At 36.2% G+C, this 117,620-nt stretch overlaps 1 protein-coding gene and 1 pseudogene across 6 annotated transcripts; both read left to right on the forward strand.

Annotated features, from left to right (window-relative positions):
* Positions 1–2,339: 2,339 nt before the first annotated feature.
* On the forward strand, positions 2,340–113,750 carry PALS2 (protein associated with LIN7 2, MAGUK p55 family member). 6 transcript variants are annotated; one of them, XM_047849705.1, is made up of 13 exons: positions 23,532–23,604; positions 27,129–27,242; positions 49,053–49,171; positions 68,551–68,703; positions 72,552–72,704; positions 73,474–73,701; positions 85,955–86,086; positions 88,156–88,255; positions 88,578–88,646; positions 90,403–90,564; positions 101,781–101,983; positions 103,206–103,334; positions 109,543–113,750. In XM_047849705.1, the coding sequence occupies exons 2-13, from the start codon at positions 27,221–27,223 to the stop codon at positions 109,717–109,719; spliced, it is 1,647 nt and encodes a 548-aa protein (XP_047705661.1). In that variant the 5' UTR covers positions 23,532–23,604; positions 27,129–27,220; the 3' UTR covers positions 109,720–113,750. The 6 variants fall into 6 exon arrangements, with proteins under 6 accessions (XP_047705663.1, XP_047705662.1, XP_047705664.1 ...); XM_047849707.1 differs by lacking the exons at positions 23,532–23,604; positions 27,129–27,242 and adding an exon at positions 2,340–2,493; XM_047849706.1 differs by lacking the exons at positions 23,532–23,604; positions 27,129–27,242 and adding an exon at positions 3,070–3,192.
* Positions 108,767–109,517, forward strand: LOC125160603 (40S ribosomal protein S15a-like; annotated as a pseudogene).
* Positions 113,751–117,620: the final 3,870 nt, after the last annotated feature.

The following is a 117,620-nucleotide window of genomic DNA, read 5'->3' on the forward strand; positions in this document are numbered from 1 at the left end:
GTCATTATTTAGAGAAGAAACTTGGAGTTGTAAGTGAAATGTAATTGTTCCTTGATTCCTGCTCCCAAATGCTGGGTCCCTGGTATGTGCAGAACTAAGGGGGCTGGCCAGGGCTGTTCCTAGCTGCAAGTCAGGGGAGTCTACATGTGATTTGAGAGGCAGGGCCTCCCCTGTTTCTCCCTTCCTAAAACTTCCTCATATTTGCAGGGAATGGAGGTAGAGTACGAAATTAGGACACTTTTTCCAGAAGACCCTTGAGGAAATAAATTGCACTATAGGGATCAAAAACACACCACGAAATAACATTCACCCCCTTTCCCTCAGAGGAGTCCAGGGCACTGGCTGGGCAGGAGGGGATGTGGTGAAGTTGGGGATCAGAAGGGAGAAGAGGATAAAAGTTCAGAGGCCTGGGGGGGGGGGTGCAGCAGGAATGAGCCATTAGGTATCCTGTGGGAAGCAAGTGAGGGGGAAAAGGAAGACTTGAAAGTTATGCTGAGTCTCTGAGAAGAGAAACCTGATTCTTCCATTCCGCCTCCACCTTGCCTCACTCTTGGGCACACCAGCCACTCTACTTAATTTCATATAGCTGGCCTGATTACAGGGAGGGGAACACAACATGTGTCCAAAGCCACTCTGTACCCTTTAGTACATTCAGGTCTCCTTAAATGCTTCCAGTTTCCCTTCCTCGGATTTGCTGTTCCAGGAAAGAAGGCTCTCAATTAATACTGGACAAACTCCCCTTGCATGTTGGTTTGTAAAATTAATGATCCTACTGGAAAACTAAATTAATCTTTGAGTGCTTGGTTGAGGCTAAGGAGAAAAACCACTGTGTAGGGAACTAGGCCTTCTTAATACACCTCACCCATAGTATTCTCTCCCTCTCTTTCATAATAACCACACTCACGGTGGGGGGAGGGGGGGACCTATATAGTTTGAAACTCCATCTCTGAGTCCAAAGGACCATGATGCATTTACTCAGTCTGCAAACATTTGTTATATATTATCCTGCTTTGTGCAGGACTGTGCAATGAGCCCAAGAGAAGCCAAGAAAGGCTGCATTGAGGAGGGCTCCTGATGTGATAGTCCTCACATGTCAAGTTTTACTTGCACTTTCTACATTCACGGTTTGAAAGGACTGCGGTAAATATGTTGTAAAAAAAAATTTTTTTTTTTAGGAAAAACGCTAACAGCTTTTCAAAAGCCCCCATCACAGGTCTGACGGTTCACAGAGATCTTTTGGGATGAGCTAGATGTTAAAGGAATCAGAAGTTCTCTGATTGCCTTGCTGTGTTTTTCTAGCCAGAGCCTCTGCTGCACTGCATTGCTCAGTTCCTTTCAACTGAAAAATTCAATCTGCGCTCCTGTCAAAATGTGTCATCTCACCCCCGGACACTCATCTCAGTTCACCATCCTCCATGCAGAGTCAAAGTTGAGGTGGCAAGGATGGCGTAGCTGCCCCTTCCAAGGTCTGGAGAAGCCAGATGTTTGGGAGGAGCTGAACAACTGGTGAACTGGGAATGTCCAGCAAAGCCAGCTCTGGGAGTTATCACGGGATACCAGACCCTCGGTTCTATGAAAAGGGCTCGTGCCAGTCCATTTCCTCGGGTGTGAATCACTCTCCCCGGCTGGGCCTTCGGGAGAAAAATTCACGAAGGACACCATCAGCGTTGTAGACCCTGCTAAATACGCATCGGAACCATGGGTGTGTGTGTGTGAAGGGGAAGGGAGGAGATTCTCCAGAGGCTTTCCTTCGGGAGTCTGTTTATCCTTTGTGCCTCAAGACTGGGTTCTTTTCATGTAAACTCTTGGAAAGGACAGGGAGGAGCCTCTTGTACGTCCCACGAAGTACCTTGCCTGTTAGTAAATGCTGAATGACAGCGGCGATTTCGGCCCGGAAGAACAGCGCCGATTGGATGTGACCGACCCTCTTGCGGGCGCGGTTCCGCCAGGAGACCCGGGAGAGGAGGCCGGGCGCAGGCGGCGCCGTCAGGCCCCGACGCCGCGGGCGCTGTCTGCCGGCGCTCGGAGGGGGGCTCCACCTGGCCGCCGCGCCGCGGCCGGAGGGGCGGAGCCCGGCTTCCCGGAGGCGGCGACGCCTCCTCGCGCCCGAGCGCGCGCTCCCCGGCGTCCGGCGCACGCGCGAGGCCGAGGAGGAGCGCGCCCCGGCGGCGGCGGCGGCGGCGGCGGCGGCGGCAACGGCGGCGCGAGGAGCAGGGGGAGGAGGGCGGCTGAGGGGAGGTTGGCCGAGCGCGCGGTGGTGGCGGTGGCGGCGCCGGCGCCGGCGACCGTAGCCGGGGCGGAGTGGGGAGCGAGGGAGGGGGCGGAGGGAGGGGAGGCGGAGAGGAGTGAGAGCCGCATTTCCAATTCCCAACTACGAGCCCCGAGTTTGTAGATGGGGCTGCTCGGCGGCGCCTGCGGCTGAGGGAGAGCAGCGGCGGCGGCGGCGGGCGCAGGGGAACGGCGGCGTCGCGGAGGCGGCCGAGGTGCGAGCCGGTGAGTTGCCGGGGCCCCCATGCCTCTGGGGTAACGGTCTCGCCGCGCGCCGCGGCCGGCCGGGGGGCGCCCTGTTGCTCGTCGCCGTGCGCCACGCGGGGACCCTGGCCCGCCCCGCCCCCTCAGCACCTGGGCTCGGCGCGCCGGGGGCCCGGGCGGCGGAGGCGGCGCGGGCGGGGAGGGCTGCTCGCGCGCCCGGCCCGGCCCGGCCGGCGCAGAAGGGGCGCGATTTGCCGGGCCCCTGGCTCCCGGGCTGCGGGCGGGCGGGCCGGAGCGCGGCAACGTGTCTGGCCCATGCTGCCTGCCGGCGCGCGGCGCCCAGCTCTCTCCACGCGCTCCCCGCGCGGCCCCGGCTGGGGCAAGGCTGGGGCTGGGGGCGCGCAGGGCCCCCTCCGGGCTCTGGAAGCGGTGCGCGGGCGCCGACACCCTCTGCGGCGGGAGTGGCGTTTAAGGCATGAATGGAGAGCCGCGCCGGGGGCGGTAGTTGCTGTGACTGACACCTTCGGGGTCAGTGCCGAGAGGGGGCGATTCCGCCGGCTTCTGGCGTGCTCCCGAGCCCCAAGTTCTTGCGGGAGGAGGCTTTCTGCAACTACTGCTGCTACTTCCGAGGCACGAGACTCCTTTGGTCAAAGTGGTTGTGGGCCGTGCACACGCTGCTCCGGAGGCGTTCGTTGCTGAGGCAGTGTTTTTCGATCCTCGGTACGTTAATATGGAACCAGAAAGGTGCTGGTGTCTTTTGTTTTTTGGGTTTTGGTTTTTTTGTTTTTTTTTTTTTGGCGGGGTGAAGGGCCCCTAGGGAGTCGATTGAGGGCTCAAACAGGCCAGTATGATGGCAGGATGTGGATTGGTTGGTGAATTCCCTCCCCCCCCACCCTCCAGAAGGACTTTTTTAACACTTTATTGGGAGTTTAGTCTCCATCTCACCAGCTCCTGAGATTACAGTTGGAGATTATAGCCGTTAAACTGCCATCACTTGGGGCATGCATTTCTGTAAGGGGGCTGGGGGCAGGCGAGGAAGGGAATTGAAGGCTGATGGGGAAGCTCAGAAAATTCTCCGCATTACTTGTAAACAGCTTGTTAAGGTCAAGAAGCTAGCCACGTTTTACTCTTTCCTACGCCTTGGGGGATTGTTGGAATTTTACTTTATGCTTCCTGAATTAGCCTTCTTGTAATCTGGCTCACAACATTCGAGGTGTGTAAAAATGCTCTTCAGTTGGAGTATGGTTTAGCAGCCATTTCTATCCTTGGCATCTTTGAAATGGTCGTTTGGAAACTTATGTATGTCGAATATATTAGGCAAGGTAACTATCAATGCAGAGATAGTTGCGGTACATACGTATAACAACGGACGTCAGGTAATAAATGCTTATTTTAGGTATCTACTGTGGAGTTGTGGTAAGGTATGAGGCCTGATTGTAGTCATATCTTCTGAGGCCTTTTTACAGTAAACAAAGAACTTTTGTGGGTTGTGTCATTTTGAGGTCATTTGTATCGGAAATCTATCATATATTTAAATACCTGTTTAAATATATGTTTGCACTACATGTTACTTTTTAAGGTCCATGTTTCTTTTATTTTAGACTAGGGTTACATAATATTCAAATGGTAACACTTTTAATTGCTCTATTTTGTCCTTTGGGGTTACACAGTAAATATCTTTATGAAAAAAACACCACGGGTGTGTGCGTGTGTCCATCCGTCCATCCGTGTGTCCTCATTGATGCTACTCAATTCCTTTTTCACCTGGAATTTTTTTTAATGAATTATTTTACATTCTAGATTAAATAAAATTAAGGTGCTTAAGCAAGTCTGGTAACACTATATAAGACAGACTCCTTTTTTGTTCTCAGAGCCAACTGTTGGATTTTTTAGAAATGAATCATATTTTTCTTAAACATTTGAGGGAGCAGTTTGCTTTTTTCCTGAGTCTCATTTCAGGCTGAAATTGTTCCAGAAGACTACACCGCCTGCTTCTCTCCCTCCTTCCCCACTCCCCTTCTTTTTAGCTTGGGATAACCAAGACAACCATAATTGTGTTACCTTTTAAAAAGGCTCCTTTTAAATTGAAGTTGAGTATTTACTATATTTTTAAGATATATTTTACCATTTTAATAATTGATGGTTAGAAGACAGCAGATGCTTTAATTAAATACCTTTGACATTTTTGACGTTGAAGCTTTGTTAAAAGGGAGTAACAGCAAATTATTACTGAGAGTTGCAAATAATACAGGGTAAGTGCTAGTCAAAGGCTATCTGATTGTAAAAACACCAAGGAAATAAATATTCAAAGAAACAAGAGGACCCATTTGTATGTTTTACATCACTTTATATAAATTATAGTAGTTCTGAGTGGTTTTTGAAAGAGTGTTTTGCAGAGTAGACATTAGGTATATAACACTGATAATTTTCTTTTCCAAGGTAATTTATTTGGTAAGTGACTAAATTATATCAGAACTCTACTTCGGGTAAATGTGGTTGACTTACAAGGGATATGCTGTTTATTTCAGGAAGAATGAACACCTGCCTGTTTTTAAATAACACAAATATTGGGTTGTCTGAAGATTCTGTTTATTCCTTAAAAAATTATACTGAGAAAAACTATGCTAGTTTTATTTTACCTGTCAGTTCTTTACTTCCAAAACTAGGCTTCACATTTATGAATATCATAAGAACATATAAACATAAAATATCTCTTTACTGATAGGTTGCTAGTTTTGAATTAAAGATTTTCTTTCATTTTTGTAGCAACCAGTTTCTGCATAGTGAATCTTGTGGTCATTCTCACAGAAGCTGCAATGATTTCTCCACTCTTCTTATTTGTCTATGACCACTGGGGGGAGACTATACACTTTAGGTTGACCATATCACTCCCTTACGTACACTGGCTGCTAATCATCTCCGGCACTTTGCCAAACTGCTGGCAACGTGTTGAGGAGGATGCGCTTAGAATCAAGTCTTGATCAAGGTGTCTAATGACTTTTTTTTTTTTTTTTTTCTTAACTCACACCACACTCACAAAGTACCTCTCTTTATAGATTGTGTTATTAACAGTCTACTTTTTGGTCTGTTGTTAAGTGGGCTAACTAACATAATGAAAGATGAGATTCATGAGTACATTAGAGCTTTCAAAGCCTGACTTAACTGACGTTAATCTTAGTAGCCATGTAGGCTTGATTACTTGCCTAGTGTACACAGAAGTTGTCTGGAAGGATCTGGAGAAAACTCTTTTCTGTGAGGTGATCCATATCTGAACCTCTTCAAACAGGTTGGTCTTCTATTTTAAAAAGCTTTCAGAGGAAGAGATATTAAGGTACCCCTTGTACCCAATTTCACCACAAAGGGAGAAGTTCTTCCTTTTTTTGTAGTAGTAAAGATAAGATTAAAATTCACAACTTTGTTGACTTTGTTAAATTATGCTGTGGCTGTTCTTAGAAGCCTGGTGTCCACTTTTTCTCCTCTGATAGTATTTAACCTAGGCAATGTCCAATTTAGTAATAGTGAAGGATGTTATGTTTATTGTAGCTTAGAAAGAACTTAAATTTTTATGTTCTTCCTTAACTAAGACCTTTGTACATCCTTGATCATAGTAAATAGGATAGAATGTGGAGTAGTCTTTATAATTTTATCATCCTAGATTCTTCTTTTTAAATGGCTTTGCTTTTGTCCTAAATTAAAAAAAAAAATGTTCAACAGGATATTTTCTGCTTAGGAAGTGTTCATTCCTAGCTAACTTCAAGATTGTGTCGAGTACTTGGGGATGGTGATACTTGGGGTTTCTAAAGGCCTGTTTTGTTAAAGTTATCAATGATTCAAGACAATAGGAGAAATACAGTGTGTTTTTCATAAAGCTTGTTATTTTCTAATCCTTTCCTGCCTACTAGTTCCTATACATGAACTCATCCCTATGTACTTCACCATCTCATATCTCTTCTTCTTAGATTACTCCTTTACCACTTCTTTAACATCCTCCTTATTCACTATATTCTATCTACATAGCCCTACTTTTTGTCCCAGAAATGTAATGGTTTGTTCCTAACTTAGGACTTTGCACTCAGCCTGGAATTCTCTTCCTAAAACATTACATGACTGGCTCCTTTTCATCATTTCAAGTTTCAGTTCAAATATTATCTTCTCAGATAAGCAGTATTATCTAACCACCCCGTAGAATAACACTATCCTTATTTCTTTCTATCTCATTACCTTTAAATTTTTTTTCCTGCCAGCTGCTTATCACTATCTGACATTGTATTTTTATATCATCTGTCTACTCTCACTAGACTGTAAGCCCCATGGAAACAGTAATTGTATCTCTTTTGTTTAACTATATTTCAAGGACTTAAACCTGTTCCTGGCACACAGCTGCTATTAAATAAATATTCCCTCTTTAAGAATCTGAGGTTCTCTCCTTACTCAGCTTTTGGTGTTAAAATGTCCCTTTATGGAATGATTTGAGTAGATGGTAGGCTACTTTTGGCTGTAAGTAATAGAAATTCATCTAACTGGTATAAACAAGAGGTAAGATTTATTATAAAAATGCAGGGAGTATCTGATGAAATCCAAAGGTTGAGACAAAGAACTCCATCTGGTGCCAGAATGATACACTTCATCTCTTTATTCCTCATGCACATTTGCTTCATTTCTTCTCTTGCTGTGGAGGATCACTTTTTCATCCTCTTAATGGACTACGTGGCTGGCAGCATCTCCTGAGTTTTCTCAGTACCATCCCGGATGACAGGAAAGAGATTCATCTAGTACCCATTTCTCCCCAGTTCCATGACTTATGTCATACTATTAGAACTTGGTGGCATTTGCTGTAACCATGTGAAAAGGGATTGGAGAGACAGCCCAAGTAGATGCCACAAGGATAATTAATGTTCACCCTTTACTACCCCTAGAAGTTTGGTTTCCCTTCTTTTAAATTTTGCTGGTATATAAAGTTAGAAGATCTGAAAAGCACTGTTGTGGGGATATTCAAAAGAAATGTCCTTTCTTTCATGATAGGAATTTATAGTTTGGTTGAGGACAATATATATATGTGAAGGAAAGAAGTGATCAAACACAGCATGATGGTAATATAGGAGCTGCGGAAGATATTTGCAACTTGTATTGCAGACAAAAGGCAAACTTCCTTAATATATAATGAATATCTGCAAATTGATAAGAAAAAGAACAACCATAAAGTTAGGCAAAGATTATAGACAGATAATTCACAGAAGAGGAAATCTGAATGATTCCTAAGCACAGACAGTAAAACCTTGGGTTGCAAGTAACTTGTTCTGCCAGTATCCCACAGACAGCAAACATTTCTAATAAATTTTAACTTGATAAACTAGTGGTGTCTTGCATTACAAGTAGTACGTGACACCGAATGTCACACGATCACAACTGAGCCAATCGTTCTTCTCTCGCTCGCTTTGGGATTATGAGTGATCGTCTCCCATGCTCAGATACTTGGTCTCAGGCTGCGGTGTTTGGCAGAAATCATTGATTTTTCAGAACATTGGAAGGTGCCCTCAACTGGCAGTAGTGTATTTTTTGTCACTTCAAAGAACCTATGGACAGTCATTTGCTTTTCCATACAAGAGTAAGCTTAGGAATGAAGCTTTCCTTCATTCTAGGTCAGGCTGCCTGCAGGTATAGACCCTTTGCTACCTTATTGCCAGTTTCATTAAATAGAGTAAATGACAAGAGTTTATTAGTACTTTACTGTAGTCAACATCCGTGCAAGTCTATAAAATGGCCCCCATGCAGAAAAAGGTTGATAAGAAAGGCTACCGGTGAGAAGAAGCAGATGACTACGATGGAAGTTAAGACGGAAATCATCAAGAAGTACGCACGAGGTATGCAAGTGGCTGAAGTTGTAAGATTTTATAAGAAGATTTTCTATGTCTGCATCTCATCTGTAGAGGAAAAGAAGGTGGTGGAATCCCTCACTTCAAATGAGGTTAGGGAGATGTGTAAAATGTGGGAAACAGTGCAAAATTTTGTAGAAAAGCATCACTCGAATAAGGCTGTAGCAGCACAAGGGATGAATCTGTTTAACGACGACACAATGTCTCGTTTCTGCGAAATCTTCAAAAGGAGACAAAAAGCAAGTGTCATGGGATAGGTTCCTTGTTAAAGCTGCATGAAAAGAAAAAGATTCCATTGAGCTAATAGATATCAGTGATTCCATACGTAATAATGAAAGTCATCCTGCATGACTCCCTCACACTAGCCACAAAGGTTGTCAAAGGTAAGTGAAGTGCATTTTATTTTTCTTTATATTTTGTATTTTCTTTATTATTTTGTATTATAGTATTGTAATCGTTTTTATATGAATATTTTTGGGTTGTGGAACAAATTATGTGAGTTTCCATTATTTCTTATGGGGAAATTTGCTTTGATATACAAGTGCTTTGGATTACAAGCATGTTTCCAGAACGAATTATGCTCACAAACCAAGGTTTTACTGTATATTCAAACTCATACATAATATAAATTAAATTAAAACTATGAGATACAATTTTCAGAAATTAGACCAAAAGAATTTGATAATACTTTTGAGGAGGATAGACACTAAAAGGTGCTCTCTTTTGTTGCTGGTGGAAATATAAATGAATAGAATTTGATGTGATTGAACTTTCTGAAGAGTACTGAGGTAAATAGAAATACCTGGAAATATGCATGAATTAATGTAGGTATTTATGGGAGAGGAAAGAATGCACAACTTAATTATCTGCACTCTAACTTGTATTGTTTTATATTTAGCTTTAGTCATGAAACAAGCCCAGGCTAGGGTAAAGCCAACAAGACCACTACCCTTCTCCCCGCCACCAACAAAGGAGATTCCTTTTAGGATCATATTCAGTTTCTATTCCCAGATCACCCCTATCTTTTACTCTAGTGCTCAAGTTTGTTTCCAAATCACTGAGATTTTCATATACTTTGTATCTTTCGGAGCCTAGCACTTTGTTAACTACTTAGTAAACACTTAAGTAGATTCAAGTGAACTGTGGCTCTTCATAGACTCCCTTCATAATTTTATGCTTTTGGAAATCTTTTGTAAAAAGTGATTTAGAATTTCACTTGATAAATGTACTTAAGGTTTTATTATAATAAATGGTCAATAGGACAGTTTCATAAATTGTTTCTAATACATTAGTGGAACTTTACTTTTACATGGTTCTTTTGTTCTATAAAATATTGTCAGATCTTAGTTGGATTAGATATTAAAAGTGGGTAGGGCAGCTTAAGATGCATGGAATTTTTCTAGAAAAATTTGTGAGAAAATAGGGAAATGACTGAGCAGATCAAGGGCATATGCTTAGGAAAGGAAAAGTGTTGAGGGATTAGTTTAGAGAAAGTATGTGGTAGAACCCAGAGGGGCTACATCTTAGGAAGAATTTTCACCTAGGAAAATGCTAAGCTAGTTTAGCTGAGTACATACTTCAAGGATATGATATATACTTTATAATATTTTTATTCTGTAGGTCATTTATCATGATTTGACTTTGGTACAGAGGTTCTCCACCTTAGCAAGCGTCAAATCGTTTAGAGTTATTCTACACCAAAGGATTCTAATTTAGTAGGTCTGGTGTAGGGCCAGATTATGTTTATATTTTTAAAGTCACTGAAAGCCAATATTTGTAAAATAATACATTCTGTAAAATATTCTCTTTAATAACCAAATCAGCATAGCTTTTAGGGTCCTATACCATTTACATAACGCTAACCCTAGAATTTGGTCTCTTACCGTGATGTCTACTTTAGTCAGATTGATAACTCTACAAGCATCAAATTGATTTCCATTGCTTTGCTCACTTTCATACTCTTCCCTTTGTAACCTTGTTTGTTCTTTACTAATAAATGTTCAAGCTTGCCTCTCCCAAGAAGCTATCATTGGCTGTCCTCATGCACAACTTATCTTTACAGTACAGGACAGATTGTAGCACAACACTTACATAACTGTCAAGAACACATCATATGAGTGGCTGATTTATGTGCTTTCGCTCACATGAGCCTTGTGCATATGTATGCCCAGTTTTACTGTTTGAACATCCTTAATTTTTCTTCTTAGTACCAAGAGCTTGGAGCTTAGTCATAGTGTCAGTGGCATGAACAATCTTATTGAATGCTTATTATATTTTAAGACTATGCTAAATGCTGTCCACACATTTCATCTGCTCATCAGAAACAGATTTTTAAAACCAAAATAAAACTCTTATATATGATTGTGTCAGTTTTCTGTGTCTGCTATAAGAAATTGCCATAAACTTAATAAGTTTAAAACAAAAGAAATGTATTCTCTCACACTTCTGGAGGCCAGAGGTCTGAAATCAGTATCCTTGGGCCAAAATCAGTGTGTCAGCAGGGTTGTGCTCCCTCAGAGGCTCAGGAGGAGAATCTGTCCTTTGCCTCTGTCATGTTTCTGATGGCTACCAGCATTCCTTAGCTTGTGGTTGCATTGTTCTAGTCTTCAAGGGCAGTATTTCAAGTCTCTTATCTCTGTTCTTACCACCTTCTGTGTGCATGAGAGAAGGAAACCTCTCCCTTTGCCTTTCTTTCATAAAGACCCATATAATGGCATTTAGGGCCCACATAATGATCCTTAATAATCTCCATGTCACAGGATTTCCAATCACATATGCAGACTCTCCAAATACGGTAACGTTTCACAGGTTCCAGGGACCAAGACCTGAGTATCTTTGGGGGACCATTATTCAGCCTGCTATAGTAATAATTTAAGTAGTCCAGAAAAGTAGTAAGTAAAAGTCTTTATGCCCCATTCCATCCCTCTCTTTATAAGTCATCCCTATTTCTTAGGGATAGATTTTGCTGCCTTCTCACTCCCCCAGGGACGTTTGGCTGTTATAACTGGGAGGCCGCTTATCAGACGCCAGGGATGGGCCTGGCCCATCAGTGTATGGGACAGACTGCCATGGCAAAGAATTATCCAACCCTACATGTCATAGTGCTGAGATTGAGAAACACTATTTTAAAGTTAACTATTGCCAGGATTTTCTTGTGTATCTATCATTCTTGAAAAAAGCTGTATACTTGTATCAGCACATGTTATGAGTAAAACCCCCTAATCTGAGTTGATTATGACTAGTGGTGGTTGTGGTTGATTGAAAGTTGACTTAAGTGAGGGGTCATTAAAAAATGATTCACATGTAGTTTAATGTATTTTTACTTAAAAATATAAATATACATTCATGTGCCAATCTTCTTTGAGTATGTATCTTTTGCCTGGAGCCCTGGGTCATCATTCTTCTCTAGATTAGTGCATTATCACCAATTCCTAGCTTTGGAACAAGAACTTAAAAGTTTATGAAAGAATCTGAGTGTAGGATCCTTGTATGTTTTATTACTCCTCAGTTGTTGATAGTTGTTTTATGTTTAATTATACAGATCACTCTTGGTTTTCTTGTTGTTGTTTGGTCATTTGCTTTCTTCGGGTCTCTCCAAAGCATTCAACTTGATTTTCATATGAAGAACAATATAACTCCATAGTCTTGTATTAAATACAGTTGTGTGTGTGCATGTATTTTACACACACACACACACATATATATATGTAAAAGAAGTAATACGTATGTGTAATATGTTATATATAAAGAAATTCTGTTTGGTCTAAGTAACAGCTCCCCAAGATACTGGGAATACTAGTCTCCATTGCAGCTAATTTGCATAGCTTCTAATCTGGCAGTATGATGAGAACTCATATCCTAGTTGCTTCCAAATTTTTGGAAGTTGTAGAAAATTCTGTTTTAATACTGTAATTACAGTTTATAAATTATAGGATGTTACTATAAATACTTTATTGTTATTACCAACCTAATGCTTGGGTTACTTTTTTACTAAAGGAAACTTTGGCTTTTCATTATTATTTGGAGTTTTGCTTATTAGCGAAATATTTTCACTGCTTATATAGTTTATTATTAGCGTGGCAAAAGAGCTTGAGACATGGGTTGTAATCCCAGTTTTTCTAACTTCCAGCTCTTTTACTTTGTTCAGGACACAGAGCTTTACCTGGTACCAAACAGTAAGCTTGCTGGCAGACATGTCTCGTGTTACCACTGAACTCAGTATACCTCGTCTCTAAAACAGGGGTTAGAATATCTATAGTGTTACTATAAGATTTTAATTACATAATATAAGTGTCCAGCACAGAGCCTGGTACATTTTAAGTGTTCAGTAAATGTCAGTATCCTTTCCATCACCTACCATTAGTTTCAGTGTTATATGTACACTGAAAAATATTTGTTGAATAATGTTTTCAGTTGCCTTTGCCTGATTCATAACTTTGTTTTTTTTTTTCACTCTGCTATGAGCTATGTCTCATTCAGTAAATATTTTTTTAAAAGAGCTTTGCTTTTAAAGTAGTCCAATGAATTATGTGCTGTTAACTAAAGTTAATAAGTCTTATTTTTACATGACATTTAAGTGTGTTTACAAGATGAAGATATGAACTCAAAGATCCTTCCAACATAATCTGAAGAGTTTATAAAACTCACATAGCCCTTATTTTTTCCTCCTGCTTTCCCTCTAAAAGTCTACAGAAGTAAATAGTGTTTGGTAATGTAGCCTTTTTTTTTTTTGAATGAAGAGAATGACCGTGCTTGTAATATGTTCCTAATTGTTCATTATCACATAATAGGAATTTTTTAGTATCTTGTGTGAATGTGGCTGTCTTCAGGTGGATTTGTCTTTTTGTATTACCTAGAATATATATGTACATGTACATATAAAATGTTTTATGGCAAATTTAGCTTTACATAAAATTATACACCTTTTTATTCATCTGGTAAATGCCCTTCTATTTGGGACTTTGATGTAAGAAATGTAGGTAACTGAGTTAAAGAAATTTAATTCATTCAAGTTCCTTATTTCAGAAATTAAACAATGGTCATGCATATTTGTATGTAACTTGATTCAGAGGTTTTTCATTTTCTTTCTCAAACGGGTAATCTTTTGGAATGGGGGATAAGTGAAAAAAACTTTAAACAATGTGTTAAGTTTGGAACACCTATTAAGGCAAAAGTAGGCAAAGTCATCCCTGGATGCCCTCATCATTCTTAGCATTAGGTTCTTGAAAATCCAAAGGTAGACAGATACTCCCTGAAGGAATTTAAGATGTTATGGGGGAAATAAGGTTAAGGAGTTTGTGATTGTGAACGAACCCTTTAAAAATCTTTATAGACTTCTAATGTTCATCCAATTAAAACCTTAAATAAAATATATCAAACAGATTATCAACATTTTATGCAATTAAATTTGGAAATACCACGTACTATATAGTTATTTTCCATTTACTCCTACTTTCTTGAAAGAAACTTTTCAGATTTCCAATCTAGGGGGAATGGGCTGGGCAGTTCTTAAAATTTTTAAGCATTTTTTAGGGTGTCTTATAAAAAAGTGTCTTTCTTATTTTCACTTAAAAGTTACTCCAACTTGTAGTTCCAACTGTTTGCTCTAGAGATAGCGTAACTTGGATATTTAAATTAAAAAAATAAGCTTTTAGTAACCTTTATTTAACTCAGCTTGCTAGAGCTGAGTGGGTATTTATAGTTCTACCCATGATAATTTCATGCTAGCACTCATCAGAACATAACATAATGTAACACTGACTTGGCTTGTCCTTCTCATTCTCATATCCTTTCTCTCCTTCCCCAAAGACTTTTCAGATTGAAGGCTGGAAATTTGTTTTGCTCCTTCTTCTGTCTCTTCTAAGAGCACACTGAAAATACCTTCTCTTACTCTGTCGTCTCTTTATTTCCCTTCTCTTTTATCTTCCATACCTGCAGTTCCCCCTTTTCCCAAAATACCTCCAAAAAGAGCACCTTAGAACTCATTACAGTCAAGTAGAAATTTTCACTGAAAGTAAATGTGTGTATATATGTATATACTGGAATTTTACACAATAAAAAGGTTACTGTATGTGGTTTATGTGAAGAAAGAAACTGTCTTTGCATCCGCTCAGCCAAACATTGTCCCATGCTCATAGGCTGTGTTTAATATTTATTACTGAAATTAGGAAGCACAAATTACCATATAAATAGCATTTTATCATGTGCAGCTAAGTTCTGAAAGAGTTTGAAGCTTAGGAAAAGAAATTCTCATCTGTAGGGAGGGACTTTGCTACTCACTTGATTGAATTAATTTTGAGATGAGTCCTTTCAGCTCTAAACCTTTGATTCTAAAAGAGCAAGAAGTGTGTTATAAATTGATTAGCTATTGAATAGCTAAGAAAAAAAGAACACTGTTGGGTGGGGTAACATCAGTGAAGGCATTTAAGTAGGAAGAGATGTGTTTGTGCATATACAAAGTAAAAAAGAACAATGGTTAGAATAGTTTATATTAGAGAATAGAGGAATTAGGCTGAATAGATAAAAAGCTAGATTTTTAAAAGAAAAATTTAAACATTCCCAGATAATAAAAAAATTTTCTAATCTAGTATTGTTAAAATGACATTTTTACATGATCTGTGTGATAGTTTTGTGCTGGGTGAGTTACAGTGAAGAAGAGAATAGTGGAAAGAGACTTGCAGTTATAATTAAAAAAAAAAACTTTTTTTTTAATGTTTATTCATTTTTGAGAGAGAGAGCGAGCAAGTGGGGAAGGAGCAGAGAGAGAGGGAAACACAGAATCTGAAGCAGACTCCAGGCTCTGAGCTGTCAGCACAGAGCCTGACCAGGAGCTCAAACCCACGAACCGAACCGTGAGATCATGACCTGAGTGGAGGTCGGACACTTAACCGACTGAGCCACTGAGGCACCCCTCTTGGACTGATAATTTAAAGGAAATAAGAGCTTGAAAGTGGTGGCAGAAGGAATGAGGAATGAGAGTTGGATACAGGGAAATTATGAGTTCCCTGTGTCCAAATGACATAAAGGGGTGTCTTGAAGTTTGCAAGGAATTCCTAGGCAAAGGACAGTCCCTGGATCTTCAGGGTTTGGGGATCTTTTCCCAAGGTAAGCCCTGATCTTGTTTAAAGGTTCATTTAGGTTCTTATTTTTTAAATAACTTTTTGTACTCCTTAGATTTAAGCAATTTATTCTTAACTATATTTGACCGCTTTATTATTATTAAAGGATGGATGGAGATGTCTTTTGCAATCACTTACCTGGGTATTAGTCACATTTCATTTATCCCTGCATAAAATACTGTTAAGTTCAAAGGAAAGATATTTACAGTAAGGATGATGGGTGAGCTATGTGGTTGTCATGGAAGGGAGGGGCAAAGGAACTGTAAATATTAGGGAAAAGGGAAACTTAGAAAATCAAGATGCTTAGGGGTGCCTGGGTGGCTAAGTTGGTTAAGCGGCCGACTCGTGATTTCAGCTCAGGTCATGATCTCGCGGTTCATGGGTTCGAGTCCTGTGTCAGGCTCAGTGCTGACAGCTCAAAGCCTGGAGCCTGCTTCAGATTCTGTGTCTGCCTCTCTCTCTGCTCTTCCCTTGCTCACATTTCTGTCTCTGTCTCTCAATAATAAATAGGCTTTAAAAGTTAAAAAGGAAATCAAGATACTGATAGGAAAATTATAAGAATATTAAAGAATTTTAAAACATTTTAAAAGTATTCAAATGCTTGAAAGATGCATTTAACAATGTTAACATTAAAACAATGTTAGAAGTTGTGGGCAAATGAGAGAAGTATGTGACTTGATATTTACTATTAGATAACACATGTAGAGTATGGTCACGGGCTTTCCTCTCTGACATTTTTTTTTTTATTTCACTAAACACTGTATACCAAGTACTTATTTTCTGTATAGAGCTAAATTATTATGAGACATTTACTAGGTGAGCAAGAAAATTGGATGATTTTGATGTTAGAAATATCAAACTGTATTAGCTTTGTGCATCTATTTGCATTATTTAAAATATATAACTGATTCTGGGGCAATTTTGCCTCCCACAGGACATTTGGTAATATCTGAAAACAGTTTTAATTGTCACATTTGGGGTGGAGGTGGGAGTGGGGATGCTTGTTAGTGTCTAGTGGGTAGAGGCCAGGGATGCTGCTAAATAATTTATAGGACAACCCCACATAACAAGGAAATATCAGAATGTCAGTAGTGTCGGGTATAGCTCAGTGGTAGAGCATTTGACTGCAAAATGTCAGTAGTGACAAGATTGAGAAATCCTGGAATACAGAGTAGGCAAATTCTCCTGTGGGCAATTTTAGAAACCTATCAATTTCTTTTTTTTTTTCTAGGATTGACCAGATACTGTCTTGCTGTTAACAAACTTTTTTTCAACTGCTTATAGTACAGTTGTCACTATTTTCCTTATTATGTTCTTATCCTAAGGGTATATCTTAAGCACTTTAATTAGACAAATATTTCCAGTAGTTCTACCCCTCTTAGGGTAGTTTTTTTCTACTAACCTTGTGTATCTTTTGTTTCCTCTCATTAATTTAATTCTTGAGGGATCACTGTTCCCAAATTGTGAGAGCCTCTTGATGTGATTTCCTAAGTACTTTCTTTTAACAGGGATTTTTATGTGCTTTAAGGTGCTTTATGTCCTAGGTTTGGGCATAACCTAGGACAAGAATTTGAGCTAGTTCTTGAGTCTAGGTTTTTTCTGATAGTGTTTGCATCTGTTCTAACTTTTTTATGCAGGATTTTTTTTTTTCTGGCAGCATTTGAGCCTTTTCTAATTTTTCTATATACAAGAAGTTTGTTTAAATAAAATTCTTAGCTGCAAAGAAAAAATCACTTAGGAGTTATTTCTTTTAGAATAATTTTATCCTTGCTTAGAGGTAAAGATTGCCCTACATACAAACAGCTATATATGAAAAGGTTTTAGAATAGTTTTATAATGATAAGTGGAAGACATTGAAATTCTAGAGTGAAGGTATGCAAAGTTTTTTATTTGGTATTATTGTTAAACAGTGCAAAATAATTCATTGGAATATAAAGATAAAAGTTGAATGAACATATCACTGATGGAGAAAGATACTTTGAAAGAACCTTAACCCATCTTAGTTTGGTGTTGATCTAAACATATTGGTCTTTTAGTAAAATATAAGTGAAGTATACTTTGTATACAAGCTACTCTATGTAAAATAAAGAAATTGAGAGGAAAAGCAAAAGTATAAAGAAAACTATTCTGTAGTGGTCAGGGTGTGGTGATAAAAAGGGAGAAAGAGAGAAGAGTGAGCGAGAGAACATTGCCCCTCAAAGATGACAAATTCTCAAAGTTGTGGAGTACGTGCAGGTTTTCTTTTTAGTAGACAACTTTTTGTCTGCTTCTAGTACATATAAATTATATTTTCATCTTCCATTTTCATCTGTGCGAGTGTTTCCTTAATTGGCCTTTATAACATCTAAAACTGATCTTCCTGTTCATAGATCAGTTATTAATAATCGGCTTTCATTAGTTTACTAACTGATCCATTCATGAACTGCACCACAGAACCGTCCTGCCTTACCACTTCAAATATATACGGTTATGTGTCTTAGTCTTGACTCCTTCCTTGGGCTTCTTGTCAACTGTTGGAGCTGCTGTCTCACAGAACAGGCATCATGTCCTCACTGCATGAGCACACAACCCTCATCAGTAAGCTTATTTTAATTGTGGAGATGTGTTAGCTAAGAAACATTTAAGTATTTAAAGAGATTTCCCTTCTGAGTCTAGGAATTCTAGGGTAGTCGAGTACACAGTGTTCATGTTCTGATCAATCCAGTTTATATGGAGGGAGGGATTTTATGTTGGCCAATGAACAGGACAGCTTTTCCTTCCTAGTAATTTATGATAAACTTGTTTTAATTAACTTTTGAAAAATACTGTTACATGGTAAAGAGTTAAAATAATACAGAAAAATGAATGTGTAGTGAAAGCTAAAAATTTCTGTTCCCGGTCTTACTTCATAGAGTTAATCATTGATAACAGTTTTAGATTTAGTTAGTAAAGTGTTTCTCAACAATTCATAATTGGCATTTTGGCAGTACTGTTTTGTATGGTGTTGTCCTGAACACATCTTAATGCTTAGTGCCCCTGTTTCTCTGCCACAGCCATTGGTGCATCAAAAATGCCCTCACGTATTTCCAAATGCTCCTTGGAAAGGGGGTGGAACTTACCCTGGATGAGAGTATTGTCATTATTAAAATTATTCCACGTGTCTTAGAAAACATGTCTTTTTTTCCATTTTACACAGTAATTGACTCCAGTATAAAAGAAGAATATTTGAGCACACATGTACTTCTCAAGGGAGGCTTTTTCTTGGGAAGAACTGAATGTCTTAGATTACAATGTTTATTCAATCTTATCTGCTTTCCTTTATGACAGTGTTACTGTCTTGTGTTTTCAATTACCTTTTTTTTTTTTTTTTTTTTACTTGAGTGTTCTGTGGTTTTTGAGTTGTGAGCTCATGCTTGGCTGGGTTTTATTGAAAGGTTTCTGTACAGCCTGATTAAAGAGCACATTCCTCCAAGGAAGATTTGCTAAGGCTTTTCTTTGGCATCTTTGTAAATTCTCTGCTCATGGTTTTCTGAACTTGGTAGGTGTATTGGAACCCTGAATCCTTGAGAGTAGGCTGTGGTTACAAATTCTCAGGCAATATTTTCCCCTAATATGGAATCCAAGCTAAGACAAGCTAATGCCCTCATTGTCTTTCGTGACCAGCAGGCACATCTTTGCTAGGCCACTCTTTTACAAGGTGGGGGTTAACCCTGTAAGGTCCCAGCCTTATATGGAGGGTCTCATATGCAATTCTCCATTTTGAGCAAACTAAGGCCTAAGCTGCTGCCTCTGAAGTTCTAGGTACTAACATCTGCAAACCCTAGAGGAGCCAACCGGTCTTTTATCCTCTTCATGTGGGCTCATGGAGATTTTCTTGGGGATTTGTTTTGTATCCGAGAGGATGTTTTTGGTATTTAGCATTTCTAGCTGTTTTGTAAATGAAGGAATTATTTTCAGATTATCAAGCCTAATTTTTTGCTGGACCTCCAGGCCTCATTTATCTGTTTTCTAACTTCCGGGAATTTCCTAAAATTTCTGGTTTGGCTAATCTCTTTGATTTCTTTCCCACCTCACCTCCAGTATTCTTGGCATTTTATTCTTTTTTTTTTTTTTCTTTAATGTCCATTTTTGAGAGAGAGAGGGAGGGAGGGGCAGAGAGAGAGGGAGACACACCGTCTGTCAGCACAGAGCTCGATGCAGGGCTTGAACCCAAGAATTGTGAGATCATGACCTGAGCTGAAGTGGGATGCTTAACCAACTGAGCCACCCAGAAGCTCTTCTTGGCATTTTATTCTTTTTAAAAAGTGTTTTTCCTGTCATTTCACTGTGACCTCAGGAGGAGAAAATGTGGGCATGTGTGCTCAGTCTTCCATTTTGGCTGGCAGCTTCTCTGTTTTTAGATCTAAGCTCATTAGGGCTAACTGATGAAAAGTAAATCTCTATAAATGCCTTTTCATTTAACTTTGATTTTTTAAGTTTGAACTTGAAGAGCATGATCTTTGGTTATAAAAGAGGTGAAGGGGCAGGGATGGAAGATAAAGTTCAGACCATTCACTGTCCAAGTTGAGCAAGGTCTTCCTGGGCTGGGGAACAGTTGAGGATCCTACCATAATGTCTAAACGTACACGGCATATCCACATTACAAAAATGAGAAACCATAGTTGTAAAATTATGTGCAATAAATGGTAACTTCAGTATGTATGTCTGGCATAATACTAAGAATTAGAGTTCAAAGATAAGTAAGATGCATTTCTGCCCTCAGCCCACTAATTTTGTGGTGGAGACACGTAAATGAAAATACAGTCAATTTTCATTATTCATGGTAGTTATGTTTTAGAAATTCTTTGTGAACACTGAATTAGAAAATAGTCATTGCTTTTAGGGGAAAATTCAGGGTTAGATTCTTATGAGCCTCTGATCACATTTTTATTAACTAGTCAGTGCATAACCGTGTTATTTGTGTTTTTTTGTTTAAAGACACCTTAACATGGGTTGTTGATTCATTAACATTGAATGGTCAACAGCAATAACTCATGCTTAAAGGAAGCTCATTGAACACATGTATTTTCTGTGCAAGGCACATCATCAGGCTTCTTGTCCTTAGGAACACTAAACAGCACTTAAGCATTATGCTTGGGGGACATTTTAGACAGCAGAATCACCACAAAAAAAAAAAAAAAGCACAAAAATGTGAAAAACATGGCACTAAATAAACTGTGAAAAGGATCCTTGTTTTTAGTGTGAGAGCTGAAACAAAAGGGCAGAGTGTTGCCTTGTTGGACCTATGCTGGGGATGCATACACTGGACACATTTTTTGCCTCTGTGCCTGTCTGCAGGTAACCACAAAAGCACTCCAAGTATTGATTTTAGGGTTAAAAATAAATTTCAGCAAATAGGCAAATTCATAAATACAGAATTCATGAATAATGAGGATTGACTATACTTATACAGTAAGTGTTGTAATTCTAAATCTGCTAGGATGGGTCAGAAAAGGCTCCATTTGAGACAATTAAGATGAAGTTACAGCAAAATGAAGCAGTGGATTTAGGGACTAGCAAATGGCCTAGCGTGGCCAGAATTAAAAGGGCCCCTCCAAGGGGGAGCAGGAGAGCATGTTTGAACAGTTACAGGGGAAAATGTGAGGGCTTTGTGCCATGTTAAGGAATTTGTATTTTATAGATGATAGGGAAGCAGTGAGTGATATTAACCTGGGGATAAACGTGGTCATATTTGTATTTTTTAAAATTTATTTATTTTCGGGGGGGGGGGGGAACGTGAATGGGGGAGGAGCAGAGGGAGGGAGATAGAGAATCCCAAGCAGGCCCCAAAGAGGGGCTTGAACCCACAAACCGTGAGATCATGACCTGAGCTGAAACCAAGAGTTGAACACTCGCCCAGCTGAGTCACCCAGGTGCCCCATATATTTATATTTTTGGAAAGCTCACTCTAATGGTGATATGGGGGATAGATGAAGGAAAATAAATAGAATGTTGTGGAAGTTAAGGTGAGAGATGAGAGAATGAACTAAGGCAGTGACTGTGGAGATAAAGGGATATATATGAAAGATACTACACTGAAAGGTCTTGGCAGCAGGTTAGCTAGAGACAATAAAGGAGATTGACAAGGTGTACCTGGGTGCCATTACCTGAGATAGGAAATATAGGAAGCAAACCAGATTTAGGAAGTAATGCAATACATGGGTACATTGAGTTTATAGTACTCATAGAACATCTTTACAGAGAGGTAGGCAAGGAGATAGGAGTCTGAAACTCAAGAAATAGAACTTTGAACGGCATTAGCACATATTTCTGAATTGGTTGATAAATATCTGAGTGCCTACTGTGTGTCAAGTTATTGCCCTAGCGCCAGAGGAGATAAAATGACTGAATTTTTAGTGAAGGGAGACAGACAATAAGCAAAGGTACTTCAGATAAGCACTCTGATGGATACAAACCTAGTAGGAGGGAGAGTGCCTAAGTGTATATGTGTGTGTGTGTGTGTGTGTGTGTGTGTGTGTGTGTGTGTGTGTGTGGAAAAGGCTAGTTAGGATTGAGTGTTTAGGTTGTTTCTGGGGAGGTAACATACTGAGACAAATGAGAGAGGAAGGATATATGTGTGGCTATCTGGGAATCATTTCAAGCAGAGAGAACAGAAAATGGTAAAGATGAGAAATGGGAAATTAACTAGGCCTGTTTGAAGTACAGAAAGCAGGCCAGTCCGACTGAGGATAAGCAGATTGGGGAGAGATTGTCAGGGTGAACTCAGCGGGGCACACAGAGTGCCAACTCATGAAGGCTGGTGTAGGCCATGGTCAGGATTTAGAGCATTTTATAAGTGCAGTGAGAAACCATTGGACAGTTTTGGCAGAACAATAACAAAATCTTTTTTATGTTTTAAAATAATGTTTCTAGCCCCTCTGGAAAATACTGTTGAGAACTAGAGTGAAAGTAAGTGACCAGTTGAGTGGCTGCTGAAGTAAATAAGCAAGAGGTGATGGTGGTTAGAGTAGTGATGGCAGTGGAGCTGTGAGAAGGTCAGGTTTTAAGTCCATTACTTAAGATTACTTTTCTTCAATCACCTCCGTCATGGCTGAATTTAAAAACCATTTTATTACTGGTTCTGTTATGAATTCTAGGTATTTTTGTAAGTGTATTATCTTGAAAAAAAACTCGATGAAATTTATTACCATAAAATAACCTAGTTTTCAGATACTAAAAAATATTCAAATTTGCATATTTAATAAGATCGAGCAGTGATCCTATAGTCAGTCATATTTCAGGTTTATTAGTGCTTATTGTATAAAAACATTTTCAGATAGTTCCACTAGTTTAGTTATAACAACTACATATTTTTTTACAATAAGTAATGAAACTTTGACCTGCTTTGTTAATTAGTGGTGAGGTCAGTAAAAATATTCAAAACAGGACTACTACACTGTGAGAGTAAATTAGGGACAGCGCTATTTACTTGAGCTGTTTAAAAAATAAATCTCTGGGGGCGCCTGGGTGGCGCAGTCGGTTAAGCGTCCGACTTCAGCCAGGTCACGATCTCGTGGTCCGGGAGTTCGAGCCCCGCGTCAGGCTCTGGGCTGATGGCTCAGAGCCTGGAGCCTGTTTCTGATTCTGTCTCCCTCTCTCTCTGCCCCTCCCCCGTTCATGCTCTGTCTCTCTCTGTCCCAAAAATAAATAAACGTTGAAAAAAAAATAAATCTCTGTAGATCTAGCTTTTCTCTGGATGAGCTCTGCACTTTAACCAGATACTTCTAGACATAGTCTGGAGCAGGGGCCAGGGTGGGGAAAGATTGGGGGTTGGTAGACTAGTTAAGAGAATTTTAAAATAGTCTGTGCAAAAGAAGATAAAAACTTTAAACCAAAGGTCTGAGAGTGGAAAATTTGAAGATGATGAATTTGAGACTTTGATGAAGCAGAATAAAAATATTTGAAAGAGAATCAGATATTTAGAAGTTAGGGAGAAGAAAGAAAATCCAATGGCTTTGAGATTTTAAGCTTTGGAGAATGGGTGGATGGTGATGTCATAATAGATAGAATATATAGTAGGAAGAGTAGGCTCAGTTAGGTGAGTGAGTAGTTTTGAAAATGGTAAATTGAAAGCACCATCTTTGGGATGCCCAAAGAAAGTATGTTAAGGCAGTCAGAGAAAGGTGAGTGCTGTCACTAAGATTTGAAAATCATGTTCATATAGAAACTAGTTACAGTTCTGGAAGTGAATGAGATCACTCAAGAAAAGAATGAAAACCCGAAGGACGTTAAAAGCAGTGATGGTTGTCCTCAAACAGGATGAGGACAGATTATGTAACTGATTTATCAGTCAAGTCATTCCTAAATTTATTTACAAAGTTTGGAGAGAATAGTGGCTGGGGAAGCCAGAAAGCATTGGCTGAGATGGGAAGGGTAGAGAACTGAACTACTCTTTAGAGGAGCTTGGTGGGGTAGGAAAAGGACAGAGAGAGGGTATGATTTAGGGAAGAGGGAAGTGGGGTTCCAAATAGTTATTTAAAAGAATTATTACTGAAGGATGAGGTAGATGTTAGCACATTTACAACATGTTTAAGTGTAAAGTGAGGAAAAAATAGTGACAGTGTAGGAGAGAAATGACCTTTGTTTCATGGTCCCACAGTGGGCGAGAAGGATTTGATTCATTGCAGCCTTGTAGGAGAGGAGGGGCATATTTTCTTCTGACCTTGGAGAAAAGGAAGGAAAGAATGGTGCTGACATATCTGATTCTAGAAGTGGAGGGAAATTTCAATAAATCATAAATGATACCATTTTTTTTTCCTTTTGTCTTCTAAAAAAATCATCTGTTGGCAATTTAGTGTAGTGAATGTTTGAAATGGGAGTATGGGAGAACCCAAGAAGGGGCAAAATAATGGAATTGTGCAGGAGTATTTGGGAACTTGCTGATTTTTGGAGAAGCAGGGAAGTTTGAAAACCTGGGGAGAAGAATACATAAGAGGACACTAAAATGGGGGAAAGAGCTGTGGACATCAGAAGTGAAGAGAGAGGAAGAGAAATTTGATACCCTGATGATTTTGTCTAGGGCTACCTATTTTGAAATGAATGACGGCAAGCTTGCCAGAACACTGGGTGACTCTTTTCACTAAGTCTAAATGTAAACTACATCATTAAGAGCATTTTATCAAATCAGAGCATATGAGGGAAGTTTTGTTAAAGCAGAAAACTATCATTACAGAAAAGGACTTGTAAAGCATCCTGCAATATTTGAAACTATTATGTAACCTTTAAAAAAAATTATGAAAGACTAAATTACCATATTTTTAGTTCATTTTGTTACCAGTATTCTCAAAACATGGTATGTAGCTCAATCCTTAGCTGCTAAGAAATGAAGTCTGGTAAGGATATCCAGTTGTGTCCAGTGTTTATGCTTGCCATAGGGAAATACACAATAAGATTTAAATAGTAACAGTGTTCAATTGTTATTTCATCTGTTTGTAGTACTCTTTCACCACTTTGAATATATTGCATGTTCTTTAAGTTTCTTATAACCAGAAAGTCTTCCAGATAATAAATGTGAGGTAACAACCTAAAATATTTTCATTTTGGATGGGATATAATTTGCTCCTCTTACCAAGGTAGGACCTCTTTGGACTTTGTAAATTTCTAAAATTTTGTTAAATAGTAAAGCTAAGGCTACGCAAGGTTTTCTTCTGGACCTGTAAAATAAAAATCTTCTAATATTTGAACTATGTTTTGACATTCCTGTTGCTAGGACTCCCCATGTGGGGAGCTGGTGTCCCTCTGTCTTTTCACATGAGCATTCCTGCCCAGAGGACATGACTGAGTGACATTATATCTGAGAATATTTCCCACTTTTTTTTCCACCATCAAAAATAAAGTTTTGTGCTTTAATGCAGTGCCTTGTAATGTTTTGCTCAGTGCTTTAAAGGCTGGTGTAAGTACAAATGGACACAACCTGAGAGTGCTAAGACACAAAAATACTCCAAATTGATGGCTAATTCTAGTAGCTTGTAAAATATCTTTGCATAGAGAGATCTGTGTCATTTTATTATAATATTATAATCTGAATTGTATTTGAGTACAGGTCAATGATTTTTAAGTCCCAGTTTTTTGTTAGAGTGGAATTGGTAGATACAAGTTAAAGAAAATGATTTGAGGGGCACCTGGGTGGCTCAGTCAGTTAAGCGCTCGATTTTGGCTCAGGTCATGATCTTGCATTTGGTTCGTTTGAGCCCTGCGTCAGGCTCTGTGCTGACAGCTCAGAGCCTGGAGCCTGCTTCGGATTCTGTGTCTCCCTCTTTCTGCCCCTCCCCTGCTCCCTCTCGCTCGCTCGCTCTCTCTCAAAAATAAACATTAAAAAAAAATTTTTTTAAATGATTTAGGTTGACATTAGATACACATGGCAGTAAGTAGAAGCAGTTTTATGATGAGTCAAATAAGATTGACTAAAAAATTCCCTTTTATTTAGGTTAAATCTTTATACTTACAGATGTAAAGAATATTCATACCTTTTGAAAATTGAAAATATTCTTTGTAGGCTTTTAAATGTTGGTTTTATTTTATTATGTTGAGTGGAATATTTTACTAAAATATATTTAAATATGTTAAATATATTTAATGAAGCTTATTTTCCAAGGACAACTTGGTCATCCTCGCCTTCAAAGAAAAAGTCCTATTTGTTTTTAACTCTGAAAGAATGGTTATAATTCTCTGATTTTTCTGGACTCAAACTGGCATTACGACTTATACATGAGAGTTGTATTTTTTTGTACTTTTTAAAAATTAAAATTTTTAGTGTACATATAGATGAAAGACTGACAGTACTTCTCAATTTTATCTCTATTTCTTGCTCCCCAGAGGCTACTACTTGAATTTTTTAAGATGTCATGCTTATGCTGCTGCTTCTTGATTTGTTGATTTTAACCATTATTGAAGATGAGGATTTAGCTCTTTCCCACTCTCCTCCTACTCTCTCTGTCTATACACACTTTTGATTCCTCAATTCTCCCAGTGTAATTATATTAGTAATTTTTATTAGATCAGGATTTATTAACTGATCCATTAGTAAACTATAGTTACCTTTCTCCATTCTTATATTTTTATTCAAGTTATTATTTGCTTAGTTCTGTATATATACTACTTATCAATAATCCAATCCCCAAATCTCTGCTAGTTTTCTAAATCACCTTTCAGTATGTTCATTCAAATTTATCAATTTTATTTTCTTGAAGATGTCACTCCTGGAGGCTTCTGACCTGTTGAATATGGACTCATTACTCTCTATACTTGATACACACTTGTCATCTTCTCCTGAGAATTACTTTTGCCTTTCTCCTAGTTTGCGTCTTCTAGTATCTCCTGGTATCTAATGTCTTTCCTTTTCTATGTTGATCCTTTGTTTCATGCTTACAGAGCAGCACACCTTTGTTTGTTTGTTTTTAAATCGTAGAAAAAGTGTTGTGGCAGATTAATTTTGTGAAACCGTATAAGCAAGTCTGAAAATAATTTTTAACTATCCCCACACTTGATTGATAGTTTGTCAAGGTAAAGAATTTTAGGATGGAAATGTTTTTAAATGCATCACTTAATTATCTTCTATCTTTAGATGTCATTATTGAAAAGTTTAAAAGCACTTTGATTCTTGATTCTTGACATGTCAGTGTGGTTTTTGTTTTTCCTTTGTCCCTAGTGTTGTGAAATCTCACAGTGATGTCTCGTGCTATAAGTCTATTTTCATCTGTTTCACTGGGAGCTATATGCCCCATTTAGTCTAGCAACATAATGTTTTCCAGAACCAGAAGCAGTAAGTATTTCAATAACATTTTCCTCCCCTCCAGGAGGAAAATTTATTCTTCTTTATGTAACTCCTCTTAGATGCCCTCTATCAGGTCGTGTAATTCTCTTCTATTTTTCCTGCCTCTGTGCTTTTCTACTTCTTTGGTTTTTCCCTGAATTTATCTTCCATGATTTCTACTGAATTTTTTATTTCTACTTTTGCATTTTTGTTGTCTAAGAGTTCTTTTGTTTCCTCTGGATGTTCCTCTCCTAGAGCAATCTTATTCTGATCTCATGAATGCAATATTCTCTTCTTTCTCTGAAAATGTTAATGATGTTTATTTTCTTTGCCCTGAATAGTTTCATTATTCCAAGTCAACTTTACCTGTTTGATTGTTTATTCTGGTCTGTATCTTTCATGTTATAGGCTTTTCTCAGCATCTAATATCCCAAGGTTATTGGTTCATTGTTAAGAGTGGAAAACTAAAAACATAAAGCACATTTTGCATTTTGAGCTTCTCTGTAGACATTGTATGACTTGATTGGGGGTTTAATACGTGAGCTTGATGTCTATGTCTTTCCTGTTAGGTTGGTCATATCTTGAGAGAAAACTCTTCACATCTGCCTAGAAGGTCAAGTATAGGCTAAAATAAAGTCTTCTGATAGTCAAAAGGGAGAAGCAGATGGAGGGGTTGTTTCATTATTCAGTAATTCCGTTTTCGATATGATTTCAATCCCCTTTGTCCAGAGACAGTTCTTACCCTAGCGTCTCTAGAAAATAAACCTCTAGTTTTTGGTCCTCCATGGTGGAGGGTAAGGGGCAAACACCCTGCAAGGAGGGTGAAGTTGAATTATTGATAAGTAGTGTATGAAAATAAATATAACTCTAAGAAAACAAAATTCAGGAATGGAGAAAGGCAGCTACAGTTTATTAATGAATCATCTAACAAATCCTGAACGAATATTATCTAAGTCTCCTTATTATAGCCCCCCTCACCTCAGGTACCTTGTTCTGCTAATCCCTGGGCCTTTGGAAAATTGAGATGATTTTTTTTTTTTTTGCTTTACCCATAGTTTGTTTAAACTTTAGCCTCTTTGGAATTGCTCAGTCCATTCACTCCTTTGCTCACAGGTTTTATAGCTTCCAAAATCAACTTTTCTCTCATTCTTTCCATTTTTGTAAACTTAAGCTGTTAAAAGTAAAATAAAATTATAGATACACATTTATTACATTTTAGAGGGGAGAGAACAAAATTAGATATGTTCAATTTACCTTTCCCTGAAAATATTGATATTTGTCCTCTTGAATAAAAAAAATTTTTTTTTATTTACTTGTGTATTTCTGTTTACTTTTCTTTCAAGCTTGACTCTTGATTTTGTCAAATCCAAGCACACCGAAAGTTTGGAGCCTGTCAAACGGAAGAGCTGCTAAAAAGCCATTCGTTATTTTATTTTATTTTATTTTATTTTATTTTATTTTATTTTATTTCATTTCATTTCATTTCATTTCATTTCATTTATTTTGAGAGAAGAGAGAGCATGAGAGCGTGAGCAAGGGAGGGGCAGAGAGAGAGAGAGGAAAGAGAGAGAATCCCAAACAGACTCCATGCTGTCAGCACAGAGCCCAAAGTGGGGCTCAAACTCATGAACCATGAGATCATGACCTGAGCGGAGATTAAGAGTTGGACACTTAACTGACTGAGCCACCAGGTACCCCTTAATTTAATTTAACTTAATTTAATTTAATTTTCATTTTTTATTTTTTTTAATGTTTATTTTTGAGAGAGAGAGAGAGACAGAGTATGAGCAGGGGAGGGGCAGAGAGAGAGGGAGACCCAGAATTCGAAGCAGGCTCCAGGCTCTAAGCTGTCAGCATAGAGCCTGACACAGGGCTTGAACTCATGAACTGGTAGATCATGACCTGAATGGAAGTCGGCTGCTTAACTGACTCAGCCACCCAGGAGCCCTTTAATTTTGTTTTTTTAATTATGCTTTAGGTACGAAGATCTTTGATAAAGAGCACCCTTCAGCTTTCTCTCCCAAAATATTTTTTTTCTCTAAGAGTCACTGCAGTCATCTACACTTTGCTTCAATTTGAACTTTTATTTAGATTTCTTGAGTGTTAATATGACCTATGAATTGGCTCCTTTGACATGCTGGTATTATTACAAACTCAAGGTAATTCCAAAATAACTTCATATTTTACTTCGGCATGTATCAGTTGATTGTACAAAATTTTATCTCCAATTTGGGCTGAAAGCTGGGTAATGGAAGGAAAAATAATTCAGAGCATTAGTTGAGCATTTTTTGAGTACCTATTGTACACAAGGTAATATACTGGGCTATGTAGAAGAGAATGCTCTTGTTCTTTGAGAGGTTATAAGAGAATAGGGAGCACACAGGAAACACCTAGTGAATGCTGAAAAACCATTATTTCCTCTCATTTTACCAGATATTTTAAAGCATTTGGGGAGGGGCGCCTTGGTGACTTAATGGTTTAAGTGTCCCACTCTTCATCTAAGCTCAGTCATCTCACGGTTTGGGAGTTCGAGCCCCGTGTGGGGCTGCGTGCTGACAGTGCCGAGGCTGCTTGGGATTCTCTCTCTCTTTCTCTCTCTCTCTCTCTCTCTCTCTCTCTCTCTCTCTCTCTCTCTCTCAAAATACATAAACATTTAAAAAATAAAAAAAAATCTGGGGAAATAAATTATGAATGTGGGGCGCCTGGATGGCTCAGTCGGTTAAGCAACTGACTTCAGCCCAGGTCATGATCTTGTGGTTTGTGAGTTTGAGCCCTGCACCAGGCTCTGTGCTGACAGCTCTGAGACTGGAGCCTGCTTCAGATTCTGTGTCTCCTCCTCTCTCTGCCCCTCCCATGCTCATTCTCTGTCTCTCTCCATCTCTTAATAATAAATAAATGTTTAAAAAAATTAAAAAAAAAGAAATTATGTATGTATGTTTTCCCTTTGGATCTTAGCTTAGCTTCAATTATTAATTATTATAATAGTCCTTTTTGGAATTATGTCATGTACAGTGACATAATTTGAATCTTTAACCATTATCACTCTTCCTTCAGTATTTCTTGCACTTGATAATTTCCTTTAATCCTAGGAAATTACTGCAAGTGAAGAATATGAGAGAAGAAAGAGGCATTTTTTTTTTAAAAAGCAGACGTGGGGCGCCTGGGTGGCGCAGTGGGTTAAGCGTCCGACTTCAGCCAGGTCACGATCTCGCGGTCCGTGAGTTCGAGCCCCACGTCGGGCTCTGGGCTGATGGCTCAGAGCCTGGAGCCTGTTTCCGATTCTGTGTCTCCCTCTCTCTCTGCCCCTCCCCCATTCATGCTCTGTCCCTCTCTGTCCCAAAAATAAATAAACGTTGAAAAAAAAATTAAATAAATTAAAAAAGCAGACGTTTTATATTTAATCCTTTTCTTTCAGTAAATACATTTGATTCAGTGGCTATTTATCTATTACAATCCAGGGAGACAGATAATAGAATGGTGATAAGTGTCTTAACTCAATGTTAATTGTAGCATCCAGAATCTCTGGATCCTTTTGACTGCAAATAGTTTTTAATGGCCATTTCTGACCATTAACCTTTATTTCAGTCATCTACTGTTCTTGCAAGCATTTGTTTCCGTCACCTGCTGCTTCTGAGCACATTATTACTGGCAACTCATTTTCTTCCATCTTACTAAACTTTGTAACTGCCTCCAAGTTTTTGCAGGTTATTTCTAATTCCATTAACATGTCCAAACACTTGGCATGGCAGTAGGAATGTTGAGAGATGTTGACCTGTGGAAATTTGTGTGTCTACTCTTTCAGGGCTAAAATCCTAATAAAGTCATATTGCACAATGGCAAGACTAGAACTAGAAACTGCCATTTTGTCATACCCAGTGCCCTCTCCACTACCCAAACTAGATTGTTGCATGATTTTTCTTCATACCTGCCACTTGTTAAAATGCAGACCCTCAGTGATAGAAATGAGCTTATCATATCCTTATGCTTATGGTCAGTTCTTTGCAAGGAAGGTTGCTTATAATCTATGATTACAGCTGCAAAAGTTAAGCATGGTTTGAGACCAGTCAGTTGAACTGAACTCTCAATTTTTTTTCTCCTGTTGATCTGTTTCTGGCATGTCACTTAGTTTTGGGGCTTATATTTTTCATTTATAAAGTGGAGATAATACCTAACCCATCCAGCTTACAGCATTTATTTAAATATTTTATTTACTTTTTATTTATTTTAGAGAGATGATGCACGTGAGTGGGGGAGAGGGGCAGAGGGAGAGAGAGAGAAAATTTACATGGGACTCAATCCCACAACCCTGGAATTAGGACCTGACCCAAAATCAAGAGTCTAACACTCAACCAACTGAACCACCCAAGCCCCCCACAGCATTTTTAAAAGACTAAAATGGGTTAGAAAATGTAGGAAGGGATAATAATCTACACATAAGGTGGTTAGGGATTCACCAACTTAGGGAAAATGCAAAGATATTTATTGAATTGACTAATGTGGTTGGGAGGCAATGGACAACTGACCTAGAAATGAAATGGAAATAAGATAGTCTCTGTATCTATAGTGTTATTTAGGCAAGATTCAAAGGTGGTGGAGTTGTCAAGAATACACATTGTTAAGACTTCTGCCACCAATACCACTTGATGACTTTTGGTTGGTGCATGTTTATATTAGAAAAGCCTAAAAGAGCTCTTATAAGAGGACTGTTTAAAGCAACAATAGTAAGAAATTCTTCCCAAGTCACTTAGTATAAATACAAAAGATTTTTTTATCATTTTATAATTGTGAGAGAGTAATATAATATTATAGGAGAGTAAGTTCTATGGCCTGATAAATCAAGAATCAATATCAAGATATCTTGATAAATCAATATTTATCAAGAATCAATATAGAACTTAATTTTTAGCAGTCTCAAATACCCTTAGAGCTACATGTGGGAACTACAGTGTGTGTGAGTAAAAGTGAAAGATAAGTTTTTTTCATCTATACCCACAGTGTCTTGAAGCCTCCGTTTTCTTTTTGAAATCTGTAAAGGCTTTGATTAGGGCAAAAATGGGAAAAATATCTGATTTGTAGGATTTGTTAATGAGTTTCATTTACTCTAATTGTTTACTATAGGCCTTAAAGAAATCTTTTAATTTAAAGCCAACCTGCTAAAGTTTTTAAAAGGTATTATTTAGTGTGACATAGCCGGAAGTGGCTTACTCAGAAAGAAATCCATGATAAAAAGTACAAACTAATACATAAGGAACAGGATATTTAAGGGATGCAGTATTCTCTATAAGGAGATTATCTTTGGCAAATTCATGACCTGAGGAATGAGGCTAAGCATTTTTCCCTAATAAAATCTTGTAGATGGTAATACTTAATTTTATTAGGTGAAGTGATTTTCTTTAATCCTTATGGGTCTGTACGGAAATCTCTAGGAATCCTCTTGATAATGATTTACCAAATATACAATTCATAGCTAGAGCAACCTATTAAGTTATTGTTTTTTTAAACATGTATATGTAAATATGTTAATTTTGTAACAATTTTAATTATTACCAGATAGAGCCGAGAGCCTTTTAACCAACCCTTCTTTCAATCTTTCTGCTCTTTCCTAAGGGGTAACACCTGTTACACTTTGTTTTATATCTTTTCAGACTTATTCCTATAAACATATTTGTACCTATGGAAAATACACAGTTTTGTGTACTTCATTTCTATAAATACCACACTTGTTTTTTTCCCACAGAAAAATGTGTTTTGGAGAGCATTTTCATGTTAGTACGTGAAAAACCATGTTCTTTTAAATGTTTGCACATTATTCATATAGGATGGATATTTACCCATTCTCTTCTGAAGTAACATTAAAGGTTGTTTCTGTTTTCTTCCTATGTTTTTGAATAATATCACCATGTGCATCCTAAAAAATTGCCTCATTAGAAGCAGCATTACCAATTATGATTATCTTTTTCACTTGTGACAGTGAAGGTTTAAACTTTGAAAGTCTTTATTAAAAACATTACTTGAATTCTAATAATAATGGCATGAAGAGGCTGGCAGTTCCCCTGTGCAAAAAGTAAATACAAAACTGGACAAAATCATCAAAAACAGCCATTTAGGAGTACTGGAAATTGACCAAAGGCAGTTAAAAAATTGATCTTGCACAACTGTTAGGGCTTGGGGTGAGAATAGTGTGAGTCTATGGCCTTCATGCCTGATATCTTCCCAGATAGATACCTTCCCAGCACCCCTCTGTCCCTTCATTTGGTGAGAACTGAAGCTTTACCAGATTGGGTCTGACAGAAAACTAGCAGCTTTGCTTCCAGAACTGGGGGTGATGTGACTTAGGGAATGGGGGACTAAGAGGGAATACAGAAACCTGCGGCTTTGCTGGTAAAAAGTGGTAGCTTTGGTTAGAAACAAACAAAACCTGCTGCCTTGCTGACAATGGTTTGGAGTGAGCAGTGGACCAATAGAAATTTCCCAGAGAAATCCTAGAAATGAGAGAGCCACAAAAGGGCTGAGATAAGCTCTCCATATAGCTCTGGTTGCCTGGGAAACTACATATGTGGAGGGGAGACCGAGGGAGTCTGGCAAAAAGTTCAAAGCAAGGGAGACTAGAGTCTAGGTTTGAATCCATTCCCCACTCTATATACAATCAAATGGCAGATGGTGGAAATCGTACAGGCTTGAGATGTTAAAAAAGACTCGACGACTCTGAAAAATAAAATGAATGCCCAGTTACTGTAATATATTAAAGATACAGTTTTCAAGCAGAAACTTCTGGACATGGAAAAATAAAGGCAAGAAAGAAAAGCCAGGAAAATATGACCCATAATCAGGAAAAATAGTCAATGGAAAACGCACTCTGAGCTTGATGTTGGATTTAACAAAGACTTCAAATCGGCTATTTTAAACAGGTTCAGAGAATTATAGGACAGTTTGTTAATTTTCAATAATCTCAATAGAGAATTTAGAAAATAAGAATCAAATAGGAATTTAGATTTGAAAAGTACAGTAATTAAAAAATTAATTAGATGGGCTCAACAGCAGATTTGAGGTAGCAGAAAAAACATGAAGATAAGTAAAAGGTATTCAACCCAAAGGAGAAAGAGAAAAAGATGTTAAGAAAAGTAAACAGAGCTTCAGAGACCTTTGGGACAATGTCAAGCATTTCAACATGCATGTAATGTGATTTCCAGACAGGAAGAGGAGAAAGGGACAGGAAAAATATTTGGGGGTGCTTGGGTGGCTCTGTCAGTTAAGCGTCTGACTCTTGGTTTTGGCTCAGGTCATGATCTCATGGTTCATGAGTTTGAGCCCCACATCAGGTTCTGCACGGGCAGTGTGGAGCTTGCTTGGGATTCTGTCTTTCTCCTTCTCTCTCTCTGCCCCTCCCACATTCTCTATCTCTCCCTCAAAATAAATAAACTTTAAAAGAAAGAAAAAGAGGCACCAGGGTGGGTCAGTTGGTTGAGTGTATGACTTTGGCTCAGGTCATAATCTCATTGTCAGTGAGTTCAAGCCCCTCGTCAGTCTCTGTGCTGACAGCTCAGAGCCTGGAGCCTGCTTCAGATTCTGTGTCTCCCTCTCTCTCTGCCCCTCCCCCCAGATTCTCCCAGAAATAAACATTAAAAAAACTTTTTGAAGAAATAAAGGCACCAAACCACCCCAAATTAGGTGGAAAATATAACTCACAAAGGGTTCCAGTATGGTAGAATAAACATGCTGTATCCTGTCTCTCCCAGTGAATGCATCTATAAAAACAGAACTGAATATAGGAGTATCTATTTATAGATTAAAGGGCGATAGTACCAGGCAGGTTGAGAAGACAACCAGGTATTTAAATACCACTGAATTTATGTTGAGTTTACTTTTGGTATCTCCTGAACTAGCCCCAAACCCAAAAGTTGGCATCAGAATGAACAGTGAGAACTTCCAAAACCTTCTAGTTCTGGCTTAAAGAACAAGATACTCAGAGTGCAGAAATCTCTTTTTTCTTATTCTGAGTTCTCTTGCCCCCCAGTCCCCAGGAAATCCTTTGGTAGCACTGTTGAAGCAGCTGCAACAGCCAAGAAGACAGTAACTCCAAGGAAGGAAACCTTCCTCTTCTACTGAAGGAGTTGTGATTTTAGTAAGTACATGGCAGAGTAGGTTAAACAGAGCCCCTGATTTTTGGCTGGAGCATTGGTAAAGAGCATCCCAGAGAACTAGAAGTACCAGGCATATTTATGGAGAGGAAGTAGCCTAGAAAGGGACCCCTTAAAGTTGTTTATGCACTCCTGGACTCGCCCTTGAACTGTGCATGGGTCAATCCGACCCTAAAGAGCATACATAGATGTTGAGTACTGAAACGCTGATAGACTACCACCTAAGTCCCATGATGCATATGTGGGACAGATCCAGATAACATTGTGGAAGTTTTGAACAGTTTCGTAGTTTCTGATGATGTTAAAAATATACTGATCATGTGACCCAGCAATCTCCTAGATATTTACTGGGGAGAAATGAAAACTTAAATTCATAAACAAGCATGGAAGACTAAACTAAAATGGCCATAGTACCTCAAAAGGTCAGAATCTGAGGCCTGCCCTCAACTGACTAAATTGCTTGCTAAAACAAAAATATCAACACTCTCCGTAAGTTTTCAGCAAGATTCAGTCTCATGTTAAAATATACAGCATACATTCCAAAATTACTTGGCACGTTGACAACCAGGAAAATGTTCAACTCACATGTGCAAAGATAACAGACACAACACTGAGATGACACAGATGTGGGAATCATTTGAGAAAGATTTAAAGCAGTTATTATAAATATGCTATGACAACGGTGAGCTCTCTTGAAGCGAATGGAAATATAGAATGTCTCAGTAAAGAAATAGAAAACAATGGAAAATTTGAACTGAAAAACAATAACAACTCATTGGACAAGTACAATAGCAAAATGGAAATGACAAAGAATCCGTAAACTTAGAGATCAATAGAAATCTATCCAACCTCTGAACAAGAGAGAAAAAAGTTTGAAAAAAATAATGAGCAGAGCTTCAGGGATCTGTAGGGTAATACCAGAAAATCTAACATTTTGTTTCATCAGACACCCAGAAGAAAAGAAGAAAGAATATGGTGCAGAAAAAACTATTTGAATGGTTGGTGAAAACTCCCCAAATTTGGTGAAAGGCATAAACCTATAGACTCAAGAGGTTCAACAAACCTCAGTTATCGATAAGTTCTATGAAATACATGCCCAGTCACATCATCAAACTGCTGGAAACAAGACAAAAAAAAAAAAAATACTGAAAGCAAAAACCACTAATAGATGAATGATTAAATTAATGGGAATTTCTCATCAGAGATTATAAAGACCAGAAGGAAGTAAAACAGTTTTAAGCATGGTGGTAGGGAGGGGATATATCAGTCCAGAATTCCTTATTTAGTGAAAATATCTAGATGCTGCCTGTTTCTTATCTTTTTTGTTTTTGAAGAGGACTTTTTTCTTAAAGCATTGCCCATAATAGGAAATTGTTTCTAGCAAGAGTGTTGGTGGAGCTAGAGAGTGTTATGCTAAGTGAAATAAGTCAATCAGAGAAAGACAAATACCATATGATTTCACTCATGTGCAATTTAAGAAACCAGTGACCATGGTGGTGGTGGGGGGTGGGGTGGGTAGGGAATAGAGAGGCAAACCAAGAAACAGACTCTTAACTATAGAGAACAAACTGCTGGTCACTGGAGGGGGGATGGGCTGGAGGATGGGTTAAATAGGTGATGGAAATCAAGGAGGGCACTTGTGATGAGCACTGGGTGTTGTATGGAAGTGATGAATCACTAAATTCTACACCTGAAACTAATATTACACTGCATGTTAACTAACTGGAATTTAAATAAAAATTTGGAGGAAAAAAGTCTTTTCTAACTAAGAATGCCAGAAAGTTACACTAGCCGCTTTTATAAGACACTTGATTTATAATAGGAATATTGATAAGTTCTTTACAAATGGTAGTTCACTTTCATTTCTGAATTAAATTTATCAGATGATGACAAGGTGCAAAGTGGTCAGTTAAGATAATGCAATTAGGGGAACCCTCAACTATTTTTTTAAACCATGTTTTCAAGGTAGGAAAAAATATATTTAAATTGCTGTTACTGGGAATTGCTTTTCATTGATACTTTGAATAATTAGCAATAGTCACAATGAGAGATGAAGAGACTGAGTTACAGAATATTAGCCTGAGCAGAATATTTAGCGTTTACATGTTTTTAGTAGGTGAGTCATTTAATTTTGTTGAATAACCATATGAGCTGGATCGTTGTCATTTATTTTTTACAGATAAGGAAATAAAGGTGCTGTTAGGTTTATTTTGATGCCACGTTGGAGGAAAAATGAGATTAGAATTCAGAATTTGGTTCTCTCTAAAACCACTTCTTTTGCTGCACAAGTTCTATGCATTTGTATTGATATGTCTTTATGAAGCAATTCATTATTATTGTAAAGATAATGAAATGAGGATCTCCTGATGGAAATGTAACTGATAGACCCTGTTTAAAAAACAGTTTCACAATATCTGACAATTGAAAAATCACATATCTTCTGAACTAGCAATTCTACTCTTAGTATTTACTCACTTATGGTACATACATTTATGTATAGACGTATATGTGTATGGATATAGATCTGTAGATGCTGATTATAAATGATAACTGCAGAAAGTGGAAGCAACCTGTATATCTTTCAGTAGAGGACAGTCTAAATAGATGTTGATGCATCTATATAGTGAAGTACTAGATATATTGGAAAGGGTGAGCTCCAATATGGAAAGATCACAAAGATATTAATAAAACAGTCACATTTGTATCAATAAAGGATATATTTAAATACAGGCATAAATTTTGTCTAGAAGGCTAGAAAGCTCTTTGGAAGAGATTATTGTGTTAAATATTTCAACATAACTAAACTTTTACCACATACGTATGTACACATACATGAACGTATTTTATGTATATATGTGTGTGAATGTATGTAATGTTTCTTTAAACTTATTTTGCATCAAAACTTTGACATTCTTACTCTGTTATCTTTTGGCATTCAATATTACCAGTAATAAATGGCATGGAAGTCTGATTATTGTTCCTTTTATACAACTCTTCTTTTGAGAAATACCCACTTACCCCCCATTTTTAATCCTCGGCATTGTGAGATGTCACTTAGATGTGGCCAGATCTGGATCTTTTTCATACAATCTGCTCTGTTCTTGGAAAGCCTTTCATTCTGAAGGTTTGCATGTCATTTAAACTCAGGGACGTTTTTTCCTATTGTTTGACAGCTATTTCCTCTTCCTTGTCTTTGATCTTGTCTTATGAAACTCCTGATAGGTACTATTGGACTTGCTTATGTGTTTTTTCTCATGTTTTCATCTTCTGCATTTAGGACTTTATCTTCACTTAATTTTCCAGATTAGCACTTTTGACCTTAACAGTCTTATCATTTAGTCTACTGTTTGAGTTTTCTAAATTTGACAATATTTTTAATTGCCGGGAACTTTTTCTTATTCTCTAGATGCCCCATTTTCTCCTTCTTAGTTGCCTGTTCCTTTATGAATGCAGTAGTCTCTCATGTATCTCTGAGAATGCTAATAAAAATTAAAATTTTAAATTGTATTCGCAGCACCATCTGTTTCTCCTTAGTTGAGTTTGTTCAGCTTTGTCCACTGTCACTGATGTTTTCTTTAGATGTCTGGTGATCTTAGCAGTTGGTTTATATTGATAAATGAAGGACTAGGTTGATTAATCCAGAATATGTATCTACTGAGGATAACCTCTATAGTGTACAGGCTGTCCCCTGAACCTGCCCTGCTCTCTCTGGAATGAGAGGGCTTGAGCAGGGGCTGAGTGACAAGCCTCAGGCAGGCTTCTTCTTGAGATTTGAAGGCAAAGAGCAGGTGAGCAAGCTAGGAACCCTCGGATAGCTAAATTGAGAGGGAAGAATTTACACTGGAGATAAAACATATTAGTGCAAGCCTTTCTGTTGGAAGAACAGAAGGGGAGAAGATGGTACCACCTATAGATGTGTTAGAAAATGCAGTAAGGGGAACTTTCAGTTGTCATAACTGTAGAACACTATAGGCATTTGGCAGAGAACAATTCTGTGCCAAAAGTATTTTTTGTTCCTGAAATGCTAATAGTTTCCTGTTTCCTGAAACACTGTGTATTTGTGTATTCCCTCCTGTATCGTAGCCTTGCCTCCACCCCTTCTTCTTTAGTGTCCATTATGAAGAACCAGATTTACCTTGGCCTCTGTGCTTCTTTGTTCAGGTCCCAAGATTTGTGTTAGGAACCCTTCCCATGCAGAACACCTACCCACTGTCTCTGTGAAGGAATGTGTGGGTACTTAGGTTAAAATGTATGCTCTTGTGTATGGGATTCCTTATTTACCCTGTATGGTTGCCCCTCCACTGTGCCTGTGCTTTTGTTGACTTCAAGCTTAGAGTTTCTCTAGGAATACTTTAGGAAATACAGCTTCATATAGATAAATAGATAGGTAGATAATAGATTTTAAAAAATTAATGTTTGTTTTTGAGAGAGAGAAAGAGAGTGAGCATGAGTGGGGGAGGGCAGAGAGAGAGAGGGAGACAGAATCAGAAGCAGGCTCGAGGCTCTGAGCTATCTGCATAGAGCCCGATGTGGGTCTTGAACTCATGAACTGTGAGATCGTGACCTGAGCCGAAGTCAGATGCTTAACTGACTGAGCCACCCAGTCACCCCATTTTTTGTTTGTTTGTTTGTTTGTTTGTTTGTTTAAAGAGAGAGCACAAGTTGGGGAGAGGGGCAGGGGAAGGGAGAGAGAGAAAATCTTAAGCAGGCTCCATGCTCAGCATGGAACCTAATGTGGGGCTTGATCCCATGACCCTGGGATCATGACCTGAGCCAAAATCAAGAGTCGGAACTGTGATTCCTTCAGAGTGTTCTTATCACTATTGTGCTTTGTACACATGTTTACACATTTTGGTCTACTAGTTTTCAGTTTTTGGAGCAAAAATAGTATGTTTGTAGTCACTTCAACATATAACATCATACCTAGCCTATAAGCCTTTAGCTAATTTTGATTAAATTAGCTGAGCACGTTCAAAGTTTTTTTCTTTGATTTGGTATAACTGTAACTAAATTAGAATTTCAAGATATTAGTTTGAGAGCTAAAATATTGACAGCATATTATCATTTTATGGAAAACAATTGTTACTGACTTAACATTAATGATTTGCATGAACTCTGCTGTGATGGTTAAATTAGTTGTGTGGAAATACTGTGTCACAATTTAGTTGTAAAGAAACCTGACTTGGTCCAAACCTCAGTAGAAATTTGTCTTAGAAATATATTTTTAGAAAGAATTTTGATGCTCTGTTGCAACTACATGAGAAGTAGTCCAAATGACTTTTTAGATACCTCCTTTAAAATTTTGATTAAACCTTTCCAAAAGCACATAGGAGGAGATTCTGTTTTTCATTTCAGGAATTCTATAAATTATCCAGGGTGGTTCTGCTGAAATAATTGTTGTTTTATCTATAAAATATAACAACAGAAACAAATTTTAACATGTTATGAAAACTTACGTGTCATATTTTTTTAACTTTTATTTATTTTGAGAGAGAGAGAGAGTGCGCACAAGTGTGAGTGGGGGAGGGCCAGAGAGAGGAGAGAGAGAGAGAGAGAGAGAGAGAGAGAGAGAGAGAGAATCCCAAGCAGGCCCCACACTGTCAGTACAGAGTCTGATGTGGAGCTCAAACTCATGACCCATAAGATCATGATCTGAACCAAAGTTGGATGCTTAGCCGACTGAGCCACCCAAACACCCCTTACCTGTCAATTTTTCAATGGGAAATCTAGTTTGTTGAGTTGAATGGGAGTGAATATACCACCAAGTGTGGTTACAAAAGGATTTTTTATCTTAAGACTCTAATCCTAATTTATTAAGGATAGCTCATTTAATTATAGTTCTAAAACTAGTTAGAAATGCTTACATAAAACAATTCTAAAGAGTTTTTGAAACAGAATATAGGTGGGTAAATTTATTTTTTATATTTACCTTACATACTGAATTATATTCTAGGAAGTTAGAAATATAGAGAAGGATTACTGAAAAAGCCATTTTAAGTAGACTAAGCTTTGAAAGATACCATTTCTATCTTTATGGTTTATTATACAATTTGTGGAAAGTTAGTAGTTTTAAGGTTACTGCTTTGTAAACGACACCACATTTTGCCAATTTCAAGGAGGCAGATTTTTTGTTTATAAATAACAACACATAATTTAAAACTATTCTTGATTTTTTTTTCTTTTGGTGTTTATTTTGAGAGTGAGAGAGAGCATGAGCTGGGGAGGGGCAGAGAGAGAGAGAGGGAGAGAATCCCAAGCAGGCTCTGTGCTGTCAGTGGTGAGCCCAATGCGGTCCTGATTCCACAACCCCGGGATCATGGCCTGAGCTGAAATCAAGAGTCAAATGCTTAACCAACTGAACCATACAGGCACCCCCTATTCTTGATTTTAGTAGGAGAAAAATGGTACATTTTTGTGACTGAAACTGTATTATGAAGAACGTAGGATGTACCAGACTGTGGGCTGGGAATATGGGTTTGAACAAAACAGATACAATTTCTATGCTAAATTAGAGTTTAGAAAAGAAATTGTACATTAAACAAATATCAAAGTACTTAATTATAGGTTTATCAGAGTTATAATGTATAGAATACTGTGAAAATATATGTTAGGAGAATTTATCCTAATTGGGGCAGCCAGGGACATAGAAATCCTGCTCCTAAAGGGTGAGTATGAATTAAGTACACAAAAGTGGTTGTGAATATGGGGTGGCAAGTGGAAGGAGGACTTTGCATCAGGACAGGGATAGGATTGATATAACTAAAGCTATAAAGGATGGTGCAGATTGAATCTAGCAATGTATTACAGGCCATAAAATCTAGGTTTCAGTTAATTACACACAAACACACACATATACACAAGAGAGGCTCTTGTAGTCTGGATAAGAAATGATGATGGCTAGAACTCATGAGGGGGTGATGGAAAGAAGTTGTTATATTCCACAAGTATTTAGGAGGTAGAGTCTACCTTTGCTCTAAGTTAGTTTCTTTTTGTATTATTCCAATATTTTTTTTGCTATTTTTTGTCCTTTTTTTCTCTTTATTTTTGTAGGGCTTTACCTTTATTAATACTTTGCTACTATTTTAATAGAAGTTCTGAAGGGAAAGAATATAAACTCAAGTAGTTATTCTACCATATTTAACTGAACCCTACCCACACTGATTTGAAATGTCACCTTTAGCATATTAAATCCTGGTTAGCTCATCTCTTTCCTTTTTTTTTCTTTTCTTTCCTTTTTAATTTTTTAAAAGATTTTATTTCCTTCTTTTTACTTTATTTTTTAAAATTTAATTTTTTTAAAATTTACATCCAGGTTAATTACCATATAGTGCAACAGTGATTTCAGGAGTAGATTCCTTAATGCCCCTTACCCATTTAGCCCATCCTCCCTCCCACAACCCCTCCAGTAACCCTCTGTTCTCCATATTTAAGAGTCTTTTATGTTTTTATATTATTTTATAATGTTTTTATATTATTTTTGCTTCCCTTCCCTTATGTTCATCTGTTTTGTATCTTAAAGTCCTCGTATGAGTGAAGTCGTATGATACCTGTCTTTCTCTAATTTCGCTTAGCATAATACCCTCTAGTTCCATCCACGTAGTTGCAAATGGCAAGATTTCATTCTTTTTGATTGCTGAGTCATACTCTGTTGTACACACACACACACACACCACCTCTTCTTTATCTGTTCATCCATCAATGGACATTTGGGCTCTTTCCATCCTTTGGCTATTGTTGATAATGCTGCTATAAACATTGGGGTACATGTGTCCCTTCAGAACAGCACACCTGTATCCCTTGGATAAATACCTAGTAGTGCAATTGCTGGGTCGTAGGGTAATTCAATTTTTAATTTTATGAGGAACCTCCATACTGTTTTCCAGAGTGGCTGCAACCAGTTTACATTCCCAAGCTCATTTCTTTCAAGATTTGTCTGTTGCCATTGCTGTGTCAATACTGCACTATTTTAATTTATACTGTTTTTATACTTGATAATGCAGGTTACTCCTTTATATTTATGCTTTTATTTTCTAAAATTATTGGCTACTTTTACCCATTTTCTCTTTCAAATAAATTTTGGAATAATTTTATTAAAAAAATCCTGTTGGGATTTCTATTAGGATTTATTGATTTTTTTTAAAGAAAAATTTGGAGAGAATTGACAATTTTTATAGTACTAAATCTTCCTATCCCAGGATATGGTCTCTTCATTTATTTATTTTAAACATTCTTCATTGTATTTTATAGTTTTTCTCATACCTATATGGATGAAAATTTTTATTTTAGCATTTTTTACTATTTTTGCAAAATAGATTTTGTTGCTATTGTGAATGGGATCTCTTTTTTCCCTGCAATGATGTTTTCTAGTTGGTTATTACTATTAGGAAAGGTTTTTTTTTGTTTTTTTGTTTTTTTGTTTTTTTTTATTGCTCTTATGTCTAGTCACTTAGCAAAACTCCTTTAACTTAAAACTCCTGACTTAAATAATGTTTTAGCTGGTTCCTTGAGACTTTTCCAAGTAGATAGTTAACATCTGTAGTTTTTTAAAATGTAATGTCTTAATACCTTGGTTAAAACTTATAATATAGCTTTGAAAAGTACTGGCCTGAGTGGGCATTCTGGTCTTATCTTTGACTTTAATGGTAAAGCCTTTGCCATTTCTCCATTAAGTATGATAGTTCATATAGATTCTGGTATAAAATGACTTTCTTCTATTCTTATTATGGTAGCAGTTTTCCATCAGGATTAGGTTTTTAATTTTATTTGATGTGCTGTATTCAAAACATTGAGATGATAGGGTTTTCTTATACTGTGACAAATTACATCATATTTTTCTTAATGTTAAGTCATCTTTATATTACTAGGATAAAGTCTACTTGGCTATTGTTACTTTTCAAGACCTCGTTAGATTAAATTTGCTAGTACGTTGTTTAAGGTATTTGCATATATGCTCGTTAGTTTAATATATTTTTTTTTTTTGAGTTTTGAAATCTGCATTGAAGTTGGAATGCTTTCAGTCCTTTCTATACTTTCTTTTAAAAATGTGAAGTAGCTCTTTCTTGAAGGTTTGATAGAATTTATTCTTATATCTCTCCTGGCTGTGTCTTTTTAAGAAGGTAGATCTTTGAAAACCTTTTCAGTTTCTTCTATTATAATCTATTTCTATTTTTATCTTTTTCTCCTACACTTCTGTCGTTGACATTTTCCAGGAAAAACCTCTACTTGACTAGATTTTAAAATAAAGTTGTTTATTACATTCTCTTTTTAATCTTCTTTTTGCCTGCAGTTACTTTCTCATTGCATCCCTAGTGTTACTTATGTCTTTTCTTAATCAGACTAGCCAAACACTTATCTATTTTTATAGGTCTTTTGAAAGAGCCAGCTTATTGATCAAATTATGTTTTGTTTTTTATCGATTGCTGCTTTCCCTTTTATTAATTCCTTCTGTCTATTAATGAATTTCCCATCATCTTGTAAATTTTGGTCTTTGTGATCCACAGCAGTTTTTTTTTATGTTTTTCTTCTCATAAAGAAAATTTTTAGTGGGAGAATTTTTCAGTTTGATCTTCCTACACATTATAATTTCATCTTTTTTTCTTTCTTTTACTCTTTCTCCTCCCCACTTCCCACCCCAGTAATTCTGTTTCTTTGGCAGTTAATGTTTCTGTTTGTTGAATTCGGTGAGTCATATTCATGCTGCTAGCTTTCGTAAGTGTTTGATGATTCTTGATTTGTTCATTTTTGTAATGGGATGATCTGGATTAAATATACTTTTAAATAAGAATTCCATTTATATGTGTCATTGAATATATATGTCATATATGTCATAAATAAGAATTCCATTTATATATGTCATTGAATATATATATTCACATATATTTATATGTGAATATATATATTCAATATATTTTTCTCTTAAATAAGAATTCCATTTATATTTTTCATTGAATGTAGCTTCTGAATAAAGGGTCCATCCTATAGTGATTATGGAGGAGGAGTGGAACTTGTAGGAAACTTTTGAGTTTTGGGGTTTTCTTTTATCCCTGGAATCTCTGAGTAAAGGAGGACACTTTACTTCCCTGGCTCCCACTCAACTTTGCTAGGTCCCCACTATAGAGAGCTTCCTCTTTTATGTGTTAAGGTTTTACATACATTAGATTTGATAGGTTTAATTTATGTTTTAATATTTTATAGGGTTAATTTTCATTACTTTTTGTTACAATTTTCTCACAGTTCCTCATTTTTTTCATATGCTCTGAGGATAATTTTGTTAAAAAGAACAATGGCATTTTTTGAATAGGTCATGTTATTAGATAACTAATTTATAAAGTCAGACCAACAAATTGATTTAGAGGAAACCATTCCGTCACACCATCCCATAGCATCCCAATACATGAGGGAGAAAGGGATTATGCCAGGTCAGAACATTATTCATTTTATTCATGATAGTATGAAATGAAAGTGTCAGAGCAAATTCTTGCATGTCAGGGAAGTTGTGTTAACTGGAACACCAGGGTAGGTTGTTCCATATACACCTACTGCCTCACCAGTTTCTTCACCAGTTTCTGTCTGCCTACCCTACTAATCTACTCCAAGATGCCCAAAACCCAGATGGTTCTCATTCAGTCACGTAAAAAGGGGAATCCATGGAAGAGACCAAGTCCCTTCATCTCAACTCTCACCTTTGGGATTAGATAGCCTGGAACAAGGCAGACAAACTATGATCAAAACCAAGAAGGGGGCGGGGGGGGAAAGGAACAAGAAAAAAAGTGAGGACTTTTAAGGAAGCCTTGACAGGAATGTTAAAAATAACATCTGAATTCAACTCCAGAGAAAAGTGTTACCAAGGGAAAACAAAGTGTTAGTGGATGTTCTGAAACTGCCTATAAGAAAGGGTTGGGGAATGATCTCTAGGAGCTTGGGACTCAGTGAGGCTTTGGCTTCCAGTCTGAACCTGCCCGGCAAGCACACTGCAGTCTGTTTGGCTCAGTCTTCAATGAGAGTCCTTCAGCTCTATCAGAGTACTCCCCAGTGTGTTACATTGTCCTCAAAGTTCTGTAATTCAAGGAAGTGCTTGGCATGTTGACTCTTCTAACTGGAGAGGAGGTTTTTTACATGGTGGCTGTTGGGGAGACTTTAGTTAGGTCTCTAGCTGCTGACTGTTGGTGTTGCAGACAGCTCCCAATTTGTGCCTTGACTATGGTGGCCAGCTTGGTCAGGGTCTCCTGTTAGACCAAGTACTCTCTCAGTACTTGCTACAGACCCATATCCCATAGTGGGCCATCTAGCCATCCAGCAGGAACAGGGTACCAGTGAGGGCTTCAAGTACTCCATGAAAGGAGTACTACTGATTCAAAGTTCTAGCAGGTAGTGGGGGGAAGTTCTCACCCATAATGGAAGGGGGATACCAGCCTCAGCTTGAAACGGGATCTCATAGGCATGGATGGCATCCAGAGCTTTCATCCTGGTTAGATAGTTGTAACAATTCTGATTTCCTTGGGTTTCCATTGTACCAGCCTTGCATCATCATTCCCAAGGAGCTAGGGTTCATACTGCATATCATGAAGCCTGAATAGTGGAATATCGGGTAGGAGCATGGGTCCCAAAGGGACTTGAGGTCCTTTTCAAGATTTCCTTGTAAAGCACATGATTTGCTTTTTGCTAAAACTAACAATGTATACCTGGTTCCTGTAGACATTCACTAGCACAACATTGCCCCAGGACAACCAGTTACTGCCAAACACTGTGCCCTTCCCAACCTGTGGAGAACTGCATTGGTTTTTCCCACTTCCCTGCCTCATCAGCCCAGGTTTCCTGGAACTCCCTGGCCATTTCCTTATGGGGGGGGGGGGGGGGGGGAGGTGGGAAACAAGCCAGACCTGGCCTGAAAACATGTGGGAGGGTCTGTTGCATTTTGATTAGAACTCCATTAAATGTACAAATTAGTTTGGGAATGTTTGACAACTTTATAACATTCAGCTTATCAGTTTCTGCAATAAAAGGGAAGGGGGCAGCAGAGATTTTGACATGGATTGCATTAAGTCTGTAGATCAGTTTGCCAATTTAGCAACATTAAGACTTCCAATCCATGGAAATAAGGTATCTTTCTATTTATTTTAGTCTTCTTTAATTCTTTCAATGATGTTTTCTAGTTACAGTGTATAAATCTTGCATTTCCTTTGTTGCGTTTATTTGTAATTATTGTTTTAGTGCTCTTGTAAAAAGAATGTTTTCATAATGTCATTTTCAGATTATTCATTGTTAATATTTAGAAATACAATTGATTTTTGTATTTTTGGGTTGTATCCTGCAACCTTGCTGAACTCAATAATTTTTTGTGTGTATAGTTTAGGATTTTCTGTATACTAGGTATTATCATCTGCAACAATAGATAGTTTTACTTATTTCTTTCCAGTGTGGATGCCTTTTATTTCTCGCCTAAGTGCCCTGGCTGGAATCTCCACTATAATGTTGAATAGAAGTGGCAAGAGTAGACACACTTGCCTTGTTCCTGATCTTATGGGAAGGCATCCAGTCTTTCACCATTAAGTATCATGTTAGTTATAGATTCTTCATAGACACCTTTCATGAAGTTTGGAAATTTCCCTTCTGTTCCTGGTTTGTTGAATATTTTTATCATGAAAAGGGTTTGGATTTTGTCAAATGCTTTTTCTGTGCCTCTTGAGATACCATGTTTTTTTGTTTTTTGTTTTTTGTTTTTTTTTTGTTCTGTTAATACAGTGTATTACACTGATTGACTTTTATTTGTTGTTGAACCACTCTTGTATTCCTGGGATAAGTTGTACTTGGTCATGGTGTACAGTCCTTTTCATATGTGGCTAGATTTAGTTTGCCAGTATTATATGAAAGATTTGTGCATCTATATTTATAAAGGATATTGACTGTAATTTTCTTGTGATACTTTTTTGTGGATTTAGTATCAAGATCTTATAGAATAATTGGGAAGTATTCCCTCTTTTTTTTTTTTGAAGAGTTTGTGAAGTATTGTTTTAAATTCCTCTTTTTTTTTTTTTTTAATTTTTTTTTTCAACGTTTATTTATTTTTGGAACAGAGAGAGACAGAGCATGAACGGGGGAGGGGCAGAGAGAGAGGGAGACACAGGATCGGAAACAGGCTCCAGGCTCCGAGCCATCAGCCCAGAGCCTGATGCGGGGCTCGAACTCACGGACCGCGAGATCGTGACCTGGTTGAAGTCGGACGCTTAACCGACTGCGCCACCCAGGCGCCCTAAATTCCTCTTTAAAGTCTGATAGAATTTACCAGTGAAACCATCTAATTCTGGGCTTATGGAAAGTTTGTATTAGTAATTCCATCTCTTTACTTTTTTATAGATCTATTAAAATTTTGTATTTCTTCTTGAGTAAGTTTTAAATTAAAAAAATATATAAAGCAACTGCAAAGTGGTAAGTATGTATAAGGTAGTCTGATAAAGCCCAAATGGCATACAAAAAACTGTCCTCATGGGAATTCAACTTGAAACTTACAGCATTTAACAACTCATTTTATTAAAACATAACTTTTCAAAAGAGTCTTAATTGTTAATGTCTTTTTATTTAAATTGCGTATATAAAATATATCTTATTTTATAATTATATTTCATAATGGCTTGTAATTTAAGTTTTTTTGGTTTTGTTTTGTTTTTTGCTTTTATCTTAGCAGCAATGCAGCAAGTGTTGGATAACCTTACAGAGCTGCCCTCATCTACAGGAGCAGAAGAAATAGACCTTATTTTCCTCAAGGGGATTATGGAGAATCCTATTGTAAAATCACTTGCTAAGGTATAGTGGTTTATTCATAAGATTACTCAATTAGTTTTAAAATTGTCTTTTCAGAAGTCTTTTTAGATATTACTAATTTAGGACTTGGTTGATATACCTTTTGCTTGGCAAATAGTAACACTTATCACATAATGAAATCATGCACACAAAAATTAGACCACTTTTGCCTCGCCTGTGCAGACTTTTAATACAAGATAAAATGACTCTTAGTTTTAACCTAACACATTTAAAGTTTTAGGGAAATGGTAACAGAACCTGTGAAAAAGATCCTGGTACTATCTCCATTTCAACAATAGCAAGATACTGATTTTCTTCTTTTACATTAGAACATGTACCTGTTTTTCATTCTGGTTCTTGACTTCCTATATCTAGTACTTTTTGGAATCTTGTCTTTTCATGGGTAACCCTGATATTCTGAGTATTTTTTGTAATGAACTCTGTAGTTATGTCCTTCACTCATCCATAAATACACTTTTACAAGTATTTTTCGTCCAGTTTTATTTCATTTATACTATTTCCTGTATTAATTTTTATAAATATCACTAAAGCGTGGTGTATTAACTACTTCACAACCCAGCTCTCCCATTCTTTAGCATTCCCTCAAATGATTCTTGCTCTTGGGAACTCTGTGCCACATGTGCTGTCTGACCTGTCCTCCATGTAGTCATCTTGTCTCTCCCTTTGCCTCTTGCACTCCTACCTAGTATGTTGATTTCACCCCCTCCCATAATCATTTTTTAACCACAGTCTCTTTTATTCTTTTTTTTTTTTTATAATTTTTTGTTTAATGTTTGTTTTATCTTTGAGAGAGAGAGCACAAACAGGGGAGGGGCGGAGAGAGAGAAGGGTACAGAGAATTCAAAACAAGCTCCATGCTGACAGCAGAGGAGCCCCAGTGTGAGGCTCAAACTCTCACACCGTGAGATCATGACCTGAGCCGAAGTCGGATGCCTAAACGACTGAGCCACCCAGGTGCCATCTTTTTTTCTTCTAACTTGTATAAAATGATACTTTTACAAAATTTTCCATTTGTAAAAGTGAATTAATGATGCAGATCCTCATTGTATTCAGAACCTTACCCATTCTAAGATCCCATGATAGAAAGGCTTTGGCTTCTCAGTACAAACTAATCCATGTGTATATTACCCAACTGGAATTTAAATTTAGTAATTTTTTTTATAGTATACCAATCCCAACCTTTTATTCTAACGAAATAAGAGTTAATGAGTTATGGCTTCTCCAACTCTATAATGTTTACAAAGCAAAATTTCTAAATAGGAAAAGAATTTGTAAAGTTCGTACCTGGAATTAACTTAAAGGAAAATAAAAACTTTATCACATTGAGCTGTCTTTCAATAAATACAAATTAAGAGTGTATTTAACAACTTGGGAAGATATAACAGGACTTCAGAGGAAATCAAACATTGGTTTCTTATAATTACACAACGAGAGATAGATTCAGAAATGATCATTTCCGTTAGTATTTCAAACTTGCTTTTACAACTTTATGGATATTATTTAAAATTTAAAAAATACTTTCATAAACATTAATGCCTATAATATAAAATTGGTAGCAGTTAATAGCGTCTTCCTTAGTCTGTCTATATAAATTATTGATGAACCAATTAATTTATCCCTATTCTGTAAAACTAAATGGTCAATGCATTTGATTTCAGATTTAGCATTTTTGAAAAAAAATGACTCAAACATCTAAATACTTATTTTAATACTTTGGAGAATTATAGGAATATGAAAGAAAAATTTTATTTCTTGTATTTTTTATTACTAGAGAGTTCTAAAACATTAAAAAGTATTTTTCTTTTTAACTCATTTAAGACTATTAATATGTAGAAAAAGATGAGAGATTTTTGTTATGCAAGCAAATAGTTGTGCTTCAGACTGGAATTGCTTTTGAATTCATGTTATTTTCCCCTCTAAAGAGAAACCAGGAAAAAGAGAATCCTGTAAAACTAATAAACCATCACAAGTGCTTTCAAATTATTCCTTTTCATACAGGAACTTCTAAGCAGTCACACTATGGTGAATATCTTTCCTTCACTCCTCTTCTGGCAGACCAGGTGAGGTTACCTAGAGAAGATCTCTGGGGGAAGGGCACCTGTGAATGGAGAGGCTTATATCTGCTTTGATTTTCTTCTCATTGCCAAATTAGCTGGTCTCTGTCTGTTGATAAGACGACTTATCACAAAAATAAAAAATACAAAAAATAATTGTTGTAACCTCATTTTTCTGCTACATGGAAGCAGAGTAATAGCTCTCAGTGTAAATGAAATAATCTTTGAATAGTCTGTGCAATATCTGTGTGGCTTTCCTTATATTCTAATGAGGAACCTCAGAGAACTGCCAGCTGCATTTACCAGAAAGGTTAATGATCACATCACACAAGGTTACTGATGCTGTGGTCTAGCCTCCCTCTTTCTCAAGTCCCTCCCCCTCCCCCATCACTCCCTTTTATTTCCATAAGCAAATATTGTTGAAATAAACCATTCAAATGTGCTGTAACTTAGTGGAAGTCTACTAGTAGTGGAAGTTCCTAGGAGAGACTCTAGTAATTTTTGATTGCAATCTTTCTAAAGTTTATTAGATAATACTTTAATAGTAATAATAAAGGATATGATTACATACTTTTTTTTTTTTAAGTTTATTTATTTTGAGAGAGAGAAAGTGCAAGTGGGGAAGGGACAGAGAGAAGGAAAGACGGAATCCCAAGCAGACTCCAGGCTGTCAGCATAGAGCCTGATGCAGGGCTTAAACTCATGAACCATGAGATCAGGACCTCAGCCAAGATCAAGAGTTGGACACTTAACCGACTGAGCCATCCAGGTGCCCAGGATATGATTTACTTTAGAATTCAAGCTTCTTCTTATAAATACCAATTACCGTACCAGGTCAAGATAGACTAATAGCTTCAGGGTACATTGAAATATGTAGGGGCTACTTAGGCTATATTGACTAACTCACCCTTAGTTCTAATTGGTACTTTTAAAATAGTTTTTGACTCTTCCTTTGGTGTTAGTTGTCAGTTTTTATTACCAACATATCTATTATACCTGTGTCTCTGTTTAATTTATAGCTTTTGATCTGTAGATTTCGAAACTAGATAATAATATTATGTAAGACATCTTAAAATGTGTTTATAATTTACAGAGGTCTTTAAAATATATTGTTTTGAGGTCACCTGGGTGGCTCAGTTAAGCGTCTGACTTTGGCTCAGGTCATGATCTCACAGTTTGTGGGTTCGAGCCCCATGTTAGGCTCTATGTTGATAGCTCAGAGCCTGGAGCCTGATTTGGATTCTGTGTCTCCTTCTTTCTCTGCTCTTCCCCCATTTATGCTCTCGCTCACTGTCTCTCTCTCTCTCTGTCTCAAAAATAAACATTAAAAGAACAAAATACATTGTTTTGTCTTCACAGCAACTTAATGAATTGAAAATCATGATTCAAAGTACAAAAATTATTTGTCTAAGGTCACTGTCCTAGTAAGTGACAGAGATGAGGTGTAGACCAGGTTTTCTTTCTTTAAATTCTGTGCTCTTTCTACTACAGCATAGGTTTTTGTGTGCATGTGTATTCTTAAGAATTTCTGGTAAAAAAATATTTTTAATGTGGCTTTGGTGCCATTGATACTGGCCTTATGGAGGATCATCTTGATCACTATTTTCGATAAAGGAAATGGCTGGATGGCTTTGGAGCAGCTCAGGTACTAGTGTAATCTTATGATAAAAATGAAATTAAGAACAGAATAACCAATAGTATCCACCATTCAAGCAGTTTCTCAATAAATGGGAGCAATGATAACTTCGTATTCCTACAATGAAAGAAAAAAAATTCTAGGAGGAAGGGAAGACATCTACTTCCAAGAAAGAGATATTAAGTCACAGCCGGCCAATACTCCTGGTACAAGTAGAGGAAAAATGGTTAAGTTGCTGAAGAAACAGAGAGGCATATGTTGCTAGACACATGGAGAGACAGGAATACGTGACTAATAATCACGAGAAAAATAATGGAAGCAGTTCCATAGATGATGCTTTTATTAGAGTTTATAAACAAATATTTTTAAATAATTAATATCTTTTTAATAGAAGAAAAGAGAAAGTGAAGACATTTAAAATATAACTAGAAAATTAGACTAAAAAGCAATCAAAAGGTCATTTGTTCTTTTATTTTTTTTAATTTACTTTTTACTTTTTTAATGTTTATTTTTGAGAGAGAGAGACAGACACAGAGACAGAGTGTGAGCAGGGGAAGGGCAGAGAGGGAGACACAGAATCTGAAGCAGGCTCTAGGCTCTGAGCTATCAGCACAGAGCCCAACTTAGGCCTCGAAGCCACAAATCACGAGAACATGACCTGAGCCAACGTCAGACACTTAACCGCCTGAGCCACCCAGGCGCCCTTGTTCTGTCTTTTAGATTCCACATATAAATGAAATCATTTGGCATTTGTCTTTGATTTATTTAAACTTAGGGGCGCCTGGGTGGTGCAGTCGGTTAAGCGTCCGACTTCAGCCAGGTCACGATCTCGCGGTCCGTGAGTTCGAGCCCCGCGTCAGGCTCTGGGCGGATGGCTCGGAGCCTGGAACCTGTTTCCGATTCTGTGTCTCCCTCTCTCTCTGCCCCTCCCCCGTTCATGCTCTGTCTCTCTCTGTCCCAAAAATAAATAAAAACGTTGAAAAAAAAATTAAAAAAATAAATAAACTTAGCATAATACCCTTTAGGTCCATCCATATTTTGCAGATGGCAAGATCTCATTCTTTTTTATGGCTGAGTAGTTTTCCATTGTTGTATGGATATCAATGTGTGTATATATATATACACATATATACATATATACACACACACTATGTAATCTTTTAAAAAATTTTTTTCTTTTGAGGGGTGCCTGTGTGGCTCAGTTAAGTGTCCAACTTCTGCTAGGGTCACGATCTCACTGTTGGTGAGTTTGAGCCCTGCGTCAGGCTCTGTGCATACTGACAGCTCAAAGCCTGGTGCCCACTTCAGATTCTGTATCTCACCCTCTCTCTGCCTCTCCCCTCTGTGTGTCTCTCTCAAAAATAAACATTAAAAAAAATTTTTTTTTTCCTTTTAAAATAGGGTTGACACAGTGTTATTTTAGTTTCAGGTGTACACCATAGTGATTTGACAAGTCTATACATTATGCTTTGCTCACCACCAGTGCAGCTACCGTCTGTCACCATACAACACTATTACAATACCATTGACTGCTTTCCTATGTTGTACCTTTTGTTCACGTGACTTATGCATTCCATAACTGGAAGTCTGTTATCTCCCACTCCCTTTCACATATTTTGCCCATCCTTCCACCTACTTCCCCTCTGGCAGTCATCAGTTTGTATTCTGTATTTATGAGTCTGTTTGTGCTTTTTGTTTGTTTTTTAGATTCGACACGTAAATGAAATCATATGGTATTTGTCTTTCTTTGTCTGACTTATTTCAGTTAGTGTAATACCTTTTAGGTGCATCCGTATTTTACAAATGGGAAGATCTCATTCTTTTTAATGTCTGAGTGATATTCTGTTGTGTGTGTGTGTGTATATACACACACACACATCTTTATCAATTCATGTATCAATGATGCTTGGGCTGCTTCCATATCTTAGCTATTGTAAATAATGCTGGAATAAACAAGGGTGCCAATATCTTTAAATTACCATGCTTGTTTTCTTTCAGTAAATACCCAGTAGTGGAACTACTAGATCATGTGGTACTTCTATTATTTATTTTATGAGGAACCTCCATACTGTTTTCCACAGTGGCTGCATCAGATTGCATTCCTACCAGCAGCGTACAAGGTTCCTTTTTCTCCACATCCTTGCCAACACTTGTTATATCTTGTCTTTTTGCTTCTAGCCATTCTGATAGGTGTAAAGTGATATCTCATTATGGTTTTGATTTGCATTTTCCTTGTTATTAATGAAGTTGAACATCTTTTCATGTGTCGGTTGGCCGTCTGTATGTCTTCTCTGGAAAAATGTCCCTTCAGGTCCTCTGCCCATTTTACAAACATCTCCCATTCAATAGGATTCCTTGTCATTTGGTTGATGGTTTCCTTTGCTGCAAAAGCTTCTTATTTTGGCGTAGTCCCAGTATACCACATCATCTTTATCCATTCATCTATCGATGGACACTTGCGTTGCTTCCATAGCTTGGCTGTTGTAAATAGTTCTCAAATACAGAGAACAAACTGGTGGTTGCTAGAGGGGAGGTGGGTGGGAGATGGGTGAAATGAGTAAAGGGGATTAAGAGGCACAAACTTCCAGGTGTAAAAAATAAGTCATGGAGATTAAAAGTACAACATAGGAAATATAGTCAGTGATATGGAAATAATATTGTATGGTGACAAGTGGTGGCTATACTTATCATGGTGTGCGCTGAGGAATGTGTAAATTTGTCAAATGTACACTTGAAACAAATATAGCGTGTGTGTTAATTAACCATCAAATGGACATTCAAGTACTCAAAAATATATCTGAAATTAAAAGCCTATTTGATGAGGTGAATAGATAAAACATTGCAGAAAAGGGGATTCATGAATTTAAATACAGTTAGTGGAAAGCATGCAAACTGAAATGCCGAGTGTAAGTATGGAAAAAGAAAAGAGAGAATATGTAAGTCATACTCAGAAGATCTGATACACATGTAACTGGTATCCCAGAAAGAGGGGAGGGAAAATGGGGCAAAAGAAATAGTTGAAGATGCAGTGGCCAAGAATTTTCAAAATTAGTGAACAACATTGATGATTCAAGAAGCAAAGTGAACCCTCAGTATATAGAAAAACATTTTTTGGAACGTCATAGTTAAATTCCTGAAAATCAAAAACAGAGTGAATATTTGTAAAGCAATCAGAGAAGAAATACACATTATCTTTAAAGAGAAACAATAAGACTAATAGCAATAAAACAGGGACTATGAATGTGAAAACAGAGTACATTAAGATCACTAAAATTTTGAAGGAAAAACACTGCCAACCTTAAATTCCTTTCCAGCAAAAGTAGCTCCAAAAATGAAAGCAAAATAAAGATTAGTTTAGACAACATCTGAAAGAAATAATCTCCATTTACTCTATAAGAAATGCAGAAAAAGAGTTTTTCTGACAGAATGACAAATGAAAGAGAATATTAATGGTAAATATAAAATAATATTGACTTTTAAGATGAGATAATAACCTTGTCTTGGGGGCATTTATAACCTGTATATAAGTGAAGTATGCTAAGATGATAGCCTAAAAGGAAGGAGAGACTTAATGAGTCAACTGTAAGATTCTTTTGTTGTTCAGGAAGTGATAAAAGTAATGGGTTATGATATATAAAAAGGGATGCATGCTGAAATCTCTAGGGTAACCACCAAAAGTAAAGTTGTAAGGATGAATAAAGTTCACCCCAGCCATAAGGAAGAAAAAAAATACTCTTGAATTACCCTCACAAGTTAGCAAAATATGGGATGGGGAGACAGACTGTCTTTAGACATGGGACAGCAGGCAGCATAGGACCATGATGCCTGACAGAAAGGAAACAAATGAAGTGAGCATTTTGAAACTGAGTTGAGTATAGTTTTCAGGCTGCAGTACAGCAAGAGGAAACACAACCGGCCAGTAGTCTTCAGAGAGGTCAGGATCTGGGGAGATTGAAGTGACTGACTGGAATCAGGGAGGAGGAAGCTGAACACAAAAAGGGCTCTAGAATCTGCCCTCAAATCTTTGGCTGAGTACTGACCTGTATATATATGAAGTAAGCCTCTAGAGTTGGAAGATCCCCTGGAAAGCACAGTAGGCCAAACAATTTCCAGAGATCACAAAGGATGGAGAATAGTTTGCATTCTCACCAGCCTGAGTGGAGAGTCCTCATACTACACAGTACATTGGGCAGAATTCACCCCAGTTTGTTGTAGCAGACCTATGAAACTAAAGCAAAATTAAACTAAAATTCAGTAGCAGAGTTATCTGAAAAATTACCAAATATCTGGAAATTAAACAGCATACTTTTAAATAGCCTTGGGTCAAAGCAGAAATCACAAAGAAACATTAAAAAAAACTATTTTGAATTGAATGAAAATGAAAATACATGTCAAAGCAATGCTTGGAGGAAAATGTCTAGTTAGAAGAGAATATATAAGTCAGTCATCTAAGTGATAAGTCACCTCCAAAAAATAGAAAAAGAACAAATTCAAAATAGGGACAAAGAAGTAAATAATGAAAATAAGTTTGAACGTATAAAAGACAAAAATAGAAAAAGTCAATATAACTTTGAATATAACTGTAAAATAAGTAAACCTCTAGCTAGGCACACATTATAGTATCAGAAATGAAAAAGGACATCAGTACAAATCCAACAGATATTGCAAGAATAATATTATGAAGAACTTTATGACAATAGATCTGACAACTTAGGTGAAATTGACTAGTTACTTAAAAGATACAACTAAAATCTATGTAAGAATAGACAACCTGAATAGCCTTGTATTTATTTTTTCGAACTGAATATTTTCAGTTTGAAACCTTTCTTGAAGCTCCAGCCTAAATCGCTTCCCAATAATATTCTGTCAAACTTTTAAGGAAGAAGTAATACCAATTCTACTTGATTTCTTCCTCAAAGGAAGAGAAAGGAACATTTACTTTTATGAAGCTTATTGTTACGCTAATAGCAAAGCCAGCTAAAGACATTTCAAGAAAGGAAATATTCCATTAAGTGAGTTTTGGCTCAAAAATGCAAGACTGCCTTAACATTTGAAAACCAATAAATGTCAGCAGTTTAATTTAACATAAAAAAAATCATGTGATTATGTCACAGGAAAAGCATCTTACAAAATTGAACGTTATTCATTCCTGATAAAACTTGGTAAATTTAAAAGGAAATTGCCTCAACCTGATAAAGGACATCTATTAAAAAAGAACCATAGTTAACATCATAATTCTTGGTGGAACATAGAATGCTGTCTTTCTGTGATCACTCCTGTTCAGCCTTCATTACTTCCATTCACTTCTATACCTGGAGGTACTAGCCAGTGGAAGGAACAGGCATACAGATTAAAGAGGAAAAAATAAACTATCTTTATTCAAGGATGACATTATTGTCTCTGTTGAAACCCTAAGAATCTACCAGAAAGGGGGGGGGGGCGAGGGGAAACACACTTTCTAGAACTAACAAGTGAGTTTAGCAAGGTCACAGGATACAAGATTGATCTACATAAATCAATTGTATTTTTATATACTAGCAATGAATCAGAAATTGTAAATTAAAGAAATAGTAAATGTAATGTGTGCTAGACCTGTACACTGGAAACTATAAAAAAAATGCTGAAATTAAAGGCATACATACATATATACATACAGGGTTTGGAAGGTTCATTTGTCTTTAACATGTCAGTTCTCCCCAAACTGATCTATAGAATCCCTATAATAGCAGTCAAAATTTCAGGCTGACATGATGATAGTGAAATTTATCAAGGACCTACCCTAACAAAAACAGTTTTAAAAAAGAACAAAATTTGATGTTCTCTACAACATGATGTCCAGGATTACTGTTACCCTACAGTAAAGAAAACAGTGTAATATTGGTATAGATCAGTGGCACAGGTTAGAGCCCAGATAGAGACCAACACATGTATGGTCAACTGGTTTTTATTAATAATACCATGGTAATTCAATGAAGAAATGATAGTTCTTTAAATAAGTGTTGCTGGAACAATAGAATATTTATATGCAAAAAAATTAACAATATCTTATTCCTCACATTATATACAATTACCTCAAAACAAATCATAGATCTAAAAGTAAGAACTAAGATTTTAAAACATCTAAAAGAATACATAAAAACTTCGCAACTTTGGGTTAGAGAAAGACTTCATAGGTAAAACATAAAAAGCATGAAGCATAATGAAAAATTTCATTAATTAGATTTTATCAAAATTTTAAAATTTCCTCTTTAAGAGAATGAAACGGCTAGCTACTGATTGGGGGGAAATATTTGCAAAATGTACATGGGCATACCTCATTTTCTTGTGCTTCTTTTTATTGCCCTTCACAGATACTGTGGGTTTTCTAAAAAAAAAAAAAAATGAAGCTTTGTGGCAACACTGCATTAAGCATATCTATTTGTATCATTTTTCCAACAGCATTTGTTTCATGTCTCTGTATCACATTTTGGTAATTCTCAAGATATTTGCACTTTTTCATTATAATATTTGAATTGCTGCAGTCTCATGATAAACTTTTTAATGGATGAGGTGTTGCTTCTTATGGGTGAGCAAAGAAAGTGGTTTCTTGAGATGGGGTCTACTGATGAAGATGCTGTGAAGATTGTTGAAATGACAGCAACAGATGATAATGCAATGGTGGGTGTGAGAGGATTAACTCTAAATTTTGTAAGAAGTTCTACTGTAGGGGAAAAACTGTCAAACAGAATCTCCTGTTACAAAAAAAAAAAAAAAATCATTTGTAAAAGAAGAGTCCATCAATGCAGTAGATTTCATTTTGTCTTATTTTAAGAAATTGCCACAGCTACCCAGACCTTCAGGAATACCACCCTGAGCAGTTAGCAGCCATCAGCATCGAGGTGTGAGTCTCTCAGCAAAAATATTATGACCCATCAAAAGCTCAGATGATGGTTAGCAGTTTTTAGTGATAAGGTAACTTTTAATTAAGTTGGTATATACATTTTTTTTCAGACACAATGCTATTGCACACTTAATAGACTATAGTAACTTTTAAGCACCCGAAACACCAAAAAATTCATTTGACTGGCTTTACTGCGATATTCTCTTTATTGCAATGTTATCTTTATTGTGGTAGTCTGGAACCGAACCCACAGTATCTCTGAAGTAGGCCTATATTATAAAAAGGAAGCTATTTCTTCATTGCTGTTAGTATTGCAAATAGCACAACTACTTTGGAAGATGCTTTGGCAGTTTCTTAGAAAGCTAACATGGTATTACCATACAATCCAGCAGCTGCACTCCTTTAATTAAAAAAAAAAAATTTAGTGTTTATTTTTGAGAGTGTGTGTGTGTGTGTGTGTGTGCGCGCGAGGGGAAGAGGAGCAGAGAGAGAGAGACGCACACCGAATCTGAAGCAGGCTCCAGGTTCTGAGCTGTCAGCACAGAGCCTGATGCAGGGCTTGAACCCACAAACTGAGATCATGACCTGAGCTGAATTCAGACGCTTAACCAACTGAGCCACCCAGGTGCCCCAGTTGCACTCCTTGATAGTTAACCAAGTGAGTTGATAATTTATGTATACATAGAAATCTACATGTGAATGTTTATAGCGTCTTTATTCATAATTATCAAAACTTGAAAGCAAACCATGATGTCTTTAATAGCATAAAGTGTGATGTATCCATACAATGGAATATTATTCAGCAGTAAAAAGAATTGAACTATCAAGCTTCAAAAAAACTACAGAGGAACCTTAAATACATGTTGCTAGATGAAAGAAGCCAGTCTTAGAAGAGTACATACTGTATGACTCCAACTATATTACATTCTGGAAAAAGCAAAAGTTATAGAGACAATACAAAACACTCCATAGTTGCCAGGGTTTGGGAAAGTACAAGAGAGGGTGAGTAGGTGGAGCATGGAGCATTTTTAGGGCAGTGGAACTGTTATTCTATATGATACTGTAAACGTGCATAGACGACATTATGCATTTGTCAAAAACCATGGAACTATACAACATTAAGAATGGATCTCGGGGCGCCTGGGTGGCGCAGTCGGTTAAGCGTCCGACTTCAGCCAGGTCACGATCTCGCGGTCCGTGAGTTCGAGCCCCACGTCGGGCTCTGGGCTGATGGCTCAGAGCCTGGAGCTTGTTTCCGATTCTGTGTCTCCCTCTCTCTCTGCCCCTCCCCCGTTCATGCTCTGTCTCTCTCTGTCCCAAAAATAAAAATAAACGTTGAAAAAAAAATTATAAAAAAAAAAAAAGAATGGATCTCAATGTAAACTATAGGCTTTAGTTAGTAATAGTATATCAAATTGACTTATAACAAACATATCACACTAATGCAAGGTGTGAATAAGGGAAACTAGGATGAGGCAGATACATGGAAATTCTCTGTACTTTATTTTCAGTTTTTCTATTTAAAACTTTATTAGCTAAAGTGCATAGTGTACATTAGTGTTCATACTTTGTGTTGAATATGTCTGTCTGGGTTTTAATAACTGTATAATGACAAATTAAGGTTTTGTCCAGTTTTGGTATTAGAGTAATGCTCTCCTTGTAGAATGAATTAAGAAATTTTTCTTCGGCTTCCTGGAAGAGATTGTAGAGAATCAGTATAATTTCTTCCTTAAATGTGTGGTAGAATTTACCAGCAAACCCATGTGGGCCTGGTGCTTTCTGTTTGGGAAGGTTATTAATTATTGATATAATTTTTTAACAGATATAGGACTATTCAAGTTATCTATACTTCCTTTTGTGTGTTTTGTTGGATTGTGTATTTAAAGGAATCGATCCATTTCATGTAGGTTATCAAATTTCTGGGCTTAGAATTGTTCATATTATTCCTTTATTGATAGCGTCAGTAGTAATGGCCCCCCTTTCATTTCTGTTATTAGTAAATCTCTGTCTTCTCTCTTTTTTCTTAGTTAAGCTGGAATTTTAATCTTTTCAAAGAACCAGCTTTTGGTTTCATTAACTTTTATTGATTTTCTCTTTTCAGTTGATTGATTTGTGCTTTAAATTTTTCTTTTCTTCTACTTTGTATTTAATTTGCTCTTTTTTGAGTTATATTGTAAGGTGGATGTTTAGATTATTGATTTTAGGTCTTTTTTCTTTCCTAACTATGCATTCACTGCTATAAATTTCTCTTTAAATATGGCCTTTGCTGCATCCCCCCCAAATTTGGTAAGTTTTATTTTCACTTGGTTGATATATTTGTAAATTTTTCTTAAGACTTCTTGGACCTGTGTATTGTCAGAAATATGTTGCTTTGGGGGACCTGGGTGGCTCAGTCGGTTAAGCATCTGATCTCAGCTCAGGTCATGATCTCACGGTTTGTGAGTTCAAGCCCCACATCAGGCTCTGTACTGACCACTCAGAGACTGGAGGCTGCTTCAGATTCTGTGTCTCCCTCCCTTTCTGCCCCACCCCCAATTGCGCTCTGTCTCTTAAAAATGAATAAACATTAAAAAAAAAAATGTGTTGCTTTGTCTCCAAGTGTTTCATGGGTTTCTGGCTGTTTTACTAAGTTTCGATTTAATCCCATTGTGGTCTGAGAGCATACTCTATATAATTTTTATTCTTATAAACTTTTTAAGATGTGTTTTATGGCCCTTACTGTGGTCTGTCTTGGGAAATGATCCATGTGAGTTTGAGATAAATGTGTACTCTGCGCACTAGTATGTTTCCACCAGGGGGGAAAAAAAATGTGTGAGAGTGTCTGTCTTCTACCCTATTCTCACTAACATGGTATGTTACCAGAATTTTTATCTTTGGCAATCTGATAAAAAAAAAAAGAATATTGTATTATAATTTGCTTATACTTCTCATGAATGTGGCTGTGCATCTTTTCATATGTTTAAGAGTTTGAATTTCCTTTTCTGTGAATTTTTCATATTATTTGCTTATTTCTCTTAATGTGTTGATCTTTTTCTTATTGGTTTGTAGAAGTCCTTTATATATAAGGAAATTAACCCTTTGTCTATATTATGATTTGTAAGTATTTTAACCCTAGTTTTTCACTTGTTTTTTGACTTTGCTAATTTTTAACAAGAAATTTGAAATTTTAAATGTTAATTTTATTGGGCCTTTTTTGCTTAAATTATGGCTTTTCCAGATTTTGCAACATAAGTTAGAAAGGTCTTTCCCACTCAAAGATTATAAAAAGTATCTTTTATATTTTCTCTGAATACTGTTAAAGCCAAGCTTTAAAAAAAAAAAAACGGTTTTTCTCATTTTTAAAAGCATAACAGATTCCCATTTCTAGTTTTTTGACATCTGTGTGGTTCTCCTGATTCTACAGATACCTCTAAGAATGGCTCAGCAATGTTATTTAGAAGCTCCCTGAGTACTTTGATATACAATTTATCTAACGTAAGAATTTGACCTCTTTGGTTAACTAAATTTCTGACAAGTTCTCTACTCATTAGAGAATTCAGTTCTAATTTATTTATACTTATTTCATCTTTGTAGTTCAAAACAAATCTCATTCTCTTTGATATAATGTATGCAGAAGCAAATTAGAAATTGCTTTCTATTCTCATTTCTACTTTCTGCTCAAATTCTTATTTATTTTAGACCATTTGTGGGCTTCTCTTGATCTTTCTTGTCCTAAATGTCTAGAATAGAAGAGGATAACTCTTTGACCACAGCCAAGCTTATTTCTCATGTACTTAGCTTTTCAAGCCTTGTTTTGGGCTCTGCGCTCACAGCATGGAGCCTGCTCCAGATCCTGTCTTCCTCTCTCTCTGTCTCTCCCCCACCTTGTGTATGCATGTGCACGTGCTCGCTCGCTCTCTCTCTCTCTCTCTCTCTCTCTCCTAAAAATATAAATATTTTAAAAATTTTATGGTATTTTGGTCCTTGCTTTTAAGGGAGAAAAGGTTACTACACAAAATGATAATAGTATTAGATACAATATAATAAATAGTAATATTTATCTCTTTATTATAGCCCACAGCTTCTGTTAGACTTTTTATTATTATTATTATTATTATTATTATTATTATTATTTGCTTGCAAGCATGGTTAGACTATGCCAATATAAAATACCTAAAAGTCCTGAAAGAACTTTTTCCTCTCTGTAGGTCATTTTTCTAAGATGCAGTGGTGAATAGGTTTCTCAGAACTGGACCTACCAGGTAGATTAGGCCATATTTGTGTCAGCTCCAAGTGTTCTACAAAGCCAGTTGTGGCATGTTCTTTCAACCCTTGTGGCAAGTGGAATATATTTTTATTAAGTTATGCTCGTTTTTTTTTTCTTTTTTTTAATCTTTTCTAATTTTTAATGTTTATTTTTGAGAGAGAGAGAGAGAGAGAGAGAGAGAGAGTGTGTGTGTGTGTGTGTGTGTGAGCGAGCAGTGAGGGGCAGAGAGAGAGGGAGACACAGAATCCGAAGCAGGCTGTAGGCCCTGAACTGTCAGCACAGAGCCCCTCGTGGGGCTCCAACCCAAGAACTGCAAGATCATGATCCGAGCTGAAGTCAGACGCTTAACTGACTGAGCCACCCAGGCACCCCTTCAATCTTTATTTTTGAGAACGCAAGCAGGGGAAAACAGAGAGAGAGGAAGACACAGAATCCAAAGCAGGCTCCAGGCTCTGAGCTGTCAGCACAGAGCCCATCGTGGGGCTTGAACCCACGAACAGTGAGATCATGACCTGAGCCACCTGGGTGCCCCAATTATGCTAGCTTTCTAATAATGCTTTTTCTTAAAGGAAACAAGACCCATTTATTCAAATAGCTAATGATTCATCTGTCCTTCTGGTCAGTTTTTAGTATTTCCTTTTTTTTTTTTTTTTTTTTTTTTTTTTTGGTTGGATTAGTTAAATTCAAGTTGGTACTTGCCTCTTAAAAGCTAGTAAATATATTCTGACTTTAAAATGAATAGAGGTCCCAGCTTCTTTCACAGTATCTTAGAGCTTAAAAATTTACGTAGTTAACAAATATGGACCTACACTTGCTTTCTTGGAAAAACTAAAGTTGATCTTGATAGCCCCAACTGTATTTCAGAAATGAGCTTTCCGGGGTGCCTGGGTGGCTTAGTTGGTTGAGCATCCGACTTCAGCTCAGGTCATGGTCTTGCAGTTCATGGGTTCAAGCTCTGCACTGTGCTCACTGCTGTCAGCGGAGAACCGCTTCACATCTCTGTCCACCTCTCTCTGCCCCTCCACCACTTGCGCTCTCTCTCAAAAATAAACATTATGAAAATATTTTTTAAGAAATTGGCTTTCTGTGTTAATATAATTACAGCTACAGTTTCACTAAAAAGCTTTTTTCTGAGAATTTCTGTATTGTGTGGTGATATTCTTCTCCTACTACAGAACCAGTCTGTGCAGTTCATGTGAAAAAACCTTCAGGTATGTTTGTTTTTATAACATAATTCTGCCCTCCTACTTACTTCCTCTTTCTTGTGGGTCTTTCCACATTCCCATGTGTCCTCACCCAATTTGGGAGCAGTAAGGTAGATGAACATAGAAACGAAGGGTTTATTAGAGTTCTCAAGTCAATGATCATTTTGGTTTCTTTACTTGTCCCAGTGTCTTGAATTGATAATGTTACATAATCATAGGATGTTATAGAAAATATACTGACTTACTACCTGAAAACTGTAAGCCAGTCATTATCTGTTTTCCTGGAGAAATAGGTGGTGTTTTTATACCTCTTATTTGGAGCACAAAGGGTACAGGTTGAAGGGGTGGGTTTTATTCTGAACCATAGGAGTATAAAATAACTATGAGGACAGATGTAGTAGAACATAATTAACACCACATCTGGACTAGAAAAACATGCTAAGAAGCAGCAACTCAACTAGCAGTCAATGAGAGCATATCTCACACAGTTAAAATGAGTTAGAATGATACATCATATAGTAGATGGAATAATTAACCACAGTGGCTGTCTATGTAGTGATCAGGTCAGATATGCCTTGATATTAGACTACCTGACTGCCACTTATCAGTAGTATGAATTCAAGCAAATCACTTTATCTTACTTTACATGAGTGTTTATAAGGTGAAGATAATAACACATCTATCTTTGTTTGATATACACATATACACACACTCATTCACTCACACAGCACTGAGAACATGGTCTCTCTCTTTCTCACTCCCTCAGTCACACACACACACACACACACACACACAGCCCTCAATAAATGTTAAGCTTCTTTCCTTTTTTTTGCTTAAACTTTCTTATACTACCATAAGAGGTTAAACAAGGTTAGCAAGGTTAATGATGCTAAATTCAGTATTTGTTAACAGCGAATATTTGTATTAAAGTAATAAGCAAGTCTAGTTTGTTTTGTAAGAGTTAGCTAGTTATGTCTGTTATTTTAGTTTTTTTCCAATGGTGATAATCATTTTATGATACATATTGAGTGTCCTCATCATCTTATCCTTATTAGGCTTGTGTTATGCTTTCAGAAAATTACAAATTTATCCATTTCGTTCTTTGTGATGTTTTCTAATCTTAATTTTTTTATCTATTTTTTTCTTATCCAAATGTAATAGAAACTGCTTTCTCTAAATTACATTTGGTCTTTTGACATTTTTCTTCGTTTAATAACAGTTATAATTTCTTCTGTCTTCATATGACTTAAATTTCTTCTTCTGAGGTATTTCTTAGAAATGTTGCTTAATATATGTCCGCCTCTTCTACTTAAGCTCTTACTTCACTCTTGTGAGTCACTTAGAGGAAATACATTTAAATGAAAAAAATTGCATTTTAAAAATTAGAATCTGTGTTTGTCTTTGAAGGATCCACTCCGTGGTAAAAATAACAGCTGAAGTATTATAGGTGCAGATAAAGTTTAACTGATACTGTTACCACTTGAAACTTGGATTTTTCCTGAGTACTTAGAGAAATTGATCTTAAAATATTAAATATAAGGTTTGTGATCTTACATCGTTTCATTTATACATTAAATCTTAACAGTTATGCTCTGCTTTGTCTTCAAAATCAGACAGCAACCATTTATCAGAAAAACAGAGAGCAATTAAAAGAGAGAGAATGCCGGGCACCTGGGTGGCTCAGTCTGTTGAGCATTTGACTCTTGGTTTCGGCTCAGGTCATGATTTCACAGTTTGTGGGTTTGAGCCCTACACTGGGCTCTGTGTTGATGACGCAGAGCCTGTTTGGGATGCTTTCTCTCTCCTTCTCTCTGCACCTCCCCTACTCACTCTTTCTGTCTCAAAATAAATAAATAAACATTTTTAAAAAATAGAGAATATTTAGCATTCATTTCTAGTTTGAATTTTTTTTCTTTTTTTTTTAGAAAGTGATTTTGCAAGCGTGCAAGCAGGGGAGGGGGTCAGAGGGAGTAAGGTTAGGGAAGGAGGGAGAGACGATGAGAGAATCTTAAGCAGGCTCCAGGCTTAGTGTGGAGCCCAGCGAGGGCTTGATCCCAAGACCCTGGGATCGTGTCCTGAGCTGAAATAAAGAGTCAGAGGCTCATCTGACTGAGCATTCCAGGTGCCCCTCCAGTTTGAATTTAAAACTCTGCTTTACCCTCACTATTGAAACCTACTTATTTTCTGTGACAGTGTGATTCACAGTCCATTTTGCATGGAAAAGATTGTGAGATTAAAAAAAAAAAAAAGGCTTGGGGCGCCTGGGTGGCGCAGTCGGTTAAGCGTCCGACTTCAGCCAGGTCACGATCTCGCAGTCCGTGAGTTCGAGCCCCGCGTCGGGCTCTGGGCTGATGGCTCAGAGCCTGGAGCCTGTTTCCGATTCTGTGACTCCCTCTCTCTCTGCCCCTCCCCCGTTCATGCTCTGTCTCTCTCTGTCCCAAAAATAAATAAACGTTGAAAAAAACAATTAAAAAAAAAAAAAAGGCAACTTAATACAGAAATATGAGAGGGTCACTCCCCTAACAAAATCATACAGTCTTTCAAGGTCCAGTTCAAGAGCTACCTTCCCTGAATTGACACTATTTTGCTGATTTTCAAAGTTGGAAAATGGTAGCTTTAGGATTCTGGTGCTCCCAGAATGGTTTTTATTATTTTTTAATGGCAGTCCATATAATTATTATATTCCTATTTTTTGTTTTTATTTATAATCGTTTATTTTCATGAAGCATATGCAGTATCATCTAGAGTTTGAGCCTAGATAAGAAAGTCATGAGGAATTTATATTGGCTAGAAAATGTTTTTTAAATTGTCATTTGACCTATTCAGTTTTTTCTTTTTCCTTTTTTTTAAAAATTAAAAAAAACACATTTTTTAGTGTTTATTTGAGAGAGAGAAAGAAAGAAAACATGAGTGGGGGAGGGGCAGAGAGAGAGGGAGACACAGAATCTGAGGCAGGCTCCAGGCTTTGAGCTTTCAGCACAGAGCCCGACACATGGCTGGAACTCATGAACCATGAGATCGTGACCTGAGCCACAGGTGGACGCTCAATGGATTCAGCCACCCAGGCTCCCCATACCTACTCAGTTTTTCATGGTTTAATTAAAGTTTTCCATGACTTTTAGGTTAGGAATAGAAGCCAAGATTTATTATACTTCATGATAACATTTACTACAGAATCTCTATATTGCCTCTGATTGGACTATTAAATTTGGTTTCAATGAACCAAACCTTGGAATAACATTTTTTAAAACATTCTTTTTGAAAAAGAAATCAAGAAAAAAACCATGGTCTGGAGCAAGACAATGTGTGTTATGACTTTAATATACGGTTATCTTTTCAGGCTCATGAGAGGCTAGAAGACTCAAAACTAGAAGCTGTCAGTGACAATAACTTAGAATTAGTCAATGAAATTCTTGAAGATATCACTCCTTTAATAAATGTGGATGAAAATGTGGCAGAACTGGTTGGTATACTCAAAGAGCCTCACTTCCAGGTAAACTTTGCCTATTATTCTTCTTCCCAAGTCCCCTGTATTCCCAAAGTATTCTCTTTTAATAGTTAAGGTTCAGCTTAAGGTGATATATTTAAGATTTTTTAGAGCCATATTTTGTAAATATGTGAATTCCAACTTAGGTATTTTACTACCCTGATATACTGAGGATACAAAAACAGACACACATAACTAAAACACAGTACATAAATGTATAGCAAAAAGACATCAGAATGGATTTTCCTTTGTGTAATTGAAACCAGCCTTGATTCACCATCAGAACGCATGCTAAAGATGTTTTTCTTACTGTGATAATGGATTTTTATTCCTCACTACCAGTTTCACAGCCTTCCTTGTTAAAGCTGTTGCAGTATTGCTTCTGAGACTGAGATGCAATCGATGACCTTGGAATAAGAGAGGACTGTGTAAGAATAGAAACTTATCCATAGCATATCCTCCACAGGTGCAAAAAAATAAATACAATTGAAGCATTGGCCTGTATCAGTGAAGAGTTAACCTGTTTAACAAAGAGTCAGTTTCAGAAGAGAAAGGGAAGGGGGTGGGGAGGTTTCTTATAAACCCATAATTAAGTGTGGTATTGAGACAGTGTTCGAAAAATAAATGAATAGAAGAGAATAAAAATCCCAGAAATATATCCACATATATACGGCAGCTTGATTTATGACAGAGATACTGCATTTTAGGGGATAAAGAATGGACCGTTCAATAAGTGGTGCTGGGATAGAAGAATAAAGTGTCACTTGCTTTCACTGCAAATCTTAACATTGAAAATCAAATGGCAAAACCCCTTTGGTTTTTCTCCGGAACTTTCTATGACCCTTCAACAATGTGGCTGCAAAATATGAAGGTTGATAGTGAAATGATTTCTCCATGAATCAGGATCTTAAATACAAAAAAAAAAAAAAAAAAAGACAGTTTTTGGAGACAACTTATGTTGGTACTAGTTGATTAAGGTTTTATAAGTCAGAGTGAACTATTTGGACCTTATCCTGAGAACAGTGGGAAACCATGAGGGGAAAAAAGAGGAGTATGTAAGGATTTTCAAGTTTTAACCCATAAAATCAACAGGACTTGGTGATTGGTTACATGTGGTGTAGTTGCAGAAGAGGGATGTGGGAAGTTGACAAGGGTAAGATTTCTGAAAAATAATTGGTGGCCCTCACTGAGATGAGGAACACTCTAGAAGAAACTGATATGTTAATGTTAAGGTAACTGGCCATGTTAAGTTTGTGATATCTCAAGCATCTGGTAAAGCTTTCAGGCATGCTATATATTTTTCATAAATATATAAAATTTAATAAGTATATGAATTTATATAAAGTTCAATAAATATAATTAGAAAATACAAGCAAAAATTTTTAAATTAAGACATTGCATTCTTAGTACCCAGAACACTACTGTACTATTCTAGTGCATATTCCTCCATACTTTTTCTGTGCTTATACATACGTATTTTTTTCTTTAGTGATTGAGATCCTTTTGCACAAGGTATTTTGTAACTTACCTTTTTTTTTCCAGTCATTAATTTCCACTTTTCCATTTCAGTGAATCTTTATCTCATGTAATATGCATATTCTATTCATCTCCATTTGACAACAAAATATTCTTTACAGCTGGTTTGTACTTATGGGTTTCCAACCTAGACCCATGTTTGGCATTTGATTGGACCATCTATTCTCCCTTGATTATGATGTTGACCTCTTAAGAGACCAGGCCACTGCCCTCCAGAATATCCCACTCTCCGGATGAGTCTGGTAGTCTCTTTGCTGTGTTGCTTAGTTATCCCTTCTATTTTCTGTAAATAGAAGTTCTAAAAGGTTGATGATTCAAGTTAATTATTTGGAATTAGAATGCATCATTAGTGATGTGATGCAACATGAATTAAACTACATCAGAAGATGTGTGACACCTAGTTAGCCCACCATTATTAACGCTGAGATTGGTCCCTTGATTAAAGGCAAAGACAGTCTAATCCTTCTTTTGAAATATTCTTCACTAGGACATAATCTAGTGTGTTATTATTCTAGCATTATACAAATGCTTTTTCTTGTCCAACCATTTATCTACTTATCAACACAAATTAATGCTTGCCTGAATCAGTATTTTCATTAGAGGCTTCAAAATGACATTTTTCTGTTTCACTTATTTTATATTTTATAGCTGGTATTCTTGTATAAAGAGTAGAGTGTTTCCTTTTCAACTGGGTTATTTACTTATCACATAATGCATTTCATAAAAGAGAAGTGCCTGATCCTTCCCTTCACCAATTTTCAAAGTAAAGAATTGTTTAAAATAGCAGTCTCGAATGGTAACAGATGAGTTTTTCAGTCCTTCTGTTTTTGAAATAGAATTGTGCAATTATGGATTTTTCATTAATTCAGTATGTTTCAATATTCTACAGTCCTTACTCTTTTTGATTTTGAGGTTATCATGACTTTGGCTAGTTGTGGACAAATTTTTAGTCTATGAATCTGAAGCTCATGAGAGTTCTGGAAGTTATCAATGTATAAGTAGTGGTGCAGTCACAGGAGTAGATAATATTACCTAAGAAGAGGGCAAAGGATGAAAACTAAACAGCCCAGGTTAGAGGTTTCAGCACCTTCTAGCTTTTATAAGAATAATCTTTACATGTGGATTAGTGAATTTTTCTTTTGGAAATTTTCTTTAGTCACTTACAGCATATTTTCATGAAATGACCAGAAATTACCAATTAAACTCATATCCTGATTGCTTCTATTCTGAATCTGTTGACATTTTCTTCCTTCTTTCTATTTTGATTTGTCTTTGAACTTGCATTGCATCCACTCACAAAAATAACTTTTTAGCTCAGTTTTATGTTGGGTATACACAATTATAGTATAAATGAAAAACTAAAATAAATACACAAAAAATTGTAAGAAATTCCTAGAAAGCTAGATCAAAGTCATCCTTTATGATAGCACATAGTAAATGTAGGAGGTAAAATTATATTCAGGACCATTACTAGCTCATTAGTTTTTTTTTTTTCCCTTAAAATATATGTTTTACAGGGGCGCCTGGGTGGCGCAGTCGGTTAAGCGTCCGACTTCAGCCAGGTCACGATCTCACGGCCCGTGAGTTCGAGCCCCGCGTCGGGCTCTGGGCTGATGGCTCGGAGCCTGGAGCCTGCTTCCGATTCTGTGTCTCCCTCTCTCTCTACCCCTCCCCCGTTCATGCTCTGTCTCTCTCTGTCCCAAAAATAAATAAACGTTAAAAAAAAAAAAAAAAAAAATATATATATATATATATATATATATATATATGTTTTACAGACTAAGCCTTTCTCAGTAATAGAACATCTCTTACCACTGATATGCAAATATTTATCCATTTTCTATTGGATATCTTTTTAGCAGACATTTTGTACATGTAAAGAATTAATATAACAATTTTAGAGTAAAAATGAGGGTCTGTACCATTTGAATTTGTATGATACCTAATAAACAGGGATTGATGATAAATAATGATGATATTGCTGATGACAATGGCAGCAGTGAAAGCCAGTGCCTTCAGTGCACCTCACTTTGAAGACTAGGTTCAGTTTCCTCTGAACATTTTTTTTTTTAAAAATCATAAAACTCTGTCAATCTCTCCAAATCTTTTAAAACAAGGAATATAATACTATTTACGTTACTGAAACTATTTATATTTCTTTAAAAGGTTCTGTTGCCTTTGATTTAACTCATATTTTAGAATTTAATAATGTGTGCCTTGGAATATTTTAGCACTCCACTGGGATAATCAACCCTTTATTTTTTAATAACTTATTCCATTAATAACCAATAACCACAGGCTGTTTTGAATCCTTATAGTCACTCTTGGAGGCCCATGATATTGTGGCATCAAAATGTTATGATTCACCTCCATCAAGCCCAGAAATGAATAATTCTTCTATCAATAATCAGTTATTACCAGTAGATGCCATTCGTATTCTTGGTATTCACAAAAGAGCTGGGGAGCCATTGGTGAGTAGATATATCAATGCCTTTTAAAATTTGAAATCTGACATATTTGTGGCTTATTCACTATCTCATTTTTTTCTTTTTCCTAATTTGTATTACTATGAAAATTTTAATTCATGTTTATCTGTTTTATCACTGTTTTTTGGCTTGTATATAAATACACAACTGATGCTCTCTCAACTTAATATAGCATACAAAATTAAACAAAAAAAAAGTTAAACTGAATAGAGGCCAGAAGTTTGCTAATGGGCAGCAAAAATTACAGGAGATAACGATACTCCATTTCTTCCTATACCCTTTGAAGAAATGAACTCAAGTTGCTTGCTAATTATAGTATCAAAATACAGAAGAAAGTTATTAAAAGTGAAGGCATTGGGGCGCCTGGGTGGCTCAGTCGGTTAAGTGTTTGACTTGAGCTCAGGTCATGATCTCACAGTTCGTGAGTTCAAACCCCACATCTGGCTCTGTGCTGACAGCTCAGAGCCTGGAGCCTGCTTTGGCTTCTGTGTCTCCCTCTCTCTTTGCCCCTCCTCCACTCATGCGCTCATGCTCTCTCGCTCTCTCTCTTTCTCTCTCTCTCTCAAAAATAAGTAAACATTAAAAACATATTTAAGAAAATAGGATATTGCGAGAGGAGAGAACATGGGAAAAAATGGGAACAATTCACTCACCTACTTTTAGTATTAGTTTTTTATATACATATTCATGAATATTTAAGATTTCTTCCTGATAATATGAAATCATTGATAATTCTGTTTTTTATTTCCTTTAGGGTGTAACATTTAGGGTCGAAAATAATGACCTGGTAATTGCCCGAATCCTTCACGGGGGAATGATAGATCGACAAGGTCTGCTTCATGTGGGAGACATCATTAAAGAAGTCAATGGCCATGAGGTTGGAAACAATCCAAAGGAATTACAAGAATTATTGAAAAATATTAGTGGAAGTGTCACCCTAAAGATTTTACCAAGCTATAGAGATACCATAACTCCTCAACAGGTTAGCAATAAAATTCTTGGTAATATTAAGAATACTTTCATTTCTTTAATCACACTGTTGGGTTTAACTGCCACTTGCTACTTTTTTTTGCTAAAGAGAAAACAATGATTTCCATGTTCTAAATTGCCTTATTTTGTCAGGAGTGAATTTTTGAATTTTTAAATTTTTAAACAATTAGCACTATCTTATTATAAAGGAAGGATAAAGAAATGTCTTTGTGAGCACTATGAACCTTAGTATTATAAAATATATGGCTCGGTATCAGAAAAATCATGAAGCCTTTTAGTCATTAATCTAGCGAACATTTTTGATACCTGTCATGTTCTGGGCATTGTATTAGGCCCTGTGAGGGGATAAGATATAGCTCCAATTAGCTCTTGCTTAGTATTCATGTGATGGGCTAAACTGGGAATGTGGCCAGAAAGAGAGGATGGGTATAGATTGAGAAAAACCTTGAATACGTGGTTTGTACACATTTGACCTGATTTTTATAACTAACTTTTAGGTAAAGTAGATTATTGAACAGGGGAACGTTTTAATGACACTTTTCATCTAACTTCATCATGTTAAGTGAACTTCCAAACAGAGAGAAATGATATTGTGTAACCCAGAAGCAGAATTTTAGAGATGTGAGGAGGTGATTTGTGAGAGACAACTCTAATGGAAAGTTAATACTGAGTTCAAATACCCATGCTGCCACTTACTAGCTTAGCCTCTCTCATGCTTGGTTGTCTCATGTATGTAGTTAGGGATAATATTTATTTTCTCAAAAGATATTATGAGGATTAAATGAGTTAATTCATACTTCATATTCTCATAGCTGTGCCTGGCACATAGCGCTCAACACATAGCTGCTGCTATTGTTGTGATGGTGATGATGAGGTAGTGGTGGTGTAATAGAATTGTAGAGAAAGAAAAGTAAAAATGTGATTGCAGAAAAATATTTGGCAGTCATGGTGGGGTGTTGGAACTGAGGAGATTTTCAAACCTAGATAATATAGACATAGGAAATATCTATCCATGTTTCAGATTGATGCCTTTAATTTTTCAACTTTATTCCACAAATTTATTGTTTCATGAGTAAGTGAAGTTGTAAGTTTTTACGTAAGATACTGCCAATGGTCTTATTTTCAATATGAGAACTTAAAAGTCTATATAATTCTTTGAAATATATGGATAACATGTTAAATACCTGTTGTACATTGTTCATTGAAGGATAGGATAGCTCTGAGTTCTCCCAGAGGTAAGCATGCTAACCTTTACAACTCCAGGCTTTATTTAGGCCTCACTGGTTGCAAGAACTCATGAACTTTGGATGCTCTCCCTTTCCAAGCCAGTTGCTGCAGGGATTCATTTTCCCCATGTGCTTCCCTGTGTGCTTGTCTGTCTCTTCCCTCCTCCATGACCACGGCTCCCTCCCATCGCAGTGGCCAGGATCCTTTTCTCTCCAGGTCTTGTCTCCATACTTCCTACCTTCTTCACTGTGGCCTCTTCTGTACCTTTAGTTGTGGAATTTGTTCTGCCACTCTTCAGGTAGATTTCTGGTGTATTTAGGATGATTTAATAGTTATGTAGTTGTATTCGTAGGATAAGGCAAGCCTAGGGACCTCCTACTCCTCCACCATCCTCCTTCAATAGGATAGAATATTTAGTCATGGATTTTATTATGTATATTTGACTTCTGAAAATAAATAGGTTTGTCATGAACTTTGGTTGAGGTGAAGGTAGAGACCTTGTCTTCAGAGAAAAGAATCATGAAAAGAAATGGGTATTTGAAATTAGACATTTCACATCAGTAGTACCTCTCAGACCACCTGCATTTCTCAACTGGCACATTTCCTTTTGGACCTGAGTAGTATGGAAAAGTAGAATCTAAGATTTATTTATTATTTTTATTATGTTGTGATAGGAATATTATCTTTCCCTCCCTGTGGTTTAAACCAGGAATCTTGCCAGTTTACCAAGGCCGTCCTGGATTTTTACAGGCAAGATAAATTTTTATAATATTGTTACATGTTAGCACTTTGGCTCAAATTCCTTTGTAGATTCTGCACCTTGTGAACTGATCTGAATAGTGTGAAGTGCCAGTATATTTAGTCCCGTCTTAGGCATAAATTTATCCCCATCCCATGCCTTCTCAAACTCTTTTACTAGCCTTTAGAACTGGGAGAAAAGATTTAATGGGTTAGGAGAGGTCATCCAAGCCTGAGGCAGTTCTTGGGCCTATCCTAGGATAAAAAAGAAAAGAGACTATAATATGAAGGCTTCCAAAGGAGAACTAAATAAAACGTGTTTAAAGTGAGTAAGGAAATGATTACTAATTATGTTGGAACAAAAGGCATTACCAGTGCCTCTCCTGAGCAAACCATGGTCATCTTTCCTAAGAAAAGTTATGGAGAGGCAAGAGAATTTAGCCTCTTCAACTCTTTCAATAGAAGCTTCATCATGTAGTCCTGGTGGGCCTATCTTAACTCTTCCTCTGAACTGCTGTGAGAGCAAAGGGAAGCCAGGAGCTCCCTCTCCCTGGTGGTGTGTTTCAAAGCATGAGCAGTAGATCATTTTTATCAGAATCATTTGAGGTGCTTATTAAAAATCCAAACTTTTTCATTAGGCCTGAGGATCTATAATTTTAAATTTGAGACCAAGGTGAATTAGAAGTTGTAGCTAATTCTGAAGTTCTTCGACTTATGTAAAATGGGTTTGTTCCGAAAGGCTGTTCATAATTCCATTTGTTCATTAAAGCCAAACTGATAGGAATTCTCTTATTCATCTTTGAGGCCACCATGAGCTAGGTACCAAAAATATAAGAAAATAAATTATGGTTCCATTTCACTCAAGGATATGCATGTAAAATTTTTCAACAAAATATTAGCAAATGAAATTTCATGATGCATAAAAAGATAACAGGATATGTCCAAGTTGGATTTGTCCCATGTGTGGTAGGATGGTTTCATACTGGAAATCAATATGTGTAACCAAGCACATTAGCAGATTTAAAGAGAAAAACCTCAGTGCAGAATTTGATAAAATTTAATACATATTCATGATGTTTTTTAAAAGGATAAGTAAATTGAGAACAAGAGGGAAGTTCCTTAATCTTAATTTTTAAAATACACTAGATAAAATACTATTCTGGATAGGTAAATATTAGAATCATTCTCTTTAATATCAGGAACTGAAATCTCAGCTGGTCTGCCTAAGACCATTTGGGTGCATCCCCATTCCCCCACAAAGCCTCATTTCTACTCCAACAAGATGTAAGAACCTATCATAAACTAAGAGAAGCTTGCAGACTTCAGACATTATTATGCAGTGGTAAAAAAAGAACTGCCCTGAGATGGTATACAGAGTAACAGATGACATAACAAATATCTGTTATAATAAGTGATACCATTTTTCAGTTCTTCTTAAAGAAACTAAGAATAAACAGTATCTCTGATATTAAGGAGGTAAGTATATTTGCAGACTAGGGAATGGTTATCTACTTTAATAATCCTAATGTTCAGACATTTCTAGAAGCAAACATTTTTACCATTACCAGCCGTGTCAAGACATAGCAGCTGACAGAAATGCCACCCAGGTTCTTAGACCAGTGTGGTATTGCAAAGCTTAAGGACACCACAGTGGCTGGATGGAAAAGCACCACTTGCTATTGGGGAGAAGGGTGATCTTGTTCAGGATTTTGATGAGGCTTCCAATAATTAGGCAAACAATTGACTAAATTTGTTTAAAAAAAATAATAAAGCTTCAATAATTTTGACTGCTTTAAAAATTTTTGTTTAGGATGAATATATATAATGTTGAAGTATAGAAACCTATAGTATTTTAAATTCTGCTTTTTAGTTATTGCTTATACGCCATTATTTGTTTGTAGTTAGTTAAGCCAAAGAAGCCAGAATATGAAGTTTAAAAGAATGATTAATAAAATCTTTACCTAGTTAAAAAAGTAAGAACTAGGAGAAGGATGTTCACTAACACTACTTCTATTTAATATTTTATTGAGAGTTTCATAAGCACAAAAAGGCAAATTATAGAAGCAAGAAATTTGGAAAGGAGAAAATAAAACTTCATATTTTTAAGTAGCATGATTTTTTTTTGCAAAGAACACCCCAAGACTATAAATTATTAGAAATAAGAGAGTTTAGCAAAATATTTGAAAATAAGATTAATATGCAAAAGTCACCTCTATTTCTGTATGTCATCAACAAACATCAAGAAATGTAACTAAGACAAACATCGTTTACAGCAGAGTCATAGAATGTCACATTTATGTCTAGGAATAAATCTAACAAAAATATTCAAGGCCCCTACACACACACACACACACACACACACACACACACACACAAATTGTGATGAATTATATCATCCTAAATAAATATATCCTGTTCATGGGCAGGAATACAGTATTGTGAACATAGCAGTTCTTCTCAAAATCTTTTAGATTCAGTGAAATTCAATACAAATTCCAATAAGCTTGTTCTTGGTATTTAATAAGATGAATAGCCAAGACACTTGTGAGGCAGAAAAGCAGGAATGTAGCATTTACTCATATGTAGAAATTAAGTACCATTGTATTATTGGCATAGGAACAGATAGAATGATCACTGGAATAAAGAGTTCAGAAAGAGAGATAACACATGTACTACTTTGATGTAGTGAGGAGAGACTATTCAGTGGATGAAACTGGTTATTAAATGTGGATAATATATGAAGTTGTGTTCCTGTCAATTTACATACACAAATCAAGTAAAAGGACACAGTATCGGTGAACATATGAAGAGATACTAAAAATCACAGTGTAAAATACCATTTTATACCATTCAGTTGGCAAGAACATACATGTGATTCTACAGTATCTCTTCTGCACTGCTAGTGGCAGTGTAAATTGGTATAAGCACACTGGGTAGGGGAAAGTTCAGCATTATCAGAGTTGAGTGTTCATATATATCAAAATGAATTCCTAGAGCAATTCATATGTATGTACGGCTGGAAACATCTTAACAAGCCTGGAAATATCAAAAGATTTTATGCTATAGTGTGATGCTATTTTTTATGTTTAAAATAGCTGCATAGTTTAAGGAACGCCTATATATGTACAATAAAACTATACAAAAGGAAAGCAAGGTGTTAATGAGCACAAGATTCAGGATAAGGGTTACCCTAGCTGGCAAGCCAGAGTGATCAAATGGATGGAATGAGAGCAGGAGCCCCGCTTAGGGTTGTAGCCTCTGTTTTGAGTATAAGTTAAGGCTATTTTTCACATTATTAAAAGAAATAAAATAACCAAAAGTAGGTTTTGCGTGAACCAGTGGATCAAGTGTGATGTAAATTAAGAATAATTAACCTGAGCAGTGTAGTTTAATAGATTTTTTTAAATAAATTTTTTGACGGAAGCTTAAATGTGTGGCCCACAGATGGATATTTACCAAATAGGAGTGTGAATTGTCCCTCAAAGCTTTTGTAACCAAACATATATTCCAGCCTCCCTGCTCGTTTCAAAATATGTGTGTGGCATCATGTAACTGAATAAGATGAGGTCATGTACGTGGAAAATCTTTAGAAAAATAACATCCTTAATCATCCTGATATTGTCATAGTGAACTTCATAGCAACTATGATTGCTGCCTTCACCACCTTGTAACTCATTCTGATTGCAAATTCATATAGACCTGAAAATATGTGTTGAGACTGAGGGTGTGTGAGAAACTCTTGCTCTATGTTCAGACAACATATTCCCAAACAAATTACCAGCCACCTTCTGGCTTAACATAAGAGTCATGGTAGAGCTGTTTCTCCAGCCATTTTATACATTTATTTTCTCCAGTTAATTATTGTCATTTGCATAGGCCCAGCATAATCCTGTGCGATATCTTATTTTTTCAGTACTTTTACAGTTTTTAAAAAATGTTTGTTTATTTTTTAGGGGGTGGAGGGACAGAGAGAGGAAGAGAGAATCCCAAGCAGGTGTCACACCATCAGTGCAGAGCCTGACACAACCCTCGAGCTCACAAATTGTGAGATCATGACCTGAGCCGAAACCAAGAGTCAGATACTTACCTGACTGAGCAACCCAGGTGCCCCATACTTTTACAGTTTTTATCTTTCCTTTTAAAAAATATCTTTGAGGTGCGCCTGGGCGGCTCTGTTGGTTAAGTGTCTGACTCTTGATATTGGCTCAGATCATGACCTCACAGTTGGGAGACCAAGCCCCATGTCAAACTCCATGCTGAGCGTAAAGCCTGCTTGGGTTTGTCTGTCTGTCTGTCTGTCTGTCTCTCTCTCTCTCTCTCTCTCTGCCCCTTCCTTGCTCATGCAACTCTCATCTATCTCTCAAAATAAATAAACTTTTAAAAAATATCTTTGAGATAAAGCTTCTATAAATAGCATATATTTAAAGTGTACAGTTTGATAAATGTAGACACATACATACCTGTGAAACCATTAACACAATCAAGACAACATATATATATATATATATATATATATATATATGTTAATATCTATCATGTCCAGAAGTTTCTTTGTATCCATTTATAATCCTTCCCTCCTCCCCTGCATTCCAGGCAAGCACTGCTTTGCGTTCTGTTTCTATAGCTTAGTTTACTTTTTCCTTATTTTTATATAAATGAAAGCATGCACATGAATCTTTTATTTGCTGTGTTTTTTTAAAATATGTCGTCTTTCACCTAATTCTTTTGGGATTCATCAATCTTTTTATGTGTATTAGCAGTTGATTCCTTTCTGTTGATGAGTGGTATTCCATTGCTTGGCTATACCAGTTTATCCATTAACTGGCTGATGAACACTTTAATTGTTTCCAGTTCGAGGCTATTATAAATAAAAGATGCTGTGGACATTTACATGTAAGTTCCTTGGGTGAATACCTAGGAATTGAAGGATTAGGTCATGGTAGGTCCATGTTGAACTTTTATTTATTTATTTTTCATGTTGAACTTTTTTTTTTTTTTTTTTTTTTTTTTTTTTTTAATTTTTTTTCAACATTTTTAATTTATTTTTGGGACAGAGAGAGACAGAGCATGAACGGGGGAGGGGCAGAGAGAGAGGGAGACACAGAATCGGAAACAGGCTCCAGGCTCTGAGCCATCAGCCCAGAGCCCGACGCGGGGCTCGAACTCCCGGACCGCGAGATCGTGACCTGGCTGAAGTCGGACGCTTAACCGACTGCGCCACCCAGGCGCCCCTCATGTTGAACTTTTAAAGAAGTGTCCAAACTACTTTCAAAAGTGGTTGCACCCGTATACATTCTCATCAGCATACTGTACATCTTCACCAACATTTGGTGTGGTCAGTCCTTACAATTTTAGACACTCAAATAGGTGTGTAGTGGGATCTCAATATGATTTTAATTTGCATTTCCTTAATGACTACCTAATTTTGAGCATCTTTTCATGTGCTTATTTTTTAATGTCTGTTTTGGTTGTTTTCAGATCTCATCCATTTTTTGCCAAGTTTTTTATTTAGTTTTGAGAGTTCTTTATGTTTTTTTTAATGTAAGTATTTTATCTGAATTATGATTTACAAGGATTTTCTCACAGTGAAAAGGCTTATCTTTTCATTCTCTTAATGGTATAATATAAAGAGTAGCAGTTCTCAATTCTGATGAAGTCCAGTTTTCTTTTATAGATCATACTTGTATTGTTCTGTGTAGAATATTTTTGTATAACCATAGGTCATAAAGGTTTTCTTCTCTATTTTTTTCTAAAAGTTGTATAGTTTTATGCTTTACATCTAGTCCTAGGATCCATTTACTCTACGAGCTTTTGTATATGGTATAAGATCTGGATGAAAGTGGGAAATGCATACAGATACCCAGTTTTCCAGTTCCATTTGTTGAAGAGACAGTTTCTTTCATCAGATTTGGAAAAATTTTGACTATTATCTTCAGCTTATTTTTCTATTCCTGTTTCTCTTGCCCTTTGATGCCATCACTTCCACGTATATTAGGCTCCTTGAAGTTATCCCCTTGCTCAGTGATAGATACTCTGTTCATTTATTTCAGTCTTGTTTCTTCCCTTTTTTTTTTTTTTTTTAATCTTAATTTCTAATTGCTATGCCTTCAGGTTTACTAATCTTGTTTTCTTCAATGTCTTCAATCTGTTAATCACTTCTGGTATACTTTTTCATCTGAGATATTTTGGGTTTCATCTCCAGAAATCTAAATTGAGTCGTCTTTATATCTGCCATGTTTCTACCCAACATGCCCAGTCCTTCCTCTAGTTTCTTGAACATAAGAATATAATATGTAAAGTTAAAAATAACTATTTTAATGTCCTTTTCTACTAATTCTATGATATTTATCATTCATGGATCAATTTTTTCTTCTGTATCATTAATTGATTTTTCTCTACATTTTAGATTATGTTTTCCTGCTTATTTGCATGCCTGGTTATTTTTGATTGGCTGTCAGACATCACAAATTTTACCTTATTAAATGCTGAATATTTTTGTATCTTAGAATTTTTCTTAAACTCTTCTAGGGTATTTAAGTTACTTAAGAGCAGTTTAATCCTTTCAGATCTTGCTTTTTAAGCTTTAGGTGCAGCCAGAGCAGGATTAAGTCTAGGGCATAATCCTTCTGATTACTCAATGCCTCATGAATTATGAGACTTTTCCACTCACCTTGATGAGAACAGAAACTATTCCTGACCCTGTATGACCTGCTGATATTGCTACCTATTGTGCTGGTTCTTTACGTGAATTTGAGTAGTTCCCTTATACCCATGCACAGATCAGTGCTCTGCTGAAGACTGAAGGAAGCACTTTGCAGTTCTTGAGTCCTTTCTCTGTGCAACCCTTTCCTCACTGATTACTCGGTTCTGTACACTGTGTAGCCACCCGATCTCCCTGGTCACCCAGCTCATCTCCTCAACTTGGAGACTGCCAGGCTCCACCTAGATTCTTCCTTCCTGACTTGCAACCTGGAAACTTTTTATGCAGTTAGCTAGGGCATCTGAATAGTTCACCTTGTTTCCATTTTTTAGGGATTGCTGACTTCATTGTCTGATGTATTAAAAAGTGGTTTGTAAAATTTTGTCTGATATTTTAGTTGTTTCAGGCTGGAGGGGCCTTTATTCCTTCATCTTAGTCACAAGTGGGAGTCCTCTTTTATCTTGTATTACAATAAGAAATTAATTTTTAAATAGGTGAATCATTCCCATGTTTCAAAATTCAAGAAATATATGTAGGTATTCAATTGAAATCTCTCTTTCAAAAAATCTACTGTCAACCTAGTCCTTACTCCCCATAAGAAACCATGCTATTATGGGGCACCTGGGTGACTTCATTGGTTAAGCATCAGACTCTTGATTTCAGCTCAGGTCATGATCTCATGGTTCATGGGGTCAAGCCCTGCATTGTCAGTGCAGACCGCTTAGGATTCTCTCTCTCCTTCTCTCTCTGCCCCTCCCCTACTCATACTGTCCTCCCCTCCCCCCAAAATAAATAATTTTTTTTTTTAAAAAAAAGAAACCATGCTTTTTAGTCTTTCTAGAGTTTTAGCCACTTACCTGTTGTTAAACAATTAGGTTGCTTCTAATCTTTGACTATTAGGAATAATTTAGTAGTTAATAGTCTTGTATGGAGGTCATTTTGCATATGTCTGAGCACCATTGCTGTTTAATACATTCCCAGAGGTGGATTACTAGGTCAGAGGATTTTTGCATTTGTAATTCTGATAGCTTTTGTCAAATTGTTCTCCCAACGGATTAAACCAGATCTTCCATCAGCCTGTTAGGAAAATGCCTGTTGGACCATAGTCCTATCTACAGAATGTTATCAAGTATTTGGATTTCTGCTAATCTGACAGGAAGAAAATGTTATTAAAATACAGTTCTCTTGTGTTTAAAAGCTATTTGTACTTCCTGTTCTCTGTTTCATCTACTTTAGATTATTGGTCATTCAGTTTTTTCTTTAGTGATAAGAATATGAGATTCACATATTTTAGTAGGTTGTGTTTAGTAACTTAGTAATGAATGAACCATTAATGTATGATCTATAGTAAAACACTTTACAGTGTACTTAATAAAATGTAATTATACTAAATCTAGTTAAATCTCTGATGACTTTTAAGGTCATTACAAAATGTTTAGATAAAAACCTGGGTTAATTTTTCAGATAGATTTTTAAAATTCAAAGTAAAACCAGGTTAATCTGAGATTTTGAGCATGAAAGTAATGTTCTAAAATTAGTTTAATAAATGAAAAAATAAGAATTGTTCTCTCTTAGAAACCTTTTTACATCTGAGTGATGTGTTTTGTTCCACAAATAATGACATTTCCAGAACAATTTGGGAATAGGGGAATAGATATTTGAAATTTGGGCTATCTCAGAAAGTCTGAATTTATGGTTACAAAATGTATGTTGTCCCAGATAAGAATGAAATTCCTGGTTAGATGGCAGCATGCTCTTACTATTCATTTGGTGTAGCTTTCTTGAGAAATAAGGAGTATCCAAGTATTTTTACACTTTGCATACCCCTCCTTTTGCTCTGCCTCATCTCAAGCGCCTCTATCTTTTTGCTTCTGTCATTTATAATTTTCAGGGATTATACCCTATGGACAATTAATTAGGGGAGTAGTTACTTTACCAAAGAGTGAGGTAATAAAATGGTCCAGTAGTTTGTTTATGTTTTGTTAATTAATTTAGTTTAAATTCTGGCTTTATTTATGCAATGAAAAATATATTTTTAGAGTTGCATCAATATGGAGAGGCATCCAGCACACGTCCGTCAGGTATGATGTCATTCCAGGACATTCTCTGGTACTCCAGTTTTTCTGTCTTATCAGCCAACTAAATTTACCTTGATTAAATAAACTTAAAATTTTGGGCTTTTTTTTTTTTTTTTTCCATTGCCAAAACATTGAGCTGCATGCCATTGTCAATTTAGCCAGTTGTCACATTTTAGCAATCTTAATATTGTTTGTATGCTTGCTTCTTCAATATTTCTAAAATTGTGTATCAAAAGAATTATTGGCTTTCTGAGTTGTTAAACAATATTTAGACTTTACAGAGTTATTGAAAATGTTCTGAATGCGTTCTCTCAAAATCATCTAATTGTAAATAACTAAAATTTTGTCACATGTACCCAGACTTAGTTACTTCTAAATGATTTTAATATGCATCCATCACATTGCATTTTACCCCACTAATATTATGTATCTGCTTGTGTTACCTGAATATCTGGTTTGGTTACATTTGTAGAAGTATGATAACATTGCCATTTTTACTAATTTTGTGCTTTTCTGCTTGTTACGGTTTACCTGATTAATGCCAGGTCATTTCTTCAGTAAATAACATTTGAATTTTTTATAAATATGCATGAAAAGTTTTAAGAATATAATCATTCTGAAATTGCCATCAAATACTGAAAATGCTTAATAGAATTTCAAGTGAATAAGCAAAATATTCCTGTGATTGGAGATAATAACTAATAGTGGTAACTGGCATACTTTTATTAATAAAATATATTTTAAAGAAATATTCAATGAATATTTCAATGAATTTAAATTGGGAAGTAGTTTCAAGTCTTTTTCAGTATTTTTCTTACAATTAATTTAATGCTAAGTATTTAAATTAGAGCAAGATGATTTCAAAAAACAATATTTTCCACCCTTGTTTTGGCCAGTGTAAATCTGTGTGATTAAAAACTATATATTACCAGTGATGAAAGCTGGTTTTTTAATTTTTTTTTTTTTTTTTTTAAGTTACTAACTGTATTTCAGGTCTGACTTCAACATTCACTTTCATTGTTTAACTTTGGTTTCAGGGCTCTTTCATAAAGTCAGTCCTAAAAAAAAAAAAAAAAAAAGGGCCTAATGTACCTGAAATATATGCCTTAAATCAGCTGCATATATTGTTTCTGGACATTAATCAGAAAGTAGCATTTAATTGTATTCAAAATTATGCAACATTATTTAGAAAATCATGTGAAAAGATTGAGGGAAAGTGTAAGAATGGTGGAGTAAAATGATTGTCAAACTCTGTTGATTTAAAATTAGAAGCTAAAATAGAAACAAAATTTTAATTGTAGTACTAATGTTTATTTTTTCTTTTCTGATACCTAAGTATTAATGTCTAGAAATTGATTTCTATCTGAATGAAACCAGTTCCTTAGTTGAAGTACTAAATGCATTGTCAATTACAATTAAATCACCGTTATTTGAAAAAGATTTCAAAAATCTAGTGACAAATGATACACTTATACTATCTTAAATTGTGCTATGTGTTTTAGGTATTTGTGAAATGTCATTTTGATTATAATCCATACAATGATAACCTGATTCCCTGCAAAGAAGCAGGATTGAAGTTTTCAAAAGGAGAAATTCTTCAAATTGTAAACAGAGAAGATCCAAACTGGTGGCAGGTTAGTATGCTTCTCATAATTTCCTCAATTGCTTTTTTATTTTCAATCTTAGATCTGGCCAATAGCTGAATATTCAGGAAGAAGGTATTAGCATTTGTTCCAATGATTTTTCCCACGTGAACAGCTCCTGCTTCATGGCTGCTAATTTTGTGGACAGAAGATCAAATTGAGAGGGAATTTGCGAGTAGCTGTTAATAAATGCAGAATTAATTAGCCTGTGGAGATATTCCATTGGTTTAGGGATCAGAACAGTTGGTTCTTCCACATCAATGATTGCAGTAAAATATGATATTGGGGTCATCCCTTCTCAGTGTTTGTTTTTGCTTGTCTTAACTAGAAGTGTTATACTATGTGTATAGTAGCGTCTCTCTCATGTCCTCTCTCTGTATGTACATTCATGGCAAATAAAACATAGTTTCTTAAACTCTTAAATCTGTTTCCCCACCTGTTCTCAGTTACTGTGAAATGAAGGTTTGCTTTATGATCAGTGTTAGTTGGTCGTGGATTGAAATCTGTATATGTGGAAAGGGATGTCCATATTTTCCCCACTTCATTTCCTTTTTTTCTTTTTTTCTTTTTAATGTTTATTTGTTTTGAGAGAGAGAGTACGTGCAAACAGGGGAGGGGCAGAGAGAATGAGAGAGAGAGAGAATCCCAAGCAGGCTCCATGCTCTCAGAACAGAGCCTGACACAGGGCTCGATCTCACAGTCTCACGAACCCTGAGATCATGACCTGAGCTGAAAAATCAGTCATTAACCCACTGAGCCATGAGTCAGTCATTTAACCCACTGAGCCATGCAGGCACCCCACCTCTGCTTCATTTTCTAAAGATCTGTGTGATCGTGTTCTTTTTCCTTTCCCCTAATACAGCTTTCAGAAATCTCTAGCAGGAGTAATAAGTCTGTTTTTGTAATTGCTGACACCAGCTAACAACCACAGTATTCAGAGCTGGAGAAACTGACAGATCAGAAAGCTTAAAATTCCTTAAACTGTCTCATTAAAAAGCAAGGTGTATGAGGAAGGGACCCAAGACCCACCTGTAAACTCTAAGTGGAGATGGTAGTAACTCACATTAACTCTGAAAAGTTATATTGACTTCTAAGGGGGAATGAATAATAAGAATGAGGCCAATCTTACTAATGTGTCCTTAAGTTTAAATTAAGACATTATTATGTGCAAGCGCACTGTGAGGTGAGAGAACCAAAAAACAGATAAACAGAGTCTGTAATCTTGAGAGGTGTCCACTGAATTTTTTAGAACTCTCATCAAAAAACTTTCTGTAGTTGTTTCCTTTATTGAACTCTTGCAGGAGTCCTCCTTTTGGGGAATGTCCTCTTTTACTCTCTTCTCATACCGTCACCATTATTTCAGTCCCTTCTTGCATTTGGTGATGTATTACTTTAATTCTACTTTTTAGGATGTTAATTGCAAAAAAAAGATACCAAATTTTTCTATGCTAATTATAAAGATAAAGACACTAATTTTGTGGGATAAGCCACTAACAGCCAGTTCTTTAGCCGCTATTTTAAAATAGCACTTTTGGGGATTTCAAAACTTAAGTTTCTTGACAGTGTAATTTTACCTATTTTAAATTTAAGATATTCAGGTCTTCCTTCCCTCTCTCTCTTTGTCTCTCCACCCTCCCTCCCTTCCTCCCTTCCTCTCTCTCTCTCTCTCTCTCTCTCTCTCTCTCTCTCGTGGGATTATGGTTGGTAGTGATACCTTACTAAGAGTGCAAATGAAATGTCCTGTTAAAAATAGTGTTTATCCTGTCCATTCTTTGACTAAGCATTATAAATAAAAAGTTGACATAATTTAAAGATCCTATGTACCTTTGTATTTTGGTCCCCAAATTTCAACACAAGATGGCAGATTGATTAGGTGCCAATTGATTCCTTAGTGCTAAGTGTTTAAATATCTTTACTGACAGTGCCATGGATTTAAATCTCAAGGTCAGCTTTTAAGAGCAAATGTGATATATTGTTACTGACTATTGATTGTCCTACTTATTAGAATATGGTCTCAAATTTTGGTCACTGAAATATACAATTCATTCATTTGATTCTAGGCTAGCCATGTAAAAGAGGGAGGAAGTGCTGGTCTCATTCCAAGCCAGTTCCTGGAAGAGAAGAGAAAGGCATTTGTTAGAAGAGACTGGGACAATTCAGGTGATGAGCTTAACACAATGTGTAACAAGTAGTCCTTTGTGGTTACCTTTCTTTGCCTCTTTCCTCTGAATCAGCAAATGAATTTATTTAAAATACATCTAAAATAATCCAGCCCCTGTACTTTATTTTAACGCCCTCAAAAGTAAACTCTTTGATCCCTTTCTGCCACCTGCCGGTATAGTATCAGAATTCAGTGGCTCAACTCACTTCTGCCCCCTTCTGCTGTGTAGGACACAACACTCCCACCTCTAGAATACCACAGGGCAGTTTTATCCTATTCCAACACACTGTTTTAAGTTATATTTGTCTTGTCATCCTTCAGGACCTTTTTGTGGAACCATAAGTAGCAAAAAAAAGAAAAAGATGATGTATCTCACAACCAGAAATGCAGGTATGTTTTAAATACTTTTTGAGAAGTCTGAGTGAGATAGCTTTATATCATTAATTAATATGGCATAAACTCTAAATAAATAATTTTAAAAGAAGCTAATTCAGATGAATACCCAATTTTAAGGGGCTGTCACTTGAACACATGGCCCAATATAATAGGGAGACATTATTTAAATGTCAATATGTCACCAGTGCGTTTTATTCTATAATTTACAATAAAATGAATTGGTTAGGATTTATGATCATATTAGTGAAGGAACAATCTTATTAAAACTTTCTTCAAAGAACTTTGATACTGATTTATGTGTCATTTTTTGTCTTTTTTTTAAATTTTTTTTTTAATGTTTATTTTTGACAGTGGGGGAGGGTGGGGCAGAGAAAGAGAGGAAGACATAGAATCTGAAGCAGGCTCCAGGCTCCCGAGCTGTCAGCACAGAGCTGGATGTGGGGCTCGAACCACAAACAGTGAGATCATGACCTGAGCCAAAGTCGGATGCTTAACTAACTGAGCCACCCAGGCGCCCCTATGTGTCATTTCTAAAGAAATGCCTTTATGAAGATATTAAAAGAGTTATGATTCAGGGCAACTCTATTCTGTCATCGCATTGTCCATGATACTTTTGGGAAAACAGTAGTAGACCAAACAAATCTTAGTCTGATATAGTAGGATTCTCTCTTAAATCTTTTAGACTTAAACGTGAATATCACAGTTACCATAGTTATTCTTTTCAGTTATAGAGGCAGATAGGAGTGAAATGCAGCTCTTTGAATGAAAAGGCTTTCTGAAAGAAATTGATAATTTTTTAAAGTACTTGCTAGACATCAGAGCTGCTTCTCTTCTGGTACTAAACTAAATAGCACACTCTAAAGGGAATAATAATAATAATAATAATAATAATAATAATAAAAGGGGAAAAGAGAATCTCTCAATATTGGTTTAATCGGTGGAGAAATTGTGCAAATAAAGAGTTGCTGTTAAGATAATAACCTAAGGAAGAAGTGTTATCACTACAGATTGAGAGTTATAATACTAATGACAGGTAATATACTAGTTTAAATCCACTTTGGCTTTATTATTCATTAAATGTGTGTCCTTAAAGCTTTCTTGCAAAATAGAAAACTTGCAATTTTCTCGTTGACTAAGATTTAATTTTGGAGTATATTTTGACTGAAAATAGTTTGGATCCAAAATTTCATTTTTTACATAAATTCAGAATCTTAATGTTTAATTATCAATATGTTAGTCTGCATTTTGTTAATCCAACTGGTATTTGCTAAGTCAGCACATGATATTTGTTCTTTGATATTTTTGGAAGGCCATACTCATTCTATGGGGCTTATTTAAGCAGTCACACTAGTTATACTTCTGTCCTTTATATCTGATATACACTTTTTGGCTGAACAAGTTATAAAAGATAATTTGCAGTTTGTATATATTAAAAGAATTATTTCTATAACAAATTGGTAAGAAACGTTTTAATGGATAGAATATATGGTGAAGATAAAACATGGCATTTTTCTAGCTTCCTTAGCCAAATTTTTAAGGGCAAATTGTTGAAAACAGATGTTTAAATCAAGATCAAAAATAATTTATTGTACTTTACCAAATTTATAAAAAAGAAATCTATACTAAGTACAGTTCAAGTGATATTTACTTGTCAGGACAATGAAGCCCTTATTGAACAGAATTGCAGACGTTTTTCATCCATCTAAAAGGTAAGTGAATATGATGATTTTCCATTTCCTTTTACATTTAGAATTTGATCGTCATGAAATCCAGATATATGAGGAAGTAGCCAAAATGCCTCCCTTCCAGAGAAAGACTTTAGTATTGATAGGCGCTCAAGGTGTGGGACGAAGAAGCTTGAAAAACAGGTTCATAGTGTTGAATCCCACTAGATTTGGAACTACAGTGCCATGTAAGTTTTTCTCCCTTTTCTTTGCTGTTTAATTGGCATCAAAGAGTAGGTGGGCCAGATTATTATTTTTTTTATTTCTAAATAATTTTTCATATGAAAGCAAATAGAAGATACTGGAAAACTCGATGACTCTACAGAGGTCTTGAAATGATGCTGTAGCCATGTTGGCTTGCTGCCTTGCAGCCCTTGTGTCTCCAAGCTCCTGAGTCCAGAGATGTCAGTTAAATGCAAGTACTAGGAGTTGTGGCAAAATCAGCATTCACTTTGTATTTTCTTGTACCACTGATGTCTCTCTGAAAAGTTGTGTTTTTTACCCACATTAGCGTAAAGAAAAGAGGGAAATCTGCTGGATCCTCAGACACTTCCAGTGTGGCAATTCCTTTGTGAATTTTATACGTTTTCTCTTGTAGCTCTGTCCTTCAAGGTCGTAAACCTGATTTTTTGACAGCACATCAACAGTGAGAATCTTCAGAGCAGGCAGCATTAATTAAGATTATAAAGGTTGACATATAAAATGAAAATACTGATAGGAGAAGTATAACCATTAAATGAGCCAAACATTCATTTTATCATCTTTGCATTTTTTCCCCTATTTGCATATTTATATGGGAAGTTAAATAATGTCAGAAGTATGCTTGATAAGAATGGAATCACATTAAGGAGTTAGATGATATCATAGTCTTATTATAAGAACTAGTATACATTTGTCTTTATTTTGGATATGTGTGGGCCTTTACATGTGGGAATTTACACGCTCTTTCCCCTGAACAACACAGGAGACAAGCCAGCCTCACCTTCTATAACTCCCCTTTCTGTGCTGCTTTTGCTGACCAAGCCCCTTTTGATTAACAGTATTTCTTTAGGTATATTAATGCCATTAAGCTGTTCTGAGCTAATTCTTAGCCTAATGTCACTCCATCTCTTGTCGATGAATTTTCTAGTTTCTCTGCTTGCATCTAGTATGTTTTGAGGTTTAATTTTCAGTGAGTGATCTTAATGCTAAAACTTTTAGGGATTGGTTGGGGGAGTAATCGTGTACTATTTGTAATCCCTTTGGGGTAAGGCTTTGGATTGCATTGTAAGCACTTTATATCACTAAATTCAGACAAATACTGGTTAAATAGTTAAGAAAATAAAAACTTCGCTGCGACCAAAGTATTTTAAGTATTTTAAAGTGTTTTATTTTTCATTTTTGTCATGTTAATACATGTACAGTATTTTAATCAAGCAGTTCTTAAAGATACGTAATAGATAAATTAACTTCCAGTCTTGCTGTATTCCACCTTTAACCTACTTACTGGAAACAGTTGCTTTTCATGTTTGTTGCTATTTATTTGGTTAGTCTTCCACATTTCTTAATAATGTCACCATTCTGTAATATCTTGCATTATCCAGTGTAGGCCTTATCTGTTGACTTGCTGACTTTTCCCAATATAAAAATAGGTCTAGTTTCAGTTCATTGCATTTTACTTTCTTGAACAGATTTTCTCTCCTTCCATCTAACAGTTGCTGGAATTCCTTTTTCCTTCCTGTCTTTACCTTGATTTTTTTTTTGCATGTATGTGTATAAATTTGTTTTAAACCAAAGATTCATCCAGTAGGTCATGTTTATTTTCCTGGAGCTTCCTGTCTCAGGACCATAGGTCTTCCTGCTTCAATGAGGACTCTCCATTCCGCTGCCCCACTGTTAACACAGGAGAGCTTCCCTTTGTTGCTGTCCTGGGTTGACAGCAACCTTGTTTTGCTGGAACACATCCTCTTGTTACTTCACAAGAAATGTGTATGAGGTATAATTTCTCTTTGTATTTGAAGATATATATTTTCTGCCCTCTATTGATTGTTTAGCTGAGAATAGAAATTTTAGATTATAAAACTCAAAAGACATTACTCTTGAATCCAGTTCTATTAAGTCCAGTGCCATCGTAATTCTTGTTCTTTCATACATGACCTGATTCTTCTTTCACAGATATTCAGGGTCTTTTGTTTGTTACATTCTGTTGTTTTTCAGTATTTTGAAATTTAATAATGCTGTGCCTTTGTGTGCATCTTTTTTTTTTATAATTTTTTTTAAATGTTTACTTATTTTGAGGGAGAGAGAGAGAGTTGAGCAGGGGAGGGTCAGAGAGAGAGGGAGACACAGAATCCGAAGCAGGCTCCAGGCTCTGAGCTGTCAGCACAGAGCCCGATGCCAAGCTCAAACTCATGAACCGCGAGATCATGACCTGAGCCCAAGTCGGACGCTCAACCGACTGAGCCACACAGGCGCCCCTGTGTGCATCTTTTTTTATTCATTGTGCTGGTGATTAGTGGGTTCTTCAGACTAGAGACTCATGTCCCTCAATTCTGGGAAATTATTATTGCTTGGATGATTTCTCCATATTTTCTCTGTTCATGTTTTCTAGAATTTCTGTTAGTTGAATGTTGAACATCCTGGATTCATCTTCTCAATCTCTTTTATATCATGTTGTCTATCCCTTTATCTTTTTATTCTACTCTTTAAAAGATTACCGTGAGTTCTTTGTTCTGTTCCCTCAGTGTTTTATCACAAGTAATCATATTTTTCATTTTAGGATTTTCTATTTCTTGGTGGTTGTTTTTTCCACAGCATTGTCTGTTTGTATATCTTGTGTATCTCTAAGAATAGTAAATAGTGTATTCTTTTTTTAGGTTTTTTTTTTTTTTTTTTCTATAGGCTAAATTATCTCTGCTTTCCTCCAGGTTACTTTTTCTGCTTGTGTTATGTTTGTGTGTGTTTTCCCTTTTATGCTAGAGGATTTTTTCTTTTAGGTACTGATCCTTGGATGTACATCCATACTTAAAAGTAAGTGTTAAAACTGATTGGAAGCTCTATATACTTAGCAAGTCTTGGCAAATGGCTGAGCTTTATTTATGAGATGGGCAAGGAGACAACTGTTTTGTTTGGGGAGTCAAAAAGTGGGCATAAGATATTTTTGGAGGGAGCTGTTAGATTTCTCCAGGGAAGAGTTTTCAGATATCCCTCTGCTGAGAGTGTTCTTTCACAAGATAAAGAGGGAGAGGATATGGATTGACCTGCTCCAAATGCACAATTATACCCCCAACTCAAATTTTTAGCTTCTTGCTTCAAAGTCCTCAATGTCTTCAGCGTTCTGGGGATAGCTCTGTAAACACTTTAGTTTATTCTTCTTTAATTTCTTTCAATAATATCAGTAATTTTCAGTGTACAAGTCTTATGCTGCTTTTGTCAGATTATTCCTAAGTATATTAATCTTTTTGACTCTATAATAAAAGCCATTTTCCTAATTTCCTTTTCAAATTGTTTATTACAAGTGTATAGAAATGCAGCTGATTTTTGTGCATTAGTTTTGTATCCCTCAACCTTGCTGAATTCATTTATTATAATTATTTTTTTGCAAATTTCTCGGGATTTTCTATACACAAGATTATGTCATCTGCAAATATAGTGTTCCTTATTACTCTAAACTGGCTGTCAATTATTTTTTTTCTTGTCTAATTGCCCTGATTAGAATCTCCAGTGAAGTATGGAATAGAGGTGGCAAAAATGGACATCCTTATTTTATTCATGATCTTAGAGGGATACCTCTTTCATCACTAAGTATGATGTTAGCTCTGGGTTTTTTGTAGATAACCTTCTTCAGGTTGGAGAAATTCTCTTCTATTCCTAGTTTATTGATTTTTTTTTTTTTATCATGAGAAAGTACTGGATTTTACCAAATGTTTATTCTTTGTTTATTGAGACAATAATATGAGTTTTGTTTTTTAGTCTTTTACATTGTGTTCCTGTGGTAAATCCCAATTAGTTGTAGTGTATAATCCTTTTTATATGCTTCTAGAATCAGTTTGCTAGTATTTTGTTGAGTATTTGTGCACCTATATTCATAAGAGGTACTAGTCTCTAGATTTCATTTCTCATGACATTGGCTAATGTTGATAATTGTGCTAATGCTGGACTCATATGCTGAGTTGGGAAGTGTTCCTTTTTCTTCTGGTTTTTTTTGTTTGTTTGTTTTTTGTTTTTGGAAGAGTTTGTAAGGGATTGATGTTAATTCTTGTTTAAATGTTTCATAGACTTTACCCTTGAAGCCATCCTGGGGTTATTTTTGTAGATTTTGACTACTGATTCAGTCTTGTTCTATGTTGTAGGTCTACTGAGATTTTCTATTTCTTTTTAATCAGTTTCAGAATTTCTGCAGCATTCATGGTAATACCCCCTCTTTTATTCCTGATTTCAGTAATTTGATTCCTCTCTCTTCTTTTCTTAGTTTTTCTAAAGGCTTATCGCTTTTGGTGTTCTTTTCATAAAACCAACATTTGCTTTTGTTGATTTTCTGTATTGATTTTCTATCCTCTATTTCATTAATTTTTGTTATAGCCCTTATTCTTTCCTTCTTATTTTGGGTTTAGTTTGCTATTTTTTCATTTTCTTTGGGTAGAGGTTAGGTTATTGGGTTGAGCTCTTTTGAAGTAGGCATTTGCAGCTGTAAAGTTTCCTAGAAGCAGCTGCTTTGCTGCATCTCCCAATATTTGGTGTTGTGTTTTTGTTTTCAGTTATCTCACAGTATTTTCTATTTACACTTGTGATTTCCTATTTGACCCATTGGTTGTTAAGGAGCATATTGTTTAATTTCCATGTATTTGTTAATTTCCTGAATTTCTTCTGTTACTGAATTCCAATTCATGCCATTGTGGTCAGAAAATAGTGTATGATTTCACTTTTTTTAAATTCATTGAGACTGGCTTTATAACCTCAGGTACAGTCTGTTTTGAAGAATGTTCCAGGTACTCTTGGGAACAGTGTGTATTCTGCTATCTTTGGGTAGAGTGTTCTACAGATGTCTGTTATGTTTAGTTGGTTTATAGTATTATTTAAGCCTTTTATTTCCTTGTTGATCTTCTTCCTATTTGTTCTATCCATTATTCAAAGTGTGGTGTTGAAGTCTCCAAATATTATTGACTTAACTATTTCTCCCTTCAATTCTGTCAGTTTTTGCAGCATGTGTTTTGGGAAGTCTGTTGTTAGATGCATATATGTTTGTAATTTTTAAATTCTTTTGATGGATTCACACTTTTATCATTATAAAATGTTCTTCTTTGTCTCTAGTAACAGTCTTTGTCTTTAGGTTTATTTTGTGTGGCATACGTATAGGCATTCCAGGTCTATTTGTGTTATTGTTTGTATGGGGTATTTTTCCTTTTTTTTTTTTAACTTTCAACCTATTTGTGTCTTTGAATCTAAAGTGTGTCTTTTGGAAACAGCATATAGTTGGATTATGGTTTTTGTTTTGTTTATTTGTTTTAATCCATTCTGCCAGCCTCTGCCTTTTATTTGGAGTCTTTTATCCATTTAATGTAAATGATCCCCACTAGGAGTTCACCTGATTGTTTCCCTGTGATTAGGTTCTGGTCGTGCATTATTGTTACTAGAAAAACAGAAGTCATGTTTTATCCTTCTCTGAACATCACATCTGGAGGTACATCTTGTCAATATGTCCCATTACTGATGATGTTAACTTTGATTATTGATTTAGGAGATGTCTGATAGATTTCTTCACTGTAAAAGATAATTTTTCTCCCATTTGTTATTGATAAGTAATGTGTTCAAAAATACTTTGAAACTGTGTAAGTATTCTCCTCAGCAAACTTTTACCCAATTGTTTTAGCATCCATCAATAATTCATTAATTTAAAATCTTTTCCTGAATTTGGGGAAACAGCTATCAGTCCACTAAAATCCCTTCTCACATGGTTCGAATACACATTCATTTCCTAGTACCTTTAGGAAGTTAGGTCACCCGACTAATTTTTTCTGGCAAGCATATAACTAACTGGTTTGTTGGATGGCTGAGCTCTTTGGGAGCACAAATAGGAAAGAGCTTTATTTTCATCCAGTCACTGACTTCATACATGCACTATCAGATCTTCTTTCTCTCTTCTTTTCCTTCAGTCCCCTGGGAGATTCTATAACTTTCTAGTCACTTGTAGTTATGAGAATTATGTCATTTTGTCAAATAAGATTTTATTTTGGGTATGGAAAAAAAATAAGGCTACTCCAATTCAAAACTTCAGTGTTGCATCCAATTCACTATTTTTCCCTTCCTTACAGCTCATTCCTGACTCTTGGCTTAGGACCTACATTGGAAAGGGAAGGGTATAGTTTGTTCTATTATTCTCCCTTCATATCCTGCTCTGCTGTGTCTGGTTTTCAGGGTCAGGGCAGAAGAAGTGAGGATAAAAGGGCTGTCCTGTAAAATCTTGCCTTTTGGGGACTAGAGTTCTTTATGTCACAAATGTCTGAATACTCTTTTCTTCCTTGAGGCCTATTTGTAGCTAGGTTCTTTGGAGACTCTGTAAAGACCTCTCTACTTTGCAATTCCCTGGCCAGGCTATTATGATCTCCAGCTGTCCCCTTGAGACCCATGCCAAGCTCCATTCCTGTATCTCATATTCTCTTTTGCTTGGTTCTCTACCTTTCATTTTGTCTTTCTGTGCAGGATACCTTCAGAAAAGTTCAGCCAGGCTATCTTTTGAATACACACACATCCCTACACACACAGCCCACAGGAAGCGCATTTCTGCTTTGCCAGACAGTGGGAGTACAAGTTGCTCCACTGCTACGATATGTCTCATGAGCTTTCACAATTCCCCAGGGAGAATCATTTTACCGTGGGGTAAAGGAGAAGAAAATAAAGCGTTCTGCCCTGAACCTATGATTCATAATGTCAGTGACTTCTTTCTGAGTATATATTAGACAGAGGCAGGTGAGCAGACGATCCTAGGACCATGTTGGCCACTTTTTGGTAAACCCTGAAAGAGGAACCTGTAGATCCTTGGCATTGTAGCATCTACTTGGGACTTGAGGGATACTGTAAGACTACCAAAAAAAAAAAAAAAAAAAAAAAAAAAGTCTTATTCAGCATTTTGCTTGTAAGTATAGAGAACACAGTTAAACTAACTACTAACCACAGAATTGTGACTATATCACAATTCACCTACTTTTTTCCCTACTTAACACACTTCTTTCTTTTCTTCAAACTCCTTACTTAAACTTATCATTCACAACTTTTTGTTCTTGTTGATCCCTTAGCGTGGAACACTGACTCCCAGATCTTCAAATGCTTGAATTTTAGTTTTTATTCAGATCTCACCTTCTCAGAGGCCTTTACTGACCATTCAATCTAAAATAGCCTCCCCAGTACTTAGTGGTTGTGTTTTACACTTAAATTCTCATTTGACTGCTCACTGTCTCCACATTCAAGAATATGTCCCATGAGAACAGAGAGCTGCTCTGTCTTTTGTACTGCTATGGACCCTAGAATAGGATCTAGCACATAGTATACACCCAACAAATATTTGATGAATGAAATTATATCATGAGCTTTTCCCCACAAGTCATTATATGTATGTATTATGTATGTATGTGTGTTTTATATATATATATAGTAAATATTATATTATAGTAAATTATATTATAGTAAATTATATTATAGTAAATTAAATTATAGTAAATATATATTATATATATATATATATATATAGTAAATATTAATCCTACAACAACAACAAAATAAACCAGTTCAGAAATGGGCAAAGAATCCGAATAGAAATGTCTCCAAAGAAGATACACAAATGGCCAGTAAACACAGGAAAAAGATGCTGAACATCACTAATTATTAGGGAAATGCAAATCAAAACCCCAGTGATATACCACTTTATACTCATTAGGGGATGGAATTATGTATTTTTAAAAAACAGATAATAAGTTCTGGCAAAGATGTAGAGATATGAGAACGTGTGTTTGTTACTGAGGAGACTGTAAAATGGTGTTATCTGCTGTGGAAAACAGTATAGCAGTTCCTCAGAAAAATAACCATAGAATTACCGTATGATCTAGCAATTCAGCTTGTGGGAATATACCCAAAGGAATTGAAAGCAGGGAGTAAGATATTTGTACATGAGTGTTCATAGCATTATTTACAATAACCAAAAGATAGCAATAGTGTAGATGTCCATCAGTGCATGAATGAGTAAACTAAGTGGTATATACGGACAGTAGAATATTATTCAGCCTTAAAAAAGAATGAAATTCTGACCCATGCTATCATATGGGTGAACCTTGAAAACATTATGCTGAAATAAGCCAGACACAAAAGGACAGATATTGTACAGTTCCATTTGTATGAGATACCTAGAATAATCAAATTCATAGAGACAGAAAGTGGAGTAGTAATTACCAGAGCCTAGGGGAGAGCATAATGGGAAGTCAGCATTTAATGGACACAGAATTTCAGTTTGAGATGATGAAGATGTTCTGGAAATGGGTAGTGGTGATGATGGTTGTACAATAATGTGAATATAATTAATGCCACTAAATTGCACACTTAAAAATGGTTAAAATGATCAATTTTATGTTATGTCTACTTTACCCTGGTAAACCTAAAAGAAATCTTAATAGCTTCTTAATATTCCAGCAAAGAAGTATACTGTTATTGCCTATTTATATAGTTTGAGTAGTTATTTTTGTTACAAGAGATGATAAAATATGTATACATAAATCTAAAATTTAAAGTTAGTAGGTAGATGGATAATTTTAATTTCTTGATTTCTTAGTGCCAAATTAATTTCCAGAAAGATGTACTTATTTTACCTTTCTTCAGACTGTTACTTTAGTAAAGTTTCAAATCTGAATTTTTATATAGAAAGATTTAAATATATCCATACATTAACTCTCACTTCTTCATATAATGTAGGTGTGTTTTCTCTTAAAATCATTCACGTTTATATCGCATCTAGCTTAGTTTTGTTTTTTTGTTTTGTTTTTTGTTTTTCTTTTTACATCTCACAATCCACACAAAAAAGAAACACCAAAAAATTATGACAAGTTTGCCTAATTCCTGGTATATAGTATTGTGCTGCATATTGTCAGGTGGTATGGACGAGAAAGTCTCATAGGGAAGGAGGTAAATGCTGGCATTATATTAAGTTGATTTTTCTTTATATATTAAATGATCCTAAAATAAAATAGAAAAAATTATTAATCCAGGGGGATGGGCTACCTTCTGAATCAAGTTTGCTCTTTAACATTGACATCTTGAGTTTAACAACACCAAAAATGTTACTTTGTTGATTGTTCTCTCATTTGAAGAGCTGTAAAAATTTAGAATTTTGCCATACAATTAAATTCTAAGAAATCACATTACTTGTTTGCTTAGTAGATAAGCCTAAGGAATCATTTGTAGTAAAGTCACCCCGTTCTAATTTCTCTGTCCTGGGAATGGAAAGGGACTTAAATATGTGGCAGTATTGTTGCTGGGTTTTGTTAGATTTTTGTTTCTAGTTTTCACTAGAGAATGGGATTATAGTTAATATTTGCTTGTAAACTAAAAACATTTTGCCAAGAATTAAGATTCCCTCAACACATTGGAGGTGGCAATGGGGGCAATATATGCACCTGTACATATTTATTTCAAGTAGTACATTCCCATATACGGTTTCACTGTAGAGCTTCACCCAAAAATAGTACTCTTCTAAAATTACGTTCACAAATATTGAGCTAAGTCCTAGTATGTATTTATTTGGGGAGTTTAAAATTGCTTTAGAAATTTTTTCATACTACCTTTGGTGAATAATTTCAGAAACCTTAGGCGTCACATATTTTTTAATATGAAATGCCATCATAGCATCTTGAAGATCTTTAAGTTACTTTATAAATGCTCTCCACAGTTGTCTGGGATCATCACCTTCAAGGCTGAGCCAGAAAACAACGGGAGAAGAAAGGGAGTCCTGTTGTACTTAATGACCTCATTTATGAATTAGACCCTTATTATTGAGCTTGTATTTGAATTTCATTCTGTTCTTATCAAAGTTTTCTTGATGTGCTATGGGTATTATAAGTAGTCAAAGTACTGTCAACTTTTAATCTGGATTACTTTTTAATTACATGTGCTTGATGATCTCATCAGATAATCTACGTGTAAGTACTTGATTAGTAAAAGAATACTTTTTATATATAATCTAGCCAAAACTAGGTGAAGGCTAAACTGGAAAAATCACATACACACACTAACTCTGCATCTTTGCAATAGTTTTAAAGAGAATATCCTTTCCTAGGCTAGCCCAAGTTGCAAAGGAGTTTATATCCCTGGAAGTATTCAGAACCCTAAAATATCAAGCAAAAGCATCCTCTAAATTTTGACTTGGTCTATCCACTGTTACTCTCTCAGAAGAAAACACTTTAGGTTAAAGTAGAGTAAGTTAATAGAACATAATAATATCAAGTGTTGGCTAGATCCACCACCGAGGTACAAAACAAACAATTAACATTTCAGATTATCAGTAAGCAGGAAGCCCAAAGAAAGGTTTGGTATTAGGGTGAGAAAGAGGATGGGTAAAACTGCATTTCAGAAGATTGATAATACGAACTAAAAATAGAATTTTGCTCACTTGTTGGGCACTCAATTAGGAAATGTTCAAGCATAAAGAAAGAATATAATTGATATTCCTTAAGAAGAAGGGGAGTGCTGGTGGCAGCTGGAAAAGATATTCGCCTACAATATATCTCATAGTTAGTAGGATTCATTATAATTAAGAATTTAAATTTAGGGCTCTGCTTCTAGGAAATAATTTTGAGTTTCAAGCTGACTTTATAAAGCACATTTTTTTGAATATAAATTGTGTATGGGGGACTACCTCTTTAAACAGTCTTGTAGGTCAAGGGGCAGCAAACTTTTTTTTTTTTTTTTTACATTTATTTATTTAGAGAGAGAGTGAGAGCAGGGGAGGGGCAGAGTGAGAGGGAGAGACAGAGAATCCCAAGCAGACTCCACATTGTCAGTGCAGAGCCTGCTGCAGGGCTTGAACCCATTAACTACAAGATCATGACCTGAGCAGAAGTTGGACACTTAACCCACTGAGCCACCCAGGTACCCCATGGGTCAGCAAACTTTTTAATTCAAGGCCACATAGTAAATATTTTAGGCCTGGCAGGCCGTCTATTCTCTGTCACAAACTGCTACACAATTGTGAAATGAATGAAACCCTAGGTAATAAATGAGCCATAGCTGTGGTCTAAGCAAATTTTATTCACAAAAATAAGAAGCAGAACAGATTTGGCCATAGGCCATAATTTGCCAAACCCTGCACTAAATGTAAAAATCCTAAGCTACCTGTGCATTTTAGTCTCAATTTGCATCTTTGTATAAATTCTCAACATTATTTTAGTTACTTCACGGAAACCAAGGGAAGATGAAAAAGATGGTCAGGCATATAAATTTGTGTCACGTTCTGAGATGGAAGCAGATATTAAAGCTGGAAAATATTTGGAACATGGGGAATATGAAGGAAATCTCTATGGAACCAAAATTGATTCTATTCTTGAAGTTGTCCAAACTGGACGAACTTGCATCTTGGATGTCAACCCACAAGTAAGCTGCATGGATTCCAAAACTGTTTTTAAAATTTTGATTTCTGTGGAGTTTTTTGTTTCTTGGGGTTTTTTGTTTTGTTTTGTTTCAAATTGTGAGAGTGGTGATAGAGAACTTTATCATGCATCCACATGATAATTTCTGATCAATTCGCCAATAGAGGCTTGGATAGCAATAGAACTTGATAGTTTAGTATTTACTTACTTGCTCAAGTAATATATAAATGCATGTGTTAGGAAATGTTAATTTTAAATTTTCAACAAAGCTGCAACACAAAGAATAAAAGATTAAAGTCACACCCCTTCCCACCCAACACACATACTCACACACAACTATCTCTTCATTCTCATTCCCTGTCTTTCTTACCGACCCCTTCCCACCCCTCCACATTCAACTCCACCTAACTTCCCTACTCAGAGATCATTATTTAGTTCAGTGTATATCTTTGTCATTTTATATACCTTATTTTTTTTTTAATTTTTTTTTCAACGTTTATTTATTTTTGGGACAGAGAGAGACAGAGCATGAACGGGGGAGGGGCAGAGAGAGAGGGAGACACAGAATCGGAAACAGGCTCCAGGCTCTGAGCCATCAGCCCAGAGCCTGACGCGGGGCTCGAACTCCCGGACCGTGAGATCGTGACCTGGCTGAAGTCGGACGCTTAACCGACTGCGCCACCCAGGCACCCCTATATATACCTTAAATACAGATATATCTATAATTTTAATGGGCTATTTTTTTATATAAATAGGAAATTCTATACAGATTCTTTAGTTTTTTTCATTAAACAGTATCTCTTGAAAATGTTTTCATATGAGTTACTGTAGAGCTTTTGTTTTTAGTTGTTTGTAATTGCTGCATAGTACAAATGTATATTAATTTATATACCACTCTCAGTAGACACTGAGATTATTTCTGCTTTTTCAATATTAACAGAATTCTACAAATAACATATAAAGCATTTACATCATTCTTGATGATTTTTTAATTACTTTGTTCAAAAGGATTAAAGAGTAATGTGACTGAGGTCAGAACATAGTTACTGGATCACTGAGAAAGTACTGTATGGAATCAAAAAGATAGAAGGGGGCAAGTATTAATTTACAGCCTTAATCCTTAGTGAGAGGGCAGATAGACTGATTATCTAGCATTTAGTATAACTTAAAGGATAATATAAATTCTAATCCCATCTAAGTTGGTTTGTAATTGTTCTTCTACACAGGCCTTGAAAGTGCTGAGGACATCCGAGTTCATGCCCTATGTTGTATTTATTGCTGCTCCAGAACTTGAGACGTTACGTGCCATGCACAAGGCAGTGGTGGATGCTGGCATCACTACTAAGCTTTTGACGGTGAGCAGTTCTTTTCAGGCTAACAATATTATTTTCTTCCTAAGATTTTTTCTGTTTTATTTTGGACACGTTTTATTCCAATCATATTCACGAAATAAATATATGATATATTACAGAATAAAAATTCATTCATGAGATGTCACTAGGATCTGGGACAGTGTGGCTTTAGGGGCTCCTGGGTGGTTCAGTCGGTTAAGCATCTGACTTCAGCTCAGGTCATGATCTCATGGTTTGTGTGTTCGAGCCCCCCATCAGGCTCTTTGCTGATGGCACAGAACCTGCTTTGGATCCTCTGTCTCCGCCCTCACACACACCCCGTGCCCCTCATGCCCCTCCCCCACTGGTTCTTTCTAAATAAATAAATAAGCTTTACATACATACATACATACATACATAAAACACAAGTTTGTTTCCTCTATGTAAGTGAAAGGGAACAGTACTAAAATATGCATATTAATCCGTCTCTCATTTTACCAATGAGGAAAAGGCTCCAAGACCATTAACAAGCATATTCATCATAAGGTTTACTACTGGTAGTAGGTTCTGACTTTTAGTTTTTGTTGCATGTTTTCTTTTGTTTTCCTTCTCTCTCTCTTCATATTATAGGAAACTTAAAATATACACAGAAGAGGAAAAAAAATGAACTCCCATATGCCCATCACCTAGCTTCAAAAATACATGCCATTTGTGTTTTAATTAGACCTCTCTTCATTTCCTCCCTTACTTGGATTATTTTAAAGCAAATCTTTGATATGTCAGCAGTGAATATTTCAGTATCTATCTCTAAAACATAAAGGTTTTTTTAAACATAACCGTAACACCATTAACACAAAAAAATTAATAAGAGCAACTTCTTTTTTTTTAATGGTTATTTGTTTTTGAGAGAGAGTGTGAGTGGGAGAGGGACAGAGAGAGAGAGAGAGAGAGGGAGACCAAGAATCCGAAGCAGGGTCCATACTGTCAGTGCAAAGCCTGATGTGGGGCTTGAACCCTCAAACCATGAGATCATGACCTGAGCTGAAGTTGGATGCTCAACCGACTGAGCCACCCAGGAGCCCTGAGAGCAACTTTTAATATCATCAAATATACCATCCATATTTGAATTTCTCCAAGAGTTAGAATTTTTTTACAGTTGATTTATTCAAATCAGATCCAAACAAGATCAACACATTTCATTTACTTGATGTCTTCTAAACTTCTTCCCCCCACCCACCCCTGCGGTTTAATCAAAAGATAACTGACTTACAATAAACTTTACATACTAAAAGTGTACCACTTGGTAAGTCTGGGCATATGTATATACCCATAAAGCCATCACAGTCAGGATAATAGACATGTCCATTACCTCCAAAGATGCCCTTGTGCCCCTTCAGAATCCTTCCTTTCCACTGCATCTCTCTCTTCCCACGCTGTTGCTGATAAGCCTTGAAATCATGTAGTGTTACTCTGCTTTGTTCTTTTTCAGGCTTCTCTATGTTTCTGCTTCACTTTTTGAATATCTGAAATATAATAAGTGTTTTCATGTCCTTGTTTACTAATTCTGACATTTATGTCAGTTCTGGATCAGTTTTGACTTGAATGACTTTTCTTCTCACATTGGTCCTATTTTCCTGCTGCTTTCAGGCATTGTGAGCTTTGTTCTGAGATGCACTTGTTGGGAAACAGTTTGTTCCTTTCAGGTCTTGCTTTTAAAATGTGTTAGGTAGGACCAGAATAGTTCTTGATCTATGGGCAGTTATTGTTCACCTGTGAGGCAAGACCATTTGAGGGCTCTTCCGAGTGGCTTGTGCATCGAGGTTTTCTGTGCTGCCTGATGAGAAGAGGTCCTGTTCCTGGCTCAACTTGAGTACCTCTCATTTTTTCTGGTGGTTCTTTGGAGGCCTCAGGTAGGTTTACACTGCCCTGATTGGTATATAGCTGAATGCTGGAAGGGGATGGGTCTTTGCAAGTCTCTGAAGTTCTCTCTCCATGCTGCTGTTCTGTTCAGGTATTCTGTCCTGAGAACTCTTGCCCCCTTGGTTTCCCTGGGCTCTCAGCTCTGTCCCAACTCAGAATGTTGGGTAGGCTTCTCCTGGGTTCTACCTTGTGTGCTGCAGCCTAGAAAGTCTTTCAAGACAGTAAGCTGGGGTGGTCATAGGGCTCACTTCATTTGTTTTCTGCTTCTCTGAAATATCAGTCTTTTGTTGCCTCATGCATGAGGTCTTAAAAACTGTTTTTCTGTACATTCTGTCTGTGTTCATTGTGAGACAAGAGGGTTAGTCAAATATCTGTTACTACATCTTAGCTGGCAGTAGACATCACTTTATTCCGTTCTAATCTGTAAATTCTCACTGCTTCCCTCCCTCTCCTCTCTTGTAACCTTCTAATTTAGTTGTTCAAAAATGAAGTCAGTTATTCTATAGAGTGCTCCAGAGTCTAGATTTTCACCAGTTCTGTCCCCATTGTGTCATTTCCCTCTATTCCTTGTATTTCCTGTGAACTGATGGATCAGATATAGGTTCACTTTTATTTCTCAAGAATAATTAATAAGTGATACTTCTTGTTTTGTTACATTATGAGGCATATTAAAGGTGCTCTTTTTGTGATAAGAATGCTCAGTGTGTTCAAATGTCCTTAGCCCAGTCTATGAAGTAGTAGCTTTTTACCTAATGATTTCAGCAAGTTTTATTCATCTTTGCCTGGATCACTTATTTCAGGGATTGTAAAATGGTAGTATTCAAAGTTTGTCATTCTTTATGAATTTATAAACTAGAGCTCTTCTAAGAAATAACTTTTCCTTATCAACTAGTTGATTACTCTGAAATAGAGTTCAAATAGGAAGGTCAGGGTATATGTTGATACTTTCCTTTTTATGGGTCACTTTTCAGAATAATGGATTTGTTCCTTAAGAGCCCCCAGAGGCAACAGGTGATCAAATAAGGGTGGTTTTTTTTTGTTTTTTTAGTTTGATTATGAGCACATGATATGAGTTTTTGATATGGTTACTCTATCACAGTTATTGTTCTTACTGATGCTCAAATTGCCCCATCTTTGACCAATAGGAGCTTATTCAAGTTGGCCCTTGAGACCTTATTTCATGAGCCCAATAGTCTCTGATAGCTTCCTTGCTATCTGGTATGACAGATATTCCAGGCTCCTCTTGTACATTTCCTTTTCTAGGCCAGGCATCAGCTGTTGCTTCAAGAAGCTCTGGTTCCTTTTAGGGTAAATGGTGTTTTAAGACAATAATACTAGGGGTGTACATTGTCACAAGATTGATCATTGTTTCTAGCTATACCTTTCAGGTAGACAGAGGTAGGATATATGTTTTTCTGTTGTATGTCTGAAGCAAACTATGTCACGAATTCATACTGAAACTTCCCATTCAAATTCAGAATTACAAGGTTTTTATTTAACCTCTTTTATATGTATATCTCCATTCCCCTACCCTGAGTATCCCAGTTCTCAAAAACACTGGGAATGTTAGACCTAAAATAATCATATAATTGCTCATTTACTTAATCACACAGTACACACACAGCAGTGTGAGAATAAGTATACTGACACTACAGGGTATGATTACCATGAACTGTTTTGTTTTGGGTTTTTTTTTGTCCTTAGGGTTTATCCCCTGAATATATACAGTCAAATCACTGTGTTTAAAGTCCCTTGAAATACTTCCTCTCTGTGTACTTAGTTATTACTCTTTTTTTTAATGTTTATATATTTTGAGAGAGAGGGAAAAAGAGAATCATAAGGAGGCTCCATGCTTAACACAAGCCTGACACTAGGTTTGATCTCACAACTATAAGATCATGACCTGAGCTGAAATCTAGTCAGGCACTTAACTGACAGAGCCACCTAGGTGCCTCTACTTACCATTCGTTTTGATGTTTAAATTGGCCTATGTTTAGCTCATGGGAATATTCAGTTTGTCTTCTGAGTCTTTTTAACACAACCCCAATAATCTTTGACAACTCTTTTCTTTCTAGTACAACAAACTGTTCCAGGTTTCTTACACATTTATTGGCCCTGACCTGGAACCAGCCATCCAAAATCCCTGGTTCCTTTTAGTGGGAAATGGTATTTAGAGACGATATAGGTACTAAAGTTGTGCATTCAACTTAGTTACTCATTATTTCTAGGCCTTTTCGGTGGCCAGATATAGGAAATATATTTTCCTTTTTCAGAAAACACACATCATTAGTTCAATTTGATGGTTCCAATTTAAACTTTACATTATTTTACTTCTTTGACTCTGTATTTGTCATTTTTCTTATGCTGAAAATATTGGTTCCTGATAACATAATTTCTTACTTTACATATAAACTGAGAACCTACTATGTATATGATTTCTGAGTAACAGTATTAATGTCAATAGTATGATTATTGAAAACTTTTAAGTTTTGGGCTTTTAAAAAAGTTTTTCCTAAGATCTATTCCAGTGGGTATTATTTAATTTTAACGTTACTGAAATAATTCCTTTCTGTGTAGTTAAACCATCAACTTAAAACACTGGTTTATTTCATTTTGCTTTTTATTTTCAGGTATTGTTCTTTTTTTCATGTGAATTTAATTCTGTTGTATCATTTTATACATTTAATAGTTCTAAAGTAAATCTTAACAGAAAAATCTAGCTTTTCTCTGTCCTGTACACACCCACCTACAGAGGTAGCCATTTTCACTATTTGTTTTTAATATAAGCAAGTATGTATATGTGTGTATCCTTTCTCTCCTATTTCTTACATAAAAAGTCTCTTATTATATACGGTAGTCTGCCTGCATTTTCCACCTACCAATATAGTCTAGAGATCCATCTGTATGTTGTACTCTGCTATTGTTACGTGATTGTTATTGCCCAAAACAACCCTTTTTTTTTTTTTAATGAACCAGATTGCTAGTGACTGTAATAGGTAAAAATTATTTTCAAGGTGAGTTGTGGCTGTACATCTATCGTAAAAGATATTTTAGTTGTTTCAAACTGATTTAGAGATGTCAGTTTGAATGTTGTTATGTTTAGAGATGTCAGTTTGAATGATGTTAACTAAAATGTAAGTAGTAGTGTCCCTAAGGCCTAGTTTGGAACCCATTTGTCTCTCTCTACACTTCCCTTTAGGTGTTTTTACCATTGGTAAAATGGTTTTATGTACCATTGTTACATTGATGATTCCTAGTTCATGTACAGGTAATCCAGGCCGCCGAGCTCTGATTTGCATAACCAATCACTACTTAGCACTTAGATGTTACCCAAGACATCTTAAACTGAGTATATGTTGTTGGAGGTGGGAAACATGTGGTTAGTCTTCAAAATACATTTCTAAGATTCTCTTTCCTAGAATTAGGCAGCAGATTTGGCTTTGAGCTTAAAAGTCACTGCAGAATTGTTTCCATGATCTACAGAACCTGTAAGATAAAAATCTTTTGAACTCTTTCCACCATCTTTCTGTGCCGCCATATTGGTATACATGAATGTCCTGGCAGATGCTCTTAAGAGCATTAACAATGCTGAAAAGAGAGGCAAATGCCAGGTTCTTACTAGGCCATGCTCCAAAGTCATTATCCAGTTTCTAAACTGTGATGATGAAACGTGGTTACATTGGCAAATTTGAAATCATTCATGATCACAGAGCTGGGAAAATTGTTACAAACCTCATAAGCAGGTTAAACAACTGTGGAGTTATCAGCCCCAGATTTTATGTACAACTCAAAGATCTAGAAAAATGGCAGAATAATCTCCTGTCCCACCAGTTTGGTTTCATTGTACTGACCACCTCAGCTGGCATGCAGGATCATGAAGAAGCAAGACAAAAACACAAAGGGAAAATTCTAGGATTCTTTTTCTAGGATGTCATACATATATTCAAATTTAAAAAAAAAATCATTTGAAGAGGATGCTATAGTTGTGCTAGAAACCTAAAATAATTCTTTTATTACCTTAGATTTCACCCTGAGTTTATTATCAGCAGTTGTTTAATTAGGAATATTTTCCTAAGATCAATGAAATAGAAGATAGAGAATACTCATAAAGCAAACATGAACTCTGCTGTAAAGACTAGGATATGAACATATGGTAATGTTTTTTTCAACACTATATAAATTAGATTTTGAGAATTAATATTAATCACCATAAATAAAAGTCCAATGTACTTAGTTCTAACATTCACTTTGGTGTTTGAGCAAGTAAATACACCTTATGATAGAAACATTTCCTTTTAACACTCTTTGACAGGACTCTGACTTGAAGAAAACCGTGGATGAAAGTGCACGAATTCAGAGAGCATACAACCACTATTTTGATTTGATCATCGTAAACGACAATCTAGACAAAGCCTTTGAAAAACTACAAACTGCCATAGAGAAGCTGAGAATGGAGCCACAGTGGGTCCCAATCAGCTGGGTTTACTGATGATTCACTAAGGTTCAGAATGGAAATAAAACTTTTTAAAAGTGACTGCAACAAATAAGCCTTCTACTGAGAAAATACATGCACAGATAGACAATATCTGCCAAGTTTAGGCATTTTTATTGTGTAGATTGAAATACCAGTACACTATTCTGAATTTTTATATAAAATGTGGTTGGGAAGGTGTACTAATATATAATTTATCTTAATTTTTCTAACTTTTTATGGATAATATTTCTATTCATACCACATAAAGAAATGCGTTGAAGCATTTTGTATATGTTTTGATTTAGTACCCTTGCCTTTTTCATCAAAGGAATTTTCAAATCCTTCATTCTCATATTGGTCTCCCATTTTCACTGTGATAATGAATACTTGAAATAGTTTTGTAAAGCTGTCCTTTGGTTCAGTATCAACTAGTGAAGGGTCAGTTACTCTTAGGAAAAAATTGTAGTTATTGGCCTTCTTTCCTAATACAAGTTCTTACAGAAGCAGGACTGTAACGTCAGTGCCATCCAAGGCTGACATTGAAAGTCTGCTCAACACTACATGGCTTCATTATTTCAAAGATAGATGGCTATCCATTCTAATTTAAACAAATATATTGGTTTCTTTTCCCTTCATTTCTATCTTGAGGGGAAAAGTGAAGAGCAATAGTTGGCACTCTCATTTGTTGCCATGACAGGCTGATGCTTGAGTGAATGTGTCCCCAGCAAGCAAGGCCATGCAGGCTGAGAGAGTGCCTTATCCTTTAACACGTAAACTGACACAAAGTTGATTTATTTTCACATGTAGAAATTTGACAAAAACGATCCTACTGCTTTCAACAGGTTTTCATTAGGAATCGGTCAGCAAATGTATTATGCCTCTGCAAATTTTTTTGATGCTTTAAAATGCCTCTAAGTTTGCAAGTGGGGGATTTGGTGAACAATCAGTGTGCTTTTTTTGAAGTGGGATGTGATTGTTAGAATATTTGTTAAATCTGTTGTGTTGAGAACCAAATCCATTGAACAATTTATAAGATTTGCAAATAACTGTAAGCCGTTTCATCCATATGTAATATATACATTATATAATATGTACATTGTATGTATTATATAATATATATTAAAAAAGGTTTCATATATTGTTTTTACGTTTCTGTTAGGAAATGTACTTTTTTGTTTAATGATTAGGAAAACAAAACAGCTCCCCTCCTTTAGATGCGTTAACATACTCAGATTTTTAAGATTCATCTCCATTTGTATCTCCCTTTAGGATTCTTAGATGGTATATATTCTTCCTCAAACATATTTAGAGATGTAGCTCATCATTAAACTAAGTTAGCCATGTTTTATATTGCTGCCAACTTTTCACAGGGACAGTATTCACACTTAAAAGGTTAGGTGCTTAAATATTAGTGGTCATCTTTGTCAGTGGTAGGCATTAGACACCTGGCTGTTGAATTTGTTTTCTTCTCAGCAAAGCTGTCACATGGAATGCCAGCCAGGAGCACTTAGAGGGAAGAGAAAATACACGGCAGTAAGCAGTATGCACACATTGCTTTAAATCTTTTTAACAATGAAACAACGCCCAAGTTGCTGTATGGTTAAGAGTGGAAATCTATAGGTATTTTTTTCTAGAATTTCATATCCAGAACACAAATTAATGTTCTTTGTCCTAGCATAGGACATCAGTGGCAAAATGGATCATACCCTTTTAATAACTTTGGTAACTTTTAAACAACGTATATTTACATCAGAATTCTGGCTTCTCAAAGCAACCTGAATCAAAGCACAGTGTCAAGGTAATATCTTATGACTTAATGTTTCAACATACTATAAATTTTAAGAGAAGTTTCATTTTCATGTTCTCAGGAAATGTGCTGTCTTCTATGGTATGCCTTCATGCTGCTGCATGGAGCCTCTGTGAACAACTGTACGATCATCGTAACAGCACAAGTTTATCCACAAAAATATTTCAACTGTCTTGACATGATAGAGATGATTTTTACATCATATATATTTTTAGCTTTATCATCTAGCATAAAATGCATATTAGAAAATAGTCTATACTTAAAGGAATTATTTCTATTATAAATTATATTCATGACTAATTAATACACACTTGATTCCCCATAATATAAAATGAAATAATGCTCTTTAGTTAATTTCAGTCAAGATGCCAGAGCTGAAGAGAATAAATTCAGAGAAGTTATTTCAGTCCAGATGCCAGAGCTGAAGAGAATAAATTCAGAGAAGTTCATTGTATCTCAATAGAGTCATTGAACTTGAAACTGAAGTCTCATCTGAGTCTGCAGGACCTGGCAGATACCTGCTGGGGCAAGGAGTCCCAAGGGCCCCAGTAGTCTCCCAAGGCAACAAGAGTATAGTTGTAATCAAGGAAATGTGAATCTCTCTTGTGGGAAATATACAAAATAATGAGCTTTACCGAAGAGAAATGGTTTAAAGTGATGTTGAACAACTGATAATAGTTAAAATACACATGCACCTGCATATGCTTTTGGGAAACGTGCCAATACGTTAATGCACATGAGCATTCTTTGTAGACAGATGAATGTCCACATTCAGCATTCAGGGCATGACTATTTCCATACAACTAAATATTATGTATATATATATTTTTTTTTTATTTTCAAATGTACAAATACCCACAGAATTGATGTTCCTGGGTAAGCCATATAACACTGTAACTAGTGGAATACATGCGATGCATTGCAAGTAGAGTTTCACTTTTGTTCTAGCCATGCCTTGATTATGCAGTCTCTATTTCTGTTTGGTATTTGGATAATATCAATCCAATACATCAGGACTTTGTTTACTTTTATCAATTCTAACTATACAATTGCTGAACATAGCTTTTTAAAATAGAAATCATAAGCCCATGAACAACTACAGCAATAGTAGCCTGAATCTAGATTCTAGAATCTAGTAAATTTACTTATAGTAACTTATAAGGACAACTTTTCTTTAAAAGAGCAAATTGATTAACACAAATTTAGAAAATAATGCAAATTAGCAATAAAATACAATAGGGTAGCATTATAGATTATGGCCAGATACTAACTGCTTTGACCATACTTTCTCAATGACAATAAAAGATGATCTTTGCTTTAACAATTCATTAAATTGCTACTTATTGTTAGGTAAAACAACAAGTGTCATAATCTAGTAATTGGAGTTGATTTTCAAGATGGATAGCCATGGAGTTAGGTACAATTACTTTAAACTGGTAAATATTGAACATCAAGTTCTAAAAATTGGTCAAAATAGCAATCTACTTAACATTGTACTTTTATGACTTCTGAAACAACACTCCATTTTCCAGAAATCACAGGATAGGGAGCCAATAATTTTGTAGTAATGAATCTTTATACTAAATATGAAAAAAGAAATCCTTAACTTTTATGTACATATATAGGTCATTTTTTAAATGTCTCAGTCACCATATATAATATATATACAGCCATATGTATAATATGTAAAACTCTCCCAAACTACATGAATAATAAAACTAAATGTGTTTACCCATGTAATTATAGCTAGTGTTCTTAAATGTTTACTCCCAAGTTCTTAGACCTTCTGAAAAAAAATTTTTTTTGATGTTGTTTTATAAGACTCTTGTTTTACCTTGAGGCAGATACTAATCTCCTTTTTGAAAAAAATGTATGATGAAATTCAGATCAGAAAATTATCACTATAACAATTTCCTTAAGGAAAAAGGACAGAGTTCTAAATGGCATTGTCTTGGGAAATACTTATTTAAGCTTTCAAATGAATTTGTGATATGACTCAGATTTAGAGATTGGGGTAACTGCCCTCCTCTTCCAATGGATTTGCTGTGAAAATATCTGTGTAATAATATCTGCATTTTGAGTTTTGGGAGAAATTCAGTATTTTAAATAATGGCATTGTATATAGTACAAGTGAATATTCACAAACTTTCTTTTTTTTAATGTTTATTTATTTTTGAGAGAGAGAGCGCATGAGCGGGGGAAGAGCAGAGAGAGAGGGAGACACAGAATCCAAAGCAGGCTCCAGGCTCTGATCTCTCAGCACAGAGCCTGACACAGGCCTTGAACTCACAAACCGTGAGATCATGACCTGAGCCGAAGTCGGACGCTTAACTGACTGAGCCACCCAGGTGCCCCTATTCACAAACTTTTAAGAATACAGCTAATAATTCAGCATAAGAGTTTTTGAGTATACATTGCATATCTAAAGGAGATAACTCTTTAATTCTTTAAGGTAAGATTTTTAAATTTTTTGTTAGCTTCAAGTTTTATTCATTTTTAAATATTTCCCATCCATTATGTTACTTTTTTGTGTTCCTGGAATTATTCAGTGCACAGAATCAAAAATGAGTCTTTAACACAGTAAAAAGTGAAGGAACGATATCTCATTGCCAAGGTAAGAATTTTAAAGCATGGTTCTCTACCACTCCTGCAGTACATGGCAGTACTTTCTTTAAAATAATCTCTTTTGTTAAAAAGAGATGGTGTACTTCTAGCTGAGATCCTAATTCTGATTCTTGACCACCTGACCTTTGATAAAATTTATATCTCCCTTTACTTTTAATATTCCACTAGTTAAATAAGGCTAGCTTAATATTTGTCTTCACCTTAAATTACAAGAAGCAATTTGTATCTCTGATATAGTAAATGCTAGACTGGGAAATCCTTATTAGGCTGCTTTATCCATTTATTTTATGTATTCACTTATATTGAGGTTGTTTACCATTTAGTTTTTTTTTTAAGTGCATCTCTTTCAGAGGTTACATAATGAACGGTACATACCATTCAAGAATCTTACCTCCAGTTTTAAAACAGCTCTGAGGTTGTAGTTCCAGCCTTGGAAGAGGGCCTTTTCTGCTCTCAGTGGCGTTGGTCAGGAGAGTCATTTAGTTTAGAATGCCACCTCTAAGTCCAAACCTTTAGCAAATTCTTGCTGTTACTCACAAAATTTAAGCAATCCAGTACTCTCTTACATCCAACCACATTCTAATCTTTGCCCCCCTTAAAGCTGCCCTACCTTAATTCTTATGGCTGAAATTTATCACTGCAGCCCTAATGTTTAGCCCATAGTATTAAGTTTAAAAGGCCTCTGTTTATTTATAGGGAGAAATGTTTGGCTAGACCCACTTAGTGGACCTTGAATCCGATATGAAGATATCTTAGTTGCATTCTTTCTCATAGCTTCGTGGCTGTTGGCTGATAATGCTGTGCTGTGATGAATGTGACTTGCCTCCACATGCCAGTCAGCCAGAAGTGACAGTTCCTTCCCTTTTTTCCCCTACTAGTTTTTACTGTTTTCTAATTTCTAGCACAAACTGAATGAACACAGCTACAGTTAATGTAAGTGCCACTTAATACTTGGGAGAGCAATTGACTCCATGCTTGTAAACCTGTCTTGAGTCCTACTGAATAGGTATTGTTGTTGCCACAAAGCAGAAGCTAAAAGGTCTGATCTTAAAAGTTGGACTGGATATTTTTGTTGTACTTTAGCCACAGCAAACTCTGGGGGCAGAAACCTACAAATATGGCAGGCCATACCTGAAATTTAGCTTTCCTCCTATCAGTCAAGGTGGCCTGAGAGCTTGGAGAAAGTGGAAAAAAGCAGAGCACTCAAAACTCCTCAGCTATAAATTACCACTATTAAACCAGAAGTCATCACCAGTTAACATATGTGGGTTTTGTCTTATTCTTAAATAGGAGAGACGGGCAGTGGGACAAATAATGTTGCTTTGAAGACATAAAGCTTGTTCTGGTAAACGTGGTCCAAATGAGGAATGCCTTCATCTTTTCAGGTAGAACCAAATTTGAAGAATAGCTCATCTCATCTGTAATTGAAATATAAGATGAATATTCCTTTTGGTTGTGTGTCCTCTTTGAAAAAGAACAACCAACTGCTGTTTCTTTGGTAATGTTGACTTTTAAGGAAGTGGGATCTAGGGTTTTGCTGGAGAAGAATGAGCACTAGGGTTCAGCAAAACAAGTGTAGTTTTCTGCATGTTGAGTTCTGTTAGAGCCCATGGTGAGTATTTGATGTGAAAACCTTGCTTTGGGGTCCCCCTCCCCATTTCAGTTTGGTATATCTCTATTTTGAACACAAATGCATGCTGTTTTTAACCTCTAGTCTTTGAAATGGTTGTAGAGCTTTTTTTTTTTTAACAGAAGACAAAATGCTTGTTAGCAACCTAAAAATAAAAGCTGAACAAGCTGCTTAAGTTTTCTAATGAAAAAGTTTAAAAATAAAATTTGACTGCTGCTGCTTTCCAAGTAATTGTATTATTCCTGTATAAAAGAAACATTACTGCTGTCCTTGTATAAATAAAATTTTCCTGCAGTACAATTAAGTATTGAGTTTTCAGAAACTGTCCCTATAAATTTTTTTTGCATATTTCCATATCCTGTCCAAACATGGGAGATTGTATATTCCAGGTAAACTATTTTTGTATATATAAAAATAAATATTTAATATTGCAAACAATGCAGTGTTTCGTTTATAGGTAGAATTAAGGTTTAGAGGTAATACAGAGGATATCAGATTAGCTTTGGTAATTTCTTTTAAATGCTAATAATCTTTGTAAAAAGCCTGTAATAACACTGTTTTTCTCACCAAAATAAATATATAAATTTTTCACCTGCTTCTCTTCTTTAACAAGGAAACCCTAACTGTTGTTTCCTTTGTCCCAGCCCAAGTGATTTGGTGGCTTTCAAAGGTGATGTACTCAAGGAAAAAGAAACTGCAGACACAGGGAAGATTAAAATATAGGATCAAGAAAAGGCCTTTGTGCTTAGATAGCATGAGATGCTAGGACCAGCCAAGCAAGAGAAGCCCCGGTGGGAAAGACAATGCCTGCTGGGGCACACAGCTCACCCTTGAGGCCTGCGGTGGAAAAGGGAGGTGGACCTGCCAGGCTGCCCAAGAGGTAGACGCATGACTGTGGGTGAGTGCATGAAGCCTGCTTCCAGAAAAGGTATTTTGCAACTCTTTCTCAAGCAAGTTTCTGGGATTCCCTACCTTGTACTTCAGAAACTGCTAGTCCAGTGTACTTCTCACTTCTATCGTTCATTCTTTCATCTTATGCTGCCAGTATTCTACCACTGCAGTAAAAATATTACCACAAATTTAGCAGCTTAAAACACAGACTTAGTTCTGTAGGATGGAAATCCAACATGGGTCTCGCCAAACTAAAATTGAGACGTTTCCCAGGGCCTGCCCTGGCTCTTACTGCTGGAGAGAGAATCTGCTTCCAGGCTCCTGTGGGTTGTTGGCAGACTTCAGTTCCATGGTGTTGTAGAACTCAGGTCCCCTCTTCCTTCCTGGCTGTCAGGTGGACTGCACTCTTGTTTTTGAACTGACCTCTCCTGTCCCAGAGCTAGCAACAGCACTGAGTCCTTCTTATGCCACATCTTTCCTGCATTTTCTTTGGCCAAGTATCTCTCTGACTCTTCTGCCTTTTTTCTTTTAAGGGCCCACCCAGATAATCTGTCCATCTTAAGGTCTGTAACCTGAAAAACACCTATGAAGTCCCTTTTTGGCATGTAAGGTAACATGTTCACAGGTTCCAGGGATTATTACATTCTGGACCTCTCTGAGGGACTGTTCCAGGGCCATACCACACTAGCTAATGTGTTTCTTTCTGCACCCACTTAGGAAAGAGGAGTGGTCATGGAAACATCTGAGTGAAGGTAGCTGGCCTCTTCAGAAGTATTACCCTATTTTTTGTTTTCTAGGTGATCTAGTCTACTGGAACTTGTTTCCAAATGTAACTATTTTTAATAGTTCTTGATCTCAATCAGTAAATAAAGGTACATTTACAGTTAATAATTATATGTAGTGATGAAGATTCCAGTTAGAAGAGCCTTTTGGAGGCCCAGCACTACTTTGTCCACAACATTA

Source organism: Prionailurus viverrinus, chromosome A2 (genome assembly GCF_022837055.1).
Source record: "Prionailurus viverrinus isolate Anna chromosome A2, UM_Priviv_1.0, whole genome shotgun sequence".
In the NCBI taxonomy this organism is placed as follows: Eukaryota; Metazoa; Chordata; class Mammalia; order Carnivora; family Felidae; genus Prionailurus; species Prionailurus viverrinus.

Bases quoted from the DNA above. Each gene is read 5' to 3' on its own strand.
- PALS2 (XM_047849702.1), top strand. From the start codon at position 23,568: ATGCCCAAAGAAAGTATGTTAAGGCAGTCAGAGAAAG. The intron at 23,605-49,049 runs GTGAGTGCTGTC...CTTTTATCTTAG, and splicing joins GTTAAGGCAGTCAGAGAAAG to CAGCAATGCAGCAAGTGTTG. The intron at 90,565-101,780 runs GTAAGTTTTTCT...ACATTATTTTAG, and splicing joins ATTTGGAACTACAGTGCCAT to TTACTTCACGGAAACCAAGG.